Source organism: Sinohyriopsis cumingii, chromosome 2 (assembly GCF_028554795.1).
Source record: "Sinohyriopsis cumingii isolate HCF-2022 chromosome 2, ASM2855479v2, whole genome shotgun sequence".
Taxonomy (NCBI): domain Eukaryota; kingdom Metazoa; phylum Mollusca; class Bivalvia; order Unionida; family Unionidae; genus Sinohyriopsis; species Sinohyriopsis cumingii.
The window spans coordinates 147,109,460-147,253,638 of record NC_142962.1 but is presented as its reverse complement, the minus strand read 5'-3'; the positions used below and the strand labels follow the sequence as shown (position 1 = coordinate 147,253,638).

At 36.1% G+C, this 144,179-nt stretch overlaps 1 protein-coding gene and 1 pseudogene across 3 annotated transcripts; one reads left to right on the top strand and one right to left on the bottom strand.

The window, feature by feature from the left end:
* Positions 1-28,554: 28,554 nt before the first annotated feature.
* On the top strand, positions 28,555-62,729 carry LOC149806037 (alpha-L-fucosidase-like; annotated as a pseudogene). The gene is made up of 8 exons (XR_016419842.1): positions 28,555-28,920; positions 32,470-32,576; positions 40,719-40,849; positions 45,872-46,005; positions 47,396-47,493; positions 50,768-50,900; positions 54,465-54,635; positions 57,587-62,729. The product of XR_016419842.1 is annotated as an alpha-L-fucosidase-like (transcript).
* A 778-nt stretch (positions 62,730-63,507) lies between these two features.
* On the bottom strand, positions 63,508-117,203 carry LOC149806036 (5-phosphohydroxy-L-lysine phospho-lyase-like). 2 transcript variants are annotated; one of them, XM_089950896.1, is made up of 11 exons: positions 117,030-117,203; positions 114,121-114,239; positions 111,773-111,932; positions 103,038-103,112; positions 102,420-102,519; positions 92,762-92,970; positions 90,186-90,280; positions 88,877-89,001; positions 83,243-83,397; positions 75,106-75,195; positions 63,508-71,440 (listed from the first exon to the last, which is right to left on the bottom strand). In XM_089950896.1, exons 1-11 carry the CDS (start codon positions 117,080-117,082, stop codon positions 71,095-71,097), a joined length of 1,527 nt encoding a protein of 508 aa, XP_089807022.1. In that variant the 5' UTR covers positions 117,083-117,203; the 3' UTR covers positions 63,508-71,094. The 2 variants fall into 2 exon arrangements, with proteins under 2 accessions (XP_089807022.1, XP_089807023.1); XM_089950897.1 differs by lacking the exon at positions 114,121-114,239 and having other exon boundaries at positions 117,030-117,197.
* Between the last annotated feature and the right edge of the window lie 26,976 nt (positions 117,204-144,179).

Sequence of the window (144,179 nt, the reverse complement as noted above, 5' to 3'; positions counted from 1 at the left end):
TTTGATACTACGATAGAAATCAACAGTTTGAGAGAAGTCATGCTAGATTATTAGAAGCTATGGAAGACTGTTATCCCTCTTTACCTAGTGGAGAAACTTTGGAGATGAAATGTGAGGAGACCATGGAAGGAGAATCTCAAGACAAAGACGAAGAAGTTGTCATAATGAAATCGAGATGGCCAGAACAAGAAGCCCATTTAGTCTCCTGTTTTGCCAAACACTTGGTGGAAAAAATGACGGAGTTGATCAAGAAAAATTGCTATGGATGTCAAAACGATCATCCCAGTCAAATTCAACACGATAAATGCCTGATGCTGAGTCAAGAAGAAAAATTGGACGAGTATCTGGACGAAGCTTGGAGTCTCATCTCGGACGAAGACGTGTTGCACCAGTGGTATAAAGACTTGCGTGAACATTCTTGTCCACCATTAACCACTCAAGAGATCCATCGTATCGAAGCTCTTCTGAATCAAAGTGAGGAGACGAAACGAAGAAACGGTTATTTGTCAGACATTTTCAAGCAAAAAGTCAGGATCGAATTGATGACATATTATTACCTGTGAAGAAGAAAAAAACCACACAAAACATGGATACCTGGGAACTTTATTACCTTTTGAACCACAGTTCGTATACGGCTTCTTGGAATCCTGTCGTCTGTGCTAAAGATGAACTCCCTCATCGCAAACCTCAAGACCATCAAGCTTATGTCATCAACACGGACGACAGTCATCTCCCAGGAACCCACTGGGTAGCCGTCTACTTTCCTCAAGAAGGATGTGTGGAATATGTTGATTTGTATGGATTCCCTCCTTTGGAAGACGATATCATCGACTTTATGAGAAGAAATGCTCAGACCACCCGATTCAATAATGTGAAATTACAAGGCACAGATTCCTTGGTGTGTGGACAATATTGTGTGTATTTTCTGCATCATCGCAGCCTGGGCTATTCCTTAGAACATTTAGTGACTCATTTTGATCCTCGTTCTTCTTCAAGAAACGATGTGAAAGTAGATCGATGGTTTTGTGACCATTATGCTTATCTTTTGTCTCAAGCTAGGAAACGTAGTGTCCATCAATGGCCTAATGACTTCCAACAGTGGAAATCACAATTTCATTCACAACGTTGTCAGCCCTGTTTAAAGTAGAGTGTGAATTGAAAAAAAATGTTTGTGATTTGAAAAAATGTTTGTGATTTGAAAAAAATGTTTGATGTTATATTGTTGGATTATTGTTAAAAATGTTAGAGTTGTTGGTTAGTGTTAAGTGATTATTGAATAAAAAATGTTGTGTTTTGAAAACAAATGCCTTTGTCTTTTGTTTGGCTATAAGAATGTTGATTCATGCTCTTTAACTTCTTACTATCCCTCTCATGACACTCATTGAACGTTGCGACTCGAAAACCGTGGAGGGATGTTTTCCTTCACGTCCGCGCTTTGACTTTAAGAACCGGGGAAGTTTCCAGTCTAACCATCCATTGTCGACTCATCCTCCTACGAAGATGTGCTCCAAACTAGCTAAGCTAAACGAAGCCTACGTGAATTTGCATAGGGTCAGACACAGTCTGATACCGAAGCCAGAAGAGATAGAGAATGTGAGAATGCTAAAAGTCACTGAAGACCTGATAGAAGAGCTCTTCAGAGAAGAAGTGAACAGGGAGAAAGAAGAATGGACAGAGAAGTACAGACTTCAGAGACAACAGCAACAACAACAACAACAACAACAACAGCAGCAGCAACCTGAACCTGACAGAGGCTTTGTCGATTGTCGTATCGACACCAAAGAGTTCTTCTTCTCTTTCCGAAGAAGCAGACCTATCGCCAGAAAGTCTATCCTCAGAGGACATCGCATTCTTAGAAACTAAAAGATTGCCATAGCAAACACACAAAAAAACAGCCCTTTTCAGGGCTACCCAATACTCTAGAAAAGAAATAACCATCGATTTGCCAATGTGTGTATGTAGAGTAGTGTGAATATAAACACTGACTCTTTTTTATAGTGTGAGTGTATGTGTTTGTGTATAAGATTGTGTGTTTGTAAGTGCTCACGTACGTTGGTGTGGATAGTAGATTAAGATAATGTCTTTTTTTGCTGTTAGAGGTGTGGGGAGAGTAGATTTGGGGGTTTGATTAGATTGCTTTGCGTATGTGAATAGTATATTGAAGTGATTAATGAAAATAATTTTTTAGAATAGGAATGGGTAGTATAAAAAAGTGAGTGAGTGTTTCTTTTAGGTCCGCGCGTTGTTTTGGTCATGATCTAGGTAAGATCAATTTTATGTTTTTAGGGGGATGTTTTCCTTCACGTCCGCACTTTTAGTATAAATTAAAAGTCACTCGTCAGTCCAGCTACCCTTGTTGATTGATCAACACCAGAATGAACACCAGACTAGCGAAACTGTTGGAACTTCATGTGCATCTGGAATATGCCAGGCGCCTGTTGAACGAACTGGCCGCGGAAGCGATTGTGGAAGAGGGAAGGATGAAAGAGGAGGAGAGAAGATACAAAGAAGAGGAGGAAAAGGAGAGAAGAAATTTCAGAATCCCCGAGACAGAAAATTGGGATTCTGAAGCTATTTATCCTGCCTCTGCTCTCTCCCCAAAAAAAGTAAAAAGCAACTGGGGAACAAGATGTGTATGTGGCGCCAGGCCTGGAAGGTGCCATCATTAACCAGGTGTCCATGAAGTTCAAAAAAACCCAGCCCTTTTCAGGGCTACCCAATACTCTAGAAAAGAAATAACCATCAATTTGCCAATGTGTGTAGGTAGAGTAGTGTGAATATAAACACTGACTCTTTTTCATAGTGTGAGTGTATGTGTTTATGTGTTTGTGTTTGTGTTTGTAACTGCTCACGTAAGTTTGTGTGAATAGTAGATTATGGGTTTGTTTATTGTTTCTTAGCGTATGTGGAGAGTATAGTTTGGGTTTTATTATATGAAATGAGAAAGTAGGGGGATGTTTTCCTTCACGTCCGCGCGTTGTTTGGTCATGATCTAGGTAATATCAATTTTATGTCTTAGGGGGATGTTTTCCATCACGTCCGCGCTTTAACTATAAGAACCCACAAGGTTCGTCGTTCGCACCATTCTACAAAGAATAAAAAAGAAGATGGCTTCGAACCACCTTGACAAAATGAAAAAATTGCACGACGTTTTGGACAATTTAGGAATAATGGAGCAGATGTTAGTAAGACTCAATGAAGACCATTATTCTTATAGTCCCCATCGAGTAAAGATGGAAATTAATAACTTAAGAAAAGTAAAGGACATAATAAGTGGTGTCATGAAAGAAATAAAGGAGGAGAAGGAGGATGAAGAGGAAAGGATAAGGATAAGAGAATGGAATAAAAAAATTGAAAAAGAAGAAGAAAATGAGAAGAGGAAGAAAGAATAGGAGGAGAAGAAAGAAGAGGAGGAGAAAAAAAAGAAGAGAAAGAGTGTAGGAGAGAAAATAAGAAGTTGGTGGAGAAAAAGAAGAAATTAGAAGCAGAAGAAAGCAGAAGAAACCCAAAGGCTCTTTTCAGGGCCACTCACATTTCTCGAAAAGAGAATGTCTTTCAATTGCCTACCCCTTTTTTTAAAAAAAAATTTAAAAAAAAAAAAATCCCATGTTCAATTTCCCTTGTCGCTCAACAGTCCCACGATTTTTCTCCATGTTAATTTCCCTTGTCGCTCAACAGTCCCACGATTTTTCTCCATGTTAATTTCCCTTGTCGCTATATGTTCCCACGATTTTTCTCCATGTTAATTTTCCATTGTCGCTATATGTTCCCGGGGGGGGGGGGGTCTGTAATGCTAATTCCCATTGTCGCTATAGTATCCCACTTTACTACTCCCACCCCACTCAGGGAAAAAGTATAACAATCATAAGTAACTTATTAATCAAACATACCCAACTTTAGGAAATCAATAAATCAAACAAAAACGATTAAATGGCTCAACCAATTAACGCCAACAAAATGGCCCTAAATGCAAGAGAAAACCTAGTTAGGCAACAAAATAACATCGTAAAAAAATGGCCTCTTGCAATCTGACATCCTCACAAAGGAAAAAATCCCCGTCAATTATAAATCTAGGACAATTAGATTTCAGTGACAAACCTAACTACAGGGAACTATATGCCCAACAGTTTTCTTATTTTGACACAACTCCTGAAAGGCAAAACCAAACGCAATTAAAAGCAAATAGGCTCAGTCTTAACTCCCCAGTATCATTTAGGGACCCTAATAAATAATTCGAAAAGGAAGAACTGGACGATACCCTCCCTATGATATTGCTAGAAATCCAATCCCCTATCACTGCCAATAAAGATATCAAGGAAAATTCACCATCCTATAATTATCAGCAATTAGCGCAATCGCCTGTTAGAAAACGGATTGCGATATTGACTGAACATCCAAACACCTCAGAACCATCTCCTAAGCAGTCAAAATCAATGACAATCAAAACAAACAACAAATTGGAACAAACAACTAGGACAACTGCAGCGCCACTAACCACCCACCCCACCCCAAAAACAAATCAAGTAAAACCAGGTACCAGCAAATATCACAATAGTCAAACCCCAGGACCCTCTAGGCCACTATAATTGAGTCAAATTGTATATAGCTCTAGTAAGGAAACTACAATACAAAAAAATGCCCTCCTACTAAGTGATATAAAATCAGTGGTAAAGGGAAACAACCTATGAAAGGCAAACCCACTAGCAAAAACACAAACTCAGCAGCCCATCAAAAGCAGAAATAGGAAATCCAAACGTGCCAAATACCAAATCAAAGCCACCTAACCAAAGTAATAGAAAACAAAACGAATTAAATTCCACCCAACTGAACACACCGTTTACATACGCAGCTACTCAGTTTGAACATAAACAGCTTGTGCCCTACAAAAGGTACTCCAGGGCCAATTCACTACATTCCGGCCAAACACAGACTATATTGTAGTGCCTTAACCAAGTGGCCATTTATGGGACTTGAGTCAACTGGCAACATCGAGATAAAAGTAGAACGCAACCACAAAATTTCCACAAAAAATCTCACAACTCAATTCTCACACCATGACCAAAGTTTCACCTGACCAAGACATCAAAGCTAGAACTGTAACCGTACTATCCACCACAGTAGGAAATTCAACATTCAAATCAGTTCTAAAATTAAAAGGTCCCAATAAATGGATGGATAATCAAACATTAACAAAAAACTTTAAGACAATGGGGTGCCCATAGAAAGGGCCTACAGACTGAACAATTACAAAGGACAAAAATCCAACACAGCGGTCCTCGAGTCGAAAACTCCCCTTACCAACTTGGTATGATTGGGCCCATCTGGGAAACGCCACCGCCTGGAACCATATATCAACAAACCCAGGTTTTGCAGCAACTGCCAGCATTGGAGGCATTATGCGACCAAATGCAGATACAACAGTCAGTGCAATCAATGTGGGGGCACCATAGGGGACATTGCAAAACGGCCACACCAAAATGCACCAACTACAGGGGACAACATAAACCACAATCATCAGAATGCCTTTATCCAATTAGAGAGCATACAATTATTGAATTATTAAACAATAAAAAATACCCTACCATACAGCCAAAAAATTAACTCACCTATCAAAACATAACTCAGAAACTACCATGAAGTACAATAAAGAAAATACAACAGTAACTAAAGACACAGATACAAATGCCGAACCCAAACACCCAGTACAAACAACAAATATAGAAAGACCTAAAATAAAACCCCAAACACCAATAAATCAGGACAAAGGTCAAAATACCACCCCACCCCCACCCCATTGACATCAAAGGTAAACCAAAACATAGATAATAGGATCCCTACAGCATCCCCAGCACAGCAAATTATTCAGAAGTCATGTCAGTAATCACAAACAGCTAAATCCCAAACAAACAAAACAGTGAGAAGATAGTGGAAAAATTAAAATTAATACTAGGCAAAACGAACCCAACAACCCCATCCCCCCATCAATAATTCATTTTATAAACCGTATTACATTGTGGATAATACAACCAAAAACAATCTAATCATCTGGCAATGGAACTGTAGGGGTATCACATGCAACGTCAATGAACTAAAAATCAAACTCAAAGATCTAGTTCCAAAGCCTGATATAATTTACATTCAGCAAAGCAAGATCACCGGAAGAATACAGCCAAAAACCCCAAATACCGGGATACTGAGGGGGGCTTTGAAATCTTTGTCATAGAAACCCTACCAAATACAACCCCAGTAAATATTACACCTACACCAGCTAGTAGCGATATTTTCGAACTACAATCTATAATAGTCCAAACGGGAAGGGGTAGTATGCAACGTTTTCAACATCTATGACCCTGGAGGAAACACTAACGTCTCAAATCTATCAACTTATAGGCAAAGTAACTAAACATCGTATAGAAGACGACATCGTCATCTGCGGAGACTTTAATGCAAACAACGAGGGTACTAAGACGGACAAAAGAAACAGGTTGGCTGAGGCATGGGCTGCCGATTCCAACTTGACAATCTTTAACAAATGGACCAAAACACATCTTAACCCGGAGGATGGTTCTCTGACTGCCATCGACTTAACTTATGCTCGCCGAAATTAGCACAGATGATAGCTTGGAGAGCGGAAAATTGATTCATTAGGCAGCGATCACTTCCCAATCATCATCACTCTACAGATGGCGGTGCAGTATAACCCCATTAAAAATAAACACCCCTGATGGAAATATGAAAACGCCGATTGGGAAACTTTCAGGAAAATACTATCGGAAATAAACACCACTAGCTTAGAAAATGATGCTATAAATATAAATTATGAAAATATAATTAGCACAATGCAAACAACAGCAACAACTAGCATACCAAGAACCAGTTGGATACAAACTAAACAAAAAGTACCCTGCTGGAACAACAATCAATGCAAAAGGGCCCATAAAGAAAACGAACCGCACTTAGAAATTTTAAACGCTCAGGCAACTCTACAGAGTTTACATCTTACAAAGAAAAAGAAAAAACCTAAAACACATAATTAAGCAGGCAAAAGAAAAATCCATTTCCTCTTATCCTCACCTGCACATAATTTGAATTAAAAGTTGCGTCATTCGCACATAAAAACAGGGCTGTAGTGGCACCGTTTCCGCAGTTCCGACCAATTGAAAATCCTAACTTTCAGGACTTAATTGGTCGTGAATGCGCCAGTTGCTTAGGCGACTTTAATTCTTATCAGTTCTGTTCAGTCTGGCTACATCCATTCATCATTCCACCAGCAAATGTCGACCAGAACACTTCGTGAGACACAGGGAGGTAGCTGAAAAGCGGGAAAAATCATGCCACCGCGTACATCCAGAGAATTATCATTAGGATAATGGACAGAATGGCACCAGCGCTACACGGACAAGAGTGCAGTGGACTGCATAGCATACAACATAATAAGCTGACCAACCCATCTCAATACAGGGAACGTCTCAGGAAAAATACCGGAGCGCAGTCCACCATTTCGACAAGGGAGGAGACAGGAGCGACAAAAGCGTGCCGCACATGGGCCATGACGAACCATTAAAATAGAAGAAAAGGGAGCGTGGCCATATGCATGTGTAAGCTGCTCATGTAAACCGCCTACCTACCCATCGAGTCTATAGACTTAAGCGTAGACTTACGGTGACCTGCGTATTAGTCCAGTATTAACGCTGCGACCAAAAATAATCATGACTGGGAAGGATGGCAGACTTTATTTGGAAGACGTACACCTAGCTGATGCCCCCGGAGGAAGAATATGTCAGCCCGAAACCGGTGTAGACCATACTCAGGACATACCTGGGCGTTCCTGAACTCGACGTGAACAAGCCGATTTACTTTCAATGTTGCCTGGTTGAATGTATGCGGTTCTCATTTTGGCTTGAGAACCGCTTTCAATAATATCTCTGTCTTAATATTCTGATCTGATCCATTTGTTACCACCATCGAAATCTTCCAATTTCATTTTGACTTGACTGATTGGTAAGATTTTAGAGAATTGAAGTACACTTTGCACACACAATTCCACTTATATTAATGAATCATCAAGATATTTATTGACTTTTTTGATTTAATTAATTGCATAGGTGGATTATTTGTATAGTTGTATTGTCCATCAAAATAACTGGACTAGATTTGATCAAGTACGAGCTGGCGTTTCATGGCTCTGTGTGCTTGTGCCTCCTGCCGGGTCCCTTGCCTCCTTGCCTCTTTCGGACATTCGTACCACGACGGAGACCGCTCCGGTGGCCTAGTGGTTAGAGCGTCCGCCTCGGATGCGAGAGGTCGTGGGTTCGATCCCCGGCCGAGTCATACCAGAGACTTAAAAAATGGTACTAACAGCTGCCTCTCTTGGCGTTCAGCATTAAGAAGTTAGTGTTATGACTGGTCGGCCTGGATAATGTGACTGGGTGGGACATCATGCTACATGTCTGCGGCATGATGCCCCAGTGCTAGATATCACATTGTAGACATCGTAGCGATATGACTGAAAAATTGTTAAAGCTACGTTAAAAATCAAAATCACATCACATCACATCACACCACACCACGACGGAGATGTGGAACAATTTCAACCCCGTCAGATTTCAGGTATGCTGATGTGACGTCATAGTCGCGACCAATCGCTACGCGCGTCTCACTCTGCTTTTTAGACACCTGGCTTAGTGCAACAGACTGAACAGACTGAAACCGGTGCAACAGACTGAAAAAAATCTTATTTAACATGAGTTTGTATTGGGTCCATTCCCAATCATGAAATCCCTACATTCAGGTCGTTAGGGACTTAAATAGTCCCACAACCTGAGGCTAAATTAGCAACACTCTTTGAGTGAACTAACGCCTGGGGGATGTGGCTCGAATTCCTTCCTCCAGGAATAATTAACAGCCTGCGGTGCAGGCATAAACTAGTGGCACATACACAATTGTGCGCATGCCACTATAATCCAAATAATCAATCAATCAAATCAGTCTGGTCACCCCAGCGCTGACTAGTCAACACATTGGAAGATGCATATGTTTAACGAATTAACAGACAGTTGGATGGTGGATGCAGCATATGTGGTGGAAAGGCTTGCAGATGAATGGAAGTATCAAGGTAGCCTAGACTTTGTGACAAGTCAAGTGACCAGTATGAAAGTAGCAGTAGATCTGGTGAAAGACATTATAAATGAGGAAGTGGAGAAATTAGGAGGCTTTATTAAGCCAAAGGATATTAGAGTGGGAACATTGAAGGAGGCCCTTGATGACGTGATCATAATGAGGTACGTTTTACAAGAAATAGTGAATTTCACAGAGTGGTCTTTTGTGAAGTGGGGATTAGACCGATTAAAGAAAGCAAAATAAATTATTAGGAAGGTGCTGGAAGAGGAGGAAAAGAAAATAAAAGATACCTGGGCTAAGGAGTGAAAGGACAAAGAAAACAGAAAGAAAAAGAGGACGTTGACAGACTGAATCAAAACTGGATCAAGGTGCAGGAAAATTTAAGATCCATGGGACATCCTGACTGGATACCAGACAATGAAAAGAAGAAGAAATGAATAATAGACAAAATGAGGAGATGGTGGAAGAAGTGGAGAAAATAGAAGAAGAACCCAAAGGGAAAAGGGCCACTTCTATGTCTCGAAAAGATATATATTCTCTCTTGCCTGAATTAATTTCAGTCGCTTTTATATTGTATGTGTGTTAGATTTATGTTCATGTATGTGTTATATATGTCTATGTTACTCTGTATTTGTCTCTACGTATGGTAGCGCGTATTCAGGTCAGCCACTTGCAACATTGTTACCAGTGTTCCGCCCACTTAAGGTCAGCCACTTGCCACATTGTTGCCAGTGTCCACTACCGTGACCTCTATTCCTATTGAGTCTAAACAGGCCCATGTATATTCCAGTTTACGTCAGGCTATATATCTTGAGGCTAAAGGGGAAGGAAAACCTTTTTGACTGAATTTTCCATTGAGGCCCTATCGCCCCATACACTACTGGCAAGGGCTGACCTGAATACCCGTTACTCTAAGGATAAATAGAGACATAGACATAGAGACGTGTTTAGAGACAGGGTTAGAGACATAAACAGAGACATAGGCATATAAAACAAACTCAGATACACATACACATACAAACGTACGTGCGCACACAAACACACATACACACAAACGTACCCACGCACACAAACACAAACAAAAATACACACACTCACACGTATACAGACAGGGTCCCGGCACTATAGGGCAACATGGAATTTTTAACATCGTGGGACCGTTGGAGACAATATGGGAATTGAACATAGGGATGTAGAGAGACAATGGATTGGGACTAAGAGGAATTAAACGAGGGTGACGTCACGGTACTGGACACTGGCAACAATGTTGCAAGGGGATGACCTCAATCGGAACAGTGTGGCAAGGGCTGACCTGAATACGTGTTACTCTATGGACAAATAGAGACATAGACATAGAGACATGGTTAGAGGCAGGGTTAGCTTTATCCCTATCAAATTCATGTTAGCTATCTGTCTACAATAGCCCGTATTCAGGTCAGCCACTTAGAGACATAGACATAAAGAAGTAGTTAGAGACAGGTTAGAGACATAGAGACAGAGACATATAAAACAAACACACATACACACACACGAATGCACGCGCGCGCACACACACACACACACACACACACACAGCTTCAGCTGAACCGAGCAGGAGATCTCAGAGTTGATTATACATAAATTATTTATAGATCTGAGTAGTCCGCTGAGCAAGTCTATGTGATCCGTTATGCTTTAGAATATTTGTGTATTTATGGACATATGATTAGGTACGCTATAGCTATGCGGATTTTTTAAAAAAATTGCGTAGCTTTAATGTCCCTAAATGTGTCCCTATAATGTCATTTTTATATGTCCCTAGTATTCTATTTCATGGTCAATTTTTACTAGAGACTAAGTGGCTGACCTGAATACGCGAGCAGCAGAGAAGGTGAACAGACCATAGAATTCCGACAAAACAAATAAAACAAACAAATAAAATCATCTCGTAGAAAGGTCAAGATTTTTACAAATGAACTTTTCCTTGAGATGTTTTATTTCTGTAATGACCGATTATACTAATGAAACCCCAGTTCGAAATAGTAGCTGAAAAAAAAGTACTCTACGTGTTTATTTATTTCTTGTTTATTTTTTTTGACGACCAACGTTGGTAGGTACCTTCTCTGCTGCTATTAATTCACCACCATACCAAGTTTGATGAATATTTCTCAACTCGTTCTCGCTGTCGTTTTTCCTCATCTGTTTCATCTTCATCTGTTTCATCTTTATTTGTTCTATGTTTCAAGAAATATTCAAGTTCTGATGGTGGTTTTTCTATTTTTGGATTTATGTTCTTTCTGTGTTTATAATATATCATCAAACTTCTGTATCGATCTCCACCGCAATTTTTGCAAATCTGATACAATCCTCTAACGCCGTTGTTACATCCAACACAGCTTCGTGGACCAGCATGAAGGTTTTTCTTTATAAGATAATTATGTTTCTTGCAATATTCTCCACGGCATTTTTTATTACATTTATCTGTTGTTCCTTGACGCAGCCACGCACAGTTGTTCATTATCTGTTTAATTAAATTTACACCCCTTCTGCTGATATTAATTAAAAGATTGATATATTATATTAAAAAAATAATGATACATCCAGAATCTCATACTGCAAGAACAGCACGAGAACGATTAGAAGCAATTAAAAAATTTCTTCCTGTCAGAGACTCATTCAGAAAAAATCTGCAAGCGCAGCAAGAAGTACAAGTTGAGTACGAAGAAGAAACTAAAAAACTATTTAAGCCCGTCACTGTAGCTACTGAGAAAGTTACAACTGTCATCAAAGAAGATCTTCTTCCGGTATCAGAAAAAATAGCAAGAAGAACTAAACAGGCAAAGAAGATTTTACGAGACCTTCCAACTGGCATAGCTGCAGCTCAACCTCCACCTGTTGGTGAGGAAATACTTGAAAGTATTGGAGAACTTCGTACTGAAGTCGCCGATGTGAGAAAAAAACTTGCATCTGAATCCAAATCAGCAGAAGAAAACTTAAAACTAATTGCAAGATTTAACGAGAGGAGTTGTTGATATTATTAGAAATACTGAAAGAAAAAAATTACCTGAGATGATAGTAAATAATATATTTGATAAATCTGATATTTTAAAACCCTTTCATGAAAAAACAAGTGATGATAATTTCATTAAATGGATATATCGCGTATATTACAACAAAAAACAAGCTAGAGGTCCAGAGTTCAAAAGACTTAATGAAGAAGTAAAAAGACTTTACAGAGAGAGACTGGAACAACCAGAACAAGGAGAGTTCTCCCAGTATCAGCTTCCTCCACCTCTGCAACGAATAGAACAACAGCAATCTTCTTTGCCGCAGCAAAGGTTGAAGTCGGAAATTAAAAGGGCTGAAGAGCTACTTAAAAAATCACCCTCCCGGAAGAAAATTCCTTCACCTTTACGTAAAATTTCTGCACCGGAAATAACATTTACACCGATAGATACACCACCTGGATTTCGAGGAAGTGACTCACCTGGCTTACCCCCGGTCACCACTGAAGTACTTACTTCGGTAATGCAACCACCAGTATTTAAAACACCTCAAGATGAACCTAAAACAGGATCTGGTTTATGTCCTGATAATATTATCAATGACGTGTCACGGTTAGAAGTTCTCATAGGAGGAAAACGTGCCGGAAATAATTCACCAGAAATAATTAATGAAGCAGCTGATATTTGTCGGCGACTATTTCAAGGTGGTATCATGGATATCGGTGTTTACCGAGAACTTATCGATGAACTTGTTGATGACTAGTTGTTAGATAAATAGTAAATAAAAATAAGATGATAATACATAATAATCATCGCAAACCTGCACAGGTCAGAGCGGTAAACTGACGATTACCAATCTATAGAGCTACTTACGGAGATGGACTTGGTGATGTTATTCAGGGATTATTTACAAGGATAGCTCCAAAAGTAGCACCTGTTGCAAAACAATTATCGATGAAGGCTATTGATATTGTTCGTGATAAAGCTCCTGGTGCAATTGTCAATGTTGCTGGTAAGGCGTTCTCGGCGATCAAAGAAAGACTAGCACGATTATTGCGACGAAAACAACAACCACTAGTAAAATTACCAAGTACTGAGGTGATGCCTGCAGATGTCAGTAAAATAATAAATCAAGCTGCAAATCAAAAACTAGCAGCGTTAGCAGATCAAGGACTCGGTGAATCTGGAAATAATATCTCAAGTTTGATATCCGGAAGTGGAACTTCCCGAGGTGGAATTTTCCGAACGCGGTAATCAACGTGTTAGACGAAAAATAATTATAATAAAATGTTCAAGCGCGTATCCGACACAGCATTTGACATGGAAGCACCCGTCCTTAAGGATGAATCGGTACGTGATTATCAATTTTATTCCTATGACGCAAAACAACCAGATCAACGTGGAAGAATTGAACTACAAGTTCATGACACAAGTAGATACTTTTTACCCGCTGATGCCTTTCTTGAGGTAGAAGGTACAATTGTGAAAACAGATAATACTAATTACTTAGATCCAGTAAAAATTGGTTTTGTCAACAACGGGATCATGGCATTATTTAGTGGCGCCACATATATGATTGATGGAAAAAATATTGAATCAATTCAGAATGATGTCGACGTTGCTACAACAATAATAGGGTTGGCAAGATATTCTGATGATTATACAAGATCAGCAGGTCCCACAATGATGTTTGTGAAAGATAACTCCAATCACCCTGAAAGCAATCCGTATAATATAAGACGACCAAGAAACGATGCCGATACCGCTGATGCTCCTGTGTGGCCAGTAGTTCATGGTTCTAATGAAAATTTCAACTTGGGATTTGCATCACGTAGAAATATGTTGCTAGTAGGCAATAGAGGTTTTTCATGTACAATTCCACTATCGCATATTTTTGGATTTTGCAGGAATGTTAAAAAGGTTATTTTTGGAGCTAGACACACGGTTGTTCTTGTAAGAAAGAACGATGATAATGATGCTCTGTGGAGACCCGCTGGTGATGCTGGTAAAGTAATATTATCGAAACTTTCACTGTGGATGCCGGTAATGACTCCAACGATGGCAGAAGAACAAAAATTGATTTCTTTCATGGATGCAGGTGGTAAATCCTTGTTGTCATGGTTAACAACAAGCACGGATAGTATGCAAACTAACGTTAACGGTCAGTTTACATGGCATATAGCATCACAGCAGGGTGTTTCTGCACCACGACATATTTTTATTGCTTTTCAGGAAACTAATCGTTTAAACTCACAAACTCACTCTCATATGATATTTGACCAACTAGGTCTCACAAATATTTCCTTACGGATAAACGGACAACAGGAACCAACAGAGAATGTACAACTAAATTATGCACAAAATCATATAGGACGTGCATATCATCGTTTGATGTCATTTATGGGACGTGATCAAAATGTTGATACTGGGTTGCAAATATCACAACTAGATTTTAAAAACTTGTACCCGATTTATTATTTTTCATTAGAACATCTTGATCTATCAAAACAATCTGTCGTTGATATACATCTCAAAGCAACATTAAATACCGGTGGTGTTGATTACAGAGCGATCGCGGTCATACTTAGCGACAAAGCCATGTTACTTGAAGGTGGTAGTGGTCGAATGAGAGTTGTTGATGCACCAGTGGAAAATCTTTAATTATTCAGAAAAATATTATTTATATAAAAATGTCGTATAGTCATGTTAATGTTACTCTGACTCCCGGTCAGGTAAAAAAGCTTCAATCAAAAACCGCCAACAAATGCGGAACTAAAATATCACTAAAACGAGATCAGATTAGTGGTGGTCCAAACAAATTATCGTTGACAAATAATCAGATTAAACATTTCAATAAGGCCCTAGAATCAAAAACTGGAGTTCAATTCCATCTCTCCCCGAGCGCCATCAAAGACATGGTTAAAACGGGTGGTATATTTCCACTTCTCGCGGCCATTCCGGCATTAATAGCTGCAGCTGCTCCAGCCGTAGCAAAAGCAGCCGCGTTAGGTGCTGTTGGAACAGCTGCTGGAATGGCACTAAAGAAAGCAACAGGGCAAGGATACAAAAAAAAGGGACGCGGCTTAAGATTGCCAGGATCTCGTTGGGGGAGAGGCCTAAGGCTTCCAGGATCACTTCGTTAGACGTTCCAGCATCAAATTTTGATTTACTTGATGCTGCTAAAAAATTAAAAATAAAAGCCTTTAGAGGTGTTTTTATGCGAGATCAATTACCGAAACAACCAAACAAACTCGAAACAGGTATTATTAATCTTGACGAACGTTCCGGACCCGGTACTCATTGGGTATCATACGCGGTTGATCCACGTGGAATTGTTTATTTTGATTCGTACGGGTTAGCTCCACCTGTTGAATTTATCAAGTATGTCGCACCACTTCAGGCAACAACCAGAGTTTGGTATTCAACGCTACCCACACAAACAATGACAGATCCGCCAATATGCGGCCGTGAAGTAATTAATGTACTCGACGCTATATCAAAATCATCCAAACCACCACATAAAGTTGTGCATGATTACACAAGTAACCGATTTGTTGCGCGTAAAGCGTTTTAAACAACGGGTCTTATTATAATGGTTGACATCTACGGAAGATCTTCTACTAGTAAGAAAATAAAATCCGACGTTGATCTGTCAAAGTATGCGACTAAAGATGACCTTGCTGATATCATGAACCTGGCTGGAGTTGACCCAGATGAAGTTGTTATTTTTCAAGATCGATATGGTAAACTAAAAACCAGCAATATCAAATGGAATGATATAGTCCGGCGAGTACTCGGTGCAGTTACAGATAATATTCCCGTGTTTACTGATAGCGGCAAAATCAGATATTCAAGTATATCGTTTGCAACAATTAGAGATGAAATTGCAAAAAGTGTTGCTAATCGCGTGAGAAACACCGGTGACACAATGGCAGGTGAACTCAGCATGAACGGAAATAAAATAGTAGTTTTAAGAGATCCAACATCTGACGAAGACGCAGCAACAAAAAAATACGTCGACAACGTGGATGGAAAACTATCCACGCTGCGGGCCGAGTATGACGTTCACGTGGGCGCGTTTACAAGACTTCGAAGAAATTTTAAAAAAACCGATGATGCCATAAATAAATTCTTTGGAACTCCTCCCGTCATCGATATAAAACTTTCTGATATCAAAAGTAACCTAGACACGATCAAACAAACACAGCTAGACATCATAGCGGGAATTCCTGAGATTGTCAACAAAACAAATTTGATTAAAATTCCAGCTGGAATAACTCCCGGGCACATCACAAACATCGTATGCACGGTATCATCGGGATTTGCAACATGGTCGCAGCAAAATAATACTATCAAATATACCGCAACAGTCACTGGCGTGTACAGGCTGTCTGTGTTTAGTGCTGCAAAATTTGAAATATTTACAACGTTTCCATGGCGTCATTCCACCGACAGGTTTTCCGGGGTTGTATCTGTTGTATTAAATAGCGCAAACGAAGAAATATTTATTCTGGAAGCAGCTGATAAGAAATTAACCGCAACATCTTACTGGTGGTGTTTGGAATTTGTAGCTGAAACACCTCAATTGGTTACTGCATAAAAATATATATGGACGGTGCACAATACAGGTACAATCAAGCACGTGAATGGCAGGCGGCGCTAAAAGATCAAGTCGATCAATATACAGTAAAAGTAAAAAAATATCGACGACGATTGGTTATCGTCGACGTGATTGTTTATTCAGTATCCGCTGTTGTTGCTGGAACCGGTGTAATATTATCAGCGTTGACAACGATGGCACCAGTAGCTGTAACTATTTGTATTTCAGCAGCAACAACTATTGCAGGTGTGCTTAATATCATCACAAAAAAAATATGTACTTGCACGAACGAAAAATTATCCGATTACATAATAAAATTACATACAGCGACGGTAGCATACTCGAAATTATCCTCGTTGTTATCAGCGAGTCTCAGTGATGGAATTATATCTGATTTCGAATTTTCAATGATGACCAAAATATACGACGAAGGTATCGGTATTAAAGATACAAGTATCAATAATGACAGAATTACTCCAGCAGATCGTGACCAACACAACTTCGCCAAAGATAACGATGATCTCGGTAAGTTCAATTAATCCTGAATTTAGTGTTAATTTTCCTACTGCAATTCCAGTAAAAGAAATAGCACTAGCGCAATTACGAGTATATTACAGCTGGCCAAATATCAGATCAAAATCATTTAATGGTACACCAGCAAATAATTCGCTTGTATTTGCTAACAACAACAAACCCGAAAGAACACCTGACTGGGTTGTTGTTGGAATACCAACTGGCAGTTATGAGATTGAAGAGATCAATGAGGAATTTCAACGTAGAATAAAATCAATAACGGGAAAAGAATAAAAAATATCAGTTCATGTTCATGAACCGACCCTGTCCTCGACGATTGAAATAAACTCGCCTGATTATGCCGTTGATATTTATCAATCCACGATAAGATCCGTGCTAGGATGGCCTGAAATATCACCACCGATAACACCGATACCACCAGAACCGAAAAAGTCTGATTATGTCACGGATAGGCAATCATATCATGAAATTAATCCATCATACCTGGAAAAACTACGTATTATAAAAAGTAAATCAACGTTTAGCATGTTTTTAATTTACAGTTATGATGAGGCATGCACTTTTAGAAATACTCCCGAGGAAACAATTACTCAAGGTGTTTTTCGAAGTGAGATTGTCAGATATTTTCAGGAAATCAATCAAGAATGTAAAAAACAACTAGATCAACTAAATCAATATTTTAACGAACATATGTTTGACATATCAGCGTCATCACGTGAAAAAATCATCACGCGTGTGGAAATATTAAATCAGCTTATATCAGATATGGAATATTTTAATAACCGAATAGTTCAAGCGATGCTTAGTTTAAAATCATTTAAACAATTTGAAGCAGGTAAATGGTTAGAAAGATATAAATTAACAGAAGCCGATGTACCAAATTTTAAATTTCCCGGGTATAGTGTAGTTGAGTTAAGAAAATCTGTCAACGATGTCATTGATGAGTTTTTTCCTAAAATACTCGATGCATGGAGAAAATTAATTCCACCAGCAACCGTTCTTAGATATAATAATGATCCACATGGCGGCGGGAGACACGTATCTCCGGGAATCGTTAATATAACACCGACGGTCGCGGTCAATCTGGTTTGTGACGTAATCGATGGCAGCTATCAAATAGATCTCGGAAAATCAAATCAGGCTCAACAAGGATACATCCTGTACACGTTCACACCACAAGTTCCCCCTGGAAGTGTAATCGTGCAAGAACCAACTAATCCTGTGTATTTGCGGTGTCACAATAATATGTTAACACGAATCAATTTTAAACTCACAGACCACCTTAATCGCTTAATTGACATACGTGGAGAAGAACTTGTGATAAATCTGTATGTGAAATCGTAGATCTTTATGTAATGGAGGGTTTTTACACACGAGGATTTCTTAACAGTTAGAAGAACATTTGCAACAGAGATCAGACTCAAATTCGATCAACTTAAAAAAAATAAATAAAAAAATATTTTATTATTACTGGCACAAATTTGTGTTTGGTACAAATTAATCAGCCTTGCAAAAAAAATATTTTTTTTTTCTGAAAATTTGATCATTTTACACTACACGTGGTCAGCGTTGACAGGGACCCCAGTTACCAAAACTTTCATTTTCATTATCACCAGTAACGAAGTTACTCTGGATCGTTTCACCAGTAACGAAGTTACTTTCTGACGTAATTTTTCTTAATTGTCTTATACGAGTACTAATCGTTTTCTTTGCCTCATACTCGTGGGATAATAACGATTTAATTCTTTCTACGGCGGCAGAGAGAGGAACGAACTCCTTCACATGATCATCTTCTACGGTAGCTAGCGACTGAAACATTGCCGCCTCAATCCGCTTCATGAGCTTGTATTCAGATGATAGTGTGTGTGTTCCCTGGTTTTTACGTTCTTGTAAAATCTCAAAGTCAGAAACTATTTTTTTCAGGATTAAGTTCATCGGATATATTAATTCCATCTTTTTTCAATTTTTTAATAGCAACAATTACATCATTGATATTTTCATGGTTCATTATATAATATATAAATCTTTAAAATAAAAAAAAATTATCCCTAGAACCCCTATCGAGTCTTTAGCGAGTTCGTCGGGATGTTTCAGGGACAGTACAACATATACAATGAATGAAGAGCCCCTATCGAGTGTATTAGCGAGCTCAGATTATGCATTGGACGGCACATTAATTAAGGAAATGGATATATACAATGAAATGGATATATACAATGAATGAAGAGCCCCTATCGAGTGTATTAGCGAGCTCAGATTATGCATTGGACGGCACAAACATATAACTTAACTAAGGAAATGGATATATACAATGAAATGGATATATACAATGAAATGGTTATATACAATGAATGAAGAGCCCCTATCGAGTGTATTAGCGAGCTCAGATTATGAATGAAGAGCCCCTATCGAGTGTATTAGCGAGCTCAGATTATGCATTGGACGGCACAAACATATAACTTAATTAAGGACAGTACAAACATATACGCTCAGCAAAAATCCCACCCACAATAATTAATCCAGTGGGTGATACGAAAATATGTATCAACAACCAGTCAATATTGTGGTTGAATTTTGCTCAGCGGGGGGTTTTGCGGTTCCCCCATTATTATAAAAATCGCAATTATGCGCGCACCCTCCGACAAATTGTCAGCCATGGGGATTCGATCCTGGACCGCGAGCGTCACAGTCCAATACCATACTGATTGAGCTATCAAACCTTGTTACGAACATATGTTTCGGAAGTTAATATATAGCCAAGGAACGAATATTTACACTAAAACAGCGGTTTCTGAATAATAACAGTTTCTGTATTTATAACAACAGTTTCTGAATATAAAACAGCGTTTTTCCTAAGCAGACTGCGAATCAATAATAACAGTGGCATGAACACACCTGCAGATCGATTTATACCATGACAACGGTTTCTGTTCTGTACCTGTATTACAGCTTCCTTGCGGATCAATAACATTATCATGATTTCTCGTAATGTTGTATGATGGGAAATATTTAAAAAACATAAATAATACTTCTACGAGTAATTAATTACGATGTAATTAGTTAAACTGACTAATTACGATCATAAAAAATAAAAAATCTACGAAGAAAACTATATATTACAAAGTAATCTCCCTTTTATATAATCAAAAATTCAGTAGTATACAATCAGACAGTACTGGACCCCCTCAAATAATGATATAATTCAATGTGGTGATGATAATTATTGATACTGAAAGGTAATTTCCTGTTTATATTTTTTCGAGAAAGTAGATCTGGATATATTTTCTGCGACGTATTTTACCACACGCGGGTCAATATCAAAATATTTTGCAGCAGCACGCATAGACTGAAATATAATTTTTTCGCCAGTTTCTGTGTTTGTGGAAACTACCGCCCTCTTTCCGATTGTCTTACATCTTCCTGTATTACCACATGCAGAGTTCACGCTTCGTGTGACAACTCGAAGGTTGTGTAGGGAGTTATTTTGAGGATCCCCGTCAATATGATCAATAACAAGACCGTCTTTGATCACTCCGAAGAAACATTCGTAGATGAAACGATGACAGAAATAATTTTTCTTTCCCCTCTCGCATGTGAACCTTAGATCACCATGATTATTAATACAACCAACTGGTCTCTTCAACTTGCAGTGTCTGATGATACCATTAATATTTGATTCATAGTTTGTTATGACAGGATGTGGGACAAATATATTTTGCTCCATTATAATAATATTACTTTTTTAAATCATTGTTTGTCTGAAATCTTGATATATAATCCTCCACGGATTTTATAGCGTTTTCACCGCTATTATTTTTTTTTGTCATAATATCTTTTAAGTTCTCTGAACCGTTTTCCGCCGCACTTTCCACATAATTCTGTTTTTCCTCGCACTCCAATACCACACCGCAGACATGGTATTGGTCCTAGACTTCCTCGTCGTATGTTTTGTAAGTGCATCCAACAAAATTCCTTTCTGCAGGATTTGTTGCATCGATTTACTGAGCCGATCATCAACCATCTGCATTGAGACATTGTATATATAATATTTTTTATTTTAAATATTTGTTTTAATTATATGAACGAGTTTGAGAGATTATCCCAAACTAGGCCTGTTAAATACAAATTCAACCTCGACAGATTATCTCCAGACTTGCCAGTGCGAGATTTGGTTGATCCGAAAAATAAAAGTCTGATCTCGAAAATTCACGACGCCAAGAAAGAATTTTACACGGATGGTGCATCTCATACATGGTCAACGTTCAAGATCATACGCCTTGACGGAGTCAAGAAAGCTGACAAAGTCAGTGTCGACTCTGTCACGGACGCCACAATGAACGACAAGCGAGCGGCAACTATCATTAACTACATCGCTGAATACGAGGGCGATCAAAAATATTTCTTCAGAGTAAAATTTATTGTATTAACAGAAACAGGTAGTTGGATTATCCGTGACAAATATGATCCTGTCCTTGGCAATAATAAAACTGTCATATTAAGTAAAAATTCCAGACCGGGTCTACTGACGGGTATTGACAAACCGTATTATGAGCGAGCGTATCCTGTAACAGCGGTTATTTATGGAATCTATGAGATAAATAGAAAACCCAACGTTGATAAACTAGCGCCGATGAAATTTTCAAGGTTAAATTGTGTAGCCGAGCGAGTAATAGAACACTTTACAAACGCGATGCGTGGAAATGGATTAACTGATTTAAGGCGTGAAAAAATAAACTCGTGGGCTGATTCAGTTAAGGATACCGGTGCTACAATAAAAGATGTTGCTGAACTAGGAAAACTATTAAAATTTCCAATAACCGTAGCGACAATAACGGGAGAAATTCTGTACGAATCTAAATATAAATCGAAAGGAGCTCCAATAAATATTATCGATCATAACGCGCACGCATGGACTAACGCAGTAACAATATTTCCGCGTGATCGAACTGTTAGATTTTACCCCACAGATAATTCTGGGGGAGGTATGTTTGATTTTATTAAAGAAATAAGTAAAACCGATCCTGTATCGGTATGGTTTTTTAAAAATAATGAGGAAGGTGAATTTGATCAGTTTGTCAGACCAAACGGTGAAATATATCGCACAGAATCCCTCCATGACGAGATGAAAAATCTCGCGACGTTTTTACAGTGCAAGCACGCGGAAAATACTGAAAAATTACTAACTAATTGTTTTACCGTTCCATCTGTTGCGGCTCATTTCGCCAGAGAAAAAAATTCATGGAAACCAACACGATTTGATTTACTCGAGGACGTACGCGCAAGTTGCGTCGAATATGGACATGGCGGATTATGGAATACCAAATACAATTACAATGATGTTATTTCGGTTGATATGGTTGCATGTTATCCAGGAAGTTTTCTGGGATACGGAGATTGTTCTGTGTACTTTGAAAGATTTGGTCACCCAACAAACGAGATGACGCGAGTGGCAATTAATGGACCATTACCTGATTTTGATCTGACTGGATTCGCCTGTATTGAATCATTCGAGTTTAACGAAAATCTTCACAAGATTTGTTATGTTTGGTTTGGTAGACATTTTTGTGAAAAACGTTGCGCACCTATAGTTTTGTTGCGATATATGCTAGATTGTATGATACTGACATCGTTGGTGGTCAGTGAGGCAATTATATCATATCATGCACAGACCAAAGTTTGGTTGCCCATGTCAGATTCTGAAGTTATTAGCGAGTTTAAGGAAAAATATCCTGATGTTTCCGAAGATGATATTCCTAATAAACTCAAAACCGCAAAAGATCTCGGTAGAAAAATTATAGGTAAATTTACTCAAGGTGGTGCATATGATTATAAAAGACATCACGCACGATTAATTTTAGATGATGCCGAGTACGATTTTATAATTGCTGATACAACAGCGAAAAATATATTTGTAAATCGAGAAAGTGTTTATTTATCCGACGGAACAAAATTGGGTACGATCGTTAGTTACATAAATGACGTCTCCCCACAATATACTCATCTAAGATCTTCCATGTTGGCTTATGTTTCTATAAATTTATTATCGATGATTAATAGATTTCCTGAGACCGCAGTCAGAGTCTCAACAGATTCGTTTTATATTTCAAGTAAATATTTAGAACCTGTTATGAAATTTACAAGTAATGATGAACGATGGGGTTCGTGGAGAATAAAAAAGGAACTATTACACAATTATGCAGAATCAGCAGATGTTCCAATGAGAGATTTTTATCGTAAGGGTAATAAAATATCAGAAATGTCGAAAGCACCATCGTTGAGTGATCCAATAACCAGATATAAGACAGTATATCTCAATGGACCTGGTGGATGCGGCAAAACGACTCGAGCGATTAATGTTTTTAAAAATTCAGATATAATCGTGCTGACACCCACACATAGACTTGCACGTGAGATGAAACAGCGGCAAGTACAATCGTGTACGTATCATAGTTTCTTTCGGTGGCGCGGAGATACATGGACTCCTGAACGGATGGGAGAAAAATATATACCTAAAATAATTATTTGGGATGAGATATGCACGGTGTCATTGGATACATTAAAAAAATTTCTTGATTGGTTGTTGACGAAAAATACCGCTATAATAATGTGTGGCGATCATGGTCAACCGCCGCCTTTTGTTGGACCATCTCCACATGATTGGTTAAAAAATTTCATTGATTATTACGAAGAAATAGATGATGATCATAGAGCTCTTGATGCAAATTTGAAGGAATTTAAAAAATTAATCAGATTACAATCAAACAAAATTCAGTGTGAAATAATACGTGGAGTGATCTCAGAGACATCAATGAGTGATTTTTTGAAATTATGGAGACCCACCGATTTGATCGTAGCAAGTAGAAAAATAATCAGAGACGCTTTACAACAGCAGTTATTTCAGCTGCATAAAGAAAAATACTCAGAATTACCCGTACCGTTGTGTTATAGACCATCAGATACACGAAAACAGAATATTAATGTTGATATTCCAGGACAGACTGAAAAACAAAATCTCGTATTAAATGCTGGCACCCTTGGCGCTAGTGCTAGTTAAGTGATCGAAATCACTTAAGTGATTTTGGCGGTAGCTGTGTATCCGTGGGAATTATTTATAGTTGTTCACGTACAAATCCACGTTGAGGAGCAGCCGAATCTAATCTGTAGATTGCAGGTCTACCTGAGGATCTTGTCACGGTAGATATTTTGTGTGTGGTAACACTCCAAATAGGATCAGTTGCTCTTCGTTTACCACCTTCAAGTTCACCAGGCTCATATAAATATCTAACTGTAACATCACCTAATATTTTTTGTTTTTCAACATCTTTTCGTTGTGTTGGTATATTTTTTTTGTAATTGCATTAATGGGTTTCATGTTGGTTGTTCGTGTGATCTCATTATTTAATGCAGCTATCACGCTTGGTAATCTTGCAACCCATTCGCGAGATCTTTTATCCTGAATAAATTCCCTCGCGTATTGATATCCAAATAACCGCTCAGCAAGTGTTCGATTAAATCGCTCAACAATTGCTTGATCACGGTGAATTGCAGTATGACCTCGTCGTATTTTGGTATTATGTCGTTTCATCAGCGATGATACTGGACCAAGAAATTCCTTACCAGGATCAACCTGTAGTAGCTGTGGCCACCGCAGACCACCTCGTGGTCCGAGTCCTCGTTGATAAATTCGTTCAAACGCATCGGCTACTTCAGATGATGTTTTCGCTGATAGCGGCTCTGCTTCTTTGTATCTACTTGCAACATCAACTACGGTTAACGCGTATTTGTACGTTTTTCTACGCACAGTATCATGCGGTAAAAACAGAATATCAGCTTGATGAACTTCATTAGGAACACTGACATCGAAATACGCGTACTGAATTCGTTTCGGTGATGGTAGATAAATTTGCCATATTGCTTGTTTGGATAACCACGCTTTAGCAGTAGAATGTTTAACCGCTGCTGCATCAGCGAGTTTACCAATTGCTGCTTTGCCTCTCCAGTATCCTCTTGGTGAATAATAAATTAATTCCATTATTAATTACCAGCCCCAAGCGCTAATTTACCTTTCGTCGAGGATCTTACTAACCAATTAGCTAATGATTCTCTAATATTTTTATTTTTTATAGAATTTAATGCATGAATTAATTTCACATCTGCAATATGCCTATGTTGTAGATTTTGACTTTTATAAGCTACATCATGAGCATGACAAGCTCGATCAATATCGTTTATTGGTTCCTCGCCTGGTTTTGGTTGATCTTGATTATCGAGCCTGATATCAAGTCTGGTACCAGGACCGCAATAATTATATCCCGGTAGATGTTTTTCTCCACTGTATTTAGCCCATGGAGTACCTGGAAACTTTGACATCAAATTAGCAATATCACCACCGCGCTTATTAGGTAAAAACGAAAATTTCTTTCTACCGCATATAGAACATTTTCCACCGTACGCTATTTTTTTATTTTTTGTTGTAACCGTAGCTAAATCAGTAGTTGGAGTTTTAACTTTACAACGTAAGCAATATAAATTCATGTTATAAAATATATGGATATAATTGATTTCTCAGCAACAAGAAAACGAGAGCCAGTTAAGCATCATCCTGCGCTACCGAACTCCATCAGAATGATTATCATAGGACCATCTGGATCGGGTAAGACGCAATTATTACTTAATCTGATAATGAGATGGTTGAAATGGGATAAATTGTATTTAGTAGCACCATCCGCTGATGATCAACGATGTTATGATGTACTTAAAGATTTCAATGAAAACGCACGATTACCTGATGAAGGTAATGATGTTATAGAGTTTATAACCGATATTGATGAAGCACCATCCGTAGATTCCATAGACGGATTTATTAATAATTTAGTTGTATACGACGATGTGATGCTAGATAAACAATCAAATCCAGCCAGAATATTTTCCCGAGGTAGACATAAAAATACAGACGTGATCTATGTTACTCAACGATATACACAAATTCCGAAGGTGATCAGAGACAACTGCAACATTTTAGTTGTGTTTAATGGCGTAGACACACACACACTTAGAAATATTCATCAAACTTGGTGTGGTGGTGACATGGATATAATTAATTTCAAAAATTTCTTCTCACGAGCGCAAGCTACTCCACATGGATTTATAACAATAAATTTACATGATCCAAGAACAAGATATCGTGTGGGTCTTGATAAAATATTTGGGTAGCAGGGGTGATGATAAAATTAAATTTAATTAAACAGATAATGAACAACTGTGCGTGGCTGCGTCAAGGAACAACAGATAAATGTAATAAAAAATGCCGTGGAGAATATTGCAAGAAACATAATTATCTTATAAAGAAAAACCTTCATGCTGGTCCACGAGCTGTGTTGGATGTAACAACGGCGTTAGAGGATTGTATCAGATTTGCAAAAATTGCGGTGGAGATCGATACAGAAGTTTGATGATATATTATAAACACAGAAAGAACATAAATCCAAAAATAGAAAAACCACCATCAGAACTTGAATATTTCTTGAAACATAGAACGAATAAAGATGAAACAGATGAAGATGAAACAGATGAGGAAAAACGACAGCGAGAACGAGTTGAGAAATATTCATCAAACTTGGTATGGTGGTGAATTAATAGCAGCAGAGAAGGTACCTACCAACGTTGGTCGTCAAAAAAAAAATAAACAAGAAATAAATAAACACGTAGAGTACTTTTTTTTCAGCTACTATTTCGAACTGGGGTTTCATTAGTATAATCGGTCATTACAGAAATAAAACATCTCAAGGAAAAGTTCATTTGTAAAAATCTTGACCTTTCTACGAGATGATTTTATTTGTTTGTTTTATTTGTTTTGTCGGAATTCTATGGTCTGTTCACCTTCTCTGCTGCTACGCGCTACCATTGACATGAAGCTTTTTGTTTTTTTAAATCGGTTGGGGGGGGGGGGGTTAAACAAACAGGATGGTACGCAAATGCCAGGAAACAAGCTCTACGCTGAGCTCTAGTCAATTGAGATCTATGGAACGCCAGATATGTCTTAAGATGTACAGCATATAAAGAAAGTTCCCACATCATATAAGGACGAAAGCACAGTATAAAAAGAAGCTTGTACATCACATAAGTACAAAAGGACATCATATAAAGAGGTTTCCACATCATATAAGGACAAAAGCACGTCATATAAAGAGTTTTGTACATCACAAACACAAAAGTACATCATATAAAGAGGTTTCCACATCATATAAGGACAAAAGTACATCAAATAAAGAGGTTTGTACATCACATAAGTAAAAAAGGACATCATATAAAGAGGTTTCCACATCATATAAGGACGAAAGCACCGCATATAAAGAAGTTTGCACAACATATAAGGACGAAAGCACCGCATGTTAAGCGGTTTGTACATCATATGACGAAAGCACCGCATATAAAGAAGTTCGCACATCATATAAGGACAAAAGCACCGCATATAAAGAAGTTTGCACATCATATAAGTACAAAAGCACATCATATAAAAAGGTTTCCACATCATGTAAGTACAAAAGCACATCATATAAAGAGGTTTCCACATCGTATAAGGACAAAAGCACCGCATACAATGAAGTTTGCACATCATATAAGTACAAAAGCACATCATATAAAGAGGTTAGCCCGTATAAAGAGGTTTCAACATCATATAAGGACGAAAACACAATACAAGTACAAAAGCACATCATATAAAGAGGTTTCCACATCATGTAAGTACAAAAGCACATCATATAAAGAGGTTTCCACATCGTATAAGGACAAAAGCACCGCATGTATAGAAGTTTACACATCATGTAAGTATAAAAGCACATCATATAAAGAGGTTTCCACATCATATAAAGACAAAAGCACCGCATATAAAGAGGTTTCCACATCGTATAATAAAAATGATCATCTTAAGACAGCTCTGGCATTCCGTAGTGATTCACTGGCTTATTTTTAATTGGTCTACACTGCCACCTGCCCGTTTAAGGCACAGGTGTATTTCCAGAAAATTAATTCTCTATTTCACGAACTGCTTCTTGTTCATATTGAAACATAAATGTAAATGGTGTGTTTCGTTATCGTTACTTATGCTTTTTGACAGAAAAAATAACAGGAGCTAACTCACAAACAAGCTAGACAAGGTGTGCATTAGTACTAATACTAGTACCCTTACTCGTACCTTGTGGACAACAAATCACGTTGAGGCTACGACATCGTAGCTAGGTGTGCATGACAAGACGGGGGGGGGGGGGGGGGGGGGGGGGGAATCGCTGCAATGTTTACTGTCATGTGACTCACAAAGATCCCAAAATGGCGGCTGTAAACAAAGCCGGTATTTTAATAACTCTCAGTTTTTGTCTTCTTTTAAGTGTGTCATGCAAGAGATACTTGCCGACATGGGATTCCATTGACTCTAGACCGATTCCTGATTGGTATGACGAGGGAAAAATCGGAATTTTCATTCACTGGGGCGTGTTTTCGGTGCCTAGCTTTAGCACTGAATGGTTCTGGTACCAGTGGGAAGGAAGGAAACTGCAAACCCTACATAGACTTTATGACAAAGAACTACAGGCCGGATTTCACCTATGCAGACTTTGCATCTATGTTCACTGCTGAATTCTACGATCCAATACAGTGGGCGCAGATTTTTAAAGCATCAGGGGCCAAGTAAAAGTCCACCTTTTATTTTTATTTTTCTTTCTCTTTTGTCACGTTCTCATTTTTTTTTTTTTTGGCGGGGGACACCTATTAATTGTTAAATCGAATAACTGAATATTCTTTTGTGAATATTCAGACAGAAAATTTGTATACGAATATTCGTTTGCTTGTCAAGTCTGATCAATAAAGCAGCACCCCACCCCCACCCCACGTTAGTACTGATCGACGATTTGGTGGGCTGATGTCATCTGTTCATTAAAATGTGAGATTTTGCTGCATACAGACCTGCCTGGAACACATCAGCTTACAGTTTAGACACATACCAGTATTTGGTAAAGCCATATATAGTTATAAAATCCAAAATAACCACAGGAAATACAGTTGTGTGTTTCAGTGTGGATTTACTAGTCACCAAATAATAGGATTTGATCCATAAATATTTTGTACTTATCACCAAAAAGACCTTTCCACTGAGAGTAGCTTAAGAGATGCAGTAAATACCTGTAAGAGTCTAAAATGTACACGAATGTGTTGGGGATATATGTCTGCAAACAATACCTTGATTTTATTAATAGTTGATATCGGATCCACAAATGATCCATCAGTATCAGCACAGGTTTGGGGGATAATTTATTGGACTGTTGTTTACCAGATGAAGTTGGCAGCACTTTCTAAATGAAACATATGGCAAAATGCAAAATTTAATTACTTTACCAAGAAATAACTTCATATTGCCAAATCACCTAAAATCCGTCTTGCAAAGTTATTATAATGTCCAGGGATGGTCCTGGCTTTTAAAAAGCTGTCGCCAAAAAAATCGCCAACCTCAATATTTTGTCGCCAATTTTCAAAAAGTGTCGCCAAAAAAAGTAGTGTACATTTTTCCAAGTGTTAATTTAGTCTATTAATGTAACAGGCAATGAAAATTACAAAAGATGGATTAGTTAATACTTTAATTACAACAAGCATTAACAAAATGTTACAAAGTGTTACATGAAGATCCGTTGCGATTTTAGGGCTGCCCACTTGTTGAATGCAGTTTCAAAGTCTAATTTTTCACATCTGTACATGCTGATTCTCATTAAATTCTCGAGAGATGAGATGCAGAGCTTATTTCTGATGTCAGTTTTTATGAGGTTCGTCTTACTGAATCCACGTTCACAGTCCTCAGTGCTGACAGGTGACACCAGTAGTCTCTCAGCAGCCCCCCACCCCCATGGCTAGCTTCATAAAGCTTGTAGCGAATTGCTTCCTAAATCCCAAGAATGATCACTGAATGCTGTATAAATTTTCTCGACAAGAAAAATAGGATCTCCATTCCCACGAATGAAACTTACACGAGTCTACACCTGGCAATATTGGACCATATATATATAAGCATAAATTCACACCCAATTTAGGGATTCTTTCACTCCTGTATTTTGAGAAATAAATAATTATCATTAATTATGCAAAACTGTTCTTTTTTGCTATTTCTTGTTGCGGAGTTTAAGTCTCTGCAGCCGTAAATCAGGACTGATGGCAAAAGGAAAAGATCAATGAGCAAAATGCCGCACTGGCGACAGATGTAATTGTGATTTAGATTTTTTCCATTTGCTTTGTATTTATACACAGTAGTCGGTACTTCAGAGCTTATCAGCTTTCTATGAAGGTTCAGCAAAACTATTGTATTGGTATATGTATAAAAAAAAACCCAGAAGGATTAGCCATACAATTAATTGTATCTGTTCTATTCGCGTCTTCAGAAGTCGGTCAGTTGTAGGTATAGTGCGGTAGCATGATTGACTGTATCACAGCATACAGTACTCAGCCCAGATGTCAGCATAAGCAGATTATGATGTAACAATGCACTGTAAAGATGGGGTTGTCAATAAGAACAAAGGATCGTTTGTGTAATAGATTGATTCCAATGCATTGCTTAGTCAAGTTTGTGGCTTCCTTTCGTTCTGCCTTTTAATTTATCCAGTCCAAATCATTGATTGTATGTACAAATTAAATAACCAAAAAGTATGTCGCCAAAAAAATCGCCAGATGGGATATTTTTGTTGCCAATAAGGAAAAAAAATCGCAATTTGCGACATTGGCGAAGCCCAGGACGATCCCTGAATGTCTCATTTCTGAAAAGTTGCGTTTCTAAAATATTGCCATATCTTTTATTTATTGTTCAGAGCCCCTCTTGAATAGATGTGTAATAGAACAAGTTGATGAATAACAGGGTCATTTCAAAGTTAATGAAATATTTATGCATCAAAGAACCAGAACTGTAAGATATTTGTGAACTGTATTTAGAAATTTATTCTGTCAGGAGTAGGTGTAGTAAGATCCAGAATACCATTGTTCCTGATGTAAGGGAAATGACATGAAAGTAAGCACAGACTTAATGTTCCTGATATAAGGAAAATGACTTGAAAGTAAGCACAGATTTAATGTTCCTGATATAAGGAAAGTGACATAAGAGTAAGCACAGACAAGACCAAAAGTATTAATTATTACAGCCCAACAAAAGACAGTAAAATTGGAAAATAACAAAAATCTTAAGTTTAATGAAATTTGTCTACAAATGTTACCCATGACAGAATCCTTTTACTGAAAACAGACATGTAGTGCTAGGTTTGCAAAAAAGCAATGCCGCCAGGGTACACGTAAAGTTCAAAGACTAGTTCTTTGTAAAAATCAGGTCAAAATCATTAATTAATATAATTTTTCGGACATTGTGAACAACATGTATATCTAAACTGACCTGATTTCCCAACATTTAATTTTTTCCAATTGGTATATAATGCCCCTCTCTCTGTCCCCATATTACACTCCACTGATCCACTTATAATCAGTGCCAATCTAAGAGACCAAAAAGCCTAAAATTTACACATGCAGCTTTGCCATTCAGTTGCAGCATTTGAACCCTTAATTTGACCTTTCTAGGCTACACAAAAGTACCGATCGTGGCTGTCCATAACTCAGTACTCACACCCATTATTTCAAAAATTGACAGATCAGTAAATATACAATCATTTCAACTAGAGCTGAAGCAGAAATTTTCCTCTGTGAATATTCATTGAATGTATCCGAATAGGATCCAAACATTCCTCTATGCTAATAAAACAATAAATCCATTCACATTTCTTTGTCTACTTTACAATTTATTGACACCCTTACCCCACTATGCCTGAGTTAAAAGAGTGAATTTAGTCATCTAAATATAACTAAATGCCACTTTTGGGGTCTTGAGTACACTTTTTTAAGGAGTCAGCATATACATAAAAAAGGGGTGTTCTTTTTTCATTTTTCCTTCAATCAAACTGTGTCCTTAATGGTAAAAAATGAAGACAGAAATTTGATTACTTGTTGTGGTAAATGAAGGGAATATCTTCTGCAGAGTGATTTGTTCACATATCTTCTGCAGAGTGATTTGTTCACAATCTAAATCATGTAGACGTCAGGTCAGTTTAATTCAGTTAAATATATAGATACACTGATTAAGCTAAGGGGACCATTTATAAAAGATAATAATAATATTAATAATAATAATAATAATCAAATACTGACTTTTATTTTTAGATATATTGCTCTGACAACCAAGCACCATGAGGGTTTCTGTAACTGGGATACCAAGTACTCATTCAACTGGAACTCCATGGACGTGGGACCCAAAAGGGATCTTGTTGGTATGTAACATTCGTGGGTGAAATGAGGAATAGATCTGTAGATGTATTGATCATTTTTGCACATAAATTCTCACAATGATACAAGAAGTGAAGAATAGATACAAAATTATGCTTATCAACTACAAACTACATTAATTTTTAGTAAAGTGAATACTTACTAGTTGTCTGCCATTTTATTCTTTAAATGTAGAATTCATTTGAGATATCCATCACAGTGTTAGTAAACACCCACTTTCCTTCAAATTAACACAAGGTAACTAATTCACATGGTTCCATATTTGTCCCCACCCCACCCCTGGCATTTTCTTGCTGTTTTTAAAAAAAATTACATTAGCATGGTCAGCCACTGACAACATATATCAACATAAAGGAGACATTCCAGATTTGTTCCCCATGTATGATTTAAGTACTTTACTGATCTTTTAATAACCACTTTTGCACAACATTGTTCTGTTGTTTCTTATCTTGTCTACTTGTATCAGATGTGAAGGCTACTTTACTTCCATTGTGTTACAAAGTGAAATATATTACATTGAATTCTGATTGGTGGCTATTGTTTGTTGAAGTCAGGGTAAAACAAGAATCATCAATCAGATCTAACTGTAGCTTAATTCATTGTGCAACACGTCAGAAGTATTGGCATCAAAACTCTATCCAGATCAATACAAAATATCAGAGAAACTTTGCACAAAAGTAGCTGTTAAATGATCTGTAGAGATTTAAATTGTATATGGGGAAAAAATAATTTAGCAGTCTCGTGGTATTCATAGAGTAAATATCAGCTTGCATGACAGCTATTTCTGAAGTGATCATAATGGATATTTTGTCATTTCAATATAAATAGAATCAGTTAATTAATTAGCAAATTGTTTTGCTTCAAATGCTGCATTGCATGTGGAAGTTAATCCTCTGTATAATCAGTAAAAAATTAAAGAATCATTACTGTAATCATTTTGTGAAGGTAACCAACACTAATGATGGTAAAATGACCTTTAATTTAATTACACTGACTCGCTGGATTAAAATCAATGTGAGCCTTTGAGAGTCTGGTTTGAGTAAACCCAATGCAACAAAGCCTATTAAAATGCTACTGATAATTCATACAGGCTTTGTTTGGTTGGACGTGTTTTGATTTGCCCATAATTTGGTCACTTATGCGGTCAAGTGGTAATGTTTGTTCATGTGACTGTTACCAATTACCACCAGTTTGTATAATGCAAGATGTATAGGGTATACATTGATAGGGGTAGAATCAAGCATTCAGTATGCCCAGATGAAGAGCTAAAGTTAGATCAAGTGATCAAAGCAAGAAAATTAGGACTTGTTTGCCTTTTCCAAGATGGGAAAAAAAACATCTTGTCCTGGACTAGAGACTTAAAAGATTTTACTGGACTTTGAAAATGATTAGTCCAGGTTGTCGAGCTATGGGATTTTATCAGCTCTGGTGTTATCAATAATTTCTTTTTTACATGACAGATATAAGTGCCTGTGGCACCATGTGATCGTCTCAGACTTGTTTTAGATAAGATTTTACTTTCATGAGGAAATCGCACTGCATATATGTCCTGGTGCGCAAACACTTTGCTGAGTAGTTGTTTGCCATGCAAACTGCTGAACACTTGCTTCTACCAAGTCTGTGGTGACGCTGAGAAATGACAGTGGTGATGTGCCTCCAGAACTCATATAAGATAACAAATGTGCAGTCAGCAAAGAGATTATAAGAGGAATGTACAGTTCCAATAACAAGAATACAACTTTGCCAGCAGCACCTTCATGATGCTAAATTACATTATTGTGGTCACACTTTCAATGTAATATGACTTGGTCTTTGACTCCAACAATAGCTGAATATATGACACAATCACACACAAAAATGACAAGTCTCTTCAAGTTGATCTTGACACTGTAACAATCTGTGTCTGTAATCAGAATCAGTAGCAGTTTCAGCAGGTATTAGCACTGTCAGATCCATTGTTGTGAAACATAGATGGGCCAGCGGATCTTACATAATCATTTACTGCATCTGGTGAGGTCAACATTAATCATATCAACATTGCTTAAACATGCTTCAGTTTCCTTTCCATAGATGGAATAACATACACTGCTGAACAGCACATCATTTTTAACAAATCCAACCTGGGCACCTTATGGGTAATGGACTGTCTCATTTTGTACCAGTGTTTATTTGATTTCTAAACAGGCCTCATATGTGTTGAAATAACAAAATTTATCATGCGCTTAGAAGTCTGTTCGATCTCTTTGATTAGGATCTTTCACCAAGAACAAATAATACTGAAAATCTCTTGATTTCATCTATCACCACAGGCACATCCATGTCAAACATGGTATCAGGTATTTCTTTGAATGCTGCCATTGTTTTTACTTATACATTATTTTGGTTTCATCAGATACCTTTTTGTGTGACGCCATTGTGTCCAAGCCCAGTCCACAATCGTGGAATGAGACGTTGAACAACTTCATTGATGACTTTATTGACCAGCACAGGAAATATAATCGCTTTTGTTTCAAATGCCTTTGATGTTGCTTGAGCCACTAATCATGATAGTTAATTTCATTTCATTCTAGAGTCAACTGCAGACATAAATTTTTCAGCCAATCCACAAAAACATTGTTGATGCTATCAGCAACTAGCATTGCAAATGGAGCAGCATGAGAAGATACGGCAACGAGCATCTTTGGTGTTCCTGTGAACAATACCTGAACATCACTAGTGGTGAATGATTCATCGATATATCGATGCATCAATACTTTTTGCTTTAAGGATACACATATCGATACAAATGTTGGAAAATTGATGCAAAATGATACTTACTGTATGCAAGTTATTTTAATCTTCAGCAGTCATCAGAAATTGTATTAGTTGTTTGCCTTGTTGCCCCTCAGACTGAGAATTCATCTGAGACAGCACATGCACCCATTTTTGTTTGCTAGTTAAAATGGAAAGGACATGACAGTACTCACTCGCCATCTCCAGACAGCACTCACTCGCCATCTCCAAATTAACACCAAGTGATGTGGTTCATAATATTGCCCCCCTCAGCCATTTCCATGGTAATTATTTTATTGCAACAGCTTGTTCGGCATAAAGTACTCACATTTTTATCTGACCCTTGCCACCCAATTCTTGAAATTTGGACATTAATGTTGGTGTGTAGTGTTAGAGCCATTTCACTGACACCATGCAGTGTCTGCATAGGGTAGCAGCTTACTAGCTGGACTAGCAAACATGGATGCCTTTACTTGGCCATACCTGCATGAAATTGATAGGAAAATGATTTATTTTCTAAAAAATTGCAGCTATAACATTTGGTATGTCTTTAATCTGTTGACAGATGAGCTGAAAATACAGCTTTGACAAAATTTTACCTGGAATTCACCATTTGCATCACTAGTCACATGACTTAAATGGTTGTTAAACTATAATTGATTGGCACATTGTGCCCTGGAACAAGCATTATGTTGTAATTTGAATGTGCATAAAGGAAGTTTTACAAATGCTTGTTTAAAATATGAGCTACCTCAAGAGCCCAAAATGGCTGATTCCCAGGGTAGTTCGTCATCAGATGAGGATTTTATTCAGCAGATACTGGCTGATGATAGTTATGATGACAAGGCAGAATACTAGGCCAAATTAAAATAATTGAATTTAAAAGTAGAATACAATTTTCATTTTGGTTTTTTTAAACAATTTAACCCTGTGGGATCATTTGCTACAAAACTATGTTTCCCTATTGGGGTTATGATAAACTGAATAAATAAGAATTAAAAAACATGAAATTATGAAGTAAAAATATTTTGATCAAAATACCTCTGGCCAAAGTGAGTTCTTCATCTGGTCAAATAGAGCAGCCTTATATGGCCTAAAATGCTGAACATAAATCGCTGACAACAGTTAGTTTGTTTGAAAGTATTTTTGTTGTCTTGTCATAGATGTGAATGGCATATAAATAGGTGTCTGTAATCTGCACACAGGAAATACAACCAGTAAATCACATAAAAGGGCACCACCTACCACGAAAAGACCTAAAGATGGAAAGACCATCAAGTTAATATGTGTATCGATAATGTATCGTATTGTGGGCTGGCTGTGTATCATGAATTGATACGTTGCACAGGTGTATAATTTCACCACCAAACATTACTAAGGCCATTTACATAATATGTCATGTAAACAGGTTTTCTTGCATTGACAAATGCACATGTATCACACATCCGTGTCTGACTGTCAGTGTATTAAATATCAGGTCAATCTCTACTGTACATTTCTATTATCATGGTCTCCTTGCACAGATCTAACATGCCCATCTAACATATGCAGGTCTAAAATAAACCTAATATATGTAGGTCTAACGCATGGCTGTCTAATATATGTAGGTCTAACACATGGCTGTCTAATATATATATAGGTCTAACGCATGGCTGTCTAATATATGTAGTTCTAATGCATGGCTATCTAATATATGTAGGTCTAACACGTGGCTGTCTAATATGTAGGTCTAATGCATGGCTGTCTAATATATATAGGTTTCACACATGGCTGTCTAATATGTAGGTCTAATGCATGGCTGTCTAATATATGTAGGTCTAACACATGGCTGCCTAATATATGTAGGTCTAACACATGGCTGTCTAATATATGTAGGTCTCATACATGGCTGTCTAATATGTAGGTCTAATGCATGGCTGTCTAATATATGTAGGTCTAACACATGGCTGTCTAATATGTAGGTCTAATGCATGGCTGTCTAATATATGTAGGTCTAACACATGGCTGTCTAATATATGTAGGTCTCACACATGGCTGTCTAATATATGTAGGTCTAACACATAACTGTCTAATATATGTAGGTCTAACACATGGCTGTCTATTATATGTAGGTCTAATGCATGGCTGTCTAATATATGTAGGTCTAACACATGGCTGTCTAATATATGTAGGTCTAACACATGGCTGTCTAATATATGTAGGTCTAACACATAACTGTCTAATATATGTAGGTCTAACACATGGCTGTCTAATATATGAAGGTCTAATGCATGGCTGTCTAATATATGTAGGTCTAACACATGGCTGTCTAATATATGTAGGTCTAACACATGGCTGTCTAATATATGTAGGTCTAACACATAACTGTAATATATGTAGGTCTAACACATGGCTGTCTAATATATGTAGGTCTAATGCATGGCTGTCTAATATATGTAGGTCTAACACATGGCTGTCTAATCTATGTAGGTCTAACACATGGCTGTCTAATATATGTAGGTCTAACACATGGCAGTCTAATATATGTAGGTCTAACACATGGCTGTCTAATATATGTAGGTCTAACACATGGCTGCCTAACATATGTAGGTCTAACACATGGCTGTCTAATATATGCAGGTCAATTACATGTTTGTCCTGGTCCACAATTATGAAACGAAGGTGTGTCGGCCAGGGATTCTGGCATGAAAGATACATGGGTTTTGTTGGAGTAACTTGAGGCAAATCACCCAGTTTCATGTTCAAGGAGAACAGCCAAACAGTATAAAACCCTCAGGGGCTATGCCTTCCAAAACTTTATAACTACCACTGTTGGAATCACAAGTTAGATTAATCTGAGATCCTGCATCAATCCTGACAATGTCTGGCATGAAATGGTATCCAGACCTTCCTGGTGCTGCTTGTAAGATTTGTTGGTTTGGGGAAACCTCATTAATATATTTAGGCCAACTGAGAATTGTTCTTGGCAATGATAGTGATGTTAAGGTTTCAGAGCTGAGTGTGAGCTCATGTTCATATTTTAAAATTGTGTGGTCTTTGCCAGATGCCATGGTAAATTTTAGGTTCTGGCATGATATTTTTTGTGCAGGCAATGTCAGCATGGAAACTTTTTCCCCTTTATGCTTGCTGTAATGTTCAAACAATTTGGAAGGATTTTTTTTATCCACACATAATGGTACTATGCCTCTGAGCCATTCGTATTGTTTAGCAACAACAGATTATGCTGGATGTGCCCATATGAATGTTTTTCCTTGTAATTTCGGAGATAGTTAAAATGAATAAATATCATTATTCTAAGTGTACATGTTAACAGAGATACAATGGTTGGGTTCTTCAAACCTTTGGAGTAAGTTCTTAGTAACCTGTTTAGGAAATTCTGTATTGCCACAAATTAATTTCACCCAGGTATTGTTGGTACTGTTGAGACTGATCTTTGTGATTGCTTCCAGGATGCAATGCGAACAAAATCACCCATATGAAATATCAATTGATGTTTGTTGTTTACATTGATAACTGCTTTCAGTTGAATACCTGCTGCTTTTTAAATATAATTTGATCTGTGAAAAGTCTTTAATTTGGAAACATGTTGTTGAACTTCCATACATCTATCAAGAATTCATTGGTAATTTATCTTTTTTTTAAGAATCATTGCAAAAGCTTTTTTAATTTCACCATTGATGGCCTTGGTGTCTTTACAGTTTAAGATAACATGGGCGCCACTATGAGTCAGCAGGGTTGCAATTTGAATTCATTATCATCTGGTGAATTCAGTTTTTCATTGTGTTAAGCAGCATAATGAAATGCACAAGGAGAGCAACCTCCATATTAACACTGGAGATGCCTACATGCTACAACATTGGTTTGATTCCCAGATGTATCTTTGAAAAAAGTTTTTGATATCTGGTGCATATTCAGTTGGGATAACTGCCTGATAATCTTCAAAATCACAATATGCACATGTGTAGAGCAAATTCAGGAACAACTTGAATTCATTAAATTTGTGCAGTAACCTCTTCAGCAGTATTACATGCAATGTAGTGTCAAAGCTCTTGCTCCTTTCCAGCCATGTGTGCATTCTCAGCCTGCCTGACCTCTGGAGGAATTTTAATACATGTACTTAGCTGTGCTGCCATTGTGCACAGTTGCTCCACAGTATGATGCAGTTAGACCTAATAATGCATGCATGTCAAATTTGTCTTGCTCCTCCTGGTAATTTTGTTACACATACATGCAGATTGTTTCAGTTCTTTCATGATAGCTGTTACAACTGATTTTACTTCATCAGTGGGAAGTTAAGTCCTAATAAGGTAAATAAATATATTTGCCGCTTTCATTTAGCTTTGAATCCTGATTTTATGCTCTCACATGGATTGCCTGAGTTGATTCACAGTAGGCATCCTGAGATATAAGAAAAATCATTTCATAATTGCTTATTCCATTAATAAATCTTTTAAGTATGTTTATTTTGCTATTATCAGACTTTCTGCATCTGTTCCATAAACAGAATTTTGGTTTCATATTTATGTTGGTGAGTCTTTACTGGCATGCATGAGCATTTCAGTGTGGTCAGCAAAGCTGATTATGTGACTTTACTCCAAAAGCACATTTAAGGCATGACTAAGCACCTAGACTTAATGCAAGCATATGTGGTAGTTTTAACACAGTTTCATGCTGATCTTAAAGAGTACATAGAAGTAGTACTGCTGGCTTTGTGTTATCACATCACTCAGGTACAAGGTGTACATAGAGATAGTACTGCAGGTTTTTGGATAGGCATATCACAAGTACAAGGTGTACATAGAGATAGTACTGCAGGTTTTGGATAGGCATATCACTCTGGTACAAGGTGTACATAGAAGTAGTACTGCTGGTTTTGGATAGGCATATCACAGGTACAAGGTGTACATAGAGGTAGTACTGCTGGTTTTTGGACAAGCATATAACTCAGGTACACAACATGATATTGCCTTTTGATGTGTTGATAGTGACATTGAAGATCAGTTAACCATCCCCAGGGTTATGAAACTGGATGGAGCCATTGAGTAAAGAAATCATACACTGTTTGGTTTCATTTTTTTCTTCTAATATTTAAAATGACTCAATTCACTTCATATTCAGAATACTAACCCATATGTCTCTTTCATGGTATGCTACTGTTAGACCAGGTTCCATGTCTTTGAGGCTGTTCTGTGATCATGACGTAATACAGCTTTTGAGTAATTTTAGTTATTATTATTATTGATATTATAAAGCCTTGTCCGATTCATTCCATATTGTGGGGTTTTGACATTATCATATTCAAGCATGTCTATGCAATTAAATCATTTTTTTCTATCGTATGCGATTTCCTGCAGGTGAGTTGGCTGGTGCCCTGCGCCTGACAACAGACATCAGGTTTGGAATTTATCACTCTCTGTTTGAGTGGTTCCATCCACTCTACCTCCAGGATGCTAGCAACAATTACACAACACAGGACTTCGTTAAGGTAATACAGAGCTTAAAATACAACATTAAAGAAATATAGTTACAACTATTACGTGGAAATGGAAATTATGCAGTTTTAGAAGCACAATTTTAGATCTTTTTCATGTCTTTTAAAATTTAAACTGATTTCAGTGCATTAGATTATGCCATGACATGGTTTCTGCTCACAGATGTCCTAAACTATAGAACATATATCAGTTGCTAGAATCATTTTAGTTTATATAAAACATCCAACAAAGAAAACAATGAACAAGCTGACATGTCATTTCCTGCCTAGTCACCAGTATTGAATAAATAAATGTGCATTTCAATATCAGCTGTTGTAGTAGCATATATATATATATATATATATATATATATATATATATATATATATATATATATATATATATATATATATATATAGTTATTATAGTTATGACTCTACAGTCACAAACTTAAGTGACAGAAAACAAGCAAAACCAATAAATTTTGTAAAACTCAACAAACAATGAATTATTAAAGTGATAAATGAAAAATGTGAGAGGAACTCTTACAGTGTAATGAAGTGACTCCTAATTTGTCCTTATAAAAGTCTTTGAAAGTCCTACACAAATGAAAAGTCCTAAAAGTCCCATATAATTTCAATATCGGAAATGTACTGGTCCTTCAAGAACCATGACGTTGTCAAGATGGTATTGTCCAGAATTCTTTCGCATAATTTATAAGAGTACTGTTTCAGAATAATATTATTGTCCAAATGATGATCACTTTCTATCACCACTGAACAGTTCAAACAAATATTTTTCCTCTTGAAAAATCAACATAAAATACATCTGCTGACTTACATCAGGAATATTAAAAGTGTGAATGACTCCAAAAATCGAATGAAACTGAAAGCTTGACTTTCTCGTTATATACACTGTAAGTTGCTGTTGTATTTTGCATTGAACCCAATATGACAACATACACAATTGATTTACGATGTACTAAGTCACGGCATACTATATTCACATGACCTCACACAACCAATGTGGAAGCCTCAGAATTCTTCTTGAAACTTCCATATCCCCTCAGTCACTGGGAAACTATGCATTAAGCGCCATTGTAAGTCTTATTATTATGATTATTATTACTAATTGTCAGCACGTACATAATCATCTATTTATAGATCCAGCATGATTTGTCTTTTCAACAGAGCCAAATTATGCCCACAATTTATAACAAAAAATATTCTATACAATTTATGACCATGAATAAAAATTATGAAAATTAAATAAAATCATATATCAGAAGTTACACATATATAATATGTGATCTCAACATGGACATTTGGATATTATCTTCTTTTGTTGTTTGAGTGAGAGAACAAGTTGTCATATTTAAAATTTAATATTTTAATTATATAAAAATAAATTTTATATTTAAAATAGAGGCACATTTTTTTGCAAAGTGGCAGTATTTCAAGCAAAAGGAGAAAACCAGTACAGGTATTATGCTACCAAACTGTATACTTTGGGTCATAGAAAATTAGGATGTCATTGGTCAGAAGTAAGGAACAAATTTACACTCATAAATGTATTCTTTAGTAAATTAAACATAAAACATAAAGTTTACTTAAATTGTATGTTTGGACATTTGGACATCAGCAATTAACTTGTTTTGGACATCATCTGTTAGCTTCTTTACATTGTATGGCTTGGACATCAGCTATTAGCTTATTTACATTGTATGTTTGGACATCAGCTATTAGCTTATTTGCATTGTATGTTTGGACATCAGCTATTAGCTTATTTATGTTGTATGTTTGGATATCAGCTATCAGCTTATTTACATTGTATGTTTGGACATCATCTGTTAGCTTATTTACATTGTATGTTTGGATGTCATCTGTTAGCTTATTTGCATTGTATGTTTGGACATCAGCTATTAGCTTATTTACATTGTATGTTTGGACATCAGCTATTAGCTTATTTACATTGTATGTTTGGACATTTGGACATCAGCTGCTAGCTTATTTACATTGTATGTTTGGACATCAGCTATTAGCTTATTTACATTGTATCTAACTGCTGCCTTGCTTAACACTCAGCATTAAGAGGTTAGTGTTAGGACTGGTCAGCCTGGTGTCAGGATAATGTGACTGGGTGGGACATCTTGCTACATGTCTGCAGCATGATGCCTCAGTGCTGGACATCACTATAAACTACCACACTGCAGACATCGTAGCGATATGACTGAAAAATTGTTAAAGCTACATTAAAAATTCAGATCACACACACATTGTATTTTTCGACATTTGGACACCAGCTGTTAGCTTATTTACATTGTATGTTTGGACATCAGCTGTTAGCTTATTTACATTGTATGTTTGGACATCAGCTATTAGCTTATTTACATTGTATGTTTGGACATTTGGACAGCAGCCATTAACTTATTTACATTGTATGTTTGGACATCAGCTATTAGCTTATTTACATTGTATGTTTGGACATCAGCTATTAGCTTATTTATGTTGTACATTTGGACATCTGCTATTAGCTTATTTGCATTGTATGTTTGGACATCAGCTATTAGCTTATTTAGGTTGTATATTTGGACATCAGCTATTGGCTTATTTACATTGTATATTTGGACATCAGCTATTGGCTTATTTACATTGTATGTTTGAACATCAGCTGTTTGTTTATTTACTTAGGTTGTATGTTTGGACATCAGCTATTAGCTTATTTACATTGCATGGTTAGGACATTTGGACATTAGCTATTAGCTTATTTACATTGTATGTTTGAATATTTCTATTAGCTGATTTACATTGTGTTTGGACAATAATGTGTTAATTGCAGTGCTAAACATTTCTGATTTCTAGTTGAAGACCTTGCCTGAGTTTTATGATTTCTAGGTGAAGATCATGCCTGAGTTATATGATTTCTGGTTTAAGACCATGCCTGAGTTATATGATTTCTAGTTTAATACCATGCCTGTGGTATATGATTTCTTGTTGAAGACCATTCCAAGAGTTACATGATTTCTAGTTTAATACCATGACTGAGTTTTATGATTTCTAGTTTAAGGCTATGCCTGAGTTATATGATTTCTGGTTTAAGACCATGCCTGAGTTATATGATTTCTAGTTTAGGACCCTGCCTGAGTTATATGATTTCTAGCTTAGGACCATACCTGAGTTATATGATTTCTGGTTTAAGACCATGCCAGAGTTTTATGATTTCTAGTTGAAGACCATGCCTGAGTTATATGATTTCTGGTTTAAGACCATGCCTGAGTTATATGATTTCTAGTTTAGGACCATGCCTGTGGTATATGATTTCTTGTTGAAGACCATTCCAAGAGTTATATGATTTCTAGTTTAATACCATGACTGAGTTTTATGATTTCTAGTTTAAGGCTATGCCTGAGGTATATGATTTCTGGTTTAAGACCATGCCTGAGTTATATGATTTCTAGTTTAGGACCATGCCTGAGTTATATGATTTCTAGTTTAGGACCATGCCTGAGTTATATGATTTCTGGTTTAAGACCATGCCAGAGTTTTATGATTTCTAGTTGAAGATCATGCCTGAGTTATATGATTTCTAATTTAGGATCATGCCTGAGGTATATGATTTCTTGTTGAAGACCATTCCAAGAGTTATATGATTTCTAGTTTAATACCATGACTGAGTTTTATGATTTCTAGTTTAAGGCTATGCCTGAGTTAAATGATTTCTGGTTTAAGACCATGCCTGAGTTGTATGATTTCTAGTTTAGGACCATGCCTGAGTTATATGATTTCTAGTTTAGGACCATGCCTGAGTTATATGATTTCTAGTTTAAGACCATGCCTGAGTTATATGGTTTCTAGTGTATCAGTGGTGAACTGCTTGATTTCTTGTTTAATACCATGCCTGAGTTAAATGATTTCTGGTTGAAGATCATGCCTGCATTATATGATTTCTAGTTTTAGACCATGCCTGAGTTATATGATTTCTAGTTTAAGACCATGCCAGAGTTAATATGATTTCTAGTTTAAGTCCATGCATGACTTATAAGGTTTCTAGTTTTAGACCATGCCTGGGTTATATGATTTCTTGTTGAAGATCATTCCAAGAGTTATATGATTTCTAGTTTTAGACCATGCCTGAGTTATATGATTTCTGGCTTAAGACCATGCCTGAGTTACATGATTTATAGTTTAAGACCATGACTTAGTTATATGATTTCTAGTTTAGGATCATGCTTGAATTTTATGATTTCTAGTTGAAGACCATGCTTGAGTTATATGAATTATAGTTTAAGACCATGCCTGAATTATATGATTTTTAGTTTTAGGACTGAGTTATATGATTTCTAGTTTAGGACCATGCCTGAGTTATATAATATCTAGTTTTAGACCATGCCTCAGTTATATAATTTCTAGTTTTAGACCATGACTGAGTTATATAATTTCTAGTTTTAGGCCATGCCTGAGTTATATAATTTCTAGTTTTAGACCATGCCTGAATTATATAATTTCTAGTTTTAGACCATGACTGAGTTATATAATTTCTAGTTTTAGGCCATGCCTGAGTTATATAATTTCTAGTTTTAGACCATGCCTGAATTATATGATTTCTAGTTTAAGACCATGACTGAGTTATATAATGTCTAGTTTAAGACCATGCCTGAGGTATATAATTTCTAGTTTTAGACCATGCCTGAGTTATATAATTTCTAGTTTTAGACCATGCCTGAATTATATGATTTCTAGTTTAAGACCATGACTGAGTTATATAATTTCTAGTTTTAGACCATGCCTGAGTTATATAATTTCTAGTTTTAGACCATGCCTGAATTATATAATTTCTAGTTTAAGACCATGACTGAGTTATATAATGTCTAGTTTAAGACCATGCCTAAATTATATAATTTCTAGTTTTAGACCATGCCTGAATTATATGATTTCTAGTTTAAGACCATGACTGAGTTTTATGATTTCTAGTTTAAGGCCATGCCTGAGTTATATGATTTCTTGTTTAATACCATGACTGAGTTTTATGATTTCTAGTTTAAGGCCATGCCTGAGTTATATGAGCTGGTCAACCAATACATGCCAGAGTTTATCTTCTCGGATGGAGACTGGATGGTGGATGACTTCTATTGGAATGCTACACAGTTTATAGCTTGGCTTTACAATGACAGGTACAGCTTTTCATTGTATGGACTGATAGATCATTTGCATTTACATTGATTATTATTCTTCTTTTATTATTACTAATACTTCATGTTTACTGTCAGATCAAAGCAATAGTAAGTGGGCTAGATTAGTTTTCTGTTCAGCATTCAACTCAGGTATTCAGAAATGAGATCGATTAATGCAGTCAAGAAGTTAATTAAAGCTGAGTTGCATTTGTAAATATGAATTTAATAAAGTATACTGTATTCTGTCAAACTGTTATTCACAATAAAAAATTGACACTCAAAAGTAGATAATCTAAGAATTTGTATCAATGGTGAACTGCTTGATTGTTTTGGAAAACTGCCTGTTATAAAAGACCAGATTTTTCATGGGCAGATTAAACTTTTTATATAATGTTTTGGCCTCTAATGCAAGACTATCTACCTTGAGATTCACTTTTTGGATGACAGAAGGGCTAATTGGTCGTCTCTTATCACAACACATCTCACTGTACTCTAGTAAACAGAAAGTATATGTATCAGGCAGCCACAGTTATTGTCAAATCCATATTAGTGGAAACTAGACAGTGGTGGATGTGCCAACAGTTTGTTATGGTTCTGATTAAATCTTTTCATTTTTCATATATTTGGGTCTTTGTTACAGTCAAAGACATTGTGACTGTTTTCATGTACTTTAATTTCCTAAATCACTTGATTTTCTTCACACTTGGACAATTCATTCTGCAACATGCACACTAGACACTTTGACAACTGGGTCAAATTTACAGTCATAGCAAATTTGCATTACAGTTTTGGTTCTGGTTTTGTTCATTTATTTATATATCCTAAACTCCTTGATGGACTTTATTTATAATGTGGATGGATCATTCTGAAGCTAAGACAATTCATTCTACGACAGGTTCACTGAACCTTTTGACCATGGAATCAAGGCAACATTTTACAGTAATGATTTTGTTGTGGGATCAACATGCAGGTCCTGGCCTTCTTACTATATATATTTTATTGCAACTGTCTCCATAATGACTTAACATTCTTGGAGAATTCTGTAAGGACCCAAAAGATGCTTAAATATTGTTACTATATTGCTGTGAATGATTGATGCTGAAATGCAAAGCAGTACTTCATATTTACAAGTATATGATCTTTGATTCCCATTCATTGACTTTGCTCTCACAGACTTAAATTTTAAGAAAATATAGTTAAAGAGTCAAATGAAGGTAGTAGTTAAATATGTGACCACATTTACAATCCTGAAAATCAGGTTTCAAGATTGCTGTTTTCATCCACAACCTTTATTCCTAATTACTTTATATTAACTGTTTGTGTGCTCAAAATAGATTATAAAAGTCTCTTTGTTCATAACTTTGATGTAACTATGGTCTTTATTTGTCAGCCCTGTGAAGGATACCATTGTGGTTAATGACCGCTGGGGCCAAAACATTCGATGCAAACATGGTGGTGTTTTGGACTGTGATGACAGATATAATCCAGGTAACATCATCATCTTCCTGATGATATTACGAACAACTAGTCAGAGTAATGCAGCTTAGTCAGCCTAATTCTGGTTTAGGCCAGTGATAACAAGTCAGAGTAATGCAGTTTAGTCAGCCTAATTCTGGTTTTTATCCAGTGATAACTAGTCAGAGTATTGCAGTTTAGTCAGCCTAATTCTGGTTTAGGCCAGTGATAACTAGTCAGAGTAATGCAGTTTAGTCAGCCTAATTCTGGTTTTTATCCAGTGATAACTAGTCAGAGTAATGCAGTTCAGTCAGCCTAATTCTGGTTTTTATCCAGTTATAACAAGTCAGAGTAATGCAGCTTAATCAGCCTAATTCTAGCTTAGACCAGAGATAACTAGTCAGAGCGATGCAGAGTAATGTAGCTTAGTCAGCTTAATTCTTGTTTTTATCCAGTGATAACAAGTCAGAGTAATGCAGTTTAGTCAGCCTAATTCTGATTTTTATCCAATGATAACTAGTCAGAGTAATGCAGCTTAATCAGCCTAATTCTAGTTTAGACCAGTGATAACTAGTCAGAGTAATGCAGTTTATTCAGCCTAATTCTGTTTTAGACCAGTGATAACTAGTCAGAGTAATGCAGAGTAATGTAGTTTAGTCAGCTTAATTCTTGTTTACACCAGCGATAACTAGTCAGAGTAATTCAGGGCAATGTAGCTTAGTCAGCTTAATTCTAGTTTAGACCAGTGATAACTAGTCAGAGTAATGCAGAGTAATGTAGTTTAGTCAGCCTAATTCTGGTTTAGTCCAGTGATAACTAGTCAGAGTAATGCAGTTTATTCAGCCTAATTCTGGTTTAGAGCTGCAATAACTAGTCAGAGTAATGCAGAGTAATGTAGTTTAGTCAGACTAATTCTAGTTTAGACCAGTGATAACTAGTCAGAGTAATGCAGTTTATTCAGCCTAATTCTGGTTTAGAGCTGCAATAACTAGTCAGAGTAATGTAGTTTAGTCAGACTAGTTCTAGTTTAGACCAGTGATAACTAGTCAGAGTAATACAGAGTAATGTAGGCTGTTTAGTCAGCCTAATTCTAGTTTAGATCAGTGATAACTAGTCAGAGTAATGCAGAGTAATGTAGGCAGTTTAGTCAGCTAATTCTAGCTTAGGCCATTTATGTCAAGAATGTGATTGTATATCTAGCTTACAGATTACAGTGGGTCACATAATTCCTATTCTAGTCCTGTCATATTATTATTTTAATTAGCTAAAATAAGCAGCAATAAAGTAAATAATAGAAAATTGCAAAACATTTGGTCTGTGATTATTTTTTCTCCCAAATTCTGTATCAATGGTATCAGATTACCATAAGTTCTTGATGCTGTGAGTTTAAATATGGATCTACTGGCAGATGGCAGGAATGAACCACAATGAATTCGTCTGCTACAAGACATGGTGCACTGCAGACCTTCAAATGTCCCAAGTCCGAACAGAACCAGAATTATGATAAAAATAAAGACTTTCCAGGATCACTGGAAAAAGGTTTGGTTATGTGTTCAATACAATGACAGTAGGTTGTTTGTTTTGCTCAGCATGTATGGCATACCCAAAGTCAACTGATTGTTCAAGCGCCTTATTCAAAGATACATGCAGTTTTATAATGGACCCATTGATAGTACATGACTCAAGTAAATAGCATATTAAATGCACCAAAAGGTTATTGATGGTAAACATACCCATCTCAGTCATCAAGACCCAGATTCCCTAAACCTTTACAAAGACGAGAGCATGACCAAGTTATTCACCCGTCACAGGCCCCAGAACTAGTTGATTTCTGTCCTGATGAGATCACTACCCATTGACTGCTTTCTTCCAAAAAATCATGGCACACAACACACACACTTCAAGGGCCAAGGCCAAGAAAGCATGGCACACAACACATAGACTTCAAGGGCCAAGGCCAAGAAAGCATGGCACACAACACATACACTTCAAGGGCCAAGGCCAAGAAAGCATGACACACAACACATACACTTCAAGGGCCAAGGCCAAGAAAGCATGGCACACAACACATAAACTTCAAGGGCCGTGGCTATGTTCATCTGAGGTTGAGCAGCAGCTGTTAAGTAGTCTGAGTTTTCCCTGACCTTTCCAACCCCATTTTACATATTTTGGCAACAGAAACGTCAAGATATATAAAATGGGGTGGGTAATGTCAGAGGAACCTTGGAATATCTACCACATGAATAGTTACTTTTGGGGTTACTAACTGTATATAAAATGACTTTATGCATGTTTTCCCATCTGTTTCACTGAATGAGAATAAGATGACCAATGTGTTCTGTTTTATTTGGGGGGTTTGATATCTTTTATAGTGAGAACTTTTAGACTTGAAATTTTAGTTAACTACAGCAGTGAGATTCAAAGAAAATTCACCAGAAGAAGGCATGATCACATGATTTTAAAATTTTAAAATGGTAGCATTAATAAAATATTTATATGATTGAATAAGCAACAAAGTAATTATCTGAATCTTGAGTTTACATTAATTTTGCTATTTTTCCAGCTTTTGTTTACGTTAATGCTCTGTACAAAATAGTTGCATGTCAGACTTACCTTTTGGACCAGTCCTTGGCTTATGCAGACCCAGGCAGTTTAGGACCTTACTGGTCCTGGACTAGTTAAATTTCAGGCATATGGAATAAATCTAATTTTCAGATGTTGTTTCATTAATATTAGACCTTGCATAGTGTGTGCTGTCCCTGATTGCTATCATTACAGATGTCATAACTCATTGATTGAAGGCATTGAGTATGGAAAGCATCTGCTGAACACTGTATACATACATGTCCATTGAAATAATCCAAACTGCTTTACAATTCTTTTGAAAATTGTTTCAAATTAAAAAAAAAAACACATGTAGGAAAAAGATATTTTATTACATTAATGTGATGAATTATCAAATGGCTGTCAGAGCTTTTTTGCTCACTAGGAGTGTACCAGTAAGAAAAGAGCGGCTTGTTTTTCATTGGGGTCTTTAATTGCAATGGATCTTTAATTTCATGGTTTGGAGCAACTGTGAAATCCATGAAAATTTGCTACCCTTTGAAAAATAGTGAAAATAATGTGTTTATTTAAGTGGACAAAAATACTTCTATCATTCTCCATACACAGTATGCTTGAAAAGGTTGTTTGAAATCCCTTTATAACATGGTACTTTTATTGAAGTCTTATGTTTTAACTGTCTCTAGAGTTTTCATAATTACTTTAGACATTTCATCGTTCATTCATAGTAATCTTGTTATCCCAGGAGTTCTCCAGAACAGGAAGTGGGAGAACTGTATGACGATAGACAGAGATTCCTGGGGATACAGACGCAATGCTCAGCTTGATGGTTATATTACTATTGAGGAAATACTATCAACCCTGGCTGAAACTGTCAGGTTAGTTAAATTGTCAAAAGCACTATAATGTATGAAATTGATTTTTGCATAAACTTCTCTGGTCATATGACATAAGACCAAAACTTTTTTCTTGACAGAATACATTACCCGATCACACCGACATGAGGAAATAACTCCCCATCCCAACCCCCTGTCTCTGAATTATGCCCTTCCTGCAAGATAGAAAAAAACTGTCTTCCTGTGTGTCCGATTGTGCACGCATGTTTATCAAGGGAAGTAACTCTTTAAGATTACCTCCCTTTGCCCCACCAAGTGGTCGTCTGTTCAGGTACTTTGACAATTTAAGCTTTTGCTTCATACTGTTAATGGTTCCTCAGAAATTCAGTGTAATTTTTCATACTTTTTAGACTGTTCAAGAAATTTAGCAGTAGTTTAGTAAGACTAAAGGCCTCTGTAGACTTTAATGAAGAAAATGAGTATGTTTTTCCAAATTTTGCCTTAATTTAAGATTGCTAGAATTACTGGGCTTCTTTTGGATAAGATTTGTGACCCCAGTAATTCAAGGGCCTCCTTTTCAATTAGTCACTTGGTAGCAATGTTCTCATTCCACTGGTATCATTCACATACCACCCTGTCCAAAAGGTGTCACTTTTCACTACTATTCAAGTATACCTTGACCCCTGTATATGCATACACGTTTGACACATTCCAGGTAGGCTCAATGTACTGGCTGATTCATTATTGAGGAGAAACCAAATACTTCATTTGGAGTGGTCCATCCATCCATCTTTCTTCAAGTTTGCCCTGTATGGTGCTGACCATCATTAGACCTGTTTGAAGCAAGGTGAAACAACAAGCTGTCCACCTTTATCTCTGCCTCACAAGTGGGAGGTTGTGGGTTCAAACCAGGACCGAGTCATACCAGAGACTTACAAAAATGGTACTAACAGCTGCCTCGCTTGGTGCTCAGCATTAAGAGGTTAGTGTTAGGACTGGTCAGCCTGATGTCAGGATAATGTGACTGCGTGGGACATCATGCTATGTGTCTGCGGCATGATGCCCCAGTGCTGGACATCACAATAAACTGCCACACTGCAGACATCATAGCGATATGACTGAAAAATCACACACACACACACACCTTTATCTCTCCATTCCTGGACCAGAGGCATATGCCATAAACACTAGGGCTACAGTGATAAACCTTCCTCTGTAGCATGATATATCATGTTGTATCGCAGTATTGTTTGCAATATTTTGAAATGTTTACATAAAAAGATGGCACTAGTACAATTTATTTGAGCCCAGTTTTTGACCTCTGAAGCTAATCTTACAAGACTTGCTTCCAGAAAAAAAACTAATTTTAGTATGCAGGGTGGGTGAGCTACATACACTGTGGTTCCAAAATACATGCAATTTTGTTCCAATGGCTCAGTCGTACTAATGGCCCAACATGGTTTCATCCTGGAGAACAAGTTGCCATCTTCAGGTAATACAAAAATAATTATTTGATCACTTTCCTCCGTCACCTTGTTGACAGGCAGAGCCACATGACTCAATCCAGTTTCTCAGATGATCGCTGAGGCACATGGAGAAAATCATTAGTGCATGTCAGAGACTCTTCCTACCAATGTGTACAGGAAAGCAAGACAAATCCCCACACGTGCTGGTCTCATAGCTGTAGTGGGTTATGAAATCAGCATTCTCTGAACTCTCATTGATCACAGCTAACAAAATACAAGTGATTTCGTTGAGTTTGGCCTTTGAATTGAATGTCTCTGTTTGAGACATATTGGATTGAATGTCTCTGTTTGAGACATATTGGAGTTAGTTGGCTGGATGAGCAGGGTACTTTCTACAGCTTCTATTTATGGAACATAGCCACACAAAGGAAAAAGCTGAATCTCATCATGCCAGAGGTAGCTTCCAGGACAGTTATCATCCCTGTTCATGACAACAACCCTAACACCAGCTATGATCTAAAAACTAGTACTGGATTTGTCTCTGAAACTTTTATAGGCAAGGTTACAGCCAGGTGCAAGACCCAACAGGGATCTCATTCACATGAGTTAAACACATAATCTTTGGATATGCTGCCTTTGTTGGAAAAAATTCATCCTTTCATTAGAACAGTCATCATGCCTTTACAGGGTGACATGGGTAGAGGTTGGATGTGCATGCATTTCCTCTTATTAGTTCTACTAATGTTAATGTGATCTGGTAAAGTATTCAGTCGAGAGAGGAAATAATTTTAGTAATTATTACATCACTAAATACTTCATTGCATTACTATCAGTCATGCCCACCCTTCCATGCAGATGCAAGCATCCTGTTGTAGGCTTTGCACAAGCTTAAACTGGTAAACATCCAGGACAGATGTGGCAACCTAGTGAGGCAAGAGGAGGTAATCTGTAAGGCCTAATTCCCTACATCTATAATATAAATAGTCTGTCCTTGAGGGCTGGATTCAGAGGTAGTTAATGTCATTGACTATGTATTTGCAGAGAAACGTAATTTACTAAAATACTAAAACATTTTCTATAAGATACTGTTGTAGGTTGTTATATATATATATATATATATATAAACTGCTGTTGGTTATTTTCAATATAATACATTTGTATATATAAAATAAGTTACTGCTCTAGGTTATTTTAAATATAATGAATACATTTGTAGCTATAAGTAAAACACTTGTGGATTATTTTCAATAAAATGAATACATTTGTAGCTATAAGCAAAACACTGCTGTGGGTTATTTTTTTATATAATGTGTATCTTTTTAGCTATAAATAGTCATTTTCAGTATAATACATTTGTAGCTAAAATTAAGAAAATTAAGTTACTGCAGCTGTAAAAAGTAAGGACTGCAGAATTCCATAAGCATGGACCTTTGTTTTTATTACTTTAATGACCTTGAGTAAACGAACTGTGCCTTGCCAGATAGGTGTATTTTTACTTCAGAAAAACACCACATATAATCTATGCATCTTAAAATTATCTAATGCAGCATACTAGTAAGAATTTTCATAAGTGAAAGATGAAATAAATAATTCCTATATTACATCATGTCTACATGAAAATAATTTTCTTGTTAATTCACAAAAATTTACTTATGAAAGTTTAATGATTCAGAGTATGAAACATAGTCAACAACAATTTCTTCATTCCATGTCTTTGAGTTTTGAAACAACCCTTTCTCCATTCCATGTCTTTGTTTGAGTTTGGAAATGAACCCTTTCTCTATTCCATGTCTTTGAGTTTTGAAACAACCCTTTCTCCATTCCATGTCATTGTCTGAGTTTTGAAACAACCCTTTCTCCATTCTATGTCATTGTTTGAGTTTTGAAACAACCCTTTCTCCATTCCATGTCTTTGTCTGAGGTTTGAAACAACCCTTTCTCCATTCCATGCCTTTGTTTGAGTTTTGAAATAACAATTTCTCCATTCCATGCATTTGTTTGAGTTTTGAAACAACCATTTCTCCATGACATGCCTTTGTTTGAATTTTGAAACAACAATTTCTCCATTCCTTGCATTTGTTTGAGTTTTGAAACAACCCAATTTGAAGCAGTCATATACAGCTGTTATTCTTGCTTGCAGCTGTGGTGGAAACTTACTGATCAATATTGGACCAACTCATGATGGTAGAATATTGCCAATTTTTGAGGAGAGATTGAGACAGATGGGACAATGGCTGCAAGTAAATGGAGAGGCCATATATGCAACCAAACCTTGGGTCTACCAGAATGACACATTGGCTCCAGACGTGTGGTGAGTTGATGATATTATATACTTTATTACTCTCTTTGGGGAATTCTTTTAGACTGGAATCCTTTTTTCCCCAGATAGTTCTTGTTGAATTTATTTAACATTCTGACTAATTACACTAAATTTTATGTGCAAAGCAAAGTCCCAGAAAGTCTGACAATTGTTATTTAAGCCCTGCTGCCTTTGATGTTTTAGGACTTTTGTCTCAGGAGAACTTATAATTAAAGGTTACAGCATTTGTCTAGGAAAATATGAACATGTTTTTTCTGAGTAATACTGCACAATCTGTGGGAGTGCAGTATTAGTATAGAAAAACATTCATATTTTCCGATACAAATTTAGTAACCTTCCTATTATATACTTTATTTCATTTTCCTACCTAAGACATAATAATATAAAGGAATACACTACAAGAAACAATTTAATTGAATTTATGCTGTATTTCAAAATATTAAATATCCAACCCCAGGTTCATCAATTCACAATAACAATATTAATGCACAAATAGCACTGCCCAGCAACCAATTAACTTTGTTGCACGCTCGACATTAGTTTTTTTTTTTATTCTCTTTTTAGCCTACTTAAACTTGAAAATTTTAGTCATATTTGAATGAATATGCATTGAAAAAGTTTTTGTAGCTGGTTTGGAATGGATGGATTTTGTTTTTCTGTTGATCTAACTCAGTTCTGCTTTTCTGCTGATGTTGAACTGGATTTTTGGGGTCAGTTCAGTCAGTAAGGACAGTGTGATTTCAGTTGGAAATGTAATCAAAATTACAGTACAGTTTCGGTGTGTATCAGGTTTTCCTTGACATGGGTCATGTCATTCAGATTTGCAGAACTAAGAAAGCACATTTTGAGGAAATTCAAGATGCATAAATGTATGTACAGTGGAGCCTCGTTAATCCGGACTCCGTTATCCGGAAACCTCGCTATCCAGACATAATTCAATGGGAACGGAATTCCTAAACGTTAATTTGCTCTGTTAATCAAGAAATCCGTGTTCCAGATCCAGAAATCAAAATCGGGGACCAAAGTGTAAAATTACATTAAAACTTGTCTCGATAATCCGGAAATAATCTGTCCAAAAATAAGAAAATTCGAAAAATCATATGTGAAAATACAATCAGAAGAATAATACATAAAACACAGTAGTGAAGCCCTTGAGAATCTATGGCCACTATCAATAACTAAGTAGCGTGACCATATTGTAACCAGCGATTGTATAAACAATGTCTGTTTTAGCTAGTCGCCGATGGGAGTGTTAATAATTAAATAAACACACTGAGATCAAATCGTCCACGCTTTTTGACATAACATATGGTAAATAAATTAAAAGTGTCATTAAGCCTCTTTGTTGTTTACCAATTGTATGTAACAATCACAGTTTATTGTTTGCTGTGCAAATACAGTTGACATTTTTAAGCTGTGGACAGTATAGGGCTTCAAAGAATCCAGGCAAACAAAGGTTGCAGACTTCTTCAGGAAATTGACATAATAAATGTATGTACAGTACATACATGTACATGAACATAGTGTGATGTGTTCGATGTGTTAGTTGTCTAAACTTCTATTTACTGTATATGTACGTACAAGCACATGTTATAATAATGTGAAATAAACACAAATTAATAGATGTATTCATTAATTTATTTCAACCATTATTGAATATACAGTACATTACATTTAAAGCTAGCATATACATGTACATATATACGGTGTGATGATATCGTAAAATAAAAAATGTGCATGATTCAATTATCCGGAAAACTCATTAATCCGGACATATTCGCTGGGAACGAATGTGTCCGGATTAACGAGGCTCCACTGTATATTTATTACCATTCTTATTACCAGCTAAAGAAGACATGTTTATGGCCTGTCACTTGCATGCACGCTGTTGGAGGGACTCCAACTATGACCTGTATCATACAATGTATTCTTCCATCACTAGTCTAACATTGTATCAAAATAGTTAAATGGTAAAAATTGCAAAGCAGCTGTTGTGTGACAGTCCATTTAGCCAGAAGAAATAATACTTTTTCGTCATCTTGGCTTATTGGCTCTGTTGCTCTAAGTTTCCTACCAAAACCTTCAGTTGCATTTTTTTCTCAAATTTTGTATTAGTAAAATGATACATCTCTGATAGATATGATATTCATTGGTCTCAATATGTTTTTCTATGCTATTTGTAAAGACCCTTGACAGCATATGATAAGATCTCTAAAGTTGAGAGTTTCTAATCAATTTTAAAATTGTCATGTCAGGGGTTTCCTGGATTCAGAATGTGTCATTTCCAAGATTTGAATCCAGCAGTACCAGTTCACCATATTGATTGATAAATTCTTGCTGGTCTGTGTCTTGTTTGTAACTTGTCTTTCCAAATTTCAGCTTATTATGAAACGATAAATGTAATTACTTGATTGTGATGTCCTGTTCACACTGGCTGGAGCTTGTAATAGAAGTCACACATGCAGTAAATAGTTACTTATAAAATTGGTCATGGATCATTAGTCCAGAATGTTGGGTGGCAACCCTTGTGGACATGTGTCTCACATTTTCTGAGCAAAATTGAAAAATTTAATTAAAATGTTCCATAACTTTGTCACTGTAGTCCAAGAAATCACTTCATGTGGATGTTGTAAGCAGTAAGGGTTATGTTTGCTGGCTAAGATCAGTAAGAAAAGCCAAATGTTATAAAATCAATATCTGGAGTCAGACGTGATCCTGCTTTTTTTTTGTTATTCTAAGAGCTTTCACAACACTGCATTCATTTATGCTTAAACAAAACTTGATGTTTTGGTACACTTCAGATTTGATTTAAAATTAGGAATAACATTTATTCAGAGTGAACCAGTGTGTATATATGTTTTCTCTGTTTCAAGTTTGCATAATCCTTGTTGTTGAAATGAGAGCAAATATCTCTTAAGAAAATAGTATTCTTCCTTATACAGGTACACTTCCAAGAATGAGACTGATACCCTGTCAGTGTATGCTATAATCCTGAATTGGCCTACAGGTGATACTTTGACATTGGGTGTCCCAGCTACCAGTCATGCTACTACAGTCCGTCTTCTTGGATACCCAGACATGTTCAGCTGGGAGCCAGGATCCATGGGTGGCATAAATATCAACATTCCCAGCATTCCATTCAACAAGATACCGTGTCAATGGGCTTGGGTATTTAAATTCCAGGGACTTAAAAACTAGTGAATAAAACTCAAAATTGGGTTATAATTCCCTTCTGGCATAGATTAGAAAATGTTTCTTTCTCCCCATGTAAAAATACATCTTATTTCTGCTTTATTGAAAAAGGTATCATTATCATTCAAGAATATTAATATAAGTACTGTATAATGTAGGTAAGAGAGAATAATATTTTGTTCTGGAGAATTACAAAAATTACAAACCTAATTTAGATTGAACAGATTTATTCCAGAAAGTCCCGATTAAATTGTAAATATTAAGATTAAGTAATTGAACAGAGCAATAATGCTAATTTGAGTCATATTTTCTAATACTATTAATGAATTTTACCAATGAGATTTCTTTCATTATTCTTTGAACTTTATTGGTAAAATGGCTTCCTTACTAAACTGCTCATCATTTATAATAATTGGTTCTAATGAGCCAAGAACTCAAATAAGTAAAATAAATAAGATTCAGTGATTAAAATAAAATAATGTCACCAATTTTAGTGGGATTGTTGACCATGCCCACCTTGCAAGACTTGGTGTGCTTTTAGTCCCCGTTTTTAATCCTTTAAATTGTCTTTGTTTGCAAAAGCAGGGTAGGATTTTTAAACTCAGGCTATTGCTGAATACCAGTAGTCAGTGAAATAGACCATTTTATATAACACTGCTCTAAATGAACCCTTCTTCCAATTGTATGAATTGTTTCTTTAGTAACTTTTTCAGGCAAAACAATACATAGGATTTTGTCTATACATTGAAAAATGACAAAATGAGTTTAAAAAAGTGTGTCATTTTTTTGTTAATTTGTTTGGGGGCCTTCCATTTAGTACGTACGCATGGAGGGAGATGGGGGGGGTAACCCAAATGCTTATGCTTTCATATGGGGTGGTTTACTGATGATGTATGTACACATAGGAAATGGGGGAGGTGAAACCTCGATAAAAATTAGTCTAATACGTAACGTGTTTGACTGGGTTCAGTCGGCGTTTGAATTTTAGTGGACACTTTTCAAACTTTTTAAAGTTACGCAGCTTATTTCTTTGATGCAGCCAGACATTCAACATCAGTGGACTATCTGTTTTATTAAACACATTAATATTATTAATCCTTGATCGTTTCTGCGTGGATTAAATATAAGCCGTTCTATCAAATTCAGGGTTTTTTTTTTGTTGCATCAAACATAAATATGCAGTGTGTGTGTGTGTAAACAAGTACACACCTGTACAGGGAGGGGGGAGGAGTCAAGCTTGCCAGATGTTTGCATACATACTAAATGGATGGCCCCTTGGTAAATGGTTTATGTCTATTATTGCATCTGCTGATTGTTATTCAAGTTCATAAAGAAAGTTTACTAAGGAGCAAAGATCAAAAGTGGGGACAGGATAATTGTTGTTGTAGGTGAGAAATTTTCTTAGTCCATCTTTTCTTAATCAGATGTAGACATTGTATAAATTGTAACCTTTATTTAGAAATACCTAGATCAAAAGGCAGTTTTATCTCTTTTTTTTCTTCTTTTCTTATACAGATTTCTGCCAAAACTTTGGTTAAGGTTTTGGTAACTGTAATAACCATCAGATATTTTGTATAGTTTTGTTAGAATTCTCATTAGGTGGATATTAAATTTGAGCATGATAAAGTAATTACAGAGGAACTATGTTTAGTTTCTGTCGAATTAACCTTGGTGCAAGCCTAACACAGCAACAGCTTTGGCATCCTTGAGCATGTCTCTACATCTATCAATCCATCAACACTTTAGATTTGGCTCAGTGTTTAATTTTTACTTATTTTAGCTGAATAGAAGGTGGATGGAACAAAAAGAATCTCATTATTTATCTGAAATAAATATATTTAAAGACCAGGCATTTAGTAAAACTAAGACTGTTATAATTTTACTAGTTCACCCTTTAACAAATGAAAATGAATGCAGAGTATAACCTGATATTCATAATACCCTTAATACTTTGAAGAAAATTACCCACAATGACTTGTAAAGATGGTGCCAGTTTGTACTGGAATCTCCACTGCATATGTTCATGTCTTTTATTTTAGATACCATCTTTGCCTTTTATTTTTTTTTCTTGTACTTAATGTTTACTACTAATTTAGAAGGGTTTATATTCATAAAGTTATTTTGTGCAGTTCTTAATTTTTACAGTTTTAGAACTTTTTCACAATATAGCCATTTTTGTTCTGAGGTGCTATTAAATGATAATACATATATTTATACATTTGTCTGCTAAACTGAAATTTAAATTCATTTACCTGCTCAAAATTGCAGCTTTTATGTTGTCAAGTTATGAAGTTACAGTTTTAATGTGGTGGAGTTTTTTTCTTCAGAAAACTGAAAAGAAATACCTACTAGCAGTGTATAAATACACTTTAATCAGTTTGTATGTTCTGTTCATGTTTTAAGCATTATTATAGAATATGCTGGTAAAGTGTAATAGTTCTGCCTTCATCTTCTTGTGTTAAATTTTATATGATGAAAAATGTGTTTTCTATTTTTGTTTGTTTTACATATAATCAGAATGTAGTTTGAGTGGTGGTTAATACTGCAGATGTGCTTGTACTTTTGTGGATACTCATTTTTGTGAATTTCTTGTTTCCTAAGGACAATCAATTTCAAGACAGGTATAAAATGAAATTGCCGTTAATGCCATTTATGTAAGAGACGTCCAAAACATGAAGCACTGGCAAATGTACTTTAATTTTTTTAACATAAAAACAATGCATACAAAAATGTGCAAACCAGCAATACTGTGGTGTGAATTTATGTATGATGAAAGTGTTAATTGTGTTAATTATCCCAGTAAACAAGAGAAGTTGTAAGCATTAAGATACAGCTATTTGAGATTTACATATTTATACCTAAGTGTTTATATATCAGAGATGTTTATTTTATACTAAGTTTACTTGTATATACTTTATTGGTACATTGCATACTGCCGATTTAAAAAAAAGAGCATATAAATAATAAGTATAAGTGTTCAAGCATCATACATGTATACACTGCATAAGAAAAATTGGTTAGCAGAATAAAGTTTGTAGCAAATATACTTCTTAATGTGTGGTAATTGTAGACACTCAACGTGTGGTAATTGTAGACAGTGTGTGGTAATTGTAAACAATCAGTGTGTGGTAATTGTAGACACTCAGCGTGTGGTACCTGTAGACTCTCAATGTGTGGTACCTGTAGACACTCAATGTGTGGTACCTGTAGACACTCAATGTGTGGTAATTGTAATTGTAGATACTCTGGCTCATCATTACTGCAAGGTTTATGAGTTCTGAAATTACTAAGATTTCCACACCACTGTAATGCTAACTATAAAAAGTGCAGTTACACTTTCTTATCTGACATGCATAGCAACAGGTCAAGTTTCAGGCCTTTCAGATCCTTTAAACTCTTTCACCAAGACAACTGGGTGAATACTTATAGAAATAATCAAAATCATATCAAATTCCATTTGCTGTCATGTAGTCAGAGCTCAACCTCCATCTAAAGCCTATAAATAGTGAAAACAGTTTAAAAGAACACTCAAAAATTCAATTTATGCGATTTATAATATTGCATTCTTTGGTATTCAGCTGTAGACTTCAAAATCAGCATGCTGCTAATGTACTTTTAAAAAAATGCATGAATGCTTGGGTTTATTCCTAGACTTTACAGTATTTGTTGTGAAATATCAGTAAAAATGAGTGCAGGAAGAATTTAAGATAAAACCAGTTCTTGTAACTATGGAGTGTTGAAACCATTTCTGATATTCTTCAGCAATAACAAGATTTTCAAATTGGCTGCTGTGGATGTCAGATTAGCACCAGTTTCATTTTGAACCAACAAGACATGAAAAGTCGTTTGGTGAAAACCCTTGTTGATACAACTTAACCATGGTGACCGCATTGGATAAAAGACGATTTAATATCAACAAGACATTGTAAGAAGTCTTTTGGTGAAAGCCCAATATGAATATGACAAGCCGTCTAGGAGATGTAACTGTAACTAGATTTGCAAGATGGCCATTGCAGCAGTCATATTGGAAGTCAGATCAGCACTACATACATGCCAACCATTACCCTTTTGGCCTGATCAGTATGCTCTTTTCTCACCAAATTACATCTTATGCTCATTTGTAGATAGATTATGCTTTTCTGGTACATTAAAAAATCAAATTAAAAAAGTTGTGTTTGTCATTTATATTATCTTATTAATTCCACTTCTCATAAAATTTTTAGAATATTCTAAAAAGAAAGACTGCTGCATAAGAATAGCATAAGCTAATTTGTCCATCATAGATCTACATGTACTTTCCAAATTGTCTGTTTCTAGCAACTGTCTATGACCCATTTCCAAGAAAACAGACAGGTTTCTTCAATATGAAACTTGGCCTCACAGATTCATTATAGTGATAAACAACTTAGTTTTCCAGACCAGTCTGTATCTTTAAAGAAAATGGCACCAGATATAAAGTGAAACATGCTTCTATGGTTTGACTTGTGGATAAAAATTCTTAAAGCAGATGAGTCTTTATAAACTTCAAAATATGTCCAATCAGAAAAAAGACAAATTGACACCGCTTTACAAATCTGTAAAGAAGAATATAAGAATGATGTAATATGGCACTCAGACTGAGCTCATTGCAGAATTTGTGTTCACGATCATTTGGCAAAAGTTAGATGAGTACACTATTTAAAGTAAGTGTTGAATATAAATAGTTTCTCAGTATGCTCTGTGTTTGCATTATGGTTCTAATCTATGGATTTTGCCCATTTTTGCTAAGTATTGTGTCCTGTAAATCCAGGTTAGTAGTAAAAATATTTTTCATAGAGTGTACTGTAATTATGGCATATAATGTATTACCTATGATGTCACCATCTCAATAAAGTATTGTTACTAATATGAAAACTAGTTATGTATAGATTACACTTTTTATGCTTAATCAAATAATGCAGAGGTGGGCAAACTGCGGCCCGCCAAGGGTTTTCATGTGGCCTAGGAACAAGTCATCATTCTTACTGACTCTGTTTGTTACTCTGTTTATCAAATAAATGTGCTTCTTTTGAAGTTTAAGTTTAAGATTTCAAATATTAACAACATATTAACAACTGATAATTAATTAGATGTTATTTAGATAAACCTTTTGTTTTTTGCTATTTCAAATATTAATTATTTTACTTAATGAACTATGCAGCCTGCAACAAGGTGTAAATTTGTGTATGCGGCACTTGCACTGGAAAGTTTGCCCACTTCTGAAATAACGCATATATCCAGACACAAATCCATTAAATCTGAGATTACTATAATCAGCAACTAGATTTAGTACAATGTATGCATCTAGTAATATTCCCTTTACTTGAATATCCAACAACTGGAATCCTACTTCTTCTGCCATATTACAATATTGCATAGTAGTGGAATTGACATATTTTAGGTGTAAACATTTCCATCAAAATCGATGTATATGGCTCATCTAACCTAACCCAAGTCAACTATACAACATTTACATGCTTTTGTCACATTAAGATCCTATTTATTACAAACCCATCTTTCCACAGTTGTAGACTTCTTTTATCTATGAGATTCTGATAATTTTGCCATTAACCAAAATGGTGGGGCGGATCTTTTGCAATAAATTAAGGTGTTTGAAAATTTGAAGCCACTAGACAAAATTATAAAACATGAATTATCAGATATATCTTTTAATAATATCAATTTTGAATTGCAACATACAGATACAGGTGAAAAGTGTATATATCTTGTAGAATTCTGACATGAAAATAGATTTCAAGATATGACAGTTTTTGTCATAACTAATTCATACTTGCACAATCTATAAAATCTCGAGATTAATAAATTAATGGAGTGAAATTGGATGTACACTTTAACTGGAAATTACACTACAAGTCCATCAGAAAAAAATATTTTTAAAGTCTAAGTGCATATTCAATATTGCAGTCATAACCTCTGCAACTCATAAGGTGAAGTGATATAATTAAGATCACACAATACTTGTACTGATCTTACTGTCATATCAACAAGGGCATATGTTCATTTATACAATAAAAAAAATATGCAATTATTCATTTCACTGTTCTGTCATAACCTCTTGACTGTTTCAAAGTTTCAGAAATGTTATAATACTTTCCTTTAACCATTTTAATTCCAGGTACTACCATATCCATTGAGATATAGATATTAGTTTTTCTCGAGTACCAAAATGTGACACCCCCCCCTTTTTTTTTTGTGTGTGTTCAGCCCATTATTTATATGGCCAGAAAGTAAAAGACTAACACCAAACTTAATCTAAGTAAGTTTTACACATTAACCCCTGAGCCAAACAGCTAGGCAGTCCCCCGCAGCATACTTGCAGAGATCACCTAGAGCAGTGTTAGCCTTTCCAGTGCCTGTATCCCTGAGACTAGCTGACAGCAATTGGATTGCAGATTTTTATAGAAGGGACTACTTGCAATAAAATTGTTATTAGTTTATTTGTATTCATTTAATTCAGCTGAAATTTGGCATGGCAGTTCTCAATAAACTTACATACATAATGGTGTAAATTTCATGCTACATGCAGAAATAAAACTAATGCATGATGGTGAAAACAAATGATGTACTTGCCAATTTGCTTCTCTTGCCGTGAATTCACACAGAATTATTAACACCATCAACACATGGAATAATTATAATTTATGTACACAGAAATTCCACTCGTTGTCTTGTGTAAACTAAACATCCTGTAAATACTGTACACAAATGGGCATATTTTACTTGCTCTTTACTTACCTTTCTTCCTTAGAACTCTCACTGAAAGTTTTAAAACTAACAAAACACTTAACAAACCTTGAACTATGAACACTCATGTTAACAACATATATTTCCCAAACATTTATTTAACGATTATTCAAAAGAAAAAGAAGCTCCACGAAATCAAATGCATTTGCATCAGGGTCTAAATCCGTTGCTGGTCCTTTGTATAGCCTCTTGTCAATGTGTGTTTTATCATTTACGATCATCGATCAGCTCTACTTTCATTTTCTTCTTCTTCAACATTCTCATTCTCGTCACTACCGCTGTTATTTTTAATAGCTTTTTTGATGTCACTATCAATCACGTCTGATTAAAATCCAGAAAATTCTCCGTCAGAATCTGTCAAGTAAAAGTCTGCTCCCAGTTGCTGATTCTCGTCAATTTGCATCATTTTCAGATGTATATATTTTTACTGTTTCTGCTGCCATCGAAGTCAAATTTTTTTCCCTCCGTTTAGCAATGTTCACTCTATCTATGGAAGCTACAATTTTATTGGTTAAACTGTTTGTATAATTAGGAAATGGCTTCAAATCAACCAATGGTTTGCACCGATTTAACTCGTCGTGCAGGAGAAAGACATTGATAAATACTGCCTTGCAAACTCGGCGCTCGGGATACAAGCTATTTAAACTCAGCCATGTTAGCAAGGCACGCAGGAGATCAGGGAGGAAAAGTACGACGAGTATACTCGTCGTCAGGGGTTAATGTGTTAACATTGAGGTTACATTCCAGCTTTCACAAAATTTCACTTCTCACATGTTAATTACATCATGTTCAATATTTGCAATGAAAACTGTTCAATGCTGGAGCTTTTTCATCTCTTATAGTCCAAACAATAAAATTCTAAGTAGCTGATTGCATCAGCTTATTTATAAGTCAAGAACTATCTTGCAACCATTTAAATGTGTCCAAAATATCCAAAATTCTGTATCTTTGCTTTCCCTGACAAATTTTACTGCAACTAATGGGCAATTAAGTATCTGAATTTGCCTTTTTAAATCAAAATTTGAAGAATACCTGACTGGCTAAACTATTATAATTTAACTGCAAACATTTGATACACATTTATGCTTTTTTAAACCAGGCATTCACTCTAAGTGCATAGTTTTACATTCAAATCCTGTGGTAATCATATTAGGCACACTGTGTTACATTCAAACCATGTGGTAATTTTAATGGACACATAGTTTTACATTCAAACCCTGTGGTAATCTTCCTTGGTTACATAGTTTTACATTCAAACCCTTTGGTAATCTTACTGGGCACATAGTTTTACATTCAAACCCTGTGGTAATCTTCCTGGGCACATAGTTTTACATTCAAACCCTGCAGTAATCTTACTGGGCACATAGTTTTACATTCAAACCCTGTGGTAATCTTCCTGGGCACATAGTTTTACATTCAAACCCTGCAGTAATCTTACTGGGCACATAGTTTTACATTCAAACCCTGCAGTAATCTTACTGGGCACATAGTTTTACATTCAAACCCTGTAGTAATCTTACTGGGCACATAGTTTTACATTCAAACCATGTGGTAATCACACAGAGCACATAGTTTTATATTCAAACCCTGTGGTAATCATACTGAGCACATAGTTTTACATTTCTGCATCATTATTTATGTTACTGACTAGTTATCAGGAAAATTTTCTTCAGGAATATAATGAGTGTGTGACACATTTTGAAATTGAAAATAACCCAATGATTTTTCAAAGAATTCTGTTCATTACAGTACCAAAATAAAATACTATTGGGAAATACCATAGTATACAACACACGTTGTACTCTTTACACTATGCAAATACTACACAGGAACCTTCTATTATAGAATTTTCTCGCACAAAATAAGGATTATATGGATTTTTTTTAATACCCGCCCCCCCCCCTTTTTATTGCTTTATTTCATTTTATTTTCATCAATGTACCTAACAGCACATGGGTGATCATAAGATGCAATTTAATGCATAAAACTGTAATGACTATGCCAAAAATCACTACGGCTTGCAGGTATAGAATGTGTAAACACTCCTACTGAAAGTACTCTATAGTCCACCACTTTCAATTTTAATACCACTTGTACTGGCTAACCATCCTCAATTTAAAAAACTACCTATTCTACACATTGTATACTGAATACAGAGAAACCAACGTATCAGAAGGTAACTGTACGCAACCATGTTTGGTTAATTAACTTTAACAGTTTGATAGTTATGCTCCAGAAATGAAAATATGAAAATATTTATATTTATGGAGAAAGAAATGGACCTATCGACAGTTATATATCATAGTACAGGGGATAAACATAAACCATGACAGAAATGGACATTGCAACAGTTCTATCCCACTGTACAGGGGATAATCATGACCCACAACAGACACTGATGACAAATGGATTACAAACAAGATGGACAAAGTGATGACTACGTACCTTAGTCTGTATTACATACCAGGTGAATAATCATGGACCATGAGAATTTGTACTTACTACATGTACCCATGCATAACATGGCAGCCAAATCTAAATATCAACCCTGGATCATTTTTCAGTAAATTTCTGAACATTTCTCCTGAAATTGAGATTCAACATTATCTCACTTATGATACTTTGTGTAATTTGTATCATGCTGAACAATAACATGGGTTGATATTTTCAAACCAGTATAGCTGTATCTGTGTTCTTGAAAAAGAGATTAGAGAAATTTCTCAAAACTGAGGAAAACTTTAAATCTTCCCAGGAGATTAAGAAATACTCTAGGACCAGGGAATTCAGTTTTGTAATTCTTGATGTAAGGTGACTATTCATTTAAGAATTCTCTACAGTCAACCAAGCAATAAGAAAAACACTTTAAAATATCTGAATTGGATGAAGAAAATTTGAAAAGTTAACTGTGAACAGATCTGCAATCATATAACATGCCAGAAGAATGGGGGTCTGGGCTCTTGATTTATCGGCACCTTTTGTTACAGCTGGGTCAACACTGTTCACAAATAAGGCACACAATACACTCGAAAACATATACAGGGTTTGTATGGTATTTGAAGGTCTTTGACAGTTTGGAAAAATGATGTAGCAATTTCAAGGCCTTGAAAGTTTGGGAAAATCGATCAGATTACCCTGAGGTCTTTAAAAGTCTTTGAAAATTGAAATAAACACAATCATTTTAATTTCTTTCCATAATCAGAAATAAAATTGTCCTAGGTTGTTAGATTCAGATGATGTAGTTTAGTTTTCCTGGTTTCTTTCTTTTGATGACCCTTTCAGTTTCATTACCACCGCAAAAATAAACGAGCATTTGTTGGGCCAACCAAAGCTGTCCTTGGTGGTGACTTCAATAACACATGCACTCTTCATCAAAGCAAGCCAGTGATAATCATCAATAAAAACAATGCACCCTTCATCAGAGGAAGTCTGCACCATAACTATTTTCAGCACATTTTTTTGTTTTCTAATTTCATTGTGTTTGTTTTTTGTAATTGTAACATTATATATGTTTTTAGGTGTTATCTAATGTTGTGAAGCACTTAGAGGTTCTAAAAATTGGGCGCTATACAAAGTCCTCATTATTATTATTATTATAATCACAAATAAAATTGCCTAAGGTCATTAGATTTGGATGTAGTCAGTTGGCCAATCGAAATGTTCATTACACTAATTCATGAATATTTTTAAAAAAGAAAATGTAATTTTGGTTACATTGAACAAGTGCTCAGTCTATGCTGAAAGTTCGCAAAATTAACATATACTTGATGATTCAAAATTTTTGTTCAGTCGATTTACATCTTCAGTTTTGTTTCACCTCGTGTTTAAAAATGCCAGGTCTTTGCTCTTTCAATGATATCTGGCTTGAAAAAGAGAAATACAAGGAATGGCTGAAAAATGATAAAATATGTAAACGAAAGGCATTTTGTAGATTGTGTAAAAAGACGATCAACTTGGCTTCGATGGGAGAAGGAACCCTTACAAGTCATGCAAATGGTAAGATGCAAATTAGTACACAATAACTACACACTTTTCATTTAGTGGAACAAAGATGCAGAAGTATAAGCTATTGGTAGTTTTGGGCAAAATAAAGATAACTCTTAACTATTGCAGTATAAAATAAGATATTGTTAAATTTGATGATTTGGGAGACATGGCAAATTGAAAAGAAGGCCTGTTTAAATTTAATTTTTCTGTTGGTTTATTAAACACATTTGAGGGGAAAAAAAATCATTTTTGAAAATTTTGTTCTACATAAAAAATGTTCCTTGGTTTAATACAGAAATGAATGTTGAACATCCGTTTTAATAAATTCAATAAAGTAATATACTTACTTTGATAATGCATCACCGCTATTGACGTCTTGACGTCTGATAAAATTCTTGGCTAATACTTGATAGTCTAGCACTGATAATTACTTTTATTTTGTTTCCAGGATATAAGCACCAACAAAATAAAAAATCTGCAAAACAAGGCATGCCAGTAAGTGGATACTTTTCACAGCCAGCAACTTCTACTTTAAAGACTAGTTTAAATAATTTGTGCACTAAATCTTAAGTACTACAGGCCACAGCTCTCTGGACATTGAAATGTATTCACTGCCACTACAGCTTGAACTCGTGCAAGGGCATCAACAATATTTTCAAAGCAATGTTTCCTGACAGTACGATTGCTGAACAGTTTTCATGCAGTGAAAGCAAGGCTGCCTATCTTGGTGTGTTTGGAATAGCACTTTTTTTTGCTAATCAGTTGTTGACAAAAGTAAGAGAGGCCAGCTTGTATGTTCTTCTGGGACTGCAACAAAATCAGACCATAATATATCCCTTCTCAATTTCTTGGTCATACTTGTGTTGAAGATCTGGTGGACAAATTTGAGCCCATTTTGTCTGACCTCAGGTATAAGAGTCTGCTATCTGGATAAGAAGCAGAGGAGAAGCATGAAGAGAAAATCAGAAAAGGAAAGAGTTAGCCATGGATGAAGTGGATGAACTTAAAGCAAAAGAGCTGTGTCTAGAAGCTGACATTGCCAGCCTGCATGCTTCCCCTGTTCAGAAGGAAGAAGAAGCCGAGTTAAAAAGGCTCATTGTGTTTATCACAGTGCCAAATGCTCTTAGGAGAAGAGCAGAGAAAAAGATGAGTGGTGGCTTCTCTTTCCAAAATGAGTGAAGAGAAAAAACAGCAACTATAATAATGCATTTAAAGCAGTGCTGATGTCTGTTAAGAGAACAATTTATTTTGTATTAAATCTGATGCATAAGTTACATATTTACGAAAAAATAATGATTGTTAACCTATCTTCTCGATCATTAAAAAACAATTTTAGGAAATTATTTATTGTCTGAATTTGATCATTAAACAATATTGTTGTATTTTGCATTCATTTTTTTCTTCTATAACATAACTTGTATACAAAATGTTAGTGAAAATAGGTCTTGCAAAACTATGTTTGTGGCCTTTGAAAGTTTGGAAAAGTATTTGAATTTATCATTCAGAATTCTGGATGAACCCTGATATAGTGGTTATACCTACTACTCATTTTAGACAAGAGACCTCCTTTTTGATGAGTCTACCTAAAGAAAGTTTTAATTTAGGAATATTTTTGCATGTGTACGTACTTACATATGTATATACAGACAGATGGATGAACATACACACATGAGCCAATGTGATTGCCATATAAATTTTTTACCATGGTAGGTTAAACAATAATGAATTTCAACCTTGAAATCAAGGTCATAATGTTTTTTCACTGACAATGGTAATATGGGTGGTTAACCGTTCAAACTATGTGACATTTAGGAAAGAACTTACGTGTCCTTTCAAAGTATTAATCTTCACTAAAAGGATGGATTTATAACTTGCATTCTGTAATCGTGATCATTTCTGTCAAAAAATTACACAGAATTACAAAGACGCATCAGCAAACTGCATTACATCAACAATATATGTATCTTAAAAAGTAATGCCATAAGGAAAAAAAGGAGAAAACATTTTAATGTACAAATGCCAATGGCTCAGGAGTCCAAATATTAAACATGTAATGCCCATATTTCAACTGGTCATATATCTCGCATGCAGTCATAATATATTCCCAAAAACTTCACAAATCTAAACCACAAGATCACATTCCAGAAATCTACAAATAAAATAAAATTCATTGTTAACATGATAAATACTCATGGCTGTTTTTTGTCCTTTCACTCAATGTAATTTAAGTACATAATGAAATGAGACAATGCGTCCCAAATAACACTTAACTTTTGTGTATTTCTATACCATGTCATATGTGTAAAAGAAAACAGAAAAAGTTACAGGGATAAATGTGTATCAGACTTTAAAATGAAGTTTATGGACATATTCATATCAGCTTCACCTGTATTAAGATAATAGCAGTTTTCCACTTAAGTGACAAGATAACTCAAGAGCTACAGTATACTGTCTTAAAAATCAGATTCAAACAATGTTCCAGTTCTTAAACCTAAATATCTTGGGAGGCCTTGGCTTTTTTGGTTGGTGGGTCCTCCTGTTCTAAATCAGCAGGCTCCTCTGGTCCATTAGCAGTGATCGTTTCCACAGAAAAGGGCTTCACATCTTGAATTGCCATCTCCCCATCATCATTTACTGCATTATGATTTTTGTCCGCTTCATGGGCTTTAATAGCAAATTCCCCATTCTTCCGTTTTTCCTCAACCTCTTTCAAAGTGACGGTCAACTTCTCAATTAAATTATTGGCATCTTCAAGAGAGAAACACATTGGAGGTTTCATTTTGAGGATATTCTCATATGGTCCATCTGTACTCATGATGATGTATTCCTGCTTCATCCTGAAAAGTAAGAGGGAAAAAACAGGTCATCTCGTACCTTATTTCCTTTATATTATTGTAGAATGTTTTTGCAGTGTATCCATGAAGCAATAATAACTGAACCATACTTGGGAAAGATAAATAGGACAATTATTTTGATCAAAAAAGAAATGTGAATTTTAAGTAACATTCAAATGATCAGATCAATCAGATAGAGTACCTGCTTTCTGACCCCATAAGCCCATGATCCCACCCCACCCCACCAGGGATTTGATATAAGGGCATAAACCCATTATCCCATGGTACCCTAACCAAGGATTTGATCCAAGGGCAGAAATGCTTCTGGGAGAAGGGAAGGAATATGTTTTCATATTTCAAATACAGTTTAAACTGAATGAAGAAATATTGAAATAAACGTTGTGAACCCTAGGGCCCATCAAGAATGTAGCCCATGAGCAGGAGTCATGCAATGTGACACTTAATAACGTAATATTCTAAATGTGTACTGAATTAGGCACAACTTTGTTAAAATAATCTGATGAAAAAAGATCACCAAAAAGTGTCTACCTTGTAACCTAAATGAACCCACCCAGGGAACAATAGTGGTTTACGAAGAAAGAAAATACTGACCATATAAAATCCCAAATATTAAGTGAGTTAGAGGAGGAATTATTATAATTTTATTTTTTAAATTTCTATTTATCAGTCCTCCCAGCATCCATGACAAAGTTTCTATATAAAAAAAAATATCTCAAAATTGGGTATTTTTAGAATTCAACTTACCACTGCGTCTCACACACTACTTGGATGCTTTTATTTGAACTTTGTAGGCCACATGTCTAGTTGGTGTAGCTGTGCAATAATGTTTCATCTTTTTCCTTTGGTTCATTATGGTTCATTATTTTACATTTCTTGAAAATGTCGTTTAAAAAAAGGGATATTTTGAGAATTCAGCTTGTCATTGTTTCTTATCCCACAGTACTTTGAGGATTTTACTGAAACTGTGTAAGCTAAGTCTGTGGTTGGTGCACGTACACTATTTCCTTCTGTTCCATTTCTGAAATCTCTTGAAATCATTTTGAAAAGAGGAAGCGTCAGAATTCCAATTGTTTATGGTATGCATGCAAACAATGTTACAGCTGGACGTATATAGCAGTGTGGGAAAAATTATCTTTTAAAGGTCTTGAGAGAAGGGGTTTGCCATTTTATAAAGAACCTGTTAAGAAGAACATGCCTAAAATATAGGGGTATGTGTGTCTGTGTGTATAGCTGGCAACAATTCTCTTTAAAACTTAACATGATATAAAGGTTAGAAAATATAAGTACATTGTTAACAAGCCAAAACTGATAATGTAATGGAATGCACTGTATTTTCCTGGTAATTCCATCATTTAAGTGTTTTCATTTTGTATTAGCCACTGATATCTATACATACTGCAGGTGTAGCATTAGTCAATATAGTTTTGATTTCCTCACGACTGTTTATTACATTGCCCATCACAAGTCACTTGTTCTATAATCGCAACTTAAATGTTTCCCCTGGGAAGACATTAATGTCCATATATCAGGGGGAGGTAAAGCCTGCTCAGCCTATGGGTGCCACATTTAGATACAACAGTTCATAAATATATAATTGCAAAGACAAATTAATTTGTTTTTTTCAAGTTTAAAGGATTCAAACATAAGTGGGAACATAAACTACCCTTCAATATAAGACCGTAACTTTGATCTTTTTGAAATAAGAGCATTTGAAATAGCTCTGTCTTGATTCTGTTGCTTATATTTCAACCTGTAGCAATTGGAAATGATGTGCCCATTCTTTTCACAAGAGTGCACATAAGAGATAAGGATTTCTGATCCATCTTATCAGACATTTGATTTCTAAAATATATAAGTACTCATATGAGACTGAGATGAATTTTTACCAAAAAAAACTGCTGAGAGGAAGACTTAATAAGAAATGAAACTCTGTGAGTCAGGGAATAATTATCACATGTGCAAGCAGCATTTTTTCCAAGTTTCAACTTTTTCATTACCATGATAGGTCTTGACATTACTATGGATAGGTTTGTGAGTGTGTGTGTGTTGTTTGGATTTTTAATGTAGCTTTAACAAATTTTCAGTCATATCGCTACGACGTCTGCAGTGTACCAGTTTATAATGATGTCTAGCACAGGGGCATCATGCTGCAGATAGTAATATGATGTCCCACCCAGTCACATTATCCTGACACCAGGCCGACCAGTCCTAACACTAACCCTTTATTCTGAGCGCCTAGCGAGGCAGCTGTTAGTACTATTTTGTTAAGTCTTTGGAATGATTCAGCCAGGGTTCAAACCCATGATCTCCTGCATCCAGGGTGGATGCTCTAACCACTAGGCCACCAGAGCAGTCACACTACAATATCGATGCAATTCCTGAACTCTTTAATAAACATGAGCTGCTAATGGTTATCGTAAACTTGTGTGTAAGGGGGTGGGGGTGGAGTGTGCTCCACCTGCCAGTTCTCTCTCTCTCTGCATTTGCCTCCTTTCTCTCTGCATTATTCTGCATCTGTATTTGCCTATCTTCTTTTACTCTCTGCATCTCGCCTTTCCTCTCTATGCATTTGCCTCTCCTTTTCCTCTTTCTAACTTTACATTTCCATCATTTCTTTCTGAAGCTGAAGATTTCTTAATTCCAATTCCATCAAATTTCAAATCAAACCCTTCCTTTCTCACCAAATACTGAATATATATTCTTTATCTCTTGTTATATTAAGGATGCTCTTGCTTCAGAATGATCATAATGTCAAGCAACTCATCCTTTTTCATGGACTCTAACCCTCCCTAGGTAGGACTTAAAAAACAAAGTTCACTACATTAGATGATATTGTGAATGCTTGCTGGTTTCACTAAAGATTTCACAAAGGTGAAATTAAAATCAATGAAAGCTCCGAAACACAATCAAATTAAATTTTAAAGACACATTTTTAATGTCTCCAAAATGTTTTAAAGAAATTCAGATACCAGACAAGCCCCAATTTCTGTTAGAGATATGACAAAAGTCATGTAGGCAAAACTGCATTCACATCCCTCAATCACAATCGTGACAAAATTCAGGTATGCAATAATTCTACCATCAATCAGACAAGTCAAGCACACAACACTTGAATTTCAGCAATATACCAATTTAATGTTACAAATGTCCTTAGTCCTATTTGCTGATATACCTATAAACTTAAAAGTTGCCATAACTGGGCCAAAATTTAGAATTTGTTGGTTTTTCTCACAGATTTCAAAACAGTCCAACTACTTCCAAAGGGATGAATGTTTTTTATTTCAAAAAAGGTCAAAGCCACCTACTACTCTGTAAAATATACAGTGAAGCCTGTTCAAACACATACCTGATTTTGACGGACAACAGCCTATAATACATAGAATGACATCATTCTTATTATGTAAATTCATACGAATTTGAAGATAATTGTTGAAAATGGACATAAAATGTTCTCTTTTTGACTGACTGCTTTGCATGTTTTACTACATGTAAGAGTCTAACTTCAGTTATCTAAATAGATGCATGAAAATGATTAATGCAAAAATGGCATATTGTTACCCATTATATAGGTAACCATGGTTATATAGCTTTTTATATCTCACTAAACTGGATTATAGCTGAAATACATAATACAACCTACTGCCTACCTATGGAGTACATAATCAGCTTCCTCTGTTGCTGGCTCTCGAGTTTTTCTGTCCTTCACAAGGTCGATTCCAATAAACAGACCTTGACCCCTGAAACACAAGTGATATTATTAATGTCTCAACTGGCACTTTTATGTGGTGACTTTTTAGTCATCTTAAGTTTCTGTCATTTTGTTCTTACTGTTGATAAGATGTTCATTTGGATATTTAGACAAGAGAATTATATCATTTTTTCCCAGTATTCTATCACAAGCTAAAGCTATCCCTATCTGAGATCAATAAAATTAAGCTTTTTTTCTTCAAACAATTCAATATATGCCTTTGCACATTATGTTTTTGATTGCTTAAATCACCTGAAGCCATCTTTGCCAAGAGTTTTAACTACATATTTCATAATGAGATCCTAAGCCACATGGGTGTAAGAAAATATCACCACATAAAACTTTAACACTACTGTGGCAATATCACACCTGGAACTACCTCTTTTCCCATCTGGGAAATTTACCAGTCCTTTATATATTATATTTCCATACTTAGGCCTAATTCAGTTTTCTTTTTCTTCTGTCTCTCTCTCTCTCACCATCAGAAAGAAGATCTTAAAATGTGAGCAACATGCATATTTTTGTAAGCAATGAGGTGATGCCATAAATGAATGCCTAAAAGAAACAGGCAACAAGAATTTGCTTATTTCAAACAGTTCTCCGCCTGAATCATGCAAATCATCATTGACTCACCTGACCTGTGTCTATTCAATTTTCACTGTACCCATATTGATACTCTCTACAACAAATGGTAAAAGCTTTTAAGGGCAAGGTTCAAGATTAAGATATGACATGAACATTATTTAATTTGAAATTTAAACTCAGATCAGACTCGTCATGTTTAAAAAATTATGGAGAAAACGGGGATGGGTGAGTGTTGATTGCAAACCAAAATTAGTGACTGTCAATATTTGGTCTGTTACCAAACTAGACATGCAGAAATAAACATTATAAATATGCAAAAGCCTAAAAAGCTGATGAACAATCATTAAAATCTTTACATATAAATCTGTCTAATTTGACCGCTCTCTAATGATGTTATTCCCTTTCCAACAATGCTCACTGTATAAATCCACACAAGAAATGCATTAACAAAAACAAAAATTAGTTTTTAATTTGACAAAATACTATTTTTGAAGCATTATTCTAGAAGATCTGTGAAAGTCACAGACCTAAATCATTGTCAAATATTTAAACTTTTTAAAATGATGTAATACAGCCATTTACCATGCTGACACACAATGGAAAAAAAATCAACACATCTATACATGTTGCCTTCAAAATTATATAATAAAAATAAAATCTGAGGGGGGAGGTGTATGTGCATATAAAGAAACATTTCACTCACAAAGTGCAAACGTTTTGTATTGTCATTCACCATGAGTGACAATATGAAATGTTGCCACTTCATGGGTCAAATATATAAGAAAATAATTCCCGATATGAGCTCTGAAGAAACAGATATCCTCTAGAATCCACAATTTTGCAGTGGTGATGTCACTCAGCATGTAACATTACACTATAAGCAAGAAGATGTCTCCCAGCATGTAACATTATAAGCACGATGATATCACTCAGCATGTAACATTATAAGCACAATGATATCACTCAGCATGTAACACTATAAGCAAGATGATGTCACTCAGCATGTAACATTATAAGCAAGATGACGTCACTCAGCATTAAACATTATAAGCAAGATGATGCCACTCAGCATGTAACATTATAAACAAGATGATGTCACCCAGCATCTAACATTATAAGCAAAATGATATCACTCAGCATGTAACACTATCAGCAGGATGATGTCACTCAGCATGTAACATTATAAGCAAGATGATTTCACTCAGCATGTAACATTATAAGCAAGATGATGTCACTCAGCATGTAACACTATAAGCAAGATGATGTCACTCAGCATGTAACATTATAAGCAAGATGATGTCACCAAGCATGTAATATTATAAGCAAGATGATGTCACCCAGCATTAAACATTATAAGCAAGATGTCACTCAGCATGTAACATTATAAGCAAGATTTCACTCAGCATGTAACATTATAAGTAAGGTGATGTCACCCAGCATGTAACATTATAAGCAAGATGATGTCACTCAGCATGTAACATTATAAGCAAGATGATTTCACTCAGCATGTAACATTATAAGCAAGATGATGTCACTCAGCATGTAACACTATAAGCAAGATGATGTCACCAAGCATGTAACATTATAAGCAAGATGATTTCACTCAGCATGCAACATTATAAGCAAGATGATGTCACTCAGCATGTAACATTATAAGCAAGATGATTTCACTCAGCATATAACATTATAAGCAAGGTGATGTCACCCAGCATGTAACATTATAAACAAGATGATGTCATTCAGCATGTAACATTATAAGCAAGATGGTTTCACTCAGCATGTAACATTATAAGCAAGGTGATGTCACCCAGCATGTAACATTATAAGCAAGATGATGTCACTCAGCATGTAACATTATAAGCAAGAAGCAAGATGATGTCACTCAGCATGTAACATTATAAGCAAGGTGATGTCACTCAGCATATAACATTATAAGCAAGGTGATGTCACCCAGCATGTAACATTAATACCAGGATCATGTCACCCAGCATGTAACGTTATAAGCAAGGTGATGTCACCCAGCATGTAACATTATAAGCAAGATGATGTCACTCAGCATGTAACATTATAAGCAAGAAGCAAGATGATGTCACTCAGCATGTAACATTATAAGCAAGGTGATGTCACTCAGCATATAACATTATAAGCAAGGTGATGTCACCCAGCATGTAACATTAATACCAGGATCATGTCACCCAGCATGTAACATTATAAGCAGGATGATGTCACCCAGCATGTAACACTATAAGCAAGATGATGTCACCAAGCATGTAACATTATAAGCAAGGTGATGTCACTCAGCATGTAACACTATAAGCAGGGTAATGTCACTCAGCAGGTAACATTATAAGCAAGGTAATGTCACTCAGCATGTAACATTATAAGCAAGGTGATGTCACTCAGCATGTAACACTATAAGCAAGGTGATGTCACTCAGCATGTAATATTATAAACAAGGTGATGTCACTCAGCATGTAACATTATAAGCAAGATGATGTCACCCAGCATGTAACATTATAAGCAAGGTGATGTCACTCAGCATTTAACATCATTGTTATAAGCAAGATGATGTCACCCAGCATGTAACATTATAAGCAAGATGATGTCACCCAGCATGTAACATAATAAGCAAGATAATGTCACTCAGCATGTAACAGGATTTAAAAATTTCATTGTCATCTACACATTATTGTAAAGCAACATATTGAATATAATGACTCTTTTTCAACCAGTGTACATGGAGTTCAGGTTATAAGTTAAGCCCTTCCACGATACTGTCTACCATTGAACTACATATCAATATACAAGTTTCTTGTTACTGTACAATGTGCTGACAGTGGAACAGCTGCTAACAGTATTCTAATATGGCTGGCCAGGAAATATGACACATTGATATTTGCATATTTAAAGCTTTAAAATTCAATATTTGGTGTTGTTTTCTGAAGCATAAAACAAAAGTAGCAACATTCTTGTTTATCAAGAATGTTAGTTTGCTACAAACACAATTCTAATCAACACTGAGCTTTGCAATCTGTGATCATTGTCACTGTTATGTGGTCAGTATGGGCTTGCTTTACTCTCTTTTTTTAGTTTATAAAAGATTTTTTTTTATTATTACTGAAAAGTTACTTAAATGTAATCCTCACAAAAGTATGTGGTAGTATCGATTATGTAATTCTACATGTAAAGCAAGCTGCAGCCATTTGCATTTTGGTGAATGTCTGATGTCCTTTTATCCCAGACTGGTTATTTAACATCTGTGCTAAAAGAAAATGATAGCCTGACACCAGGGGCCCCTCTAGTTTTAGATCGGGGCCCGTAATCCAGAGTGAGATGCCCATTGGGCATGTCAAAAAGTTGTTAAAATTTGCAACTGATCGCGCTGATGAAATGTGTAAATGTATTTTCAGGATGTTGACATACCTGCCATAACACAGCGCAATCTAAATCAGATCATCACTGTCCTAGGTGAAATTGGGATATGATTTAATCACATTGAAGCATGGCATGTCATGCTAAAAATATGATTTTGTACTCACAAACCCCATGACACGGTCATGTTTCAAGAAAACTCAATTACAGTAATCTTTAAAAAAAAAAAAAAAAACAAAACAAAAAAACCCACAAAACACCATTTCAGTATATGCCCATTACAAGTAGCGTGTAGAACCGGTAAACACTCATGATTGGAACTGATGTAAAACAATTGTTTGGGCAGTTTAAATAGTGGCAATCAAAGGCAAAGAGGTCCGGTATAAAAAAAACATTTCATATATTATTTCAATGGCTGACAACAGCTAGTGAGATGTGTTTGAAGGCAACAGTGGGTGAGCCAATTGTGCTAATTTGCATAGGTAGGGTCAGGAAGTGGAACAACCCATTATAGGTAAATTAAGGGGATGCTAGATGTGTGTGCAAGAACAAAAGTTAGTACATATTACTACCATGAATGAGAATGTTTAAGCCATATGTACATGTATTATATTTTTGACAAGTTTGTGAACAGCAGTAACATTTTTTTAAAGTCAGATTTTAGTGTATATAAAGAAAGCAAAGCATGATCATTTCAGATGTAGGAATAATGTTCAAGTGAAATTCATTTTTGAAGTCGATTTAGAAAGCAACTAGCTATCACCAAAGCCCAATAAAAATAAATTTCAGAACTCTTGTTTGATGGAGTTTTACTTTGTGAAGCACGCCAGCGAAAAAAGATTGGGGGGGGGTGCTCTTAATTCTTTTCACATACTGCAAAAAACACACTGACATACATCAGCTCGATTCTGACCAGGATTCACTCAGAGAATCATGCAGAGAAGTTTGAATACTAGGACCATCCAGTTCCTGGTGTGTGTAGTGATGAACACTAATGACACTTACATTACCTTCAAACCCCTTTAAACCCTATTGAATTTATATTCAAATTTTATCTATTGCAACATTATGTGACAATATTACAAAAGAGGAAATTCTGGGCATGTGGAAATTGGAGTTCAAACTTGTGGAATTTCAGTCAGGACTTGTGAGTTTATTTAAGTCACCAGGCCGGGGCCTGTGTCATAACAAAAAATCTTTGAGCACTGAACATTCATCTCTTTACCCTGATTGGCTATTTGGCATCCATCTTATACACTTGTAAATGCTATGACATCACTGAAACTTGCTTTATGAGAGGAGATATTCCTCTTAGGTGGCAGTTTAAGTGACCATGCAAATGGTGTTTGTATGTTTATCACTGATGTCTGGAAGCACTTGTGGGGTAATATAAAGGGTATCCAATCATGCTTACGTTGAAATCTTTTATGGTGAAGATATGTACTTGCAGTGTGAAATGCAGATGGTGAATCTGGACAAGTTTTTTTAATGGAAAATGGATGCACTAACACACTGAATGACTGAGTGATGGATGGATGGATGGAAGCAATACACACTGACTAATGGACGGATTGAAGCACTAACACAATGAATGAGTGTTGGGTGTGGATAGATGCACTCACACACTGACCGACTGAGTGATGGATGGATGCACTGACAGTGAGTGATGGATGGATGCACTGACAGTGATGAATGGATGCATTGACAGTGATGGATGGATGGATGTACTGACACAGTGAGTTACAGATGGATGCACTGATACACTGATAGTGATGGATGGATGGATGTACTGACACACTGACAGTGATGGATGGATGGATGTACTGACACAGTGAGTTACAGATGGATGCACTGACACAATGACAGTGATGGATGAATGGATGCAATGACACACTGAGTTACAGATGGATGCACTGACACTGACTGAGTGATGGATGGATGCACTGACAGTGATGGATGAATGGATGCACTGACACAAAGAGTGTTGGATGGATGCACTGACAGAGTGATGGATGGATGGATGCAGTAACATACTGACTGAGGGATGGATGGATGTGCTGACACATGATTGATGGATAGATGCACTGATAGACTAAGTGATAGATGGATGGATGCACTGACATGCTGAAAGACTGAGTGATAGATGGTTGGATGCAATGACATTGAGCGATAGATGGGCAGAGATGTTCAATTACAATATATCTTTGGTATTTACTGGGTTTAATGACATGTCAACACAAAACTGTCTAGACACTGACACAGCAACTGCAGTGTATCCCCCAGGGGTGTAAAATTGAGGGTAACAAAACAACCTTGGTGTCAGAACTGGGGGTCAAATAAAAAATGTGGGGGTCAAAAATGTAGACAAATTTTTATATGACTTGTACTTTTTCAGCTTGAAATAGAATATTACAACTTGCACAACATACTCTCTCTCTCTCTCTAAACATACAAATAAACCAACATGCACAATTAACAAACAAATGCATTGTCCATTCAAAGAATAATTTTATTAGTTCATTTTTGTTTTAAAGTCGTACTTTTAACAGTCTCCTTATAATCATTATGAAGCAATATTATAGCCCAACACAGTACATAAAAGCCAATACAAAAAACCAAATAAATCTTTTAAACAAAATGGCAGTCAAATTACTGCCTTTCATAAAATGTGTACTATCATCGGTTTCATTGTACTTCATCCTAGAAGATATTTATCCAAATATCAAGGAGGATAATAATTCATCTTCTTTCTAATAAGTTACACCTGAACTTTAAGATCTATCTTTTATTGCAGCAAAGTAAAAATCTGCAATGACCCGCTGACTTTGTAATCCAAATAACGCATTTGTCTATGCAAGTTTACTGATTTCTTTGTTGTGAAAGAATGTCTTGGGTTATAATGTGTTCTCCATATATCTTGTGGCAAACGAGGGCAGATTTTTAAAAATTCTAAAACCCTGTCACGAAAGGATTATTCACTTTTGCAGTCTTCGCAATCACGCGATCATAAGTCACACCAGTAATCCTAATGTATGAATACCGTATTCCAATCAAGTGTATTATTTTCTCCATTTTTCATTAAAGTTAGATCCACAGTTACTCTTTTGTGTTCTGCTTCTTTCACTTTCTTCGCTAATGATTTTTAGTGCACGTCGTTTTAATCTGGAGATCACTTTCTAGTGCAACAAGCATTGAGATTAAACATCTAGATGACAGCTTGCTGAGCTCGATGGAGATCGCGTGAGAGCTTGCGAGATTAGGGGAAGCTACTCTGTCATAATATTGCCTATGCTAGTCTGGTTCATTGTTTTGAATGTTCCCTGCGTTGCACTCGACTATACGAATAGAGGAGCACAAGGCAAGGAACAAACAAAGCGGGGAACCAGTCAATGCCTATGCTCGAAGTATATATGATGCCATCCCTCGTCCAATGCATTTGGGCATTAAATAAATCCTGATCACATTATGAAAATCCTCTGCGTAAAAAAAATTGCACGGAAACAAAATGTGTGCGTCAATTTTCTCCAGCGTGCATCCCTGATGCACAAATGTGCGTAAAGGGAAACACTGCAACTGTGTGTGTGTATGTGTGTGTGTGCATTTATGTTCAGGGTTTAATGCCACATCAACATAAAACTGAAATGTGTTGCCAGTTTAAAGTTGTACAATTATAAAGATAAAGAACCAAAATAAAATTGAGAAGATCAAGCCCTCAAAAATAAACATAACATAGAGTACAACAAGATAAATGGTAAAAATGTTAAAATTCGGTAAAAGGTACTGGAAATAAAAGATTAAGGTACAAAAATGTAAAATCCTGAAAATATATGGTCAAACCTTGTGAAAAGAACATTGTCTATCATTAATTTCTACGATTTTTATTGATGGTACATCATCACAAAGGTTTTTAACCATGTTCACAACAATGATAATACACTCGACTCCAAACACAATATATCAGCATCAGTAGAGATGTAATACTGAAGAACTCACTCATGGGATACTTGAACCAATAGTTGTAACAGGAGGTGAGCATACATAAAAATGACATGAAGATTTGAAATTAAAACTTCTTGTACCTTATATTTCCTATGATGGTAAATGTTTGCATCAGTTCCCTCAGTTTCACTGTTATGTAATTTCCTGTCTCAAGGGCCTTTTGAGGCAATCCCTCTTGCTCAATAACCTCCATTACTGCCAGACCTATGGCACAGGACACTGGGTTGCCCCCATACTGTAAGTTAAATGATCACATCAATTCACTTTTTTAAGTGTCACACATGTTAACAAATTTCACACCATACATACAATATACTTACTGGCTAACAGAATTGTAAAATGTATAATGCCAAATGTATCTGTACTTTACTACATATTGTTTTGTATATTCCATGTTGTATTCAATGTATAGGAAAAGAAATGATCAATAGCTGCAGTCTGATGTGGATAAACACAACCAATAAGTCTAGGAGATCAATTAACTAAGACTGCTGGGACTACATGGGAACTATCAGGACATACTGTGACACAGATGATCTGACTGAAAAACCCAAGTAATTATTCTGAAAGAAGTGAAAGTCTATGTGTACAGTTCATCCCACTTCAGAATGAGGGCTTCCACTGTCCATGCAATCTGGTCTGGAACTGGAGAGACAAAGTGGGAGCTGATTGTTCAACCTCTTGGTAAACAAGTGTGCCAATGACCTCAATCAAAGCTGATAAGTCTGTCACCAACTGGTGTTGAAACCATTTGGTGAGGACTGACCATCTTTGTGTGGACAGGCTGTCTGCCAGGATATTTCTCTTGCCTGGAAAGTAGCAGCAGTCTGAGAATGATCCATCCAAAGTTGTCCATCGGAGGAGGCTCCAGGCTTCTAACAAAAGAGAAGAGGCACTAGTGTCTCCATGACATATGAAATATGCTATGACCAATATATTGCCTGTGATAACACAGCAGCATCTTATAAGACTGGTACATCCCCATAATGCTAGAAGAATGGCTTGCATTCTAGGTTTTTAATGTGAAGAGAACATGCCTCACAGGACCACAAGCCCTGGAAGATTACACCTCAGGACTCTAGGTGAGTGATCCAGCCACAGTCTGAAGCATTGGTATAGAAAAGTAGGTTCTGGGGAGTATCCACTGAAAGAAGGTCCTTGTGAGGTCAACAGTTTGCTAAAAGCTGAAACTGGGGAGATCTCATACGAAATCTTCCTAAGGGAATTAGTATCTGCTTTCACATTCAGAGTCCCCAGGCAAGAGAGGCTGAGGCATGCAGAAAATGACATCTTTTCTAACATTCTTGACATGTGAGACAGCATCTGGGACCATGGTAATCTCAAGTAAGCTGCTATTACTACCACAAGCCTGATCAATGTTCCAGGAACAGAGGCAAGGACAATGTTAACAGCCCAAATTTGATAGATCTCCCTGCCCAGACAAAACTTCAGGAAATTTATGTTGGATGAGATACTGGGAATGTGCAAGTAAGCACCTTAGAGGTCTATGGCATTTCCGACGGAGGCTGATGTCTCCACCTTAAAGCGCTCTTCAGAATGTAGATTACAAGGAGAAATACCATTAATTAAGCAGCTTTCCCCTCTCCTTTCTTCAAAATCAGGAAGATTCAGGGACAGAATCCTGGACTTCTTGAGTGTTGTTTACCCTCTCTACTGACCTATTCTTCAGAAGGGTGCATACCTTTTCCAAAACAAATGCCAATTTATTCAACTGCCTCTCTCTCTCTTTATTGAGGTGGGAGGAGTTCACTGACTTCCTGTCCTGGACCTCCCAGTCATCCTGTTTTAATGAAGGGCAAGAAGATTTAATGGGAACCTGGTGGTTTTAGTGGGATCCCTGCTTTAAACATTTAGGCATGGAACCTATAGATTTCTCAGGACAACAACACTATTTAGCCCATTTGATTGGGTCTGGGACTGTTGCCAGTGACCATATAATTGATGCTCTGAGATCTTGGAAGACTACTGTTGAGATTACACATCATATTAGAGACTTTGTTCTAGAAAAACCTTCAAGATATCTAATGTGGGATCTCTTTGGAAGCAGAAACACTCCATCTAAAGAGCCACCGACATAAAAAATGAGTGCCTTGCTGTCTTGGCTACAAGTCCCAGAAGTGTCTGCAATGCAGCTGCAAACAAAATGTCAAAAGGGGCTGCCACAAAGGGATTGGCATGTGATGCAATGGTAACGGGGGTTAAAGAGCTAAGCTTGATAAGTTCTAAGGACTTAACTGGGATAATCATACCAAAATGGAATTTTTATTGAAATGAAAAGGGTGCAAAACTGATGTTGACTAAGGCCACCAAGGCAGTCATGTTGAAAATCATGTTATTGCTACTCCTGAATGGTTTGTTACTAATACTCCTAAACTGTGGAGAACTACCTTGCAAGTCCAGGTCATGACCATATTCCCAAATGGAACAGTCCCAAATCTAGTGCAGGACTCAGCAGCCAAGCAGCTGAATGCACTCTGTAGCTGGATGTAGAAACAGGAACACAGTGTTGATTGGACCAACCAACTCCTGCACTGCCTCTTGGCCCTGTAATAACTTCTACAATATGCTCTTCACAAAGAGGACAGGAAGCAGCAAAAAATCAGATTTATCCTAAGTCGCTGAAGACCTCTCCAAACTGGAGAGGATCCAAGTGTCCAAAAACACAGAATATTTCAGACACAGACCCAGGGTAAGAAATCCATACTTCATCTTTCAACACCTGAACAGTAAGAAGGGTCAGAGAAGGAGGTACCAGAGAAGTGGAGGAATTGGCACAATCAGGACCACCTCACACTGACCCATATCAATCAGTATGGAAAGTTCATATTCCTTGCCTATGCTGATGAGGCAAAATGGGACTATCCCTTTCCTTCTCTCTCCTTTGAAATGGAAACTAGAGATCCTTTCCTGATGCAGGAGGACAGTGGGGCTTCCCTCCTTTTCATTCAGTGACGAGGCTGGAGGACAGGACAGGAAGAATGTATGGAAGCTCAGTCTGCTGAAAGATTTATTTAGGACCAACTAGACAGCAGTCAAAAGTCCATGTTGACATTACCATCCACTTAAGGCAAGTAGCTACAAAAAGAGTTTGAAGATGGCTGCCATACTGGAAATCAGACCAACACCATTTTGATTTAGGCCTAACAAGACATCATAAGAAGTCATTCAATGAAAAATCCATAAGGACATTACCATCCATTCAGGGGGAGTAGCTTCAACAAGATTTTCAAGATGGCTACCATGACCGCCAAACTGGATGTCAGACCAGTATTGTTTTGATTTAGAACTAACAACACATCATAATAAGTCTTTGAGTGAAACCGCTTGTTCATATGACCAGCCATTCAGGAGTAACAATAACAAGATGTTCAAGATGGCTGCTGCGCCAGCCATATTAAATATCTGAGCAGCACCATTTTCATGCAGGACCAATTACCATTAAGACAGTAAGTCTTGGGACAGGGACAAATAATTATTTCTTGTGTCTCAAGACTTATATACATGTAAACAAATATAAAATTTTCCCAACACTTATGGACACAAAAATCACAAAACTGGCAAGATTGCCACACAACAGACAGCAGTGTCCAGCTCTTGTTCAATTTCAAGTTAATAAACTATTATAAACAACTATGATTGCTGTTGTGTTATTTATTTTGCATGTGCATGTTTTCTGATTTGTCCAACATGAAATAAAGGTAAAGGAAGACTATAATTTAAGTGCCACTTAGACTTTACATCATGACCTGTATTATAATGTCAGAATACCTATTTACATATTGTATAACCTTCTTTATTCCTTAAAATATAGATACAGATTTTACTTTATTATTTTTCACCAATTCTCATTCTTTCAGGTCACATTTTAGCTGCACGTCCACTGCCATGTTATTCACTTTGATTCACAGGTGCAACATTTACCTTTTATCAATGATATAAGCAACCCTACAGTGATTTAATCTATATGAAAAGACACATGTTGAAACAATATTTATATATATTTTAGGCACACTACCAGCATATACATAACTGTTATATATTTATTGAGAATGTCCAAAATATTCATTAAAATTCTGAACAAAGACTGACTCGATCATTATAGATTCAGTTTTGTGTTTTCATTTCCCTTTTAAATTTAGCATCCTTGTGTTTTGGTGGCTCATTTTGATTATAATTGATGGATTTGTCTTTTGTTTTCCAACAGAAATCCAGGCCACTTAATTGTTTAAACCCTGAAACTTGCTTGAATAATGAGAAAATTTTGTCAAATGCAATACTGGTACCCTTTTTCTGCAACAGTAATCTTCTTATGGCCTTGTATTACATAATATTAGCATGATTATCATTGCTAAGTAAACATGTTCTTCTTTAAAGGTTGCTTACATCAAAGCAAATTACCAATTATTACTTTCAAAGCTTTATTTCTAAGACTTCTTTATCATAGTTTTTGAGACATTAATGAAATTTAGTGGAGCACTGATTTAAGCCAAGAGGCGTACTTTATTCAGCGCAAGTTAAAATCTTCTGCTGACTGACTAAAATTTCCAGAAATCCAAAATAAGTCTGTTCCTTCATTTTGACTGCTTGTATTGATACCACCTCTAATTTTCATAAGGGATAACAAGATATTTGAATTGGCTGCTGTGGTGACTATATTGGATGTCAAATCAACACTAGTTCTATTCTGGCCAACTTGACATGATTATACATCAATTGATGGAAGCCCCGTTTCAATGTGACCATCCATTCAGGAGAAGTGGGATTAACAAGATCAGTTGTACTGGATATCAGTTTGATATTTTCATTTAGGATCAACTAGATATTATAAAAAGTCTTTTGGTGAAATGTCAGTATGAGATTCCATTCATCATTAATGATAACAAGATTTTCACAATGGCTATTGTGGCAGCCATACTCACATCAGATTGGCACCATTTTCATTTGGGACCAACTTGACATCATTAGATGTCTTTTAGCACAAAAAAAACATGTCAATATGACCATCCATCCAAGAGAAGCAGCAAATGACAATATTTCCAAGATGGCTGCCATTGCAGGCATACTGGTTGTCAGATCAGCATAATTTTCTTTATTACAATTCTTTACGAAAGTGTTGCTGAGTGTGCGACTAAGTTAAAATTTTGCTGAGTGGGGTTATGTACTCATTCAAATTGTTGTTGTGTATTGACAAATGCACATTTGTGTATTTATTTTGGAATAGATCATAGATTCAATTACTTTGTTTCTTGTAGTGTATTTTTATATATAATTAAGCCTTAGGTAGAATAAGAAAATGAGTATATAATAAAAAGGTTACATCATTTGTATGGGATGGATACTGTGCTCCCACCTATAACTACAGACCAAACCAACTAGACATAATAAGAATTCTTCTGGTGAAAACCTCATGTTGATATAATAAGATTTTCAAAAATTAGTCCATGGGATGGATGTGAGTGTAAAACATGACAATCCTCCAAGCAGCTTAGGATGAGTAGAGACAACTAGCTTGTGCTAACAGATGGACAGAGGATCACAAGCGGTCACAATATAAACTCTTCTGGGCTATGACCAGTAGAGCTAATAACAATTTAGTCAATGATTTTCAAAAGACAAAGGTTTATCTACATTTGGGTATTAATATCAATGTATTGGAATTCCACAAAATAAATTTAGAAAAACAGTCTACTTACAGTGTTGAAGTAGGACATGCCACATTTAGCAAAGCTGCTGGAGATTTCCTTGGTTGTGATAACAGCAGATATAGGGTGACCATTTCCCATCGGCTTGCCAACTGTAACAACATCTGGCTCCACACCTGTAATGGCAAAGGTTATATGATGTCAATATGGATTGAACCAGTGCCCTTGTTGCTCACTAGCTATGCTCCTGTTAATGGCAAACTGGCAATAATTCAATGACTAATCGATTGCTTGGTCAGGTAAGTGGATGAATGAATCTTTCTGCTTGTTTGATAGGTTCATTGGTAGACTGTTGGTTGATTAACTGATAAATTGTTCAGTTGCTGATATAATGATCTACTGATTATTATATATTTTAATTCATTGGCTGGTTGCGCTTAGAGATGGATTGATCAATTTTTGGATTAAATCATTGACTAATTGGTGACCAGATTGATTTAATGACTGACTGATTGGGTTTGTCAGCTGGCGAACTTGTTAGTTGCTAGGTTCAATGTGATTCATTAATTGGTTTGGTTAGTATGTTAATTTATTCATCAGCCAATCGGATAATTAACGGATTGTTTGGTGGGTTCACTGCAAATTCAGTTCAATGAATGATTGGTTGGTTGTTTGATAAGTTGTGTGGTTGATTGGTTGAGTGATTAAATGCAAGTGAATCACTTACTGATTAATCCTATGAATGAATTACAGATGGAACAGACTGTAACTGATTGCTTTGTTGGTTGATTGGCTGTTTAAGCAACTGGTGATGAAATTGGCTGTCTGATTCATTGAATGATCAAACTCTGGAAAGGTTTATTAATTTACTGTTAAATTACTTGAATAGTAGATTCCATGAATAACTGACCAATTTACTATCAATTCACTGATTCCAAGTTTTATCCAGGTCTGGTACCTGCCTGCTCTCCAAACATAGTAATCCAGAGATGTATTAACTTACTCAAGATGTTTGCAACATCAGTAGCTTGTTATGATTGCTGCGCATATTGTGAAGTGCAAACTGTACGCCAAATACTTTTGAAATAATCAGCCAATATTTTTGCTGAAAAATTAATAAAGGGGTGAGTGAAGAAAAATAATCTTTCCCTTGCATGTGGTCAGGATAAGGAAATATGACCCTGTGGAAGTGAAGCTTGTACCAGGGATTCAGCAAGCCTCATCCATGATACAAATATCATCTCTAGTTAGATTTACATAAACAGGCATTTGTATGATCCAGTTATTTGCATAATGGGAGTGTGGGTGGGAATGGGTGTTTGGAAATAAGACATTATGAAAATAATAGGATGTACCGCACCTTGAATCTGAAATGACCAATAGTGACTTCCAACTCTTCCAAAGCCCACCTGCACTTCATCTGCAATGCATACACCTCCTGCATCATGAACATACCTGCAAACAAAATCAAGGTGTTTTTAAAATCAGAAAATATTTCATGCTTCAATAATGACACCACAACTCCAACAACAAAAAATATAGTAGCTGCTGCAGTTCTAATTGTTGTTCTGGATACAGCACAAGCAGACTGCAGTTCTAATTGTTATTCTAGATAAAACAGAAGTAGATTGTAGTTATAACTGTTATTCTGGATACCACATAAGTAGACTGGTTCTATTTGTTATTCTGGATACAACGGAAGTAGACTGTAGTTCTAATTGTTACTCTGGATACAGCACAAGCAGACTGCAGTTCTAATTGTTATTCTGGATACAACAGAAGTAGACTGCAATTCTAATTGTTATTCTAGATACAACAGAAGTAGATTGTAGTTCTAATCGTTACTCTGGATACCATAGAAGTAGATTGTAGTTTTAATTGTTACTCTGGATACCATAGAAGTAGATTGTAGTTCTAATCATTATTCTGGATAAAACAGAAGTAGATTGCAATTCTAACTGTTATTCTGGATACAGCAGAAGTAGACTGGTTCTAATTGTTATTCTGGATACTGCACAAGTAGACTATAGTCCTAATTGTTATTCTGGATACTACAAAAGAAGAATGTAGTTCTAATTGTTATTCTAAATAAAACAGAAGTAGATTGCAGTTCTAGTTGTTACAACAGAAGTAGATTGCAGTTCTAATTGTTATTCTGGATACAACAGAAGTAGATTGCAGTTCTAATTGTTATTCTGGATACTGCACAAGTAGACTATAGTCTTATTTGTTATTCTGGACACTACAAAAGAAGAATGTAGTTCTAATTGTTATTCTAGATACAACACAAGTAGATTGCAGTTCTAATTGTTATTCTGGATACAACAGAAGTAGATTGCAGTTCTAATTGTTATTATAGATACTGCACAAGTAGACTATAGTCTTATTTGTTATTCTGGATACTACAAAAGAAGAATGTAGTTCTAATTGTTATTCTGGATACAACAGAAGTAGATTGCAGTTCTAATTGTTATTATAGATACTGCACAAGTAGACTATAGTCTTATTTGTTATTCTGGATCCTACAAAAGAAGAATGTAGTTCTAATTGTTATTCTGGATACAACAGAAGTAGATTGCAGTTCTAATTGTTATTATAGATACTGCACAAGTAGACTATAGTCCTAATTGTTATTCTGGATACTACAAAAGAAGAATGTAGTTCTAATTGTTATTCTGGATAGAACAGAAGTAGATTAGTTCTAACTGATATTCTGGGTAAAACTGAACTAAACTGTAGTCATAATTGTTATTCTTAATACTGTACTAGCAGATTGAAGTTCTAATTGTTACTTTGAATTCTATAGATTAAGTAGACTAGTGTGTTTTTGATTTTTTTAATCCATCTTTAACAATTTGAGTTAAAGTGTTGTCTAGCACTGAAGCATCATACCACACACGTGGCATCATGTCCCACCCAGCCACATAATCCTGACACCAGACCAACCAGTCCTAACACTAAACTGATTATGCTGAGTGCCAAGCAAGGCAGCTACTAGCACCATTTTTGTAAGTCTTTGGTATGACTCGGCCGGGAATCGAACCCACAACCTCCCAAACCAGAGGTGGATGCTCTAACCACCTAGGTCACCTGGTCAGAAATAGGCTAGTTTTCACTGTTATTCTGGATACTGCACAAGCAGACTATACTTCTAACTGTTATTCTCAATACAACAGAAGTAGATTAGTTCTAATTGATATTCTTGAATCAACCGAATTAAACAGTAGTTCTAATTGTTATTCTGGATTTGCAGACTTTGGAAATAATTTTAATATGCCCTTAAAATGGTCCCTTGTTTTCCAGATCTTGGGGCAAATGCTTGATGTGTTTTAGTTCTTCCTAATCATTGCTAGATAGAGAAATGCCTGAATCCCCAGGTTTTAATAAAAACAGTAGGATGTAGCAAAACTGAATCGTGGCTTTGTTACCTCATGAAAAATCCAGTGTAAACTCTAAGAATCTGGAAACAAAAGAACTCCCAGTGGCACAAGGTCTGAATATGCCTTTGCAACACCCTTCCAATGACAAGGACAAAAGTTAAAATAGTCCATAGATAATTTCTGGAATTTCATAGCAAACCACCTTTACAAATATAATAAAGATGAGCATGCATTGATGACAACAGTATGGGTTGAAATGTGTTCATCTGATAAGGGCCAGTTAAATGTGTGCAATTCAGTGCCATTTCCACACAAATGTAATTGCAAATCTGTTCCATGCAAGCGAACAACAACAAAAAAATAATGATTATCAGAAAGTTTATCAAGTAGCAGAGGTAGAATACACAGAAATGTTTGGCCACATAGTCAGCCATTTTTGATAGCAGAATAAAATTGTAGGAAGCAAACATTTGCTACCTGCTACTTCATGTTTAATTCAAACCATGAAATTGAAATATGCAGTCGAAGAACATTAAGAATTTCTGATTGTGCATACCTGTAAACCTTTTTCAAGTAGCCCTCTGGAAATATCACCTGTCCACCACAGCTCTGCATTGACTCCGCAATGAAAAGACACATTTTATTGCCATTTGCATGAACTTTATCAATAATATCCTTCACATCATTGGCATACTTCTCTCCCAAATCTTCACCAGGATGGTCGCAGTCACGATATTTTCCTCTGTATGTGTCTGGGGAGGGAGCCTGCATAGCAATAATAATAATAATAATAATAATAATAACAGCAAGTGGAAAACAACTTAAATTTGAAGATTATATTTAACTATATTTTTGTTTATATATTAGCTGGTTTGTTTCTTCTATATATCTATTTTGTAATCAGAAACTATTCCTTATGAACAACCACATACAACTCAAAAAGACAAATACCTAGACATAACAATTCTTGCCATCATAAACCGTTTTATAAATGATACTAAAGCTATACCGATGTCACTTTTTGCCGATATCAAGTATAGCCGATTATTAAAATTGCCGATACTGATTATTTCATTATTATTTGTTTTATAACAATGACTTGTTTAGAAACATAAACCTATTAGGGCTGTTCCAGTAAAACATATACCCCTCCGGGGGAAGGCAATTTCAAATTCAACCAACCCACAACAGAAGCAATTTTAAAAAATTATGATCCACCGTCAGATGTGTTTTAATCGAAAAACACTGTCCCCTACCGATGCCTTATTTTTATGCCTTGTTGCAAGACTAATATAAAGTTATAAAAAAATATAGCAAGTCAAACATTTTTATATCATAAGTTAGATTTTAAAAAATGGATGAAAGTCAAGGAATCATTTTTTTCCCAGAGTACTCATAAAATCAATGTCATTGCAGTTTACTGTATTGTCAACAGCATCATCATCATCACTGATGGCCTAGCAGTAACATTCTGCACTTTCAATCCAGTTGTCACAGGTTCTATCTCCCACTTCTAGTCTTTCATATGAGACTTATACCTACGGCCTGAGGGGCTTTCATGGCAGAGTGGTATAAGATGCTTGTCTTGTGATACAGATCTGCGGGGCTTCCATGGCAGTGGTACAAGATGCTTGTCATGTGATTACTTGCCTCCAATGTGTAAATGAGAGTGCTGCCAGTAACTTGTAGAAGGTCAGTGGTTCTACATAAGTGGTGTTTGGTGCCTCAAAATGACTTGGATTTTCTTCAGCAGTAAAACTGACTGCCATATATAGATTCTCTTCATCTGAAAATGGTGTAAAGGCCATACTGATCTACCGAAACCCTAGATCTCATGTCTAAATGACTTTGGCTGTTGGAGATAAACGTCAAATCAAAAGAGGCTCCATGTGCACAAGTGTACTAAGGTGCTTGCTTTTACATCACTTGCACATCTCACAGAGTTTGTGTCACAGATCAACCAATTTAGGTTGGTGGTCTTTCGGGGTTCTTCCTCCAACTAATATATTGTTAAAAAATATTTTAAAAAAACAAATCAAACCAAACTAAATCAATCAACTAATCAAATGTGGCAACAGCAGCAAAGGTACCAGTCAATCATTTTTGCCACAGCTGTATGAGTTTATAACTTTTGACTCGAGTAATTTTTGTAGACCTTTGAATATCGTCAATTATGCCTTTCTGACAGTTACCTAAAAGTCATCATCAGCTGGTACAAATGGATTTTTCATGGTGAGCACATGAGATGGAAAAGTCTTGAGCAATCCTGCATCACACACTACTGAAAAGTTTACATTTTAGCTCACATGAATTTTTTCTAATAATGTTCATTGTTCCAACTAGAACTGTTATAACTTATTCAAGCTATATTCACCAATATCTGGAGATATGCATCTGTAATAAATATTTGGAACAAAGTATGAGAATGCAATGTTTTTCAATGATGCATTTGAATTGAGCAACAACCACAATCAACAAACCAAGAAATAAAATTATTCACATCTCTCAGGCAGAAGTAGTGTATAATCATAATCTGCCAAAAGATTTTTAAATTTTTAAATTTGCCAAATATTTTTCCAACCATACTGATTCAGTGGACATATCACCAGAATGGACAGAAACAGACCAGAAGGTTAAAATCAATTTGATGCTGCTTTTAAGTAGCTAAATTCATATTGGTTTAGTTAACTGTACACCCTTTATTGTCTTCCTTTTGATGAAATTTCTTACTGAAGCTGAGAAAATAATGTTGAACACATAAAAAAGAGGCACACTTCTACTCATTACTGTTTTTATTATACTTCTCCATTCCAGCCTGTTCTTATGTTCTTGTCCCCCCACATACAGTTTGTCTTGTTTATGATATGTATCTAAATTTCTCACTTAATTTTCCTACTACTATACAAATGTTCTGTGAATATGCATATCAGTGTGAAATGCAACAGGGAGACCAAATCCAAGATTGAAAACCTCTACATTTCTGGATGTATTCTGCTTGGATTCCATATTTCTGCACAAAACTCAAGAGTTTAGGACTCTCTGTACTAATTCAGTTCCCACTGTAAACCTGTGCAAACACCATGATATTAAAATTCAGTAACTTAAAATTTTGAGTGCTCATGATCAAATTTGTATCAGTATAGACACATCTACGATGACAGCTTTTGTGAAAAGAAAACCATAACAGCTGCACCATTTTCTGGATCTATACAAATTTGAAATGTATGCTTTCAATACTGCAACAAAGAGTCAGCTGCTGATTTCAGTAATGAGTTGTCCAAACTCAGGTCTGTAAAGGGACAGAAATTATGTTAATAAAACAATGTCCCTCACTTTTTTCAGTTACAAGTAGGACAAGCTCTCAAAAGATTGTTTTTACTAAAATCTTACTTTCATTATCAACCAATCACAGGCAGTCAAACCCATATATACTCTATTTTATCTTCACTGATTTATAGTATGGTTCTCGTTCTTTCACATCTGTAGTAATGTGAGTCCTTTAACAACTCTCAATGGTTGTAAGCCTTTTTTGACCATGCTGACTGGACACACTGTAAGATAATGTTCAAGTAACAGAAATACCATGGGATAACCAGAGACCAATAAAATCGAATAGTCAAATTATCTCCCCTGCAGGGATGTTGCCAGGATTTCAGGATTTACTATAAGTTTTGTGTGTGTGTGATCTCTAATGAGGAAGTGGTGGCAGGAGGAATAGCCATTGTTAAATATCTCCCTAACACTTAAATATCTGTCACTCTTTTTTTACTGTTCCACTCTGTTAAGGCTCTACTGAAATCAAAATTCTTGAAGAGATGTCATCTCTAGTTGTATAGCGATTGTTACTGTGATGTCATTGGGCATGGTCACATGGTTGTGGTGGGGTCTTGGTTGGGATGGCAGAAAGACCATAGGCTTACTCCATATTTGACAGCTAATTATGATGTTGTCAAAAGAATTTAAAAATTTCTAACAATTCAGTTGGACTCGGATACTTGATTCATAGTCAATGAACAGGTTGTAAAATTGATGTGCTTATTTTGGAGCTATGTTCCTCCATCACATTCAAGATCTGGTTATACCAAAGGTGAAATTAGTACAGTTGCATCCTAAACAACTATCGTGGCTACTTCAAATGTTATTTAATGTGAGACATTAATGCAAGAACTTGTAGCTTCCGTGATTTTTGGGTTAAAATTTTGTTATTTCTTCTCAAACAACTCAATTTGGTGCAGATTACTTTGTTTTTTAATGATACTTGAGAATTCTTGATGTGTAAAAATTGAGCAAGAAATGAACAACATTAGATCAGAAAATTACTACCACTGGGAAAATACTGATAGGAATATACATAAATAATGATATTATTATTTAAGTAGAATATGTGGTGACAATACGAGAGCTAGATCTACAACTTTGCAAAATACATCTTGTACAACTATTCTTTTGTTTCTAGCAACACTGTAATACGGCAATAATTTCTACTCACTTTTTACTTCAGTCCCTTGCTAATTAATAGTTTTAGATTTTACAACACGAAGCACATTTTACCTTTTGACAATAACACATCATTACAAATATTTAGATTGCAAGAAAACAGAAGTTACAATTTTATTAAAAGCACTGGCACCAGTAAGACTAAAGGAGATGGTACAAAAAGAGAATCAGGATGAACAGATTAGTAGTGTAGTAAAGAATCCATATATCAGAATGACATCAGGCATTTTTTCATCAATTTCATCATTAGTTAATGACACTGCTTAAATATGTAGTGTAGATAACAGACTTTTTTAGTTATCCAATTTGTAATACAAATACCAAATGACAGCTTGGAACCAAGTGCCAAAAGGTCTGCAGAAAATACCACCATGATCAAAATATACATAGGAAGAACCGAACACAAATAGGACAAATTTTATCCATCTTGCTTTGAGTTTACACAGATCAGCCAGTCTCTTATGTTTATTGTCATTTAATATTCGCACATAGAGAGCATGTACTTCATTTGGTCATACATCTATAAAAGTTTGTCTCTTTATTCTTTTGTTGCCATAGTGGTTCTGCCAACTAGAGATCTACACACACTTAATTATATTGTATGGGGATTCTCTGATGTTCCCTATGAGCATTAATCTGTTAATTGTTTCTGAATTTAATATGATCCTGCTCATCTGTTTATGAATATTATTCTGTGCTGTGAACTACTTTCATTGCCTGCTGTCTGAAATGCATATGCATAACTAGCTTGAACAAGTTACTGTTCTTTATGGTTGTGCAATTTTCAACATCTCACAGGTATGGCCCCATGGGTATTCTCTCTTGGATATCTCTGTTCCAAAAAGAAAACTTTTGAACCAGAGGTCTCATTAGGATTATAAAACTAAGAGTCCATGGCCCCCATTTTGGTAAAAATATGAGTCCCACCAGCAAAAGTTGCAGTCCCCTCCCAGAAAACTATGCCAATTTTAAGAACTATTGGTTGCCATAGAGTTTAATTTCTACATTCTTTATGACACTGACATAGCTCTTGTTTGTCCATCAGAGTGAGTGAATTTTTTCAATCCACAGAAGGTCTTATTCAAAGCACTAAGCTAGGCATCACACACTTTCTTACACTTGGCTACTGTCCCTTCCGAACTATCAGTTCTAGCAACTTTAGCACTCTCCTGAATCTCATTACAATCTTCCTCAGTTTGCTGTTGAACCCCAAAATACTCATTCAAATCTAAGTCTCAACACGTCATGATTCTGAGGTCACGTGCACTGCTTATTCCGTTACACTCGGAAATGAACACAATAATGAAAGCTGAAGTTATTTATTTGACGTACTGTTATAAATGACCACATGTACATCTCTGAGTAATTCTGCCTCTGAATTCAAGCACTGTAAATAGCAGTAGATTTTCCCACCCAGCTGCCAGTAAAAGCCTTTGATCTTGCCTCCCAGCTACAGCAGCATGTTCTTTTGATATACTCTTATAATGGTGACGACTTGGGGGGGGGGGGCTTTCAGCCACTAAATTCTGTCATTGTAAATATCAGCACAGCTAACTGGTCAACACATTTTCCCACTATGCAGGTGACTGAAGCAGGACTGGCAAGTCTTTGAATTTTACCACCCACCTAAATAAAAAAAATTGCGTCCAAATACACGTAATTATAAGTGTTTCTGAGACCTCTGTCAGATTTCACTAACATGAACTTTGCCAAAGGTTCACTTCCTTGAATCAGTGCTTTGCTGCCTCTTATGCCAGATTTTTCTCTTCCATAATGCTGTATTAGGATTTTAAGTCCAATATTCCCATGGTCTGCTTGTTCAGACATGGGTATCTTGAATAAATATAACCGACATATTGTCCATCCAACATGTACAGCTGACTTGCACTCAACATCGATTTTGGGCTCAAAATCACACACTGGTATTTCCAGTGACATTTTCCCAATGTCCAACAGATCAATATACATGAAATTCATTGTCATCATAGCTATCACCAGCCAGTATTTGCCGACTGAAAACGTTGTCTGACGACAAACCCTGTTGTGATTCAGCCATTTTGGTTTGCTGTGTGGCCCTTATTCAAAACACGCATTTGTAAAACTTCCATGGAGAAAGTAAGGCTAAACCTACCATAAAATGCTTGTTCCAGGGCCAAATGAACCAATCAAATTTAGTTTAACAGCCAGTCATGTCAAACCGAAGTATCCGGATCTCTGGATGTTGCATCAAGCGCTGTGAGACAGCTGCAGCAGCGTGAATTACGTCACGAAATGCACTTTTAAAGTTAAAAGTTTAATAAAAATTGCACACTGTGCAAAGCACATTTTTTATATCAGCGACGTTGACATAATTTGCTGAACGTGTATCACTGCTTCAAAAGCACGTGAATTTGTACAAATTACAAGCACTCGCGTGTACTGGCACTGATTGATTGATTGATTGGATTTACGTCACGTGCGCCCAAAAGGGCATGTGCAACAGGTTTATTCCCGCACAGCGGGATGCTAAATGTTCCTGGGGGATGGAATTAGTGCCACATCCCCAGGCGTGTATGTGCTCAAGGAGCACTGCTAATTTAGCCGGCAGGTCATAGGATAATAAGTCAGACCCAATGTTTTATTCACGTTCGACTGCTAGGAGGGGGTTAGATGTGATTTTAAATATACATTGGGGTATTTTTTCTGACAACCCCACCAGCGATTTCTCATTTTGTTAACACAACCCACAACAGAAGTGATTTTCCTAACCAACCTTCCACTGTCAAAATCAAAATAGTCTGAAACACAACCTCCTACAGAAGTTTTTTCAAAGTGCCGTCCCTGGGGGGGGGGGGGATATATGTTTTACTGGAACAGCCCTTAGTATAAAGGTATTTTGTCGTGTGAGTTATAACAAGGTTGTTTATGCAACAAGTGAACTTGAACTTCATTACAAAAACAGAAACTAGATAAGAAATACATTGCAATTTATAGAACACAGTGATCACACAAACATTAAACTTGGAAAACTTTAAAACTAACACTGATAAAACTGATCGTTTGCCAATTCAAGATATAAATGAATGAAAATGCATTAAGCTAGTCTTTTAACTTACATTCAGTGATGCAGTTCGCCATTACTAGATTTCAATAAATAACTAAAAAATGTTAATAATAATATCCCAGTAATAATTAATATTAATATGCATGCTTTAATGGGGGAAATATAAGAAAATGGATACCAACCTATATATTTGTAAGAGATATTTGGACTGCCTGGATCCTTAGTTATGTATGCCAAGAAAATTTGTTTTTTTATACAAAAATTAACTTTCCTAAATCCATCTATCTCTATATCTCTCTTTTCCTATAAATATGAATATTCTAGCAATGAATCAATGCTGAAACAATTTTTAGAACAAGAAAACAAGGAGAAAATATTATTTTCCATTATTTAAAAGAAACTACAGTAGTCCCCCTCTTGAAAAGCCCCCCTGACCAGCGGCCACCCGCTCCTTACGACCAGAATCTGTTGGCACTGGCAAGTTTGTGTTCAAAAGTACCCCTCATAAAAGGCCACCCGACTAACGCGACCAGCTTATTAGTGCAATAATATAAAATTTACCCCTCACAAGCAGCCGCAATTTATTTTAATATGTATCCAGAATCAGTATTTTATTCATAATGTGTGTTAAGTAATCCGATTTCTGCTTCCCGATGTCAGGTTTTCGTTACTGAAAGAAGTGTTGACTAAAGTACATGTACCACTGTCATTTATGCTTCACGAGAAGCCACATTTATTCCATAAAGCCGAGAAATACTCAAATTTTAATCCATACAAAAGGGTAAGTACACGTAATCCAATTAGTGCTGTGTTATCATAAGATGTCCGGTTTAGTCACTCTGATAACTGTTAAGATTACAATTACTGAACAGTAGTAACAGCTGAGAAGTGGCAGTATCGATGTACAATACACACGTCAGCAGGAAATGGTTTGATTGCCTTTATGGCTTCCCACAGTAAGATGTTGAGCTTGTTCACTTTGACAATTAGTGGCTATTACTACTGCCAACAATTGTCAAAATTACAAATCCTAACGGCTGCGAGCTGTTAATGGTACATATCGAAGCCGATTTGGCTTCTCACTTAGTGTAAAGAAATGTATAAAAATAATAGGGTACCAGACTGCGACTAACGATCCACATAACAAGATCACTTCCTTTAAAAACACATGGCAATTTGTTTAGATGCATAAAAAATTGTTTTATCAGTATTGTACTTGGCAACATGAATAACTTACTGCAAAACGATCAACATGTCATCAAGGAAAAGAAAAATTCTCAGTTTAGAAAAGAAAGTGAAAGTAATTCAACTGACCGGGGGGAGGGGGGGTTGTCGAGGATCCTTGCAGAAAACTAATGTCGGAAAGACTCAGATAAACACTATTGTGAAAGATAAGGAAACAATTCTGCAGAAGTGGGAAGGTGAAATGGATGGAGAAAGGAAGATTGTTTGAGCCAGGAGATGTCTGTATCCTGATTTGAATGACAAGAAAAAGCAACAATTTTGTCAATTGAATTGGGATATGACGACTTTACCGCAAGTAACGAATGGTTGCACAGATTTCAAGTAAGACACAATATTAAATGTTCTGTCCTTAGTGGAGAATCAGCTTATGTTAATAATGAAGTTGTCAAAGATTGGAACAAAAGACTAAACGATATATGCAGGGGATATGATATCAAGGATATTTTTAATTGTGACGAGACTGGTTTGTTTTTTAAACTGTTACCAACAAAGTGACAGATGATGTGATCTGTAACATAATTATAAAGACAGTTTTAAAACTATATCAATGGTTATTCATAACATTCTTTTGAAAATGATGAAACAGTTTGTTTTACATTTATTTCATAACATGCATGTGAATTTTTAATGAAAATATTAAATATTTTAGAATTAAAGGTACTTGTGACTTTCTTCATATGTATTTACTATTCGCATTTGTCATCCCCCTCAAGAAAGGCCACCCTCATTATAAGGCCACTTCCCTGCTGCAATAGGGGTGGCCTTATAAGAGGGGGACTACTGTATTCCAAAAACAACCAGTTACACTTAAAGCCCTTCATGTATATCCTACTTAACCATTCACTTAACTTCTTAGTTTATAGTTGTTTCATTTTTTCCTTGTATTTTCCAATTAATGATAATAGCTTGTGAACTTTTAGAGTGTTTAACTTTTTGAAAAATTGATACTTTTACATAGCTAAGGGTCAAGGCAGTCCAAGATCTCTTAAAAATGTATAGGTTGGTATCCATTTTCTTCCATTATCCACAGATGAATATCCATCCCTAAAGTAAAGAAAAGCATGTGATAAAGTACCCCATCACTAACTGCCCTACAATAATAGCTGATCTGACTTTAAGTCAAATATGCCAAGAAAATTTGTGTTCCAGAACAAAACACCAGCAATTATGATTTAACGCAGGATGCAAATCACTAAAGATTTCCAAAGGTCTCGTACATATTTCACTGGCTTTATCATTTTATTTCAAAGCGCTGTTAATTATATTATTTAAATTGCACAGTTAGCGTATCAAGGCATGCATCTGCACAGTAAGCATGTTTTTTTCCTTAAAGTGGACTACCTTGCAACAAATTCATAATTTTAAATGCTACAGTGGAAATGTAATAATAACAAGCAGAATTTGAAAACAAAAAGGTCCCGATACTAACCACATGTACATACTCAGGATATGGATGAACGCCATCTGTGTTCTTCCTGATCTTGTAGGGACTGATGTTCATTGCCGATACTACATGGCCATGATAAGCACTGTATGAAGAACAATGATGTCAATTTAGACTTAATGCATGTTATAATATCAATTTCATTTAGCAAACCCGATTTTAAAAAAATGATAACTTTTCCTTCAAACCTTCTATTCAGAACCATATGTCTTGACTGTAAAATTAGGAAAAGTGGTCTTATTTTACAATGGCATTTCCTAGAATTTTCAAAAAAACTGAAAATTGGGGAATGGGCTTATCAATGACCATGGTATCAAAAATATATTTACAGATATTTACTACAATGCATCTTTATAAGACAGATGATGGCACTGATACTGCCTGGATGTGATATATGTTTATACCACAACGTCATTGTGGTACTGCATAACATTTTCATGGTCATATGCAAAGTCAGTGCAATCTTCTAATGCAATTATACATTAGGTCAATTCTATCATTTGATGTGAATTATTTATGCAGATCAATATTATTTTGTAACATAGATTTGTGTCTATGTCACTCTTTAACATTCATTGACTTAAAATAGTGAATTTAACTTACTGATCCAGTGTAATCATCTCTGTTCCTTTTGTGTGATGACGAGACAGTCGAATAGCAAGATCATTGGCTTCAGACCTGCCAAACAGAACATATTTCTTCAACTTTAGTGTCACACCAAAGAGAAAGTTAGTGAGCATGCAAGATAAGAATAAGTTTGTCAGTCTCTCAAGCACATGCAAAAGGGTACCTATTAGTATAATAAAGACTGTCCTGATTAAACAAGTCTGTTTCATCTTTTAGGCACTTAAATAACATTTTCCATTTATGACAACTTGTATTACGTGTTTCTGACAGACAAGGACAGTAAATATGTTTGCTTAATAACACTTAACCGATCATAAGAGGTTACTAGTACAGCCACTACTTTACCATTCTCGTCATCCCCAACTAAAAAAGCCTCATCTTTTCTCTTGCTAAGCAGCATAAGAGATAAAGAGTCCTCTGCTTGCAAAGGTGAAAGTCAGACAAGAGTGTTCCCCCCTTGGATGAAGGGACCGGCACAAAACTTGTTAATTTTCAGTAGCTGCTCAAACAGATGTGCATGCTCTTCCAGCAATCTAAGTGCAGGGAGGGCTGGTTTGGGTGTGCCCACATAATGATCTGGTAAACATCACAAAAGAAATGTATTCTACTTGAAAAAGAGTCTGTCAAAAGAGACTGATGTTCTACTTTCCAAAATGAATTTCCAGGAATTCAAGATAAGACCATTTCTTCTTTTTAACTGCAGTGTTGAAACCATCTCTGTAATTGCTGAACAATAAGATTTTCAAATCAGTAGCAGTGGTAGCCATATTGGATGTAAGATCAGCACCATTTTCCATTAACATAGTTTGGTTTTAAAAACAATCCATGCCAATATGATCATCCATTCAGGGGAATTTGTGACAAGATTTTGAATATGTTCATTGTGAAAGCCATAGTGGATGCATGCAGAGCACCATTATCATAAGTCTTTTGACAAAAAAACCATGTCCATTTGACCATCCATTCTGCACAAGCAGCAGTGACAAGAGTTTCAAGATGGCCACAATGGTAGCCATGATGGATGTCAGATAAACATCATTTTGATTCACGACTAGATACCATAAGAAGTTATCTGGTCAAAACTCCATGCTGATATGATGCAAATTCAAGCTGGCTGACATGATGAGCATATCTGAGTTTCAGATTAGCAGCATTTTCATTCAGGACCAATCAAATATCATTATAGTTGCTTAGTGAAATGACTTTCCATACAGGAAGAAATAATGGAGTAGAAATAACCTGATTTTCAAGATAGCAGCCAAGGTGCCTATATTGGATGTCAGATTGGCACCATTTTCATTTAGTACTAACTAGACATTGTAAAGTCTTCTGGTGACAACCTCCAATGTCGACATGACTTACTGTCTAGGGAGGAGTGTTAAGATTTTCAAGACAGCCACTGTTACTTCAATACTAGATATCCTAGTGGCACAATTTTATTTAAGACTAAGCAGACACAATATGAAGCCTTCAAGTGAAAACTCCATTCTGATATGATGTTAAGAGAAGTAATAATAAGATTTTCAAGATGGCTGATGTGGTGGCCATATTGGATGTCAGATCAGCACCCTTTTCATTTAGGAGAAAACAGATGTCATAAGAACTCATACTGATATGATAATTGGTTCAAATGGAGCAACAATAACAAGATTTTCAAGATGGCAGCTCTGGTGGCTATTTTGGTTGTCTGGGTAGTGCCATTTTATTTAAGACATACAAGACATTATAAGTGGTGTTCAGTGTGCTCTGGGAGGGGTACTACCTCTGGTGGGGGCACATCATGCTCCTTCGGGAGTAGTTTGTCCACCTTTGGTCCCCACCAGGTCTCACCTGTGGCTCCAAGAAGCTGTAGCATGTGCAGCGGCCACACCACAGGCAATGGCTTCGACTGGCTGGCTAAACCAGGTTGAGGGTAGATGATAGGCCTCAAACCCTTGGTGAGTTAGGAGCTTGCCTATCCTTGCATGCAAAGCCAGTTTTGACAGACTTGGTGGAAGAGATCAAATGAGTGATCCAACAGTCATGAAGGCATATCTGCAAACGCTTTGTGGAGAGCGCAGGGCATGACAAGGCAATGAAGATGTCATAGTCATCCAATGCAGCCGAAGTAGTCCCCAGCCGTAATGAATCTTCGTACCACTGAGTTCCAACTACCATGGTTGAGAGAGTGAGGCTGTCTCTGTGCAAAGGCTGTTTCACTTAAATCTCCTTCATGAACAGGTTATGTTGTGCACCTATCATTCATCCCTATCATCACACTCATCATTCCATACTTGCACCTACCAAAGTCATACAGCAATGGGTGACTGGCGAAGCAACAGGCGGAGAAGACCTGCACATAGGCAGCCCTTGGACAATTGGTCTCTCTGCTCTGTACCCAGGGCAGTGGAACAGTTTGACAAAATCCAGGACAACTGAGCAGACCTTTTCAGGACAGTGCTGCTCACCCTGCATAGGGAGGGGCCTAGAAAAGGTGGGCTAAAAAATAGCCTGCCTTTCAAAATCTGGCCAGTTTGCTGTGTCTGGCAAGATGATCCATATCTGATTTCAAAACTTTCAAAGAAGAAAAACCTAGTTGCTAAGAAGCTTTCACGCTCCAATATCGACATTGCAGCCTTGAGTGAAGCCAGGGTTCTCTGAGCTAATATCAATATTGCAGATTTGAGTGAAACCAGATCCGCAGAGGAGGGTTCTCTGAGCTAGCAAGTAGCTACACCTTCTTCTGGAAAGGAAAAGCCCAAAATGATGACAGAATCCATGAAGTCAACCTGGCTAACAAACTATGTCTTCTGGAGCTGCTTCCGGACCTGCCTGATTGTATCAGTGAGAGGCTAATGAAATTGTGACAACCTATTAGCCACAAACAGCAAGCAACAATCGTCAGCGCCTATGCCCCTACCCTCTTGAGCCCAGTGGAAACTACTGAGCAGTTCTATGTGGATGTCAGTTCAAGCTGGCGACAAAATCATACTACTGGGGGTCTTCAACACCCGTGTTGGCTGCAATTATGGTCAATGGAAAGGTGTGCTTGACAAGCATGGTATCGGCAAGATGAACAACAACGGCCTGCACCTACTCAGCAAATGCGCAGAATTTGACCTCCTCATCACAAACTCAATGTTCAGAATGGCAAACAAACACAAGAACACCTGGATGCACCCAAGATCTCACCAATGCATTTAATCGACTATGTAATGGTCCGCCAGTGTGATTCCCAGGATGTCCTCATCACCAAGGCCATGCAAGGAGTGGAATCCTGGACAGACCACAGACTTGTCTGAACTAGCCTAAACCTGCGTATTGCCCCACAGCACCCAAGGCATCCTAAAACCTGTGCACACAGCCTTCAACATTGTCAAACTCGACCAGCCTTCCACATAGCTCGATTTCCAGAAGAGCCTAGATGACCAGCTGTCCACCAATGGACCTATACGTGGCAATGCCTCAGAAAATGGAACAAACTCAGGGACATGATAAGAGACAGCTATGGTGACTCTGGGCCCCAAGAAGTAAACCCATCAAGACTGGTTCAATAAGAACAATGGTGCCACTGAAGATATGTTTGCAAGAAATAACAAAACATTCATGGACTGGCAGAATGACCCAAACTCCATTCCTAAAAACAACTGCTTCAAATCCCATCAAGCTGAGGCTCAGAGAGAAATCTGCAAGATGCATGAGCAGTGGTGGGAAAGGAAAGCTGATGAAGTGCAACACTATGCTGACACTAACAACTCCAAAGAGTTCTACAACGCCATCAAGTCAATCTTCAGCCCTTCAAAGTCTAGCTCTGCCCCCTTGCTTGCTGCAGATGGCAGTACACTAATAAAGGACAAGGCTAACATTAAGGACAGAGAGAAAGAACACTATAGTCAGCTCCTAAACCTGCCCTCGTCGGTAAACCAATCTGTTTTTAACCAAATACCATAACAGCCAACACATGACTAACTGGATGTTCTGCCAATGATAGAGGTGTTGAGGACGGCCATTAAACAAAAGAACTGTGGCAGGGCACCAGAAAGGATGGTATCCCTGTGGAGGTGTACAAGGCTCAAAAAGAACAGACTCTGGAGGCATTCCACGATGTGCTAATCAGCATCTAAACAGAAGAGGAAATGCCAGACTAACTCTGGTGACGCATCAATTGTGACCCTCTATAAGAATAAAGGCACATGTGCCTACATCAGTAACTACAAAGGCATTTCTCCCTGCTCTCCATAGATGGCAAAATACTTGCTAGCATCATTCTCAACAGGCTTATCGGAAGATAACCTCCCCATGTCTCAGTGCGGTTTTCGCCCAGACCGCAGCACCGTAGACATGATCTTTGCAGTGAGACAAGTCCAAGAGAAGTGCCTTGAGCAGAACATGATTCTGTATGACATCTTCGCAGACCTGACAAAGGCTTTTGATACAGTCAACAGAGACACACTTTGGGTAGTACTCAAGAAGCTTGGTTGTCCTCAAAAGTTTACCAACCTCATGCAGCTCTTTTACGATGACATGACTGGAGAGATTCTCTCAGACGGTGAACCCTCTGAGAAATTCCCCATATCTAATAGTGTCAAACAGGTCTGTGTACTCACTCCGGTACTCTTCAAACTCTTTTTCACACAGGTACTGCTCCATGCCATCCATGACCTTGACTGTGGTATCTACATTAGATATCACCTGGATGGATCAGTGTTTGTTCTCTGTCACCTAGCTGCAAACACTAAGATGCTAGAAATACTCTTTGCAGATGACTGTGCCCTCATGGCCCATAAAGAGACTCACCTACAGGCAATCGTGGACAGGTTCTCTGAAGCCTCTAACCTATTTGGACTCACAATTAGCCTAGGAAAGACAGAAGTCCTCTTTCAGACTACCCCAAACAGTCCCTTCACAACCCTGCATCACCACTGGCGACACACAGCTGGAGAATGTGGACAGTTTCAAATACCTAGGCAGCACAATATCCAGTGATGGCTCCCTGGACAAAGAGATCACTGCAAGGATCCAAAAAGCCAGTCAAGCACTCAGACAACTCCGAACCAAGGTCTTGGGTTGGGTTTTTTAAATTTGTTACTGGCACCCAGTTGCCCATTTTATTACTCGGATTATTATCAATCAGCGGGTACCAGTTGGCATCTTTAGTTGCCAGTGGCATTTCAAGTTGTTTAGATACTTGATATTTATATACAAGCCAAGGCTTCTTGGTCCATGCAACAAACAAAATAAAAACATCTAAAATTTACAACTTTATAACTTACAATATATTTAAAAAAGGACACTATCCATCAAGCAATAAAGTTAACTTCTGGTCAAGTATCTCAGACTTGGGATTTTCAATATTTTTAATATAAATAATACAGTACAATCTCACTACAAGGCATTATGATATAAGGCACAAAAACAGGCAGTACTGTGCTGACATTCTGTTAAACTATATATGTGTGTGTGTGTGTGTGTGTCAGTCAGCACAAGGTGGTTCCTTTTAACAGATAGATGTCATGGATCTATTTTATAGTAATATTTCAGGTATACAATAAGCCAATACTGTAATACTGATAGAATACTGACAATTACTGAACCAAGCAATCAATTATCCAAATAGAATGGATGTCTTTAATAGGTTACAGCTGTGTTGGCATGCTATTTATTTTTATTCAAATCGAGCTATTTTCATGACATCTAGAATGGGAATAATTCACTTAAAACTCGAAGGCAGTTTAAAAAAAATAATATGCCAGGGTACATTGATTTCATAGAGTTCATATTAAAATGATAAGAAAATTCTAAATTGCATCTATGGGTGAGTACCCCACTTTAAAAGTGCTTTCCTGGGTCCCATATATGTTTAAATGGAACAGCCCTTAACATTACAGTGCATGCAAACCACTGGTTTATCTTACCTATTTGACAGCAAAGGTTTGCCTGGTATTAAAGGAGACCAGAAACCAATGGAAATATAGAATAATAATAAAAGTACTATAGCAGGAAACCTTATTCTGAAGTATCATCTGCAACCGTAATGCCAATATTTAAATATTGGCCTATCTTCTAGGAGCTGAATTTCCGTGACCTCGTATGCAAAATTTCCGCGCCTATTTAGTTACTTTCGGGATGTGACGTCAAAGTAGCGACTCCAGCAGCCCAAGTGGGAGTTGCCAGAGTAAAAGACAATACCGTTTTGCGTTGCTTACGGGTGTAGTAGAACATTAAGAAAAGCCTGTGGACATATTTTTTTTTTCTTTTCCGAAAGATAAAGGCATCGTGAAAGAATGGGTACATTATTACAAATGAGTCGATTTCAAAGCAACACCATACAGCACTATGTGCTCGTTACATTTCTCAAAGGAATGTTATGAGAGGGATCATGAAAAAAAAGCAGCTCTAAGATACGCAAATGCTAGGCCTAGACTAAAAGTTGGCACTGTTCCAGACATACCTTTGGACATTTTAAATCCTGGGAAAAGAGTTAAACGTGTGAGTTACGAAAACAGGCAGAAGGACGAGTAAGTGACCACAAAATGCAACAATCAATCCACATATCTTTTATCTAAAACAGCAGTGGTAAAAACAAATCTGATAGCCCGATACCCTGGGCCCCTTCTGGTTTTAGTTCCAGCCCATCCTGTATTCAAAGTGAGGTGCCCGTCAGGCTTGTCGAAACAAAAATTGTTTGCCTGAGGAAACTTTGATTGCGCTGGTGAAATGAGTAAATGTATTTTCAAGATGTTGACATACATGCCTTAACACGGCACAATCTAAATCAAATCACCACTGTCCTAGGTGAAATTTAGATTTGATTTGATTTTAATCAAATGGAAGCTTTGCTAAAAATAAGATTAACATAATTTTCAGTAATCTTATAAAAATTAAATTTTTTTTAAAAAAATGCATTGTATACATGTAGTATGCATAAACGGTAATCTGTATTAATTGGAACTGATATAAAACTATTCCTTGGGCAGTTCAAAAAGCAGCAATTAAAAAAAAAAGAGGTCAAAGTTTCACATTAACTGTCTGACAATAGAACGAGGGCGGGGGGGCTATTGACCCCTCCCCCGCCCCAATGTGCGACCGCCCATTTGACGTGCCTTTTCTCGCTGTGATACGCCTTATTATTCCCCCATGACAAGCCCCTTTTGCATATTCTGGTCAGTTCTGGCTAAATTGCAAAATAGCTAAAGTTTTGATTTAAGTACGCAAACAACAAAGCCGGTTTGACTAATGAACATAATCCTAATCTTTGCATTAATCATGTGAAAAGGACTGCCCTTCGGACATACTTCAAAGAAACCATGTTCGACAGTGTGTGTATGTGTAAGCACCAGCAACTGATTACCAAATAAATGATGCCTATTTTGTTGTTACTTACGATGCCATGGACTTCATTTTAACAGTTCAAATCTGCAGTCACAAGTTACCGTACATGTGGCAACTGTTTTTCTCAGGTTTTATGCCCCACCTTATATCCTTAGGTTTAAGTCTTAATGCATGTAACACTGTTTGCTGAATAAAATATTTATTCAGAATTAGTTCTTTAGGGCCACATATACTGCATGGTATATTTTGTTTTATTCCTTGTAATTTAATCATGGTAATTAAACTTTTCATATACAGTAGAGGAATGTCAGGTGTTAACTGGCCGAGTTTCTTTGGCGGAAATGGAGATGCGATTTTGTTTGCAGAGAAAATTTCAACGTGATCATTCATTTAAGCTAATTGGTGACAATTTTATTCTTTTAATTATTTTTTTTTACTATAGTACTGTTGTAGTTGTTTAAAAAATCTGAAATTTACTTGAATAATGTTTAATCTTCACATTCTATTTACTGAAAAAGAAAAAAAGAAGAAAAAAACTGTTGTATGATATTAATTATTTCGTCCAGTGCTGGGTTTAGATGTGTGTGCGTGTGATTCGAATTTTTAACGTAGCTTTAACAATTTTTCAGTCATATCACTACGATGTCAGCAGTGTGGCAGTTTAGACTGTGGATTGCATACGTTATATTTAAAAATGGTTTGGGGTAGGGTTTTTTCTTCGTACAAATGAAAATTGACAGACATAATGTAATAATCGGGACTTCGCTGTGCAAAATTGAGAGATATTACGAGATCGGGATGTAGATGAGGAAATACCCCCAAAATCAGGAGGTTTTTCTCCCGGCTTGAGAGTTGACAGGTATGAACTATCCGGGCTTGTGGAATTTCATTCAGGACTTTAGTTTATTTAAGTCACCAGCCCGGGGCCTGTGCCTAACAAATTTCTTTTAGCACTTACCAGTACAGTACATAAACTATTATATCAGACTGCAGATTCAACTTTTGAATGTGCAACCCAAATGTGGTCTCCTGTCTGCCTCACTCGCCAATGTTTATGTTTGTATTCGAGGACTGGCTAGTATAGCGTCACGGTACCATGTGATCTGTCGTCTCATCAAAACTTGGAAAAACTCGGCAATTTACGAAATCATGGTATCTTCCACGCAATATAATCACTACCTGTTTACGATATTTAATTTATAAACATTGCAGTCGAATTAAAATCTGTAGAGAATTACATACGTAAAAGGAAAATTTTGATTTCTAGTCTCCTTTAAGCAGATTCAACTGTACCTCACTTTATTTCTTAAAATTTTTTGTATCCTTCCCAATTCCTTTTCAAACCTGTTATTTGACTTAATTCTGATGCCTTTATTCAACTCTTTTGATGTAAGACTCACCCAGAATTGCAAAAATAAACCACTGATAATTTTGGTGGCATTGTTTCTACAAGTTTCTTGGCAAGTTTAACAATGTTGTCATGAAGGTAGCGATTGTTCGTGTTCAGCACCTTCATCTGTTTATAAGCTGCTTCCACAACATTGGGATGGCAATGTCCAACTGGAAAAACAAAACAAACTGACCAATTATTTTCTTAGATACAAAGATATTGTGACTTTATTTTACATTTTACTTGGATCAATTACAAAACTACCCTGTGAAAGTGCTATACTATCATATCAGAAATTAATCAATGTAAACAAACTTTTGCACAAAATTCTCCATGTAATTATTTTTCTACAATAGTCTTTAGACTGCACTTACATTGATCCCATAATGCATGGTTTGAAAATTCACTCTCCCAATTAAAAATGGTGAGTGAATATTTCCAGTAGTCAAGTGAATTTTCCAAACAGAAGTGCACCTGAAACCCCTATGTCATTTCAATGCAAGTGCTTTTAAACACCTTTATCACATTTCAACATAAGCACACTTCAATGCCCCAATCAGATCACCATACAAGTGATTCTGGATGTGCTTGCTGGTAAAGCCATCTGTATGGTAAACTCATAACACCCTCTGGTGGTAATATCCCCTCTAGTAATATAAACTTCCTGAAAGTTACTATGACATCATTGTATATGAGTGTATTTGCTGAATCCCAAGTAGCCAATCAGTAATCTTTGATTAGGACATCAAAATTTACAACAAGATGCAAATGGGTGACACTATCTTTGCTTGTAAAAACCTAAAATCTGAACTATCAGATTGCATTTTTACTATTCAATTTACACTAATACCTTTGACACTAATCTTGAAAAATAAATATTCTAAACAAGAAAACAAGCTTAAAATATCCCACAAAGCAATGGAATCTATCTACAATTTGAAGGCAAAGTGGAATCTTTACAACACCATAACATGGGACTCTCACCTTGATATACAAGTACTGTGTATACTCACTTATAAGAACAGTCCAACTACAAACTGCACATTCACAAATCAGCCACTGCATAATGCACCAGCAGATCTGGGTCTGTGCAGTTCTTTTAGGAGTAATTAGTAGAATAAACAGCACAGACCCTGATCTGCATGTACATTATGCTATGGCAGAGCAGAATCTTTGCTGTCTGCAGTTACACTGGACTTAAAGTGAGTATATATGGTAAGCAAGAATGTTGCTGTTTATCAGTGAATACTACAGGGAGAAACAATACAGTAATACCTCGTGCATTCGCGTTTCTGGATTCGCGAAATTTTCATTGGTACCCTCTACGTACATGTTTTCTTTATTTTATTGAATTGTACCTTCGTTATATGACTTCTGTGACATATGAAGTTTACCTAGTTTACCTTCCTGATAATGACAAAGAAAATGTCATCATTAAGTTTACAGTCCCATTCGTTACTTGGTTTTACCTTACTGTGAGTGCAAAAGAAAACGGCAGCCAATGAATTAGTATAGGGGTAATATTAGTATACATGTACCGTACTGTAAATGCACTAGTGTGGCAAATACCCATTAGGCGATACTGTACTCTATTTTTACGTCAACCATTTACTTCTCTTTTTAAGGGTAATCTATTAAGCTAACTTTTAAATGAAATTAAAGTGCTTTGGGAGCATGATTTGGGTCATATTTAGGGTTTAAACCCTAGAAATAGGCATTTATTAGCATTTTTAGTGACTCGTACCAAACATTCGCTATTCCTCCTGATCCGCGACTGGTTCTGGAACCTAACCTCGTGAATGTTCGAGGTATTACTGTAATCAATAAACATTAAATCTGGCAGATTTAAATATGCATAAATTAGATGGCAGTTTTTCCCAGCCAGCTGTGGTATAATATCAACCATTAAATGGTGGCATACTGTTCTATTCATTTCAAATTGTAGTGTACTTCTTGCATATCAACACAATTTAGGTAAGGCCCAAAAAAATATGTGTTTCCTATTGCACTGGTTTTAAAATTAGGGTAGGCATGTCAGTTTCTTTTTAAACATTATATATATATATATATATATATATATATATATATATATATATATATATATATATATATATATATATATATAAAATATATATAGTGTGTGATTCTTTTTATTATGGGGAGGGAGGGGAGTGGCAAGGTCAATAACGAGAAACTGGGACAGTTGGCTCACACGGAGCACATATTTTTTTGTGTGGCCTAATAGATGTAATTTTGGCTACTGATGAAAACATTTTAGTGAAAAACTATACATATTTTATCTCTCATTTTCTGCCTAGAGCCATCAGTGAGAGATAGGATCAAACACTAATAATTTACCGTGGCAGACATTGTTAATGCAATCCAGATACTGATTGCCCAGCTCATCATACATATACTGCCCTGAGGCACGCACAATTTTCAATGGGTCTGAACGGAAAAACAGGTCACAGGACTCCCTGGAAAAAGAAATACATACTAAAACAATTAATTAAGACACTGATAAGCCTCTTTGCCACCTATCACCACAAGAACATCTTTATTTCAGACCTGCCAACATTGAAAAAATCAAAATCAGGAAAATCACCATTAAAAATCTGGAGGCAGGGTAAAAAATCAAGAGGTACAAGAGTAAGGTGTATATATCATGATAAAGACGTATTCTTTGTTATTTCAGTCCACTGTATGTTGCAGATTTGCATTTCTGCAAAAGTTCATCATTTATTTGTCCCTGGGTGCCAAATTGTTAACAAGAATAGCTTCCAGGGTTGATGCTGACAGGCTGACTCTTTGGCAAGTTCTGTTTTTTCTGACCACTGAGAATACTCTCTCAGCGGTATTGAAAGTATTGATAGCATTACTCTCCCAAGGGTTGGAAACAAAAGTTGGCCAGATCCATCCTTTTTTTTCCTGAGAGCAACCCACTGATGATCTGCTCTTTCCTTATTCAATTTTGTCTCTAAATTGTAGCTTTGGTACAGCTGAAACTCTCTATGCAGATCATCAGTGTTATTCCTTCCATTCAGCTGGAGAAAAAGGCTGGGTCTTTTAAATGATGCTACAGATTGTTTAGCCACATCTGCTGTGCTTGCATGAATAAGAAAGTCATCGTTGAGTGGAAATTTTTCCTTCATGTATGACAGTGATTTGATCAGAAATGCCCTACAGTGCATTCTTGTCTGTAACTGTGCTTCAGTATTCATCTTCTATAGAAGATTTGCTCCATTATAGCAGTGAATAACAAAAACATATAGCAAAGACTTCATTTTTTACTGAAGCTGTCTACAGTAGAAATAAATCATATTCTACATCGAAAAGTGTTTTTTTTTTGTGTGCAAAATATATACTACTTGTAATAAAAGTATACAGCCCTAACAATAGGATGGCAGCTCTATAAGTAAAATAAAATATAACTTCTGAACAAAACCTAAAAGGTGCAAGTTAAACACTAATATGTTTAAACTTGTTTTGAATTGTGCAACTGCATACATTATTATCATGCTCCATAATTGTAACACTGTTGATTGTGGCTATTCATGACAAGTTCCACTGTAGAGAGAGAAAGAGAGAGAGAGAGAGATAAAGAGAGAGAGAGAGAGATAGAGAGAGAGAAAGAGTGAGTGGAAGGACAAGCACATCATAATCAACACCAGCCATACATTTTAAGACCCAGAACTCCTTAAACTTCCAAACCAAAGAACAGTAATGTTTTTTATCTGCTTTTGATATTCCCTGAGAGAATTTTGTTCGTATGTGCTGCTGTGAAATAGGAAAATCACTTTCATGGCTAGTGAGAGGTGTAGTTATGTGAGAACATGTGTCTCTGTACATGAAAGGGTGAACAATTAAGAAAGCTGTTTGATTTTTTTAACATTTGTCGAAACCTTGAACAATACACATTAATTCTGAATACTTTTTTGTCTAAATCCATCAGCAAAGTATCCAAAATATGGCCAAAGGTCTGGTCATTAAACCCCAGGTATTTATAAATGGATAACATTAAATAACATTGATAAAAAGCAGATAAAAATAATCTATCTTAAATGGATTATCTTCAATCATTTAGTTAATAACAATTTGTCTTAATATTTGGCCCTGCTTTAAGCTCAAAAATCCATCAGCACACATTTGAGTATAATTCTTAACTTGTGTGTCTTCTGAATATTTCCAGGCAAGCCTCAAAGACAAACCAACAACTGTACTTGCAAACCGTAGTCTGGTCATCATGTGTGCATTTTACTTAACATGTGAACACAGAATATTTCTTGAACATATATATCAACGTTTTATGGAATTTAGCAGCTTATATACATTTCCACCCTTTAAATGAGCCTCAGTATTATGGGGTTTTTTTAAGTGTAATATTTAAAATCTTGGACAAAAAACATTGTTTCAGTTTTCTGAGTTGCGAAGCTTCAAATTTACTGGGGGGAAAATGATGACACTGAAGAAGGGAATTTTTTTAGCCAAATAAAAAGATCTATTTTGAGGGAATTTTGGTATAACGAGGGTAGTATTTTTAAGGGTGTATACACACACACACACACATTGACGAATTAAATTTCTCACATACATCCAGTCAGAATGACTGATATCTAGGAGGTTTTCAAATTACTGTGCAAGATGGGAGTCTGCGGATGATTATCAACTGCAATCTTTGAATACAATAACAAAATTATGAGCTCTTGACCACCACGCCGATATCATCCAATCACTGCAGTTCTGGAGGGAGTTCCCAAAACAGCCACTGCTGGACGACGTTACTTTTAACGCATGACGTCACTGGCTAACTGATTCGGAGACTAAGATTTTACTAGTAACCGGCCTATGATATTGGTTGCCAACATCGATGTACTGGGTCTATCCAGTTGCCTGAATATAAACTAGATCTACTAGGATTCTCAAGTAGGTAAAAACGGCGACGTCTTCCAATTTTGAGGGCACCACCGAGTCTTCGATAACTTGAAACAAGTCCTTAGTCCCAACAACCATCTTGTCACAAAACTACAGATTATATCATATGGTTTTTAAAACTAAACCGGTTGGTTTCTACACAACCAAGATACTTCAACACCATGTCGACGTATTTCCAGACGATAACCTCATAAAAATCCTTAGCCAAAATCGGATTATAATCAATCGTAACAAACCCTTTTTGAGTCCCTTCACTTACCAATGTCAATGAACACAAAACGCTGAAACAGTGACACAAATGTAATTCACAAGCTTAACAATATACAAATACCTACCCTATATACTTATTCCGTAGACTAATAGTTTCTTCTTTACTTAAGCCTTCCATGTTCTCGCACTTTATAAGCCTTTTCTGGCGAGGAAAGTACTTATAACACACCAATATGACGCGGCAAAGGTCGCTGTTTGAACAACCATTCAGACTCGAGCTTCCATTTCTTATTCGGAGCACTCAACTCGTTATCGTTATTGACCTCACGAGGACACCTGCAAGCGTAAACGTTAGAAATCCAAGAGGTGCGCTAGAAGTAGTTTTGAATTAAACGTAACGTACGAACTGGTAAACTGAAATAAGCATACATTACGAAAGACAACACATGTTGTACTAGAAACAAAACACGTGCTAGTGCTGTATATTGGTCACTGGTTATAATTTAAAAAGTAACTGTTAGAATAAATGTGTTATGCTAGTGCCAGAAGATAATAATAGCTACGATATCGTACGCGTCGATTGACACTGGAATAGGCCGAGGTACTCAGCTAATGAAGGAAGACACGAGTACTAACATTAGAACAGAAAATAATGAACGACTCAAAATAATAATGTGTGTGTGTGTGTGATTTAGATTCTTAACGTTGACCAACAAGTAGGTCTCCGCCTTTTTTTTTTTTCTTCTGACAGAGACCTACTTATTGTCTAATTCTTACTTAGCTTTAACAATTATGTCTGCATTGTGGCAGTTTATAGTGATACCTGCACTGGAGCATCATGCGACAGACATGTAGCATCATGTCCCACCCAGTCACATTATCCTGACACCAGGCCGACCAGTCCTAGCAGCAACTTAATGCTGAGCGCCTAGCGAGGCAGCTGCTAGTACCATTTTTATAAATCTTTGGTACGCGTCGGCCTGGTACGTCAGAATCACAATATAAAATAATCTGACATTCATTCCACGATTCAATATTGGATTACAGACACATTGTCATCAACTCCGAAGTTTTCAGATAGGTGAGAGAAAAACTAAGTCGTTCGGTATAACTGCAACACGTTTGGTATAACAAAACAACAACATGCATTTGTTTAGAACATTGAATGGAATTAAAATTTGTCAGAATTAGTTATGATACACGTGAAAAGAAAGCGTTCGAGAGAGAAAAAAATATTAGTGTGTTTAAAAAAAAATATTAGTGTGTTTATTTCTAACACCCATAGAAAGGATGCCGCTATTTTTTAGAAAAGATACTGGTTCCCAGACTGCATAAAGTGATGAAAACACTCAGATAGGAAGGATCAGTCCTGATAGCAAGATGGTCAAATCTGTGCAGCCTGAGGAAAGATTCAGTTATATATTTATAAGGACAAATATACGAATTTGCTTTCTGGTAAATTGTGCGGATTAAAATTTTAAGATCTCATCAACTTTACAAAGTCATTATACTACGTATGGTGAAATATAGATATAGAATTTGTGGAAAACGAATTTTAATTTAAAATTACACATGGTGACAATGTGTGAAGTAGCTGTGTTTGAATCAAACTTTGGAATGACAAAATCGGATCATTCATACGTGTGAAAAAATTGAAACAAATGATAAATTGCTTGAAATAAAAGTCCTACAAATAGATGGGTGTTCTGTTGGCCTGTTGTACACACTAAAAGACAATTTACCCGATTAAAGTGCACTTTATACAGTTTTAAACGACTAATATTGTAGATTTAGCACATGAAGACGATGAACAGTATTTAAGGCACATGTACTAAGATTCTGCAAACTAGAATTGCTTACACAAATATCATCTATTGTTGGAACAAATTAAAGGAGACAAGATTGAATAAAATATACTGAATTTAAAAGTGGTTAACCGAACAATCTGTCTTTATGACAAACAAGCGTGAAAACGATTACCATACAGAAGTGCCTGTGTTACTAGTGGGGATGACTAGTCGCATGCAGGCATTGTTGACATGCAAGCTTATCAAACATACAAGGACGGATGCAAGGACATCATAACAGTCAAGGCTATATTTTCAAGATAGGTATTGACCCAGAGAGTAAAAACTTAAACGGGAAATGACTTACACGACTTTCCACCGACATAATTAAAGAAAGAAAGCATTACAAAATAACTTTTCATGAGGGTAAAGAGTTTTACATATAAAGAATCAGGAATTAGACAATGAAAATAGTGAGTACCATTTAAGGTATTCTAACAAAAATGAATAAATAGTGTACAGGATTGGCATGACTATAAAGACTATAACGTGGAAGTATTTTACACAAAACGAAACCAGAAAACAGGTTGATGCTTTACTAAAGTTTATTTATCAGTGCATTAACACTCATTAAACATCGATAAACATCTAGGAAGTATCTTGATTCTATTTGAAAAGAGCTTGGACAAAATAGGCCAAAAGTATGGATATATCTGACTGGTTATCTGTAAATTCAAAATTGGTAAAAGTTAGAATTTCACAATACAGGTTACCTTTATAACTTTACAGAAGAAATATTCAAACCAGGCAAGTAACTATAGGTGATCCTGGAGTTTATAAACTGGACCACTTGAATTGATAAGATATCGAGGATATCTTTTACGAACAAGGGCTATTACCATACGACATATTTTGAATAGCGAGTGAATCAAACATATAAAAGCATGTACTCATAAAATGGAAGTGATATGATGATTCATTTAACAATTGGGAATGAACAAAAATAATTGTTCCATTAACATAAATGGTAGAAACTCAGAACATTGTGGTATCAACTAACCTGTAAACTTTGAGTTATAACGAGTCTCTAGAATATGACCATGCGGAAAGTCAGTGCTTTAGAAGCGAAGGAGTTAAAGAATGTACCCGAGTTTTGTATTGATCACTTTACCAGATGTGGGAAAAGTAAATACGTCCAAATACATTGTTTTCCAAGAGCAGAACGGTACTCTGAATAACAAATGACATTAGAGTAGAAATAAAAAGAGAACATATTACAGAATATGAAGATGATTCAAATGACATCATTAACAATCTGAAGAACAAATGCAACATAAAAGACTACAGCTGATCTTTGAGATTTTAAATAAGAGTATAGGCAGCGAAAAGCAATTAGACGTTGATACAATAAATATGACAATAACATTTTTCTTAAACTTCATTCATAGAATGTATGCCACACAGCTACTGAATCAGCTTTTTAGTGGATAAAATATTTACTACGATCAATTTTAGCACATCCATTTTGTTCACAAACAACTTTCACACAAAATAATTTGGAAACAGTTTTCGCACTATCAGGTAAAAATCCAGTAAACCTTTCATAGAATGTGGATATACAACATTCTGATAATCTAGTTTTCACAGATATCAATTAGTAATTTAAAATCAATTACTGAAATGAATGCAATAATTATATGAACAAATGCAAATGCAAAACAACCCAAAAAGAAAAGCATCGGTGGAAGAAAATACATTTTGCCATAGATGCAGAGACCGCATAAAGCAAACGAGAGGAATATTGTATTAAGGTAGAGGATTTTTAAAAAGAAATAGAGATCGCTATCAACAAAAACTTACATGTGAGTGTGGACACACACACACACACACAGAGTCAATATAGGCCTTCTGATTTTTCAGAAGAATAGTCGATTCCATACTAATTTCTTGATTTTATCCAGTAACCTTCAGATTTAAACAACCACAATCAACGAGTACAGTAGTACCTTCAGATTTAAACAACAACCACCAACCAGTACAGCTCCTTCAAATTTCAACAACCACCAACCAGTACAGCTCCTTCAAATTTCAACAATCACCAACCAGTTCGGCTCCTTCAGATTTAAACAACAGCAACAACCAATCAGTACAGTTTTGAGTCTCATCCACTTATACCTTACACTGAGTCGCATCCACAGTACTCCACACTGAATCTCATCCACATTACCCCATACTGAGTGGCATCCACAGTAGCCCACATTAAATCGCATCCACAGTACTCCACAATGAGTAAACAGATGCTTGTGCAATACAATATTTATATTAATTATCATTGTCACTTCAAAGCAAGAATAAAACCAAGAATAAACAAATACTTACCCACTAAGGAACAAACCAGGAGCAACACAAATGACTTAATTACAAGTAAGGAATCTAACTAAAACTGAATTGAAGATACTTTTCACTTGTAGGTGGATTAAACAACAACTAATCAGCTCATTCAGATTTAAACAACAACAAACAACCAACCGAACAGTCAGTCAATAAAGTACCTTCAAATCTAAACAACAAAAGCAACAACCAATCGGTACAGCACCTTCAGATTTAAACAATACCAAGAACAAACAACCTAACCAGCACAGCCTTTCCATTGTCCAGCAACTTAGTTTAATGCAGTTAATTGGTTATCTCACCTTATCCACGTTAACATATCAAATGAATTTAACCATATAAAATTTATTGAAAATCAGGGGTTTTTTTACGCACAGACTTAACAGTTTTTTAAACTATACTCTAAGATTTGAAAGTGACAAACTAGTGCAAAGAAAAATATCACAACGCGACATGAAACTTTGATAGAATCAACTAAACTGACAAGTATGGATGGCAACATTTGTTTGCAGTATTTCATACTGGCATTTTATAGACAACAGTGTTCCAGATAATGTACCAGAATTAGCAAAATCAGTATACAAATTTCACTTCAATTTCCATATGTGAAGGTTTGCCTGAATATAAACTACATCATCCTGAAGACGATGTTTTCAACTAGAAAAACAACTTCGAATTTAATCAGCTTAATTTTATCTACAACAGTTTGAAAAATCTACCATTGTTTGACTAAAGATATGTTAAGGGTAAAAAATAAATTATAGATCGATAATTAGCCAGAAGAACATTCAAGGAAAATTACATCAGCTGTTGCATTTGTTCGCCACTGGCAAAAATGAAACTATAACTATGAAACAAGTACTGATGGATACTGGATGTTAAAAGAAAACATTTTAGTACCGTATATACTCGCCTCTAAGTCGATCCAAACGGCAAGCAACAAAGATCCTGATCTGCAATAGCATTATGCGCCTGTAAACTAGGGTATATGTTGTTTGTTCTACTGATTGTGTGTAAAGGTTTATAACACAATATTGGTCATTCAGTCGATTGCGGCAGATTCGGGCAGTGTCAAAAGTAGTTAGAACTATTTAAAAGACAATAAGGTTACAAAACAGATGAAAGCATAATCCAACAATTGCAACAGAATGAAACAGGCATATGCTGTTAGAAGTAGCGGTATCGTTTTGTTCCCGAGTGATGTAATCATGAGATTCTGTTGTATAAATGGATACAAGAAAATTCTGCAGAAATCAATTGACGCAATTAGACTGGAGTTAAAACTTACCATCAATGTCGATATAATCAAGAGGGGTATACCAAAGGCTGACAAACAACCAGTCACAATACGACATGATGACACATTCACCATATTCTCCGTCGTTTCAATTGGTGATTGATTTCAGAAAGATACAAATGAAAAATTTCATTGTTTTTTCAGCGTCAGAAATAAACAGAATAAGTATTTATTAAAGAAAACAATACAATCACAATACAACATATTGACGCATTCAACTCCTGCTCCGTCTTTTTAATTGGTGATTGATTACAGAAAGAGACTTAACGAAGAATTTCAGAGGGATTTTGCAGCGTCAGAAATAAACAGAATAAGCTTTTATTAAAGAACAGCAAAAGGTGGACAAAAGAACAGGAAGAAGAAGAAAAAGAAGACAAGAGTGTAAAGTGTGAAGAACAGAAGGAACAGAGTGAAAAATATAAACGCTGTGTGTGCTACAAGACGGTAGCAAGGTAGAGTTAAAGTACTTTATACAGATTTAAGTGTATCGCACTTCTTCAAAAAACCCAAGAGAAAGAGACCATCACGTATCAAGATTTTTAAGCCTTCCATCACCACATTGACTCTTACTGTCACTGATATGCTAGCAGTAACAGCAGCAGTTACCACAGCCATTGCAAAAGCAGCAATATAAACAGAAGGGAGGGTTAAAGCTGAGGATATCAAGTCCATGGGTTGGTCTCTTAAAAAACACTCAAGGGTGTTTTTGTTCAAGGGCCACCTATATCTCTTTGAAAAGAGAAAATACTCAATTTTGCCAAATAAGTAAAAGTTAAATTCCATTCCCCATGATTTAACAGTTTGAGTTTGTGTTTAGGTAACTTATCTCTATTATAAAATATCAAGACAAAGAGACACATACCTTTTCTTTGGTATATTCTCTTTTCAACCACGATGAAAATTTCATTCACATCACAAAAGTCCGTTTTCTTGTATTTTTCTCTCTCTAAATGTGAATCTATTTGTTTTAAATTTTCTTCAAATGCATGGATTTTTCCTCGTCATAGTCTTCTAGTTGTCTTCACGGGTATGGGTTCTTCTTCATTTGTTTCCAAAGAACTCCCCTCTTCTCGCTTCACCCCTCTTTGTTCTTGGTTTCTTGTTCTTACAACATTCCAAAGATCAATGTCCTTTTTCTTGACATGATAGCAGGTATCTTTAACTTTGTCTCTCTTTTCTCCAGTCTTTCTTTCGTTTTGACATTGTGGGCATTCTGGTGCCCAGTGTCCTTTCTCTTGACAGATTTAGGAAGTATCTTGATTTTTTTTCTCTAGAGGAGGAGACCGTAGTTTTGTCTGAAGTATACTTTCGAATGACTTTTTGTAAGAGTCTGATGAGAAGTGCAACCTGTTTCGATTCTTCATTTTCACTATCTGAAGGTTGAATGAATAATACGTCATCGTTGGGGTGATCTCGATCTCTCGATCGATCTCGAAGTATCTAGTCTGCGTAAAACTTAGTCTAATCAAATTTTGGCATCAAGATGAAACGATCACACTATTCCAGCGAGAAAACAGAAGAAGTCAAGGGGCTACAACCACTGAGACTTTCCGTGTCGCCTCATACCCGAACTGAAGTGTTAGCCCAAGTCCATGCCAGTGATTTTGAATATGACACGAGTTGAACCAGCAACCACAACTTCTGCCACATGACCAACAGAGTTCAGATCCATCAAAAAAAGAAAGTCTTTCCGTAACTCCCAAAGATTATTTTCACATTCGAGAGACGAAAAACCTGATTTTAAAAACAATGAGAACCACTGCTTACACATACACACAGACACGGTGAAATTTAAAGAGTTCGAGCTTCAAGTGCCACGCGAAAGATCAGCAGGTTTCGTTACAGACTTGCGGGATTAATTGTTAGAGACACTGAACGACAATGCCTATTTGAAGAGGAAGATAGTTCGAGGCATTCTTTTACTCAAGACAGTTTGAAGTCCCCAGTTGTGATCGAGTTTAATACACAGGCAAATTAACACCGTCTTAAATCGTTGATACAGTTGAACGCGTCCAACAATTCAATGACGAGTTTATCATGACCGATGAAAAATGCACGCATGACCTACGTTTCACCTCTTAGACGCAGAAAAGCGTTATTTGTGGGCGACATTCGCACTACCAATCGCAGCATCGCCCAAATTGACAACTTACAAGATTAGATGAGCTTAGCCTGTGCCAGCGTTTTGGGGTAAGGGGTGAACGTATGCCAAGAACAACTAGACTGCAGAATGGAAAAGATCATTGGAGATAATCCGACAATCGGACAGAGCCAAACAAACAAAGAGTAGCAGAACTCCTATTGCACTTGACAGACATATCTAAATAGATGGCGTGTGGCATCTTGAAATGCAAAATCTTTAGGATTCTTTGGATTTTCGCTACTACCTGAAAGTATACCTCAATTGGTTCGCCGAATCTCTCGTGTTTTGAGGACACGATTTCCCAGACGGAAAATACATTCACTTGTATCATCATCAAGAACATTTTGAAACCATTATTTTGTATTACAGGATTTATCGGATACCTTATTATTGTGATAACTGTGGCATAGGATTCACCATTCTGGAGCAACACATTCATTGCGGAGAGAGATGCCGGAGCTCTTCAGCACCCAATCCATGCATTCCTGAAGGAAGGAACGAATTTGTTGCGCTTCTTGCAAGCGAACATTTGCCAGTACCGCGTGTAACGAACAAAATCGCACAAAACAAGTTCAACAACAGAAAAGTGTATACGACTTATTGAGATTGTGCTCTGCTTGTGGACATCTTATTCGAACCAATAACTAATAACTTCAAGTCACAGGTTTGTCCAGGAAAGAAAAGATTCCGTTCTTGTTAACAGATCGTGAACCTTTAACATCAGTGCTACATCCAAAAGCATGAGAATGAACTGGATGACGTATTAAGGAAGACAAGCACATGAGAAAAAAAAGATTTTATCTTTTTTGACTTTGAATCTATGGAAGAGACTGGCACTCACATCCCTAAACTCTGCGTAGCTGATCGTGATAATGAGAGCTACATACAAAAATCGATATTTTTCATTGTCCCAATTATACTGACATGCTTATGATACAGTAATGGCTCACGATTTCTCGAGATGTGAAGAACAATTTCTTCGGAAATATTATTCAGAACAAGGCACCGAATGTCCCAGTCACCATGAACAGAGCCAGACCTACCTACATGAAAAATGGCAAAAGTACAGTTTAAACTATTTTATGAATTACTTGGCCATGCCCGTTTTCGTAAAATTCTTAAAACGTTTGGAATTGTAGAAATGACCAAAAGTTATTTTCCACATCTTTTCAGTACTAAAAGCAAATCAGCATTGCCTAACTTTCGGTACTATGATCCCGACAACAAGCGCACATAATGAAAATAAAAAAAGTCAATCTTCAAACCCTTTTGACTTTCAGGAAGAATTTTTTTTTATGAAATATTGCCGATCCGATGTGGACATTTTTGTCGTTGCAGTGGAAAGTTTCGATAATTATTTCTGAATCACGGATGTAGTGAACCTTTGAAGACAGCTTCTACCATCACTAAAGCGTGTGGATTAATGTCCCGGAAAATAAGTTATTGTCTGAAATCAAACTAATCATCATATCTCCTCAAAGTTATATCTTGGTCAGCAGATGCTATTCCACCAAAGCTTTCCCCTGACCCCATTACTTCTGTGAAAGTGAAGACAAATGTATACACTATGGAAATGGTGGAGAAAAGAAAATTAGAAGTCTTTCTGTGGATTGGTGAGATTTAGAAAACCTCCAGATCGTCTACGAATTTCAGGGATGCTTATATCATGGATGACCCACCTATTTCCTTCAAGGAGGGATGAAAAGTCCTTTCTTAGAGTTCTCCAATGGTCAATTGTAAGAGCAAGCATCCCAAAGACGCCTGAAATTAGAAAGATAAGGATACTAAGCAGTAGAAATGCGGATGTACAACTGATGTCTCAAAACCGATAAAGAATTTAGACGATTGCTGAAAACTATGACTTGGTAGACAACCAATATTTGAACCCACACGACAGTTTTCTTAGATAACGAACCAATGCAATTCGCTTACTGCAGGACGTGGACGAATCTGAAGAAGCAATCAGATACATCGATCTGTGTTCTTTGTATCCGTCGGTGTGCAAAGATGCTCGATTCCTTACATGGCACCCTGAAATGTTGACATAACACATCGACACGGAACACGTTCGTAATTACGAAGGATGAATCAAATGCAAAGTCTTACCTCCAAACCACTTGTACCATTCAGTGATGTTTCCTATATGTCGTGCGTGTGCTGAAACACGTAATCAAGACCAGCCCTGTTACCACAAAGATGAAGAATGCGTTTTGACAGGAACGTGGGTGACTGTCAAATTGTTTCGCGTTCTGGATCTTCGATACCAACTGCTAACAGTATGCGAAATTTGGCACGTTCCTGACAGAGAACAATACCGTAAGGACTATGCCACTAATAAAGGAATTTTTAAGGCCAAAAATTAAAAAGGGACCGTTTTGGTGCATGGACGGACGAACACACAGAAGACACTATCGTCCGTTTTGCTAGCCGCAGTCCAAAGAGTATGGATACGAAGACCGACAGGGAGAAATTCAAATCAAATGTAAAGTCAAAAGACTAACACTTAACTAGTGATCGAATCAAGTAGTGAACTTTTACATCATGAAAGAAACTTCACAATCTCAACCAGACCAGGAGCTTCAGTGAAAACACTGGATCAACATATAATTGTATGTGTAGGAAACTATCACACCGTCAGTAGCCCTTCGAGAAAGTCTTTAAAATTATGTACCAGAAACGAGTAAGACTTCCAGGCTACAACACTTTACCGTACGGACATTTCGAGCTTTAGTATAAAAGGGGAAAGTTCCAAGACCAATAATTTGCTGTGACTAAAACGCCGACCGAGAAAAATATGAATAATTCGACACAGCAACCAAGTGAGGGAACCACTATGGACTCCATGTGCAATTTTGAGTCCAGCACACTTTTACCGATATTGACGGATTCGATAGAGCAATGAAGTTAAGGGCTCATTACAGACTTCAAATTCGATTATGAACTTAAGTGCAATACTGTCCCTTGTGGCCAGAGGGATGCCGTACTCTATGACATCAACGATGCAGCACGACCTTGCCGCTCATCTACCACCATTGAAAGCTATGCCATTCGTGTGTCTTAACGATCTATTAGCGAAAGCGATGAAACACGACCCTTCTGCTTTACTTATAAAAGTGATTTGTCGACTCGGGACGAGGAGACTAAGTATAATGTTTCAGTTGTGTTGTCAAAATTCACGAATGGGAGTATAAAGAATCAAGTGTCCTTGAACATGCCAGATGGTATCTGTGCCGTCACCACTTTCCTTTTGTTGTGCATGATTATTATCATCATGGATACTTTAGATGGGAACATTCTTAGTTTGCCTCTTAAGCAAACAATTTTACAAAGAACCAATACAGTTGCGAGTGACATGCAAATAATACATCCTTTATGATATAGACGTTTTAACCAGGGAAAGGTCTCGATGAAAATACTATTCGAAAACGATTCTCCAGTGAATTGTAACCAATGTATCCTGTGTACCAAGGAGTCGCCCGACAACTAGGACATGGTTTAGGAGATATATTAATGATGGTTACTCAAGTGTAGTTTGCTTTAAAAAGATGTTATTTTGACGCAAGGAAAAGAATTTCTTCATCGACAAAAAAAGCCCAAAATAAACCTGGACGAAAGCAAGCAAACTTGTCTTGCTTCAAGCTGGAAAACAACTTCTGGGACGCCGATAAACCCCTTTAAATTCGCTTCACACTTCAGGCAAAGGATAACTTCTACCTCTATTCAACAGAAAGGACGAGACAGAAAGAGACATCGAAACACCTTCAGATTTCATAAACACATTCAGAAAAAAAATACCAAAAGAAGAACAGGAGCGGTTAGAAAATTGGGCGTGTTTAATAGCTAATTGAAAAAAAAATATGCATAGAGATTCTTGCGACTGTTCCGCGTCAGAATTCGATCTTTTTGCCATGCCGCTGGCGATTATAACGATGCAAGAATCCCAATGCGTAGAATTTCATCCTGAGTCGTCTTTGACTACATCGGCCCATATCGAATTTTGAAATTAAAGGACAAACCGAAGATTACTTAAATCTGAATAACAATCAATTGTACTTGAAATTCAATGTTCTTGAAGTGGACAACATCAGTCCAGGGGAAGAAGCCAGAGTAGCTGCGGTCGACAATTTCATGCATTCGTTTTTCAGTGGAGTTTTACTTGAAGAACAAAATAGTAAGCAGCATGGATATTTATTGTTACCATGGTTACCTGGAAAATCTCTTGACGTACGGAAAAGAAACCAAGGACATACATCTGGACACTACCATGGCACGGAAACCTAGCACTTTGGATATCTTCAACAACACAGAGTTGACAGAACCTGATGGTCCTCCCAATGTTGGGTTTAATGACCGTCCATTTAAATAAAACTATGGGGCGGTTTAGAACGGATTGATTTTTTTGCATCTGGCAATGTGGTTGCAAGACAAGTATCTGTTGAACGGGATGGAAATTCGACTGAGGCTGAATCAAAATAGTACCGTGTTCCATTTTATAGCCTGTACAAGCGAGTACAGAGCTAGACTTAACGTGCGACGTGTAACAGTCTTACAAAAAGTGGGGAAACGACATCAGTCAAACTTTAGCAGAATGAAAGGCAAGTATCCGATATGACGAGTGGAGGTGAAAACTTTCATCATTTTCCTCTGGACTACAATCCATGATAGATTTTTAGATTTTTGTATTGTGTAAGAACAGTTACCCAAACGTTTACTACTTTGCATCGTCTGAAATGTGGCCCTCAATGGGGAGCCATCAATCAAAATCATTTAAAGTTCCAACACTACAAAGCAGGGGAAAACGATTCATCGATATATCAAAAGACCGAAAATCGATACAAACGATACCTACCGTATGCAAGATATTTTAGTCTTCACTAGTGAGGAATATTAATTATTAGTTTGCCTTATTATTCTTTAAAATTAGAAATCCTCTGAAACAGCATCTGCAGGAACATGCACTCATTTTTATCAGTAAAAACGAGAAAGACTTGAGAATACTCGCTCGCCGTCTATAAATGAACACAAAGTGACATGGTTCGTAATTTGCCCCGCCGCCACACACACCCCCCCCCCCCCCGCGGCTAATTATCTTAACCCAGCAGCATGTTCAGCATATCCTATGAATTCCAAACATGTTCCACATGTATAGTTAAGTACTTTATTCATCACTTAATAACCACTATTACGCGAAGTTACTGTTTAAACTATTTTGGTCGATTGAAAGATACACTACCGGTGTGTCGCACTGTTAAATGTTACATTGAATTTTCATTGGTTATTGCTTATTCCGGTCCAGGTTAAACAATAACCACAATCACAAATTCATGTAGCCTCTTCCCTGCCTGACAAACAGGAAGTACTGGGAAAGCCATACAGAAACTTAGAGCAAAAGTCATTAATTGATATGTAAAGTACTTAAACAGAGATGCTCTCAGGGTGTAGGATTGCATAAATTGTGCACAATTTGCACAAATCCGCACACTCGGAGAACAGCGATGCGCAAGAACTCTCGCAAATTTGGTGAAAGCTCCGCATATGAAAATATGCTCGGCGAAGTAGACAATTTTTATTTAACCGTTCTTGTCGCGACATCCGTTTATTGGGTAGGCAACTTTACACATCTAGGTTCTTCAAGCATGTCATGAATAGTTGTTAAAGTAAATTTGATTGGCACATGGTGCTCATGAATACGCATTATGATGGCGTAGTTTAAACCTTCCGTGAAGGAAGTTTAACAAATGCGTGTTTAAAATACGGACTACCTAGAAAACCCAACATGTCTGATCACTTGTGTGGTTATTAAGACTTCGTTCGGCAAATACTGGCTGATGGTAGCGATGACGACAACAATTTTTAAAGTTATGAAGTATATCGGATTACTGGAGCTGGGAAAGTGTTAATGGAGATACGAGTGAGTGATTTTGAGCCTGAAAATGGTGTTAAATACGAGTCAGATGTACATGTTCGATGGACAAAAATAGACGGCATGACGGTCAGTCTCTGTTCCAGCGGTATTTCGAAATTAAATATAGAAATGGCTGAATACTGAGCCTAATTAAAATACAGTTAATTTAAAAGTATAATGCAATTTCATTTTTTTTCATTCAATTTAGCCCAACTGATCATACGTTACAAAGCCATATATCCATATCAGGGTTAAGATAAACTGATTAAATAACGGTAAAAAAATGAAATTAAGAAGTAAACATATTTCTTTGAATAGGCTGTAAATCTTCAGGAAATTTATGGATTGTTGTCCAGTTTGGACCAGAATGGATTGTGTTTCAATGTGGCTAGGTGGGTCCGAGTTTTGATTAGTGATAACCTCGGTGGTATTGAGTAGTGAGTCTATAATGTATGTTGCCAGGCCCCCTTTTTGTTTTGCATTGGACCTGTTTTTATAGTATACAGTTGAATACCCTGGTAGTTGTGGGATATTCTCGGTGTCCTTTGTCAGGTGAGTTTCCTGTAGACATATTATATCAGGTTTTTGTTGTATTGACTCAATTTTTTATTTATTAGTTCGAGCATATTGTTAATGATCCCGCGGTAGTTCCACTGCCACAGTATCAGGCATTTACGTAGTTTGGGATGCATAATGGTACCTTTTGTTTAACACATAGTTTTTAATTTTGCTACTTGAGTGTTTTGGGGGGTACCTGAGTGTCTGGAAAGAATTTGGCGGTTAGTTTGTATAGTAGTTGGTGCATAAAGTTTGTTAGTACTTGTCCATTTTTGATATTTTGGAGGATGCTATTAGTGAATTCATTTATAAATTGGGCTGGTACTTCCAGTGGGTATGTGTGTTGGTTTGCCCTATGGGGTGTATGTTTCTTTCCTTATTTGATTTATCTGTGTCAGAGTTATTTTCCTTGCTAGCTTTAGTGTTCTTTAGGGTGTTGTTAGTTTGAGGGAGGGTTTTATTGGTTTTAATTTTAGTTTTTTCAGGTCCATGAGTTGGACAATTTCAAATTCCCTCATGGTGTAGTGACATTCATGAGACTTAGGATGATGTGGCCCTGTGCAGTTTGCGCACTTAAGTTCACTTCTTTTTGCACCGGCCCCCGTCGGCACCCCCACAGTGGTTGCTGAGTGCCTATAAGAGGTGGTGTAGTGACCCCACCCGTTACAGTTTCCTCAAAAGCAGGGATTGTTTTGATAATTCTCTAGATGATAGCGAGTTCCATGGGGCCCTAGTATTACGATTGATTGAGGTGTTATATTGAATTCTATAACTGTGACTGATGTTTCTATTTTCTGGAAGTTCTTAAGTTTATATACCCTGTTTATGTTGTGGTCATAGTATTTGAGTTCAGTTTCCAATTGTTGGTTTGTTTTATGCTGTTGGCTTTTGGGGAGTTTCAGGACGTTTTTGTAAACTGTTTTGGAGTTGTTTGTTGGTGGTCTGGTGACAATGTCGTTTCCTATAGTTATCCTATTTTGGTTTTTGGTAGTTTTAGGGGTCGTGGTATTCATTTTTCCATTATTTCTTTTGAGAGCAAAATGCCTTGAGACTGACTGTTATTGAGGCCATTGATTCAAATTCCATGTACCTGGCTACCTGTTTGGTTGTGTTACATTTAATAATGACATAGCTTGTATTAGGCCTTACTATTGTGAATTCCCCCCCCCCCCGTGGGCCTTAGTGAGTTCACTTGCTATGGTTCTTTGTCCAAGATTGAGGAATTTAGAGCTTTTGCTTGTTATATAAATAGTTAGATCTATGGGGTGGAATTTTTGCCTATGCCTTGAGTTAAGTTCTGGTTGTTGTGGGTTTAGTTTTGTTTTGGTTGTGATTTTTTGTTTTATCACTGGTTCAGTTCAATGATGTTTAGTTATTTGGCATGTTTGATTTGAGTTGTTGGGGTTTATTCTGGTTTGGTTGTTGTATTGGGGTTTATTTAGGTTTCCTTTAGGTGTTTGTTTTTGTGGGTTTTTCCTGGGTTGTTTCCCTTTGCATATATAATATTTTTGCGTTGCCTTCTTGATTTTTGGGTTTTGAGTGTCGAAGGGGTTTTCAAGACTGTCAATAAGGTCCTGTATATCATTTAACTCATCAATGTCTGGGTTTGTAGCTTCCTAAGATGGGTCTGGTGTTTGGCACTGTGGATTGTTTCTTTTCTGGTTGACCTGGTTTTGGGATCAATTTGTTTTGTTCTAGTCGCTTGTTCAATAGCTTTGGTTTTTGGTGCAGAGTTGTGTGGTTTTATCCTTGGGTTTTGGTACTGAGTCTGAGGTTGGATTCTTAATGGAGGTGGTTTCTGGGGGTCTAATTGTATCTTCTCTACATGTATGGATAGATGTCGCAGGTTTTGTAAGGGGAGTTTTCCCAATTATTTCCAGGGCATTGCTATTGTTGTTGTTTGGGCCTTGCGTAAAGCTAGTATTTTGATTTGAGAGTGGTTTAGCTTTTGAGGTTTCCATTATAATTGTGTCATTTAGGTCAATAATTTCACCCCCGGTCCAGGTTGTAATTTGGGGAAGGTGACCGGCGAGGCAGTTGGCAACGCAGGAGAATTTTGATAGATTGTTTGGGCTGTAGGTTGGTTGGGGTCCCTGTCCAATTTCCTACGCTACCTAAGAGGGAGGATGATGTAACTGGGGGGTTGGTTGGCGTGAATTGGAGGGGTTGCAGTGTCAATATGGGTGAGGATGGAATTACTGATGTGACATCTAGTGACCTCTTAATGATGGTCGTACTGGTAGGACTGTTATTAAAACCAAAACTGATCGCATCGGGTTTCGTTGTTGGTGCGTTGCTTGGGTTGTTTTCCTTATGAGTTTGGTTGGTTTTTTTGGGGGGTGGGGGTTTGGGGGTTGGGGTTGAGACATTTTCTTTTGTAGACAATTATGTTTTCTATTGCTGTAACGAAAGTTCCTGATATTGTTATTTTGTTATTTAGTTGAGACATGTACAGAGCTTTGAACTGTTAAGATTGTTTAAATGGTTTGAGAATTGATAAATGAGTATATTACAGTTGGATTTATGGCTCTATATCACTTGGCGGAAAGTCTAACAGTGGTCAATAGGGCTTATTGGCATGAATGGAATCTACCCAGGCGGTTGCTAGTATGATTACTAGCGCCTATTGTGTTTGTTAGAATCAATTAGTCCAACAGTTCGGCTCAGTTATGTTTACCTGTGTCTTTCTTTGTTTGATAGCCTATGGCCAATTTCACTCAGTTCAGATGCCAATCAAACAAGTCCTAACAGAACTAACCTGGTGGTTTAGATTTAGTAATTTTTTTACCGACCGAAGTTTTCAACTTCCAATCATAACTTGGTTTATGTCTAGCTTTGGTAACTTAAATTGTGACAAGTTTATCTTTAGAATTTTTGAATTACGGAATTTAAGAACTATTTGAAAAATTTTAGTAATGATTTTTAGTATCGAAAAGGAAGTTTGTAATTGATTATTTGCAGTCGATTTTATTGTTTCATTTCACGTGACGGAAATTCTTGCAGGGGTCAGCAAATTGTGCTTTTGTTGGCGTGCAAGGATTCCGTCCAGGCGAGTGCTAGTGTGGTTCCTAGCGCCTGTTGTTTTGTTTTTTTAAACAAGTTTTTCCATCTGCTCATATCAATTACTTTAATTAATTGTTGTATTAAATGTAACAGTTATGCAGTAGAATATAGGAGATCAGATATTAAAGTTATTGTAAAATAGGGTTAAAGATTTGAATCATCCAAAGTGCCTATTGTTAGGCTCGTAGTTTCCACCAAAACAAATTGGAAGAAATGGGGACAGAGATGATAACCCTGCAGTGCGACAACTGCTAAGAAAGTGGTAAACTCCAAACAAGAGATAATAACTTTTACTGCCGTTTGTATTTTTAAGTTTTGTGTTTGCTTCTCTGTCTATGTGTATGTTGTTGACAAAATAAAACTCAAAACCCTTTTTACCCCTTCTCTTGTGATAGTATATGTTTGCATGTAAGGGTATATTAGTGTTGTATATACACATTTCCTACCTTGTTTGTAACGGTATGTGTTTGCATGTACGGGTATAGTAATATGTCTAAAAGCAACGCCATATCCTTGTGTGTGATAGCATGCATTTGTATATAAGGGTATAGTAGTGTATTTCTAAACACTTCATACCCGTACTTGCTATGACAGTATAAAATGACCCGATCCTTTTTGTAGGTGCTAGAAGTGTGTGCTTGGATGCCATATGAATTGTATTTGAATAGTAGATGTGTTAACTCTATCTACAGTGGATAAGGTTAACATATCGGAACCTTGGCTAGCGAAGATGATGCAATAGCGTCTTTTTCTATTTTTGTACGCGTGTTTCTGACAAGGCCAGTGTAAGCCCAGCACCACGAAATAAAAAAGTCATTCAATGCCATTGAAAGTGGAGTTAAGGTCACCAAAAGCTAAATAGATAATGAACGGACATCCTCTCCCGGCATCTGCATATCAAATAATTTTAGTACAATCTAACCATATTAAAAATATTTTTCCATTAAGCTAATGTTCTTCACTTAAAACAAAAGCATTACCGCGTGACCTTAAAAAAGATCACATTCTCCAGAATTTAGTCAGGTCTTGGTATTCAGTCAATTTATTTAGATCTTAATTTGGGTCTGGTCTAGCTCGATGTTTATTAAAGACATCTTTGAGATATCTTAAACGTGACGGAAGGACGGTAAAAAAACCCAAACAATATGTATCCCTTCCGTATCCTTCCTCCACTCTCCAATCAGTTCTCTCCCCTCCGTGTGTGTGTGTGTTTGGACATAATATAAATGGACCAGTATTATCGGCACAACATGACTAATTTACTGTTTCCGTTACTGATATTTTCATTTGTGTATTTTGTACATTTTTATTATATTGTCGCTTTTTTCTTTGTTTTGTCGTTATTGGTGTTGTCATTATATCACTGTTCAATGCTAGTGATCACGTTTTGGGGTTAATATTAGTGGTAGTGATAGTTGTTACTGATATTTATTTTATCCTTGCTGATGTTGCTTCTAAAACATGGGGATATAATTCGTAATTACCAGAATATCTTCTTTACGTAGAGTTTTCTACTGCAATAATTATGGTGGATTCGAATATATTATATCACTACACTAATTAGAAGGGAGATTCCCTCCATACATTAGACTATAATGAGCATCTCAGTGAGTCGCTGGAAAGAAATGCGCGTGCAGATAAAGTTTATGATAACCAAGCTTATTGATTTGATCTTTTGAAACCCATATTTCAGCACAAGATGTGAAAACAATATAGGCGTATTTAAATCTTGCTTGACAGTTCAGTAGTTGTGAAATACTTTTAAAATACCGACTGTGTTGGGTTTTCTTCGTTTTCTTTCTTCAAGGCGAATTTAATACCTTTTATACATATAGTACGCTTTTCAGCATAAAAACGAGGAGATTGAGCAATGTTATGCAAAATGCATATGACTTAGATATATGATTGTGATCATTATGGGATATGAGAGAGAGAGAGAGAGAGAGAAAACCCGACTTGTCACTATCGTTATGAAAACTCGAGACATGCATCTCACTTATGTTATCAGAAGTTTGCTATAGTAGTTGCATGGGGGGGAGGGGCAAACGGTAAGTATCATTAGCCCATAGGTTAATATGCGGCAGATTTTTTGGGGGACAAACGGTCAATCCTTATGTTATATTTGTCCATAATTTTAAAATAAGAATCGTGTTATAGGGACAAAAGAGATTATAAAGATAAACGGTAATACTGTTGCAAGTGGCAGACCTCAGTTGGGGTTACATAGTAACATTGTTAGAGTTGACTTCAATATACGCCAGTATATGATCGTATGGGAAATCCTCTATTAAATTTGTTTCTAGGTTTAACATGGGAATGGTATTATAGGGATAGAGGAATTTATAGGGACAAAAGAGGTTATGGGAACAGAAGTGTTTATAGGGACAAAGGCAATCTGATTAAGACCAGATCTCCACTGTCATATGAGAAGATCTGACAGCGACCCCTTAGGGGTCATGTTCTGATGATCTATGGTATTACCATAATCGCTAATTTTGTCAGCCGAACAGATGAAGCCTTACATCTTCGCATTTGGGGAATTTAAAGGTACGGTTGAATAGCAACAATGTGTGCTAAAAGATTTGATTTATTTCAGATTCCTGAAAGCTGCATTTCAATTGGCTATTTCAAAGGTCACCAGAACATGAACCCCTAAGCGGCCGCTGTCAGATCTTCACATAGGACAATGGAGATCTGATTTTAATCAGATTGGGGACAAAGGCGTTTATGGGGACAAAGGTATTTATGGGCACAAAAACGTTTATAGGACAAGGGAAAATTTCAACTCTGTGACTGTTATTGGCCCTTTCCAAGTTGAAAAAATTATGTGGACAGGCAGGAAATATAATGTTAACAATTTTAGAAACTATCCAGCACAAGCTTATTTGAGTACTATCCAGCCCCCGCGTTTTGATTACTATCGAAAACATTTATGGTAATACGGGAATTTGACCTGACTAAAAAGTTCAATGGGTAGAAGTTTTATAGAGGTCTACGAGAATTTAACGTAGGAATGTTTATCTCTATACAGTGCTTAGTTATGTACTATCCAATTTATTTCTAATCTACTATCCAAAATTCCAAAATTCCAAATGCTCTATCCAAAACGTATTGTGTAGTGTGGAAAATTCCCAAACCTACTATCAGACGTAATAAGGTTTGATGTAAAACAAGAAATGAAATCGCACAAACATACAATAAAACACACCACTTATACTATCCAAGACTCCATACACACTATCCAAAACGTTGTGTAGTGTCTGAAATCCCACGCCAACTATCAGAAGAAATTATCAGAAGAAAAGAGTATGATTTAAAGAATATGACGAATTCGCACAAACATATTATCCAGTACATCACCTATACTATCAAACACCTACTTTTAATCTACTATCCAACACCCACTTATATATTTACTCTTGACGATATTGTCTTACAAAATATTTCTTCCCATACACACCATACTATCCAACACTACCAACAACCCACTTCCAACACTGTGGGAGACATCAATACTCCTACACTTACCAACCAACGAAAAGGGTAGGAGTGCTTAACACACATTATACACACAAAACAATAATTACATAAGAGTGGATGGATATAAAATAAGGAGATTAAATATACATACACTATCAAATACAAACAAGATTGGATGGCAATCCTGGCGAACGCGCTGCGTTATCTGGGAAACCACGCAAGGGCAAGAAAAATCCTTCCCTTTCGGATTCAGATGTGAAAGAAAACATGACGAAGATCGTCCAAGAGAATGTGTGACGGCATGTCCAAAATTAATTTTTGATTTCATAAAACGAGCCAACACAATTTTTACTTAAATTATTATTTATGATTAGCCACGCTAACTGAAACATCAAATATTAAAAAGAAGGATCGGGGCACGTCCCGTCCTCATTTATTTTTTATAAAGACCAAAAACTACATTAAACATTAACGTATTTACAAGGTTAACGACGTTGTGAAATCAAATTTGACTTCCAGTGATCTAAGGCACTGTCGTTTTGTCATTGATTTCACTGCATTTTTGTAGTAAAGAAAATAAATAGATATAATGTTCACAAAACCACTTTTTAGTGTATCTGTATTTCTAGAGTACTGTCAAAACAAGTCACTAAGTGTTCTAAGGAATATCCAAAACTGCGTTGGTGAAAAAAAATACACACAATATTGTCCACTAGCATGCGAGTTGACCCTTGTAATTTCACATTATGGAACTGATTCAATACAGCATTTCTTCTCGTCAAGTCAGTGGTGTCTTTCAGAGAAGGTGATTCATAGGAATCCAAAAAATAGTCCACACTGGGATCGATTGGAAAGTAAACGGCTACCCAGTGGGTTTCTGATCGATGAAATCTGAAGACAAATTAAGTTCTAGTAATATAAATACATCCTGTTTTTCCTCCATGGCTATGTTATATATAATTGTATTTTGGAGTTTATCTTGTCCATAATTAAGTTGATTGTCCACCTAACCAGTAACTTTGATTTTGGTTAACAAATAATACATAGTTAATATTTCCTTAGGAGTGTGAGTTAAATATTAAGATCATTATCAATAAAAGTTAACATATTTATTTGAGTATGGGTCTAGGATATTGGTATTTTCCATTTTAAAAAAAAAAAAAACTTGCCTACCTGATTTTTACCACATCCTTATTATAATTAACAGATTTTATCTTGTAAACAACCTGGAATGTTCTAGAATAGAAAATTTCATTGTCATAGTATTTTCAGAAAATGCTAATTGTGACCTAGGTCAAGTAATGGGTTTTATAATCTTGTTTATCTAGATATTATTCATCCTTGCAGTAAGATCTTGATTTATAATCATATGTATTGATGTGTTCAGTTTGATTTGGAATTATTTATTAAAATTCTTTTCACTGGAAATACAAAGTGCTCTTCAATAATATTTTTGGACAGAGATGTTAACTTGTAATTATGGTGAATTCAGACAATGCTATCTTGTATTATACTATTGTGACTAATTGGACGACTGTTAGAAACAGCAAATACACTTGTAGATGTAATCACCCTTCTCCCGCGCTGCTTCGATCCGATGTATTTCATGTACAATTTGCACAGATTAATCCAGTCCATAATCACGAAATTTCGTAGACTCGACAAAAATACCAAATTCTATTCATTCCAGATCAAATGGAAAACTTGTTGCAATGCGTATTCATGCACACTATGACTCCAAATTTCAATTTTAAGTAGAAAAAACGCCATTTTCTTTCGAAACTTATGCCTAGCGCGCGACAAGTTCAAATTTATCTGGGCGGAGTTATGTGCGCAGTAATAATGTTGTTGTTGTGTAATGATGAATCTGCGCTTGTGTATTTAGTTTGGAATGTGGCATACATTCATTTTTGTTTGTTCCTTATAGTGTATTTTGTTTATATAATTAAGCATTAGGTACAATAAGAAAATGAGCATATAATAAAAAGTTACTGCATTTGTATGGGAAAATATGAACGAGTTTTTTAGATGGAATACTGCACGAGCTTGGGAGTAACCTATTATTATTTGTATTACGTGCTTATCAGTACATTGTAATATTTGTATTGTCTGCGTATTAGTACATTATAATATTTATATTGTGTGCTTATCAGTACATTGCAACAATTGTAGTGTGCGCTTATCAGTACATTGTATCATCTGTATTGTGTGCTTATTAACACATTGTAATAGTTTTATTGTGTGCTTATCAGTACATTGTAACATTTTATTGTGTGCTTATCAGTACATTATAATATTTGCATTGTGCACTTATTAGCACATTGTAAAATCTGTATAGTTTGCTTATCAGTACATGGTAATAGTTGTATTCTGTGCTTATCAGTACATTGTGATATCTGTATTCTGTGCTTATCAGTACATTGTAATAGTTGTAATATGTACTTTCAGTGCATTGTAATAGTTGTATTATGTGCTTCTCGGTACATTGTAATATAGGTACTATATGCTTATCAGTACATTGTAATAGTTGTATTACATGCTTATCAGTACACTGTAATATCTGTACTATGTGCTGTACATTGTAATATCTGTATTCTGTGCTTACCAGTACATTATAATATCTGTACTATATGCTTATCAGTACATTGTAACATATGTACTATGTGCTGTGCATTGTAATATCTGTACTATATGCTTATGAGTACATTGTAATATATGTACTATGTGCTGTGCATTGTAATATCTGTATTCTATGCTTATCAGTACATTATAATATTTGTACTATATGCTTATCAGTACATTGTAATATATGTACTATGTGCTGTGCATTGTAATATCTGTATTCTGTGCTTATCAGTACATTGTAATATCTGTACTATATGCTTATCAGTACATTGTAATATCTATACTATGTGCTGTGCATTGTAATATCTGTACTATATGCTTATCAGTACATTGTAATGTATGTACTATGTGCTGTGCATTGTACTATCTGTACTATATGATTATGAGTAATTGTAATATAGATACTATATGCTTATCAGTACATTGTAATTTAAGTAATATGTGATTATCAGTACATTGTAATATAAGTACTATATGCTTATCAGTACATTGTAATAGTTGTATTATGTGCTTCTCAGTACATTGTAATATAAGTAATGTATGCTTATCAAAACACAGCTGCTCAGATCATAGAGTACCATGATCAGAGCACACCTCCCCGCTGCTCTGTACCCTACACTGGCTATCCATTCGATCCAGAATCAAACACAAAATTTGTTATCTGTGCTATGTTTCACTGTCAGACTCTAGTCCAACATACCTATCCGATCTCACTCATGTGTACACACCAGCAAGATACTTACGCTCCTCTTCTGATAATCGTATACTCATTATTCCCACTAAGAAAACAAAGTCATATGGACAGCGTTCTTTTGCATACAGGGCCCAGCAATGTGGAATGAATTGCCCACTGAACTTAGACACAAAGACAGTGATCACATTCAAGAGGGCTCTCAAAACTCACTTATTTTGACTGCAAGAACAAACTTAAAGACCTAATAATGTTTCCTACCTGAAATATTCTCAGCATGTTTTTTATTTTTTAATGTTTTTCTAATTTCATGGTGTTTGTTTTTGTAATAATATTATTATAAGTTTTTTATCTTATAGGTGTTGTTTAATGTTGTGAAGTGCTTAGACCTTCTAAAGATTAGGCACTATACAAAGTCCTCATTATTATTATTATTATTATTATTATCAGTACATTGTAATAGTTCTAATATGTGCTTATCAGTAAATTGTAATAGTTGTATTATGTGCTTCTCTTTACATCGTAATATAGGTACAATATGCTTATCAGCACATTGTAATAGTTGTATTATGTGCTTCTCAGTACATCGTAATATAGGTACTATATGCTTATCAGTACATTGTAATAGGTGTAATATGTGCTTATCAGTACATTGTAATAGTTGTATTATGTGATTATCAGTACATCATAATATAGGTAATATATGCTTATCAATACATTGTAACAGTTGTAATATATGCTTATCAGTACATTGTAATAGTTCTAATATGTGCTTATCAGTACATTGTAATAGTTGTATTATGTGCTTCTCAGTACATCGTAATATAGGTATTATATGCTTATCAGTACATTGTAATATCTGTAATATGTGCTGTACATTGTAATATCTGTATTCTGTGCTTATCAGTACATTATAATATTTGTACTATGTACTATACATTGTAATATCTGTATTCTGTGCTTATCAAGTTATAATATCTGTACTATATGCTTATCAGTACATTGTAATATCTGTACTATGTGCTGTACATTGTAATATAGGTACTATATGCTTATCAGTACATTGTAGTAGTTGTATTCTGTGCTTATCAGTACGTTGTAATATAAGTACAATATGCTTATCAGTACATTGTAATAGCTGTATTCTGTGCTTATCTATACATTGTAATATAAGTACTATATGCTTATCAGTACATTGTAATATAGGTACTATATGCTTATCAGTACATTGTAATATAGGTACTACATGCTTTTCAGTACATTGTAATAGTTGTATTATGTGCTTATCAGTACATTGTAATAGTTGTATTATGTGCTTATCAGTACATTGTAATATAAGTACTATATGCTTATCAGTACATTGTAATAGTTGTATTATGTGCTTATCAGTACATTGTAATAGTCGTATTATGTGCTTATCAGTACATTGTAATATAGGTAATATATGCTTATCAGTACATTATAATAAATGCATTATGTGCTTATCAGTACATTGTAATATAGGTAATATATGCTTATCAGTACATTGTAATATAGGTACTATATGCTTATCAGTACATTGTAATATAAGTACTATATGCTTATCAGTTCATTGTAATAGTTGTATTATGTGCTTATCAGTACATTGTAATAGTTGTATTATGTACTTATCAGTACATTGTAATAGTTGTATTATGTGCTTATCAGTACATTGTAATAGTTGTAATATGTGCTTATCAGTACATTGTAATAGTTGTATTATGTGGTTATCAGTACATTGTAATAGTTGTATTATGTGCGTATAAGTATATTGTAATATAGGTACTATATGCTTATCAGTACATTGTAATAGTTGTATTACGTGCTTATCTGTACATTGTAATATAAGTACTATGTGCTCTAGATTGTCTTTGTGTTTGTGATTTGGATTTTTAACACAGCTTTAACAATTTTTTAGTCACATCGCTACAATGTCTGCAGTGTGGCAGTTTATAGTGATGTCTAGCACTGGGGCATCAGGCCACAGACATGTAGCATGATGTCCCACTCAGTCACATTATCCTGACACCAGGCTGACCAGTCCTAACACTAACCTCTTAATGCTGAGCGCCAAGCGAGGCAGCTGTTAGTACCATTTTTGTAAGTCTTTGGTATGACTCGGCCAGGAATCGAACCCACAACCCCACATCCGAGGCTGCTGTGCATTGCAATATATGTACTATATGCTTATCAGCACATTTTAATAGTTGTATTATGTGGTTATAAGTACATTGTAATAGTTGTAATATGTTCTTATCAGTACATTGTAATAGTTGTAATATGTGCTTATCAATACATTGTAATATAAGTACTATATGCTTATCAGTACATTGTAATATAGGTAATATATTCTTATCAGTACATTGTAATAGTTGTATTATGTGCTTATCAGTACATTGTAATATAAGTACTATATGCTTATCAGTACATTGTAATATAGGTAATATATTCTTATCAGTACATTGTAATAGTTGTATTATGTGCTTATCAGTACATTGTAATAGTTGTATTATGTGCTTATCAGTACATTGTAATAGTTGTATTATGTGCTTATCAGTACATTGTAATATAAGTACTATATGCTTATCAGTACATTGTAATAGTTGTATTATGTGCTTATCAGTACATTGTAATATAGGTACTATATGCTTATCAGTACATTGTAATAGTTGTATTATGTGCTTATCAGTACGTTGTAATAGTTGTATTATGTGATTATCAGTACATTGTACCAGTTTTATTATGTGCTTATCAGTACATTTTAATAGTTGTATTATGTGCTTATCAGCACATTGTAATAGTTGTATTATGTGCTTATCAGTACATTGTAATAGTTGTAATATGTGCTTATCAGTATATTGTAATAGTTGTATTATGTGCTTATCAGTACATTGTAATAGTTGTATTCTATGCTTATCAGTAAATTGTAATAGTTGTATTATGTGCTTATCAACACATTGTAATAGTTGTATTATGTGCTTATAAGTACATTGTAATAGTTGTAATATGTGCTTATCAGTACATTGTAATAGTTGTATTATGTGCTTATCAGTACATTGTAATAGTTGTATTATGTGCTTATCAGTACATTGTAATATAAGTACTATATGCTTATCAGTACATTGTAATATAGGTAATATATGCTTATCAGTACATTGTAATAGTTGTATTATGTGCTTATCAGTACATTGTAATATAGGTACTATATGCTTATCAGTACATTGTAATAGTTGTATTATGTGCTTATCAGTACATTGTAATATAAGTACTATATGCTTATCAGTACATTGTAATAGTTGTATTATGTGCTTATCAGT

Excerpts from the sequence above, each read along its gene's own strand:
- LOC149806036 (XM_089950896.1), bottom strand. The coding sequence starts at position 117,082 with ATGGAAGGCTTAAGTAAAGAAGAAACTATTAGTCTACGGAATAAGTAT. Across the intron at positions 92,971-102,419 it reads ATCCTGAGTATGTACATGTG|GCTCCCTCCCCAGACACATA; the intron begins GTTAGTATCGGG and ends ATTGCTATGCAG. Across the intron at positions 90,281-92,761 it reads TACTTGAAAAAGGTTTACAG|GTATGTTCATGATGCAGGAG; the intron begins GTATGCACAATC and ends TTTTGTTTGCAG.